The sequence below is a fragment of the Pseudonaja textilis genome, chromosome 4 (genome assembly GCF_049901715.1).
Source record: "Pseudonaja textilis isolate UNSWEBS1 chromosome 4, rPseTex1.2, whole genome shotgun sequence".
Classification (NCBI taxonomy): Eukaryota; Metazoa; Chordata; class Lepidosauria; order Squamata; family Elapidae; genus Pseudonaja; species Pseudonaja textilis.
In genome coordinates, this window is record NC_141993.1 from 50,235,341 (window position 1) to 50,354,161 (window position 118,821).

General features: G+C 40.5%; 2 protein-coding genes across 8 annotated transcripts; one reads left to right on the plus strand and one right to left on the minus strand.

Moving 5' to 3' along the window:
• Positions 1-48,800: 48,800 nt before the first annotated feature.
• Positions 48,801-87,828, plus strand: R3HCC1L (R3H domain and coiled-coil containing 1 like). 6 transcript variants are annotated; one of them, XM_087932929.1, is made up of 8 exons: positions 48,858-48,906; positions 69,496-69,640; positions 73,781-75,579; positions 82,539-82,714; positions 83,103-83,173; positions 83,337-83,432; positions 84,320-84,460; positions 87,294-87,828. In XM_087932929.1, the coding sequence occupies exons 2-8, from the start codon at positions 69,613-69,615 to the stop codon at positions 87,347-87,349; spliced, it is 2,367 nt and encodes a 788-aa protein (XP_087789055.1). In that variant the 5' UTR covers positions 48,858-48,906; positions 69,496-69,612; the 3' UTR covers positions 87,350-87,828. The 6 variants fall into 6 exon arrangements, with proteins under 6 accessions (XP_026557014.2, XP_087789055.1, XP_026557015.2 ...); XM_026701229.2 differs by lacking the exon at positions 69,496-69,640 and having other exon boundaries at positions 48,801-48,906; XM_026701230.2 differs by lacking the exon at positions 69,496-69,640 and having other exon boundaries at positions 48,876-49,137.
• Positions 87,829-96,960: 9,132 nt separating this feature from the next.
• Positions 96,961-108,490, minus strand: LOXL4 (lysyl oxidase like 4). Of its 2 annotated transcripts, none has more exons than XM_087932928.1 (15): positions 108,274-108,490; positions 107,114-107,416; positions 105,955-106,121; positions 105,510-105,715; positions 104,405-104,443; positions 103,644-103,860; positions 103,034-103,217; positions 102,505-102,659; positions 101,928-102,095; positions 101,536-101,698; positions 100,740-100,983; positions 100,084-100,199; positions 99,812-99,948; positions 99,485-99,596; positions 96,961-99,365 (listed from the first exon to the last, which is right to left on the minus strand). In XM_087932928.1, the coding sequence occupies exons 1-15, from the start codon at positions 108,467-108,469 to the stop codon at positions 99,295-99,297; spliced, it is 2,478 nt and encodes an 825-aa protein (XP_087789054.1). In that variant the 5' UTR covers positions 108,470-108,490; the 3' UTR covers positions 96,961-99,294. The 2 variants fall into 2 exon arrangements, with proteins under 2 accessions (XP_087789054.1, XP_026556881.2); XM_026701096.2 differs by having other exon boundaries at positions 103,034-103,220; positions 108,274-108,489.
• Positions 108,491-118,821: the final 10,331 nt, after the last annotated feature.

Here is a 118,821-nt window from a genome sequence, read left to right on the forward strand (position 1 = left end):
GCCTCTTCAGAATTATGTGTCCAACCAGTACCATGTGAAGCCTCTTTTGAAGACCAGTGGACTTCACAGAAGAAACAAATCAACTAAGCAAATAGCCGTGGTATAAAAACACGAGAACAGAACAGATCCCTGATCCTTAGAAGGCTATTTTGCTACCTAACTCATTAATTTTCTTGACCAAATATGGAGTTTAATGGGGGGGGGGGTAAGGATAACACCCCACATCTGTAACATCAATAGCATAGCAAAATTAATTACTGCTTTTTTCAGTCACATAAACCATCAGACACTCTATTATGATGCCTCATGTGTTATCATTTCCCACATCACATGATACCTTTTAGAAAGAAGGCATCTTTATGTACAGCATAAGAATTCTTTTTCTTTTCTTTTCTTTTTACATTAGAAATATATGGATCAGATGTGTAATATGTCAGTGGCTGCATACATGCGATGGAAATAGTAACAGATCATTCACTTCTGAAGCAATCATATTGGAAGCTTTGAGTGAAATATAACTAGTATCTCTTTTGTAATACAGTTCCATTTGCAAGTAATTCAGTCAGCTGCCAATGCTAATTTACCCAAATTTGCTTCTCTGTTTACAAGTATGCGATGTAACTTTACAATCATAAGCACCAGATAATAATATGCCCTTTCAAAGATATCCCTGCAGTTTTAACCATATGCAGAGTCACTGATCTTTCCCCACTTCTAATCTAGCCATCAGACATTTCACTCTTACATATTATGAAAAAGAACATGTGATTACCAAGGGGCTAGCTCATTAATCTGCTGTAGCAAAAACAATAGTATTGTAGTGTTAGCTTTATTTAATTGATTACAGTCCACTTCATCAGATGCACGACTCAAGAGAAATAAAACGATATGTCATGCTGTTACATGCAGAGACATAATAACTAAGAGTAGATTTCTGATAACATGTATCTAACGAAGTAGACATTATGAGAAACCTTATGTTGTAGTATGTTGGAAATATTAGAAGGTTTCTTGTTATCAATATGCATGAAATCTGTGAATTTTGTTGATAGTTAAGGGCTGGAAGTCTGGAATGTTTACTCCTTCAAAGTTACAGCAAGATTTTAATGATCTCGTTGGATTAGAAATAACCATTAATACAACGGTTGGTGGAAACTAAACCCAGAAAACTACAGTATATAAGCTCAGCTATGGTTGATATTTAATAGGTGGCCAAATGGAAACATTTGCTTCTCATGTTTTCTGTGCTTATAAGCTGAATTGCAAACATAATGGACTTTTAGCAGAGCTAATAGAGAATGGAATTTTTATGTCAAACAGCTGATTTTAGGGGACAAATTTATAAACTCCTCCCTCTCAGCTAACTAGAATACAAACACAGTGATGATTCTTGAGAAATTTTGGACTGTTTTATACAAGGTAGAATTTCTTCCAAAGAAGTAGAGGAGTTTGAGATAAATAAGGTAATAATCAGACATGTGATACATGTACATGTGCAAACACATGCTCATGTAAAGGAACAGACCATGTTTACACTGGCCAAATGTGCTGAACTGCACAATGCATGTTCACCATTTCCTATCTATGGCAATAATTATTTCCAAGTAGAAAAATGCATGTGTTAAAAGTTGTGGTTCATATAGCACCTTATTTGCTTTGAAAACAGAAAAGGTGATTTGTTTAAAGTCTTGAAAGAATACCCTTATGTCACACAGATGGCACTATATACAACTTATAAGAATAATTGAACTCATCTGTGTTTGATCATTTTGCATAGAGATATGGTTAGCTCTGAGAATGCAACAAAATTAAGTGATGGGTAAGACTTGACTATATGAGTTCAGAGCATCATTTCCACCACCGCCCAATTCTCCATATGTAAATGCAACTAGGAAGTCAGCTTGGTGTAGTAGTTAAGGCAACAGGCTAAAAAACAGCGGAGTATGAGTTCTAATCCCACATTAAGCACAGAGCCAGTTGGGTGACCTTGAGTTAAGTTAGTCTTTTTCTCTCAGCTCTAGGAAGGAGGCCATGGCAAACCACTTGTGAAAAACCTTGCCCAGAAAATTGCATGGATTTACTCAGGCAGCTTCCAAAAATCAGACATGATTGAATGGAATAAAAAAGAACAAGAAAACTAGCATATCAGGAATAAATGTTGCGGCCTAGTTTTTTTTTTATTCAGAAAGTTAAGGATAACACACCCGTTCAAAGGCAACTCCATGATTTTGTTAATCAATGTCAGCTGTGTTCAAGAGCTGAGCTGAATTATTTATCTCTCAGTTATGGTGTATTTGAAACTATCATCACCACCTCTGCCACCATTATCACATCATCTATATATCTTGATAGCCCATTTCCCTGACTCAGGACACCTCCCAGATCAGCTCTTTCAACAGTAAAATGGCTTAGAGCCTTTTCAAGCCTTCTCATAAGGAGTCGTGGTGACATACTGATTAGAATGCAGTACTTCAGTCTGCTTTTGCTGGCTGCCGGTTGCTGGCAGTTCGATTCTCATTGACTCATGGTTGACTCAGCCTTCCATCCTTCCGAGGTTGGTAAAATGAGGATCCAGATTGTTGGAAGCAATATGCTGACTCTGTAAACTGCTTACAGAGGGCTATAAAGCACTGTGGAGTGGTATATACGTCTAAGTGTTATTGTTATAAGATAGCTATTTGGTTGCGGAGAGGTGTATACAACTAGATAAATGTTTGAAAAATGAAGAAAGGGGATTATTGGGAAAATATAGAAATGATTATTTTCTTTTTCCTTTATATGGAGTTGGATAGGGGAAGCATTTGTGATACTATCAAACTGATGGCAAGAGAAGATAGAATGTTTTGAGGTTGGCAACAGGTTTTAAGGTACTCATAGAAAATCTTCTGAGAATGGAGGAATAGAAGCAGTTGGGGTACAGAAGAGTCCTCCAGATGGTGATTTTTATCAACCTCGTATTCATATTCTTCTATTTTCATCCCCACTTCATTCAACTCTATTGAAGTAGAGGTATTTCTTATATGTTGCAATTGGCTGTTGTTACTTTTTAATCAAAGGATGTGGTCAGTGGATTCAGTAGTGGCCAAAATTGTGGAAACCTTTTGGGAAAAGTGTATTTTTGAGGTTTGATGGCTAACAACTTCACTTTTTTGGGGGAAGTAGTACCATAAAATTCAATAACTGAATCCCACTCTCTAAACACTCGTGCTAATTGGCTACAATCAAATGGAGGAAAGCTAACCTGATATCAACCTAAGCAAGTTGTGTTTCCTTTTTCTGGTTATTTGGCTATAACTTTTCATAGAATACAGATAATTTCACAAACTTTGTTGCATTACATTCTTGATTAAATTATCTTTCCATTGATATATACTTTTATGCTACTACTCCAAAAAAAGTGGTGTTATTAGCTATCAAACCTCAAAAATTCACTTTTCCCAAAAGGTTTCCACAATTTTGGCCACTACTGTATCATGTAAGCAACTTATCTTTTGGGAACACTTAAGGAGAGTGAGGAAGGGCTTGAATATAATGGAATGGGGCAGAAAGAAAAATGTGACACAAGCACAAATTCTTCAGGAATCTGAAAGTGCACAAGCTTCTGTGGAGTGAATAACTCTTCTCACAGTTTATTCAAATCACAGAACAAATAAATCAAAGGAACTCCCAAACAATGGTGTCTTTTCTTTCATCAACTTTGGCTAGTAGACATGGAGTTAGGCAAATCCCTCAACTTCAGGTCATTATTCCAACAAGAGTAAATATTTAAATCTTCAAAACATGCCCCAAATCTGGGGGAACATTTTAGCCCTGTTTTACAGTGTAATACACATAGTTTCTTCTGCTAGTTTCTTCTATCAACTGTTTTAAAAGCCACTTTTTATTTATCAGCAGTGAGATCTATGATCTTGAAAAAAGGAGTTTATGTTATTTTGCCGCCTACAGATGAAAAACAAAACTGCAACTTAGGTGGGAGCATACTTTTTAAAGCACTTCCAAAATAAGTAAAATAAGTAAAAACTAAAGTTAAATTAGAAATGGCTCTTTGCATTGCTGGAGTTCAGCCCTTAACATGCCACATAAAGTCCAGTATAGCCCCTAATCCAGCAGACTTACTCTGATTTCCTGTCCTTGTTCCCCATGACTCTTTAAAATGTAGTTGGACAGTGATACCATGTGTCTTCTCAATCTTTTTTTCTACTGATTGTCTACTCTATCTGAAGTTCTGGATTGCCTGAAAGTTCTTTCAGCCTGCCCTCATGGGGCATGTTATCAGAACCCTGTATCATCTTAATTGTCTTCCTTGGAACTTCTTTTTAATTATCAATATCCTTCTGGAATTGTAGTATCCAGAGTCATAAACAGCTTCTCTTTCTTTGATACAAATCCTCTTCTAATTCAACCCAGAACTATATTGGCCCTTCTAGCAGCTGTCTCACACTTCCAACTCATGCTTAGTCTGTTGTCCTTAATCACACCCAAATCCTTCTCAGAATAATGCTTCCAAGCCATGAATCTTATATGTGTGAGCTATATTTTGCCCTCCCTAAATGTAATAGCTTAGATGTCTCCCTGTTGAAGGACATCTTATTCTTCTTATCTCAGTCTTCCAGCTTGCCAAATGAGATTGCCATCTAGATCTGTCATCCTGGATATTGGCCAGATTTCCCAATTGTGTGTCATCCATAAATTTGATAAGCAGCCCATGAATTTTGTTATCTGAGTTGTCAATAAAAACAATAAATAATACTGGACCTAACCTTGCAGGTTCACACTGGATAGTGCTGTCCAACCTGATGTAATCCATTTGAGTGTGGTTAGTCAACCAACTGTAGAGTCATCCCAATTGAACAACTTGTAAATGAGAATGTCATGTGGAATCCTGACAGAGGTTTCGCTGAAATTGAGGAAGATCACATGCAAAACATTTCTCTACTTCACTAAAGTAGCTACCTTTTTAAAGAAGGAGAAGGATGACAGATCCATGCTTACTCTTGGGAATCAAAACATTGTCTTCAAGTTGTCTTCAATTCAGGTATAATCTAACATTCCTAATCTTCTTGCAAATGGGTCAAAGAATGTTTCCAATGCTACAAGCATCCCTATACAGAAATTAGCAAACTGTTCTCGTGCAGGTATTTATTTTAAAGCTACTTGCACCAAAAAGATCTTACTTCATAGAAATGGTTCCTGGCTCTCAGCTAGGGCCCAATGACTTATTCTTTCAAAAACACATTTTTACTGAATTAGGAGCATTGCTGAGCAAAGGATACAGGGTTTGGGATCTGGTGAAGAATGCCCTGAAAAACCTCTTGCTTGGGTTCTAAATTCACAAAGGTAGAAGAATAAACAGTGCTAATGATATTGGCAGTTTATACTAAATTGGGAGGTGTCAGAACAGCAGAGAGTACAGCAAGAAGAGAGAGAGGTGACAATAGAAAGTGTAGCAAATGTCAGAGGGCAGCGAATGGAAACACGTGACTTTTGTGAAGGCATTGAGACAATGGAGGTGCGGGCCAGGGAGCTGGGAACAATGAACAGGATATTAGAGTTGAGCTGGCAGGCAGATATGAAAGGCCTGGTAGAGCCTGCTGGAAAGGGGGTTTGAGTGGTGGGGAGGGGGGGGGTTGTGTTTTGTGTCTTGCTGTCAGTCCAAATATGGCAAGTGCATTGAAAGGCTGCATATACCAACACTGACAAATTGTAAAAACTGTAGAGATGTTAGGAGCTTTGTATGATTTAATTGTGACTCAGAGATAAAAACACTGTGGAATGGCAGCTGGGACTTGCAGTTTCCTCTTAAACACATTCTCACTTCATCACATTATGGCAGCGAGAAAGATTCTTCGAAGAATAAATATTAAGTTTGCGATAGTTTGTCAATGTAAGTTGCTCCGCTATTTTCTTTCTGTAAGTGCAAATTAGTGCAATGAATATTCCAAGCTTGTGATACTTTAGGCATTATTTTGTTCAAAACAGGATTATTTGTCCCAAAATTTAAATGACTTTACCTTACCAACTTATCTTATGATTTTAAAATAAACTGACCTAATAATAATTTCTTTGCTGGTATTTTTTTATTTTTTTTTAAAAAAATCACTTGTTCTAAATGTTACATTTCATATTCTGAATAAACTGAAGGTTTGGGTACTGGAGAGTGACCCAAGTCAGGAGAAATCTCAGCTTGAACAGAAAGGGACCTCTTTCCTTTTTGGATTAGCTTGTTATTTTATCTCTTTGCCCCAAGATTCAAAAGACATATTAGAAATCCAAGCTGCAGGCTACTCCAAATGTGCTGAACCAACTCCCATCAGTCCCTGCCAATTGGCCATGTAGTCCAAAACATCTGGAGGGTGCTACATTACCTGCCTCCCCCTTTATATTTTAAAACAAGATGATATACTTCTGCATTGCATTGACTATAGTCCAGATGTTCTTCATAGTGAGAGATTCATAAGAGGCATCGGACAAAATAGAACTCAGTTTCTCATCTGCTATTTCCCCCATAATGAACATTAATATTAAAGTGCATAACGTGTTTTCTCCTCTCTACCCAGAATGGCTTATTTTTAATGTTTTTCAGTTACTGTATTGTACAGATTTTCTTGAACAAGAAAAGCAACTCAGAAAGACATATAACTCATGGAGGGAGGTTATGCATATAGTTTGCATTAATACCAGTAACATTCATGATTAAGTGGAGAAAGGAACTTTACTGAAGTTTCCCAAAATTGCTATCAAAGATACTTTCCTTCCAGAGAATCCAGAACGTTGCTGTGTGTATAGGAGGCTGGGTACTTTACCAGTGCTCTTCAATTTCTCCTGCTTTTGCCCTGTTGACATGGCATACTTTGACCAGGTTTTATGCAACCAACTCCATCACAATACAGGATTTTTTCCCCAATCAGCTGAAAGGATATCATCCAGAATAGATAGTTCTGCAGCACAATGAGAAATCCTGTTCACTAAATGTATCTCTTTTTAGCAACTTTTATAGGCTTGCTCTCTCCACTAATGCTACCTCAGCTTGCTTCTCTTCCATCTTAATCTTCTTCTTTCCCCGCCATGCTGCCCATTCCTCATGACTTGTCTCCCCACTGTTCCTTTGGTGGGCTGTGCCCCGGGGAGCTATTTGAAATCTTCCTGTCGCCACTCACCAGGACATTGCTCAAAATGTGAATTATTCATTCTCACTAAAAGCCCTTTTTGCTGTCTTGCTTTTCTTGAATATTTGCTATTGCTGTGTAACCGGAGCTACCGTCATACAGTCCCTTTTTCTGTGGTCACCTCCCCACCAGATAACAGTTATGAGGAGGGGGCTGGGAGGATCTGGCCCGGCACCAAGGTGTGCATTTGGCTAGTTAGCTTCATGGTGATTGTTGACTTCCCAGGAATTTCATAGACAGTAGCAAGAAACTCTTATTTCTCAGGAAGGGATGGGTCATTAAATGGAGTGCCTTTTCTATGGTGGGTGCCATCATGAGGATTTTTCCTCAAAAGTTCCAAAGTATTTATTTTTGTTGATCTAATGAGGGATAGAACTACTATACAACTGCCAACGTGGCTTTGTCAAAAACAGATCATGCCAGACAAACATGATTGCACTCTTTCACAAAGTGACTAAATTAGTGGACCAGTGAAATGCTGTGGACATCTGTATACTTAATAAGGCATCTGACAAAATAGACCAGGGTGTATTTCCTGGCAAGATAGAAAAAAATGGGATAGACTGCATCACCAATAGATGGGTTCATAACTAGCTAATCAACTGTACTTAGTAGAATTACATTTACATAAAGGGAAGCCTGCAGTGGGGTGTCCCAAGGTTCTGTCTTAGGCCCAGTACTCTTCAACATCTTCATAAACAATTTAGATGCGGGGTAGAAAAGGGAAGTCATCAAATATGCAGATGACATCAAGCTGGGGAGAATAGTCAAAATTTTAAAAGTTAGGCTCAAGATCCAGAAGGTTCTTCCTATCCAAAAAAATTCAATTTAGTGGTGAAAAAATAAGGCTTTACACTTAGACAACAAAAAAACAAATAGAATAGGTCAGTGATGGCTAACCTTTTTGTCGTTGCGTGCTGAAAGTGATAATGCAATGCGTGTGTGACCCCCCCCTGCGTTCCCCCCCCCCCCGCATTCCCCAATCCCTATGCAATTCTGGGAGTTGAAGTCTACAAGTCTTAAAGTTGTCAACTTTGGAAACCTCTGGTATAGACAGTTAACCAACAGAAGGAAAAGCTGCTGCTTGGTAGCAACAAGGAGGAAAGATGGCATGAAATAGCCCTGCTCTTCCTCTATCCTGCAGCACGTTGGAGTGGGTATTGCTAAATGCCAGTTATAATAACTGAAAAAAGGTGGTCGTTGATGACATTAGTAACATTGCTGAAGAAGCAGCAAGATAGGACAAGTTAGGAAGAACCGAGGAACACTGTGCAGCTGCTCTTTAAATATGTTATGATCTATATAGCATTTCCAAAGTAGGGAGAACCAAGTGTTGTGCAGATTCTATCCATAAGTACATGGAAATGGTCTTAAGAACCACATATGTTAAAGCCCAAGCCTTAAATTTTTAAGAAGTGTCCAAATAAATACGGGGACCTAATTCGGTTTCTCATTCCGTTGCCATTCCTGCAGCTAGAAAGTTAGTATATGCAGGAGGAGAGGAACTAAATGCCACATTCGCTGAGACAATGGGCCCAGGCTTTTGTTTCTCATATCTTTTGATAGAGTTTGGGAGAGGGTCTTTGTTTTATAAACCATATTAAAAACATTTTAACAAGTTTTCTTTTGTTTCCTTCCTCGAACTATCAGAAACCATGCCCTGAGTTTCAGTAATTATGCCCAGAGAGGCGCACAAAAGAGGTTTGGAGTCCATTTGGGGCCATAGATCGTCCCATCTGTGATACATACAGTGATAGAAACTGATAAAAAATGAAGTATTTTTATATGAAGTTGTTGCCTGAGAAGTGCCATTTGTCTGTTTGCTGTGTGTTGTTTGGTGATTAGCATTTTGTAGCATTTCTTCAATGTTTCCTTCAGCCTGATCTCTGCTGCAGTGTTAACATGTAGTTATGTGGACTGAATGCATGATAAATGAATGTACAGGTAATGAGGAATGAGAATCACCTGGCATGTATAAGCAGCAAGCAAATAGATGTGGGTTATGTACACATTAATGTAACAACTAAATACATACTGATTCCTTTTATGTCATATTCAGGTCAATAAATATTGTAGTTAGATAAATATTCTTTTTTTTGCCCTCATTCCACCCTGATTTTTTGTATTCTGGGAATAGGAGTGTATTTTCTCCTTAAGAATTCCCCCCCAATATACTGTTTATATGGATTTTGAACATGTTGCTCTTTTTAATCTGTATTTATATATCCACTGACCTCTCTGTACTACCAGATGTTCTGTGCCAAAAATATAAAAGAGATTCCTATGCCAAAAATATAAAAGAGCTCTACTATATTAAATGGTTCTTAAAGCAATTAAAAATGGGATTCTCCAAAAGGGCAATGAAAATAAACAGATGAAGATTGCCCTTTCATCAAGAATCTTTTTATTAGGAAATTATGAGTGTGTGTGTGTGTGTGTGGTGAGTTGGTGCCAGAGGTAGCAAATTCATTCCAGGACACTAGGAATAAGGGGCAGATAGTGGCAAGCTGTAACTTCAGAATCAGCATTTTATCAACATTCATAATCCCATCAAGCTTCAGAGAATTTGAAGCCCACTGCAGGACATTTTTGCGAAAATACATGTTATGTGTGCTGTCATGCTGAATCATAGCTATCGCTTCTCATGTTTGACATTTCATTCAGTAAATGAGATCCAATAAAGTATCTTAGTACTCTATGGCTAAAGGAATGTGATCTTGGGAGTAAGAAGAGCCTCTGTGTTTGTCATATTTATCAAGGTATTATAGACTTTTGCAGATTTAAGTTTGGTGTCTTGAAATCTGCTTTTCACTATAACTTCTAGGAAGAAGCTATAAAAAAGCAAGCTAAAGTTGTCTTTTCAACTGCTTCTGAGGTCCACATCTAACAGTAATAATTTATTTATCCATGGAAAAGCCAGAATAGCTTGTGGCATGAAACAGAAATCCAGGACTTGAATTGCATGTGCTTACAAAAATCTTTGGAAAATGACATAGCTAGAAGACACATGAGTTACCACCATGAAAGGAAGACAGAGAAGACCTACTCACTCCTTTATTGATCCTCATGAAAGATGGATTAGTAGATGACAGATCATGGTTGATTAATCATTTCCAATTATTGTCTACCAATAATTTTTGGGTTTCAAATGGATGCCACCTGACATAACCGTCCCTCCCAGTCAGGGCCGGTGCACACTGATAAGGAGCATCTTTTTACCACTATCTGGACTGAAATGAGTGCAGCCAAATACTAGACATAATGTATTGTAACAATCTAACCCATCTCCTCCCAAAAGTGGAGTCCAAAGATGTGGGCTACATCAATAATGTCTGGTCTCAGAAATGGTTGCCAGTCAAATCGCACTTGTTAACCCTTTCTGCAGCAAGGTCACAAGCACAATCTGAATTTGTGTAACTGCATCATTTTTTTTCCAGGTAGAGACGACATTTCCTAAAGCCCAGTAAATGAAAGCCCATAAGTTCTGCGTTTCTCATGCTAGTGGTCTGTGTAGTCCTTGCTATAGAGCTGCTTTGTCACTTGTGTATTTGTGTATTTTAAGATCCTATTGTTATTTCTCCAGCCCAGCCACATATGAAAACAGCTCTGTGACTTGAAACCTGAATTCAGAGAGGCTAAATACATCCTTTTGTGTCATTCTACCCAGCTGCTGCTCTCAACTCCTCATGTGCTAGGAGCTTGGGAGTTAACCCTTTCTGCAGCAAGGTCACAAACACAATTTGAATTTGCTTGACAGCATCACGTCTGTATCCACCAAGATGCTCTAGGGATGTACTGGCCGTGATGTTACTTGGAGACAGTGATAATTAGCCTTGCTCATAGAATCTGCTCAAGCTCCACCAGTTGGTACCTACCCCAGGAGTCCAAAAAGGGAAACTCTTTGCTAAAGAAGAAATACGAACTAAGTGTCATGGTTTGTAGTAACAGAAGGATGAATGGCTCTTTACAGTCATGGTGAATAACAGCAACAACTATATCTGAAAGCATTCTATGACATTTTTTTAAAAAAGTATTTTATAAGGAATATAAAGTGATAGTGCTGTTTAAAGGTATGACCGCTCCCATATACCCAGAAACATACAAGGCCTTCTTATTAAACAAAACGAAGTGACCATTAAGCGCTAAAGAACAATCATGACAGGCTGTTTCTATGATGTTTTCTTTGTTGAACAACACAGTCATATATGCCATGCATCTTGCTCTGAGCCCTCTAAACCAGCCCACTGTTTCAAGCACAATTGTGAATTTCACTCCTTTGCTGGTACCAGACTCACCAATATCTTCATGTGAGATGGGAAATAGGCACCATTTTTGTCACCAACATCACCATGACTAGGGCAATTCCTAGCAACTGGAAGTTCAGCTTTTCATTCTAGATCTATTATCAATTTACTTAGGGAAATTACTCTTCCGCTTTTGCTTTTATCTTTGGAAGTTAGATTGGAACCGTCCTTAGACAAGGATCTGTCTTTCTTTATATTGCTTTATCAAGAGCCATGATCAGAACATCAATGGAACAATGAACAATAATTGGAAGCCTTTGTGTTACAACAGATCTTGGCAGATTAATCCCTGTAGACCTTCTTGCTCATAATTGGTTGTTCTTTTATTTTATCCTTGTTGAAAGTGGTCTAAATTTGTCAGCTCCAGATGAAATGTGTTGTTGTTTTTTTAAATTAACAATTGCTTAAACAAAATACAAGAGTGCAATCATGTTACAGAATCAAGGGGTGGAATTCAGCTGCCTAATCTGAGGTACTTTGAAATAAGAAAATTCAGATTTATTTCAAGAGATGTAAAAGGTAAATTTTACACAGCTTGTCCTAGGCATGTTTGTATACTACTTCTAAAAAATAACTTAAACAAGTCTCTCCCTCCCTCCCTCCCCTGCTCTCTCTCCTTCTTTTACTTTCCAAACTCTGGATCAAGGTATCCCATTGTTTTATTAAATCCTAGCATTTGGTTTTCTCCTTACAATGTAAAAGGGATCATGGATAAAAAGCATGGTGTATATATGAACTAGGGATTATAATTTTGTAGAAAACAATCAAAAAGAAATAGGAACTCCAAAGATTTCCCAGACATTGTATTATATTTTAAAGTCCTCTTGATGTAACCACAGGGACTAAAACTTTCTTTAATAATATTAGATAACCACGCCTCTTTAGGCCATCCTTTCAAAGACATTTCCTTACCTAAAAGTGAATGACTACTGGCAGTCAAAAGCAGTGGAAGCAAGAGCAATTTCTGACTTCCTGCCAGGTTCTCCATTGAGCTTCCTTGTGGGAAACTGGCAGGGAGCATTGGAAATATCCCTTTCCTTTCCTTTCCCTTCTCAGCAGGCAGATAAGTGGCTGCTGCTGAGTGGGAGAGCGAATGAGGGATGTTTTTATTATTTATTTATTTTTGTTAATTGCTACAAGATAATAGGTATAAGTAAAAACATAGTTATGAATACATGGATACATATAAGAAAAATAAAAAATAAAAATAAAAGAAACAATAGGACAGGGATGGTAGGCACGTTGGTGCGCTTATGCACGCCCCCTACAGACCTCTTAGGAAAGGGGTGAGGTCAATAGGAGACAGTCTAAGGTTAAAGTTTTATGGGGTTTGGGGAAGAAACCACAGAGTCAGGTAGAGTATTCCAGACATTGACCACTCTGTTGCTGAAGTCGTATTTCCTGCAATCAAGTTTGGTGCGGTTAACCTTGAGTTTGTATCTATTGTGTGCTCTTGTGTTGTTATGCTTGAAGCTGAAGTATTCATTGACAGGTAGGACATTGCAATGTATGATTTTATATATTATACTTAGATCAGACCGAAGGCGGCATAGTTCTAGGTTTTCTAGGTCTAGAATTTCAAGTCTGGTGGCATAAGGTATTCTGCAACGAGTAGAGGAGAACTCTTATTGTGAAATATTTCTGGACTTTCTCAACTGTGTTAATATCAGATACGTAATGTGGGTTCCAGACTGATGAGCTGTATTCGAGTATTGGTCTAGCAAATGTTTTGTACGCTCTAGTTGTTAGTTAATATTACCAGAGAAAAAGCTACGTAAGATTAGGTTAACAGCTCTTAACGCCTTTTTGGCTATGTAGTTACAGTGGGCTCTAGCACTTAGGTCATTAGAGATGAGTACTCCAAGATCCTTGACAGAGTTTGGATCATCAACAAGGTCTTGACTATTCAGCCTGTATTTTATTTTCTGATTTCTTTTGCCTATATGTAGGACAGAGCATTTGTTTGTTGAGATTTGAAGTTGCCATTTGTTTGACCATTCTGATACATAGTCAAGGTCTTTTTGAAGGGTAGCAGTATTGTCTGTGGTGTTGAATAGCTTTACATCATCAGTGAACAGAACGTAGTTGCTCTTGATATGATCACAGAGGTCATTTATGTAGAGTATGAAAAGAGTTGGTCCTAGAACACTGCCTTGGGGGACACCACTGTTGTCAGGTACAAAATTTGATAGGACACTCCCATTTTTGATCATTTGTTGTCTGTTTGAGAGAAATGCTTCTATCCAGTTATGTAGGTGTCCAGAGATACTGTAAGATTTTAGTTTTAGGAGTAGTTTGTCATGTACCACTGAATCAAAGGCTTTACAGAAGTCTATGTAGATTGTGTCTATTGCTTTGCCCTGATCGAGTTGTGTAGTCCATATGTTTTTGCAGTGTAAGAGTTGCAAATTACGTGATAGTTTTTTCCTGAAACCAAATTGTTTATTAGAGAGTAGACTGTTTCTAAGTGGAGGATGATGGATTGGTTAATAATTGATTCTATGACTTTACAGGTGATGCAACATAAAGAGATTGGTCTGTAATTTTCAACTAGGCTGGGGTCTCCCTTTTTGAAGATGAGGATGACTGTGGCTTGTGACCATAGTTTTGGCAAGGAGCTGGTCCTGAAAGATTTTTCAAAGATTATGCTTAGAGGTTCGGCTATGGCAGTGGATAGCTTTTTTAAGAAGTAGGCACATATTCCGTCCGGTCCAATAGATAGAGATGGTTTTAGATTGTGTAGTGCTTTTTCAACATTGTCTTCTGTAAAATTGATATGTATTAGATCATTGTAATTGTCTGTGGTTCAACTAGGAAATACTGGGCATGATCCATTGCTGCTTACAAATACTGAGCCAGTGTTAAAGAGGTTGGGTTTAATAGTGTCGTTGTTGCAGTCTTTACCATTAGGTTCTTTCAGGGTGGAATGGACCTTGAGTCTTTTAGTTTGTTGTTTACAAAACTGTAGAAAGCATGAGTGGGATTGGTGCATAGAAGGTTTTCTTCTTGTTTAATGTGATAATTGGTGCATTTAGTTTTTATCTGGTGGCATAAATTTTTGTATCGGCTTTTGAAGTTGGCAACGTGACCAGATTTGTTTTCCATCAAAGTGATTTCTTTTTGGATTGAAGCTTCCTTATTGTTATGGGTAATTTGTTTTTTCTGGCTTTGGGAGTTATTAATGGTACATATAATTTGATGACTCTTTTGACTTCAAATAAAAATATGTTGCAATGGTCTTCTACAGTATTGCATTCAGTGAATAGAACTTGCCAATCAAGGGATGAGAGATTGTTGTTTATAAGATCTTAGCTGCCTTTTTTGAAGTTATAATTGGGGATTCCGTCATTGTGATGATTTTTGTGTGGATGTATGTTGAGACAAAAGTCAATCATGTTGTAGTCACTGTTGGAAAAGGGTTCCTTAATTTGTATTCCGTAAATTGAATTCAAACTATTGCAGTAGATGAGATCGAGGCAGTTGTTAAGTCTAGTGTTGTTGATTACAAGTTGTTCTAGTCCCAGATTTGTTACTGCATTGTAGAAGGTTGCATGTGTGGGTTCAGTTGTACATTTGTTAAGGGTCCAGTTAATATGAGGTAGATTGAAGTCACCAAGAAAGATAAAAGTGTGTGGGTAGGATGCTGCCCGTGTTAGTGTATTGTAGTGTTTTCATGTTCAATGTCATAATCAGGGGCTGTGTAACATAGTAAGAACCAAAATGTGATATTTAAGGACAGTTCACAGAAAATGGTCTCAGGAATAGCAAGCTCCTGGGTAACTTTGATGGTTTTTGGATGTAGGGACTTTTTATAGAAGATAGCAACACCATCTCCTCTACAGATTTCACGATCTGATCGGTAAACATGATAGTCTCTTACCGTGGTAATGGAGTCAGGGAGAGATGCATTGAGCCATGTTTCACAGACAAATATAATGTCGAATTTAGCTGTATTTAGTAAAAGGAGAAATTCAGATATTTTATTTACAAGGCTTCTTGCATTGAGTAGCTTGCATTTAAGGCCAATTGTGGTTGGAATAGAGGTAGTTGGGGCGTGTGTGCCTAGTTTTGAGTGATGTTGGATTGGATGGGGTGGGGTTGGATGCGGAGTTGTGGGTTGTGTGACTTTCTTTTGATGCAATCAGCTCTATAGTCAATGTATAGGTCCTTTTCTCCATTGTCTAGACCAGTGGTTCCCAAAGTGGATGGTACTGCCCCCTGGGGGGGTGGCAGGATGCCTTGGGGGGCGCTAAGAGGCAAGGGGGCTGGCAGGGGGGGCGTTAAGAGGTGGCAGGGGGTGTTTGAGGAGCCAGCCCTGCAGGTTCACTCATTGACTGTAGCACCGCTCCAGAGCCGGCGCCTCCAATGCGGAAGCAGTGGCACATTACGTGCCGCCACGGCCACGTTCAATGCGCTACCCCCCTGCCGCCTCTTAGCGCCCCTCTGCTGGCCCCCTTGGGGACACTAAGAGGTGGCAGGGGGGCATTCAAGGCGCTGGCCCTGCAGGTTCACCCATTGACTGTAGTAATGCTCCAGAACTGGTGCCTCGAATGTGGCAGCATGTTGGGAAAAACTGCTGCTACTGCTTTCCCAAAGTGCTGACGCTGTCGCATTCTGTCTGTCTGTCCATCTGTCCATCCATCCATCCATCCAAAAGGTCTGTCTGCTTGCCTGCCTGTCTTCCTGCCTACCTACCTGCCTGCTTGTCTCTCTCTCTCTCTTTCTCTCTATCTATCCATCCATCCATCCATCCATGTTCGAAACGCATATCGGGAAAGTAGAGCAAAGCCAGTCTGAGAGGGAGGGAGGGAAGGAGGGAGGGAGGGAAGGAAAGAGGGAGGGAGGGAGAGAGAGAGAGAGACCTGATGCATCAGATTGAATGAGGCCTAGTTTAGACTGAGGCCCTTTTCCACATTGAAACCTCTTTGGCTTCTATTAAAGGTTTTGTGGACGAAACATGGTCAAGACTATCAGGAAGCTCTCACATTTTGTTGAGGCTTTCAACAGGATCCATTGGACGAGATCTCCACCCTAAAAATTACTTTTCCCCAATGTATTACAGTGCCAATTCTGAAGAATTGGAATTTTGAAAATGGAGATCACATGATCACAGCAGCAGTGTAGCTGCACAGCAGCAACCAGTAGCACTAAAGGACTTCCCCAAATGTTATATTCCAGGAATCCTGGGTCTTGGATTTTGGACACATTCTGTAAGTTAGACTATTTGAAATTCCTTGGTTCAAATTGTTGCTCTATGATGCACCGTTTTGCCCAGTTAAAGATCACGACAACAAAAGTTTTAGTATATATAGATCAGGGGTCCCCAAATTTGGCAACTTTAAGACTTGTGGACTTCAACTCCCAGAATTCTCCAGCCAGAGAATTCTGGGAGTTGAAGTCCACAAGTCTTAAAGTTGCCAAATTTGGGGACCCCTGATATAGATAAACAAATGCTATGATTTTTGAAATCCAAAAACCGTCAGTTCTGTAGCTCCTTAATGATATTAGATTTACTGGGTCAGGGTCTGCACTCACTTCATCAGGTACAGTACCGCAGATGATGGACAGTGCTGCATTCTGACTAAAATCTTTAAAGTTGCACTTTTCTGTGATGCTGCTTCTGAGGACCAAGGGAACTCGACAGGAGGCTGATGAGCAGAAAGGCTTCGAGCAATCAGACCAGTGGAAGGATAAACATGTCCTGAGTCTAAACATGGAAATTATGAGGTGTTTCCTATTTTAAGGAATGGCCTTAATTTCGCCAGATATAGGTAGTCCTCAACATAAGACCACAACTGAGCCCAAAATTTCTGTTGGCAGATGAGCTAGTGGTTAAGTGAGTTTTGCCCCATTTTACAACTTTTCTTGCCATAGTTGTTAAGTGAATCACTGCAGTTGTTAAGTTAGTAATATGGTTGTTAAGTAAATCTGGCTTCCCCATTGACTTTGTTTGTCAGAAGGCAGAAAAGGTGGTCACATGACATTGGGACATTGGAACTATGATAAATATGAGCCAGTTGCCAAGCAACCAAATTACGATCTGTGACCATAGGGATGGCTGCAACGGCCTTAAGATGTGAAAGCAGTCATAAGTCACTTTTTTCAGTGCTATTGTAACTTTGCACAGTCACTAACCAAATGGTTGTAAGTTGAAGACTACCTATAGCTCCTTCAAAAAAAAAATACTTTTCATGCCATACAAAATTATTGTTACATTATATTTAAACAGTTATTTTTTTTAAATTTTAGAGCACTTTCTCCTCATTGAAACTGCCCTGTTCAATGCTGTAGATGTTTTCAACTTAGAGCAGTTTTGATTTGGCTACCTGGTTGCTCGTTTTCCAAAAAAATCAAATGCTCCTGTTGCATAGTGGGACAATGGTTGACGGCCCTAAAAGGCCTTCTCAAACAGCATAGCAAGACTGATAGCTCCTTCCTCATGAGTGCTCATCCTTTCAGTCACCAGGTCCCTGAGGCCTTTCTAACTGCAGTTACAGATCAGCAGATAATGAGAGAGATAACAGCCAGCAGACCCAAAAACGTCATCAAAACTGAATCAAGAGGACACTAGAGAAGAATGCACAAGCTCTATAAGAGACACTTAAAAAAAGCTGGCATGCGGTGCCTGAGGTGGAACATTTCTACCACCACAGACAGGACCTAAGAAATTAGGTACTGTGGCCAATGAATGTGGATAATTATGAATAGAATAGAATAGATATTGTAATTGGCCAAGTGTAATTAAACACACAAGAAATTTGTCTCCAGTGCATAAGCAATAGAATAGAATAGAATAGAATAGAATAGAATAGAATAGAATAGAATTGAATTGAATTGAATTGAATTGAATTGAATTTGTAATTGGCCAAGTGTAATTGGACACACAAGAAATTTGTCTCCAGTGCATAAGCAATAGAATAGAATAGATTAGATTAGAATAGAAATAAATAGAATAGAATAGAATAGAATAGAATAGAATAGAATAGAATTTGTAATTGGCCAAGTGTAATTGGACACACAAGGAATTTATCTCCAGTGCATAAGCAATAGAATAGATTAGAATAGAATAGAAATAAATAAAATAGAATAGAATAGAATTTGTAATTGGCCAAGTGTAATTGGACACACAAGGAATTTATCTCCAGTGCATAAGCAATAGAATAGATTAGAATAGAATAGAAATAAATAAAATAGAATAGAATAGAATTTGTAATTGGCCAAGTGTAATTGGACACACAAGGAATTTATCTCCAGTGCATAAGCAATAGAATAGAATAGAATAGAATAGAATAGAATAGAATAGAATAGAATAGAATAGAATAGAATAGAATAGAATTTGTAATTGGCCAAGTGTAATTGGACACACAAGGAATTTATCTCCAGTGCATAAGCAATAGAATAGATTAGAATAGAATAGAAATAAATAAAATAGAATAGAATAGAATTTGTAATTGGCCAAGTGTAATTGGACACACAAGGAATTTATCTTCAGTGCATAAGCTCTAGATTTCCGGGGGCAGAAAACTAGATTTCCAGGGGCAGAAGCCAAGGGGTCTCCTAAACTATTATTTTAGATATGCCTTGTAGCATACTTTTCCAGTCTGATGCTTTCCAGATGTTCTTGTCTGCATTCCAGCTGGGAATTCTGGGAGAAGCAGCTATTTTATAGAAATACATTTGAAATAATTGAATCTGAAGAAACATATTAGGATCAGTTTTTGCCTAAAAAAAGAAAACCCTCTTCTCTGAAACATCATGACAGTTCAGCGATAGGGAAGCTATATTAGACTGAGTTCTCAGTTCTGTGCAACTCCTAAAAGGGTAGGTGTCTTCTTAGTGGATGGATTTGGCAACTCTGCTGATAGAATGGGGAATATCATTCCCCCTTCCTCATTCAAGGCCTCACTTGCCGCAGGAGATTCTGTTGCTGGGCTGAAATAGCTACATAAATCCAAGCAGAATTCTCTCCAGGATCCATGAGGATAGAAAAAGAGTTGAAATTGGCATCAACCCTCCCTTCTGCAGTGTCTTCCGCTTAATAGGGCTTTCCTATCAAGTACCCAAAGTGGTCAGATTTACGGCATCATCTTTTGCCCAAGCGGTCATTTTATTTAAAAACTTCTCATGCTTCAGGCTCCTCATCCTCCTTTGTGCCTGGATGCCAATGAATTTTTAAGTTTTCTGGATATTCTTTAGAAGCAAAAGGTTTCCAGTGTGTGTGCATGGATCATGGAAAGAGGACAATGGCCTGTGTAGATTGAAGAAGGATTGAATAGCAGTATAATTGCCCCCCTTGCTAGCTGTTTAGCACTCAGGATGCTACAGTGGTATTCAGAAATGTGAGGGAGGAGAAGGGAGAATCTGCATTAGAAATTTTGTAGTAAACAGTTATTCTACTACTGCTGCTATGGAAACAGCAGCTAAAATCAGAATAATGTCCATAGTTGGACTGACAGGAGACCCCACAGTGTAGGCTGAATTGCCCGGGTCTGTTGAGGGCTTTGAGAACTCTGGTAAATATTAATTCAAGCTTTTCTCCGACCCACCAGGTTGTCTTGCATAGCAATAGGGAGATGCTAAGAATAAACCCTAATATTCCCTACTTTCAACTTACCAAGTTCATTCCCTATAATATTGGTGTTAGAGCAGGGGTTAATGGTGGCCTACAGCTGAAAAATGTTTTTTCCCCTTGTACTTTTGTAGACACTCCCAATGGCAATTGCTAAAAATCAAGAACATGGTTTCCTGCCATTTTGTTTCTGTAAGTACATGAAAAAATGTAAAGCAAATCCTAAAAGAAGACTTAAAGGAGGCAGTTTGGTCTATTGATTAAGGCAGCAGATTAGAAAGTGGGAGACATGGATTCAAGTCCCGCCTTAGTCATGAAAGCCAGCTGGGTGACTTTGGGTCAATCACTCTCTGTCAATCCAATGAAGAAAAAAACTTCAATCATTGCCTACTCACGTCTACTTTTGTTGCATTACTGCCCTGATCGGGTATTTGTTTTCAAAAATGTTAATGTGTGGCTCTATCAATCCCAAAAAGTTTCACTCTTTTCCCAGCAGTCTTCCACAATGTTCCTGATGTAAGAACTACAGTAACATTTCTGACCAGAAGTGATTATAGAAGAGGAAGTCAGGCAATCTTGATAAGTAGTACGATTGAAAGAGTGGTGTTTCCTTTACAGGACCAAATTAAAGAATCCACCAGAAGCTGCTACTGAAATATAATTTCTGTTCACATGTGAGGCAATGTTGATGTTAGAAGAAAGCCTCTTTGGCCTCACCCGTTGGATATGTTCTTTGATGTTTCTACCTTCAAACATGGCGAGTCAGATTTAAATGTGATGGGAAGGCATCTTTGAAGGGCATATTTATACAGCAGCCTATTAAACTAATGATCCATTTAAGATCAGCCCTTTCACTTCTCTGATAAACTGACAGATTTAACAGATAATCAGAGTTGGAAGGGACCTTATAGGTCATCTAGTCCAATCCCCCACCCAAGCAGGAGACCCTACACCATTTCTGACAAATGGCAGTCCAACCTCTTCTTGAAGGTATCAAGTTGCTCCCACAACTTCCGAGGGCAAGCTGTTCCATTGGTTGATTGTACTCACTGTCAGAAAGTTTCTCCTTATTTCCAGAGGTTAAATCTCTCCTTGTTCAGTTTCCATCCATTATTCTTTGTCTGGCCTATAGGAGCTTTAGAAAATAGATTGACCCCTTCCTCTCTGTGGCAGCCCCTCAAATATTGGAAGACTGCTATCATGTCTCCCCTGGTCCTTCTCTTTACTAGACTAGCCATGCCCAGTTCCTGTAACCGTTCTTCATATGCCTTAGTCTCCAGTCCCCTAATCATCCTGGTTGCTCTTCTCTGCACTTTTTCTAGAGTCTCAACACCTTTTTTATAATGTGATGACCAAAACTGGATGCAGTACTATAGGTGTGGTCTTACTAAGGCTTTATAGAGTGGTATTAGTACCTCAGTTGATCTCGATTGTATCCCTCTGTTAATGCAACTTAGGATCGCATTAGCTTTTTTGGCTGCTGCTGCACACTGCTGGCTCATATTTAGCTGGTTGTCCACTAAGACTCCAAGATCTCTCTCACAGTTACTGCTATTGAGCCTGGTTTCACTCAGTCTATATGTGCACTTTTGGTTTTTCTTGCCTAAGTGTAGGACTTTATTTTTCTCTCCACTGAATTTCAATTTGTTAGATACAGCTCAGTGTTCTAGTCTGTCAAGATCCATCTTGAGCCTATCTTCTTGGGTGTTAGGTATTCCTGCCAGCTTAGTATTATCTGCAAATTTGGTAAGTTCCCCTTCTATTCCCTCATCTAAGTTGTTAATGAAGATATCGAAGAGTACTGGGCCTAAGATAGAACCTTGTGGGACCCAACTGTTTACTTCTCTCCATGTAGACTTAGACCCATTAAGGACTACTCATTGAGGACAGTTTGTCAGCCAGTTGTGAGTCATCTACTGGTGGTGCTATCTATTCCACCTTTTTCTAGCTTACTAAGATGTAGGTTGTGGTCTACTTTGTAGAATGCCTTGCTGAAATATAAATATATTATGTCCATAGTATTTTGCTGGTCTACTAATTAAGTCACTATGTTGAAGAATGAAATAAGATAGATTTGGCATGATTTGTTCTTAACAAACCCATGCTGACTGCTAGTTATTACTTTACTTGTTTCTAGATGTTGGCAGATCTGTTTTTTTATTATCTTTTCCAGTATCTTCCCGGGTATTGATGTTAGGCTGATTGGTCTATAGTTTCCTGGGTCTGTTTTTTTCCCTTTTTTGAAGATGGGAACCACATCATCTCTTTTCCAGTCCTCTGGTAGTTCCCCTTGTGCTCCAGGATTTTTAAAAGATATGGTGCAGTGGTTCTGAGATGACCTCTGCCAGTTCCTTTAAAACTCTGGGGTGTAATCCACCAGGCCTCGGTGATTTGTGTTCATCAAGATCAGAAAGGTGTTCTCTTACTATTTTTTTTGCTTATTTTAACTTTTATTTCTGGTCTGTCTTTTACAGTTACGTTTTTGCATTTGTTTTGCAACCTGCATACACACTATCCAAACTATGAATCCCCAACATGCTAATGTTGCATGAAGAGGTGATACAACCTTATTTAAACAAATATTGTTTGAATGCTGTCCCACTAAGATAAGATTTCTTCTATCTCTGACATCTATTATGAGGTCTCACAGAGAAAAGGAACTGCAACTTCATCTTTTTAATGGCAGGAAGGGTTTATTCCTGGCATAATGGCCAGAGGTTAGAGGCCATGCATGAAACAAAGGACAATTCCTGGCAGAAGGAGCATGGAAACACAAATGTGTCTAAACTTCATGCATCTTGCACAAGACCAGGCTTCTAGACACTCCCTTAACCTCCATAAATCATTTTCTAATTTATAACATGAATAATTGATTTCGCCGTAGCAGCCTCAGCGATAAATCTCCATGCACACATGCATACGAAAATAATAACCCCTCTTGGAGTGACTGGGGCTCCCTCTATTGATTACCTGTGCAGAGGGGCTCTTACCCATGACTCTTGTTCCAGCTCATCTTGCAGGACTGCTGGCAGAGATGTATGGGGAAGACAGAGGAGACAGGTCTTGCAGCTCTCTAGGCGTGTGTTGCTTAAGGTCACAAAATTCTCCAGGAAGACAAAAAAAGTGGATGTCCAACGGAACTGTCGCAAGAAAAGATCTTGCACTTCTGGTTTTCCTGACACTTCCTTTTGGTAAATACTTGTCATGAGAGATGCCTTTGCCCTAAATTTATATTGGGGTAGGAACCTTCCACGGGGAGCTGTGCATTAGTTGTGGGCCCATAAAGAAGAGTAGCCGAGGCCATGATCGAAGTAAGTATGACTACCATTTTCCTTTCTATCCTTTGCTGGACGTCTAAAATTCTTGCAGAAAGCTTTTCACTTTAAACTGTTTTGCCGATTATTATTTTTTAGCTTGAATTTGAGGCTTGTGAAATGAGTGCTATCAGGGCCTCCTTCTGTTCGGAAATAAGCACCTACTTTGCCCTACAATTCCACGTGTTTGAGGGCTGTGTGGCTTCTTATTCCTGATGGAAAGATAATTCTGCCCATAACCCATAGCATCATTGGTTATTATTGTACTTCAGATCCTCATGTGATGTGACCTGGTAATAAGAATGGACAATGGGACAAAACCCTGCACAAACTCACCTCACATATTTTAAACATTCCCTGCCCCTATGCTCCTTTAATAGTAATTGAGAATTGGTTGTTCCATAAAAAGTGCTGGCTAATAGGGTAGTGCATAGCACAGGAATTTCCAGTCCCCTGTCCTATTCCAGAGTCTTTGCTAACTTTAAAGCATCAGCACCTTTAAATCAACAGGGCAACCACATGCTTACAGTTTCTGCAAAGATATGGTCTAAAGTTGGTTCCTCAGCAGAATTTATCCTTTGTGCACACACATGCATGAGCACAAGACAAGCACAAAGCAAGATACAAGAGATACATGCTTCAAGAAGCTTGGATTAAGATCCTTGAGAAAGTGAGAATCGTTTGAAAAATGCACACCAAGTGGCATATTCTATTGATCTCATTATAGTGTACTTCCACACAAAGTGTGCTTAGAAGATGGCAGCCATGGACAGTTACTTCATTGACTGTTTCTGGGTTTGTTTGTTTTTACACATTTTCCTACTTTCTTTGCAGTATCCAACAGTAGCGGGTTCAACAGGCAATTATGTACTAACCATAATATTATAACTTTCATCTCCTCATGAACAGGAGATGATCCATTCTGTGATCCGATGGATTCACAAATAAATATTCTCTATGGAGCTGCAATGTCCCAACATATTCTGGAAGTGCCCCAATACGTGTTCTGGTGGACTTGGAAGATACAATCCACATTACGTATGTGATTACTCTTAGGAAGTGGGTGCAGTGCTGGTGTAAGTGTGTAGTACTGTAACTCTGCTTTTAACTGTTCTCCCAGCCCCCATTTTTTTTTTTTTGCTGTTTGTTCCACCTTAGCCTGTCTTAATTGATCCATTCACATTGACTAACGTTTGGATTTAGAGATGTTGCTCTTTTATTTCTTGGGTTAATTGGATAAAAGTGTCAGGCATATATACGACCACTATGTTTCCTTAGTTGTTCCAGGCTATCTCATCCCGTCCCCACCCCCCACCCCCCACTTCTGATGTCGTATTGAAGCAAAAGTTGTTGCAGATAGAAAAACATAAAAATACACACAAATGGAGTAGTTATATAACTTTTAAGGCAGATGAGTACCCTTATCGCATTTAATTTGGTCCTCTGCAGGGTCATGCAAAAGGACAAGTGGGAAGGGAGAGAATTAAAGAAGGGAATGGGTGGGCAGGTATGCGTGCAGCTCTACCTGGGCCTTTTCCCTTAAATTGCTTTTTCTCTCCTGAAGCTAGTTATTTTTAGTCATTAATGGCTAAAATAATTTCAAAAGGAGATTGAAAAGAAAGAGAGATGTGATTATGAGGGTGGAGAGGTTACATGCATACACACCTGCTCATGTTGTGCTTTGAAGCCTCCTCTTCCTGCTTTGCGAAAATTCAACAGCATCTGCTGCCACTTTTTTTCTCGTTGTGGCCCCAGCGCTCGATCCATTTGTCCCAGCATCCCGGTTTGTGTGCCTGTGAGTGCAGCCATGCATAGATTCTTTCATTACTGAGCAGAGGACTCTTCCCCAGGTCCAGAACCCTAGAAAGGTGCAACAATGTCACTTCGGCCCTGCCGGAAACTAATAAAGCAGGAGAGTAACCGAGTGGATCTCTATGCCTGTAATATGCAACGTTAAAAGGTAATGAGAAAATCAATCCCAGCAACAGCAGTAAGTGCAACAAAGACCCACGTAGTGTTGGTTGGGGCCTGCCAAGGGAGCCAGAAGGGCCCATGTGCTGTGTGTTTCATGCTGTGCCAAGTTTTGTATGCCATGACTAGCTGGATGTTCATGTAGTACCACCCCTTCAAAAGTGTGAACAATGAGGCACACAGCAAAAAAACATGTACCCATTTATAATTATTTTAGATACAACTTTTTTTTCCTGTTTAGCATCACCTGTTCAATGGTGGATGCCATCCTAAATTATACACAGGACTGTATATTTGAGGGGGTAGCACTAACAGGTGTTTCTGCCTTTTTTGAGGTTAAAGCTCCAATTGCAGGGTAGATAGTAATTCTGCAATCCTGGCTAAAGAAGGGACCCCACCTCCTACTTTATAAACTTAGCCTGGTTTTGGAGCATAGAAGGTACCTATCTGACTGGCGCTGTTTGGGAGCTTTGGTTAAGGGTGTTTATTGTTTAACAACTAGCAGACTGAAAGTGGCTCATTAATTTTTGCCAATTTCTTCCTAGAGAACCAGAAACTCCAAATCAGATATTCAGCAGTTCAGTTTCAGACTCATTCAAATTAGTTCAGAATTTAACCACAATGGAAGCCAGGATAAAAAATGAGTTTGAAATTAACATGGGTGACTGGAATATTTTCTTTCCCTTCGTCAGTTCTCCTCTCCCATTTATAGGAATGCATCCATGTATCCTTGTGTCCAGACAAGCATTTGAAAATGCAAAGTTACTAAGAGTAGGAAGTATATTCACATTCTAGGAGTGAAGAGCAGGAATTGTTACTCCCTGGCCTAGAAGAACAGGCACTTATCATCTGCATCAGTAAAACTTCCCTGCTTAGTAAATTAAACCCAGTGGAGAGCAACGCACCAACTAGTATCATCTGTGCTGGCTCCTGCCAAAATACAAGGCACAGCACCTGGTACCTACTGCTGTGTGCCCAATGTGAAGCTTTTTTCTCCTATTGTGCATATTTTGTATATCCTCCAATAATATAAAGGAGTATTAGATTGGCAATTCAAAAGAAATAATTGAATCTATCATAATGATACCGTCTTTGTTGTCTCAGCCAGATGCCTACTTAAGACTTGTATGTCTCACTAAAGTGAAATTCTCATAACTTGGAGGCATTCTGCCTATCCCTATCAAAAAAATAGGGCAAGTGAATATCTCCAGCTTTGATAAATTGATTACGTGCCATTAAGACATTTTTAATCCTTAACGTCCATATAGATAGACTTTCTTCGTAATGGTCTATCCCTAATATGGTCTTTAAGGTTTTCCTAACAGTTAAGTACCTAACACCTTGGTAACTGGGTCCACCCATTCTTGCTGCTGGTCATTTTCTTCTCTTTCCTTTCACCGGTCCCAGCATTAGAGCCTTCCCCAGAGAGCTAAGTATTTGTATAATGTTTGTAAAGTAAGATCATTTGAGTCTGGTCATTTGTGCCTCAAGTGAGAACTCAGAGTTGACTTGTTTGATGATTCATTTGTTAGTTTTCTTGACTGTCCAACTGTATTCTCAGGAGTCTTCTCCAAAACCAAAATTCAAAATGTCAGTATTGTTCCTATCCTACTTCTTTATTCATTTCTATAGAGTGTCTCAGGGAACACCATGATTTGCACTATTCTGACCTTTGTAAGTATAGACATATCACAACAATTGAATATCTTTTCCAAGGCCTTCATGACTGCTTTACCAAGTGCTAATCCGTGGTGTATTTCTTGGCTGTTTGTTCTTTTATTATTGTGGTTGCAGGGGTGGGATTCAGCTGGTTTGGTCAAACCGGATGTTAAATTTACATCTGGTTCTCTGAACTGGTAGTTGAACCAACCAGCTAGCCCCACCCCTCCTAGGAGTCTCCACGCAGCCTGTTTTGAATGCATTTTGCTTCTTAATTTTTATTACTAAAGCTTGCAAATCCTTTGAATTTTTGGCTATCAAGGCAGTATCATCAACACAGCACAGATTATTGATGTTTCTTCCCCCAATTTTCTTCTCATCTTCTCCAGTCCAGCTTTCTTTAATATATATTCATTATAGAGATTGAATAAATGATGGCAAGTACGTAGCCTTATCACACCTCTTTGCCAATCTGGAGCCAGTCTGTTTCACCATGTTTTCCCTGAATTTTAATTTCTTGACTTATATATACATTTTTCGTGAGAACACTGAGATGTTCTGGGAGTCCCATTTTTCTGGGATTCAACAGCTTGAAGTCACCAGCCCAATCAAGGGCCTTTCTATGATTAATGGAACCCATAGTGATTTCATTTTGGCATTCTTTGGCTTTCTAAATTATCCCAATGCATCAGCAATAAAGTGTTCCTTGGCCTTTTCTAAAGCCAACTTGAACATCTGGCATCTCTATTCCCATTTCCTCCTCTAATCTACGTTGAATGATCCTAAGCACTATTTTACTAGAATATGAAATTAAAAATATTATATAATAGGCTGCACCACCTCCAGTTTTACTTTAATTCATATCCAGAATAAATAATTGGTAATATTCCTGATAGAAAAGTGAGGTGAAGTACAGTTATAGAAAAGTATTGAACAGTGTTAGATACATGTGGCATGCTCAGGACTGTGATAATTACTCTTTCATTACCTGAGAGACAGATTAATTAACTTTACTGCCTCCAGGAAGATTAATATGCACACATCTTCTTATCAATAGATCCTTAGATTTCAGAGATCCGGTTCATTTTTTTACATTGTTGTGTAACTGGACTGAACAGTTTTGGGACCTGACATTAAAATACTAAAGGGCTTGTAATAACAAAGATGTGGAGTTGTACTTGTTTATCATCTCTGATGAGGAAGGGGAACAGGGAGAAACATTTTACAATTTAATGATTTTTGACCTTAGCTACTGTCTTGCAACTGCCTCTGGTCGATGAATCAACAACATGATACAAGATTATTCTTGTAACACAGGAATAGGTTCAGTAATTAAGCATAGGTGGAGCCGATTCATGCTGGTTTCAAGGAGCATTAGGACTTTGTGGTGTCCTGGGCACTACAGACTGCCAGACATAACCATATAGCAACAGCCCTAGGTTTTGCTTAGGACAAGACAATTTCCTTTTCTCCACCATGCCACCATCCTTTTCTTATTAGTTTCGACGTGGTCTTGTTGGCACCATTTCACTGAGTCTAAATACTGTTCTATAGTTGTGATTAATTTACAGTTAAAATTAATAAAATCGCAACTGTATAACACCAAACAAAAAGTTAATAGAATAAGAGCCAAACAATTAGTAAAATGAATAAAATTTAAAAATGAATAAATTAATGATTTCCAGTATAAAACCCAGAACCTTCTTATGGCTAGTACAATCACACGCACCTTCACAATCCTCCTGCATGCTTCTGAAGATGGTTTCACTAACAAGAAGAAAGATTTGCTTTTTCTGACCAACTAAATGATTGATTAGCACAGAGCTCATTAATTCAGAGTACTAGGCTTGATACAGAGGACAACATATATGGTATCAATTGCCTTAATGCAAAGGAGAAAAAAATGCAAACTTGAGATAAAATGTTATATAACTCCCTCCCTAAACCATTTGTTTATTTTATTTTTTCAGGAGTAGGCATGAACACAGTCCTCCATTATAAATTATGTAGTCAAGTTTTTCCACATTTGGGGAAATTACATGGGTCAGCACACCCACATTGTAATGAATGAGTCTCAAGTGGAGGGAAAAAAGCTCCTTCGTGTTCATGGTATCTCCCTTGTCAGCTAAGTATCTCTCCAACTATTTATGTAATCAGTGTAAACAAGCATGTGATAGATCTACCTCATAGGTTGCCATTACAATTGCAAGAACTTTCCTCCTCTTTCGCTGTAAATCTAGGCCAAGAACTTGCTTTTGTCTCTAAACAAGCTCCCTCATACTTTAGCATCATCAAGGGTTAAGCTAGGCTATATACTATAGTCAAGCTTTGCTTCTAAGAAGAAACACATTTATCAGATAGGACTAGCTGGGCTAAAGATCCCTCTATAAAGGTTAGCTTTACTCCATACTTTAACTGGCAAGATCTTTTATAAGTGTCCACAGAGGAAAAGCCAAATTGGAAGTGCAAAAGAGTACTTAACACATATGGGGAGATACATAACATAGTTCTTGTGGATTGAATTACCTCTAAGGTTCTCATGTCATTATCATTAGAAAAGCAGGACTACACTACACAAGCATAAGGCTCACTAAATCACTGTAACAGCTTACATCCGAACATTTTGATTTCAGAATGATACCCACTACAGCTAACAAACTGAGTCATGGCATTCCAGATCTTGGTGCTTGAACTATTGTGTACCTACACAGTTTTGGTTTCTCCAAAGTTGAGGATGTTTAGATGAAGGTATCTAGATATTTGACGCATCTTTGACTTGTTCTGTTACAGATGCTATTATGTGCACTTGTAAAAGCAGTTAGCTTGCCTCTTAGTGAATAAAATGTCTTCTGAAAGTGGGTGGACAATTTTTCTTCATTACAAATTGTTGTCAAGGCTGCAAGCTCTGGCTGAGACTCTTGTGTGTCAAGGATAAGATGCCTGCATCATCAGCATAGAGAGGAATAATTAGTGGTTTATTTGTTAACTTCTGATGAAATTTATCATTTATTTATTTAACAAATTCATATAGCTGCCCAACTCCCACATAGGTGACTCCAGGCGGCTTACAACATTGACTGACTCTAGCGTGCCCTGACTGATTCTGGACAGCTTACAGTCTTCCAAAATGTTAATAAGGTTACAATTAAAATTAGCAATATAAGCAAAACAACCTAACAACAGAATAAATAACAACTTGCATGCCAAGTAACAAGAAAGGCTGCCTTCCTGGAGCCCCAGAAGGTCTTCTAAAACAGACCTTAATGTCTTTGTGAGAACCAATAGGGTAGAGAAATGAAGTTCCACAGAAAGGAGTCAGAGATCGAGAAACTTGGTTTTAGGCAGAACTTGAAGAATAGAATTGATGGAAAATTGAAAAAACACCCTTAATAACTCCTTTTCCAATCAGTATTGCCAAATCCACCAAAGGTGGTGCTTCTATCTGCATGTAAACTACTTTACGGTATGTAATATTACAATTAATCAAAGGCACTCTATAGTTCTTTCTGCCAATTTCAACCACAGGTTCTTTGTAGATATTGAACTAAAGACTGCCTTCAAATTAATGAAAGTGGCACACACTGGGGTTGGCTAGCATGTGCTGCTGAATACTGAGAATCTATCTGAAACCTTTTCCACAAAGCTCTTCTTGTAAAGGTATATGAGATCTTATAGAGCCAGGTTAAAAGCTCCTAGCTCAAATACACCTTGGCAGGGAAAACAAAGCTCAGCTATGCAGTAGAGCATACAAAACGTTTGCTAGACCCATACTCGAATACAGCTCATCAGTCTGGAACCCACATTACGTATCTGATATTAGCACAGTTGAGAAAGTCCAGAAATATTTCACAAGAAGTGTTCTCCATTCCTCTACTCGTTGTAGAATACCTTATGCCACCAGACTCGAAATTCTAGACCTAGAAAACCTTGAATTACACCGCCTTCGGTCTAATCTAAGTATGGTATATAAAATCATACACTGCAATGTCCTACCTGCAAATGAATACTTCAGTTTCAATCGTAACAACACAAGAGCACACAACAGATACAAACTCAAGGTTAACCGCACCAAACTTGATTGCAGGAAATACGACTTCAGCAGCAGAGTGGTCAATGTCTGGAATACTCTACCTGACTCTGTGGTTTCTTCCCCAAACCCCAAAATCTTCAACATTAGACTGTCTACTATTGACCTCACCCCTTTCCTAAGAGGTCTGTAGGGGGCATGTATAAGTGCACCAACGTGCCTACCGCCCCTGTTTTATTGTTTCTTTTATTTTTCTTACATGTACCTGTTTAATGAATTCATAACTATGTTTTTACTTATACCTATTATCTTGTAAGCGATTGACAAATCAAATAAATAAATTAAATAAAGTTATGTAACTACCCCTCTACAGACACTTGTTAGAGGAAACTGAAACTTAGTTCAGTTATAGAACGTTTAGAAGACCAAACTGTGCTAATAAAAGTGGAAAAGATCTTGGAAAGGGAGAAGAAGAAAGTAACTTCCTGGAAGTAAACTATGTTCATGATATACGACCTCTGTGTTCTTTCAAAGCTGCATTGTCATAGTTATACCCTAATAGCCTCAAATGATATGTGTTACCCAATTAAATTCCAGATTGCTGTATTGCTCAACATCACATGTATATTCTAATTTACATAAGTTTGTAAAGAAGGACTATTGCTGCGCTTCTCTTTAAGCCTGTATTTGCCTCTAGGGCTGTCAATAAAGTTATTTGTGTTGCATAGTAATGTGTCTTGGTCTCCAGTTCAGACGGAGATCATGACAATTAGATATTTTATTGTAAAGGAAAGCTGAACTCAATCCCTCTTTATTGGCTTTCAATCCTTCTGACTGAAATATCAACATATTTGGGGTAGGAAAAAAAATGAAAGAGAAAAAGAAACAGAAGCAGGAGGAGGAGAAAGGGTGGGTAGAATGGTAGCATCTGCCACTCATTGTGTTGCCTTAATAGTCTCCATTGCTCTACATCATACATATCCTCACTGTTCCTAAAATTATTATGTTTTTATTAATTGCTGTAGCTGAGAGGTGGGCTACCTATGAATCCTCAGGGATCTGCAACCTTGGCAACTTTAAGCCTGGAGGATTTCAATTCCCAGAATTCCCCAGACAGCTGGCTGGGGAATTCTGGGAGTTGAAGTCCCCCAGGCTTAAAGTTGCCAAGGTTGCAGACCCCTGCTCTAAAATTCCAATTATTGGTCCTAAACACTGAGGTTATTGGGAATCATAGATCAACAATAGTTGGAGGGTACAGGTTTCCCAGCCCTTTCAATCTGAGCTGCAAGGGTTTTATTGTTTTTTGTTTTGGAGAGCCAAGTTTTTCTTTCCCTACATAATTTGTATTCCAAATCTACAACTCACCCTCAAATGATGTACCACTTGTTTCCAATTATGGTAATTTAAAATTAGTTTACTGATGATAGAAAATGTAATTGGATAGGATAGGGGAAAACCAACATTAAGTTGCAATGTAGAATGAAATAAAAATCCAGAATGGGACAAGTATGCAAATCTTCTGGTCTGCTGATGGAGAAAACAGTGAAAGCTGGGATTTCTCATGCTGTAGATGCCTACTTGACTGCACTTCTGTTCCCTCACTGGAAAGCATACAGGGCTTTTAACCAGGCTTTTGTTTTCAAATGAAATATCACCCCTGGATTTGTAAATGTACAGACTTCAAGTTTTTTAGCTTCAGGTGAGTCTCATTGCTCCCTTGACTAGCACAAATAAAGTCACTACTGACCTTCTTCTAGCATCCATTAGTCTGACTCCAGACTCTGTGAGACACAAACAAAGGTTGACCCAAGACATGGCTGCCAGAGGAAAGGCAAGATGATACTCTGTCCCATTCCATTCCATTTCCTGAAGGCACTGGCAGCACAATCAGAGTTCAACTCTAACAAAAGAAATGGATCATTCCCCACATCTGACAACGACAGCAGGCTATTTTAGGGGATGAAGGCTAGACCATGGGGCATATACTACTTGGTGATCCAAGAGATGAAAATAGCCTAAGACCACAGAGAAGCCACAGAAGAATCATCTCGGTGGATTTTATTGTTGTCCTCCAATATCTGCTGCCTGAAGCAATAGTTTCACTTTGTCTAATGGAATAAATGGATGAATACAGCACAAACAAAAAATTTCCCTTTTTCTTTTTAGAAGCAAGCCTGTTAACATCTTTGCTGATTAACACAATTTATTAAAAGGCATATGCTTTTGTGATGCTCATTATGATAAAGGGAACTGCAAATTATAAAAATCTGTTGCTATTGCATGATGCCTCAGGAGACTGGCAATAGGACAATTAATATCTATTCGGAAACTTTTAGAAGTGGTTGTGATGGAGGAAGGTCAGGGTATGAAAAAGCTTAGGTTTCCAAAGACATCCCAATGTATGTTGGCTTCTTTCTAGAGGCACCTGAGTCTCTGGAAAAGGAAATATCCCATCAGGGCATCAACTAAGGCAGGCATTAGGCCAGGTTGTTGCCTGCCAGAAAGTTAATGAATTATGATATAATGACAGTTTTATTGCCTTCTTTTTGTGATTTTTTGATGAACATGCCAGAGAGTCAATCTCTTCAGAAACAACCAGCCTGACAATGATTCAAGAATAGAGCCTAAGACCGGACTGGCCCCTGACAATAAGGCAGAAATGGGAAGTGACAATACAAAACACAGTCAAATAGATCGGGTTCAGTCTAATGGCAAACCAATATTGCCCATACGTCGATTTATGCTCACCAACATTCTAACACAGAGATTTTTGTTTAGCTTTTCACCTTAACCATTAAGTGGATATGCCAATTAGTTTCAAATTTAGGATTTCATACTTGTTACCATTTTTAGCCACAAATTATAGAGATTCTTATACCATGATGAGAACCAGGATTGTTATTATGTATACATGTGAACAAGAACAATTCAAGACTGGTGCTTGTTATGCTGTTAAATCTTTTCACAGACAAAAAAGGGGTATTGCTCTTAAACTGAACTCAATTCCTAGCAACCTCATGGACACAAGACAGTTTTCTTGCAAACAAAACAGAAATGGATTTCCATTTCCTTCATTTGGATTTTTTTTTTAAATTCCCCTGCAGCCCTGGAATTATGTTGGCCTTTCTTCTTCAACTGCTACCAAGCAAGCCCCAACTTCTAAGCCCAAGCAAGATCAACCAGTTGCTGTCACTTCTTTTGCAGTAAGTGCAACATAATTTCTGCTTTATACTAGGCTGAATTAATCAAATTCCTTGATTTGTTGTCATTCCATTGGTATACAGTAAAATTGGCTGCATGTTCTTAATGACATTGATTCTTATTTCCACCACTATTTGCACATCTTAAAATTTCTTTGTCAGTTTTCCCATATTTATTCCATATCGTACCCTGGTGCACAATGTCAGCAATTTGCTCTGGAGCTGTTATACAACATTTAATTATTATTTGCATTTTCTAGTAAAACAAGGCTACCTTGGTCTTTGATAGATTAATGTTCAGATTCATCCTTCTGCTTACAAGAGACATGGTGGCGCAGTGCTGTATTGCTGACGGCCAGGGGTTCAATCCTCACCGGCTCAAGGTTGACTTAGCCTTCCATCTTTCCAACATTGGTAAAATGTGGACCCAGATTGTTGGCAGCAATAGGCTGACTCTGTAAACTGCTTAGAGAGGGCTGTAAAATACTGTGAAGTTGTATATAAGTATAAGTGTTATTCCTATTGCTATCATACATTTGTTACAAATCATTCAGGTTCTCAGATAATAATACATTTCTTGCTCATCCCTAGTATGGGGAGACAGGTGACAGCACCATAGCTTAGTTGTTCCTCGCCTAGCACTCTGCTGGATAGCCACCTCCGATATGGTTCCAGGGCTCTGTTGGAATTACCCTCCCAGTTTAGGAATCATAGTCCCGAGTGCTCCTACTTCCTGATCTTGCTGTCACCGGGCACTGCTTTATCTATCATGACCACGGTTTTCTGCTCCTTGTCTACTACCGTGATATATTGCTAATTTGCCAATACCTGCCAATCCTTCTGGATCTGGAACTCCCACAGGATCACAGCCCTCTTATTCTCCACAGACCTTTAGGGAATCTCCTGTCGGGACTGGGATGGTCTAGTTAGCCCATATCCTGAGCAGATGTTCCTCTACACAATGCCAGCTACTTGGTTGTTCCATTTGATGTATATGCTATTCCTGCTTGCATCTTACATCCTACCACTATGTGTTGGACTGCCTCTGAGGTCCCTCTGCATCTTGGATCCTGGCTACTGTGGTAAGTCTTTGCTTTTATGAATCTGTTGCTTAGTGCCTGTTCTTGTGCTGCTGTGATCAGTGCCTCATGCTATTTTTTATTCCCGTCCTTTCTAGGCACTGCTGGATTTCCCAATATCTGCAATCTCAGTTATCTGCAGGGTTTTGTCTTGCCGTGGCACTTCTTCTACTTCAGGGTTGTCAAAGTTGGTTTCATTGAGGGCTGTATCAAGGTTGTGTTTGACCTCGGGGGCCCTGGGGGGCAGGGGAAGATGGTGTAGCCAGCATGATGTCACTTGTGTTGGGGTTGCCTGTGGTGACCCAAGCACTCTGCCAGTTTAAACGGGCTCCTGGGCTCTGTTTTTGGCTGCAATGGCCTCCTGCACCCTCTGCCAGCAAAAACAGAGCTCAGGGGTACTTGGTTTTCACCGGCCAAGGGCTGCAGGAGGCCATTGCGGATGAAAACAAAGCCTGGAATGGCTACACATGGTCCTCCCAAGCTCCATTTTTGCTGGTAGAGGCACCTTGAGCCAATCCTTTGGTGTTTCCAGGGTGGCCCTGTGGGCCAGATTTAGGCACTCCATGGGCCGGATTTGGCTCACGGGCCTTGAGTTTGACACCCCTGTTCTACTTGATCCTCTTCCCGTGTCTTCTGCTGCCTCAGGCATTCTCCAGAAGCTCATCTTGCCATACTACTAATGTATTCTTGGATGGTCTGGCTTTCATCCAAGACAATGGTGGTTGACACTCACCAAACCCTACCTGCCCATTTTCTGGCTGATGTGCAGTTTCTGGATGTTGGACTAGGGGCAGAAACCTTTATACACAGCAAAGAGATCTCAGGTTTTCACATTGGCAGCTTTCCTGTCCTATTTTGGCAAGCTTACTGTACTGGCAGAATATCTGGTGATTGGCAGGGAATACATGTTATTGCCATGGATTTTTCCCATTGCGCTGGCCCTTCAGGACATATATTATCCTTTGATGATACGTGGATGTTTCTGTCTTCCTTGCATACACATCTGTGTCTGTGGAATACCAAGGTACTTGTAGCTGGTCTGTATGTCTGCCAAATGGCACACTGGGAGTACCACCCCTTCAGTCACAACTGCTTTCCTTCTCTTCACTACCATCTGGCCACGTTTCTCTAGTTCTCACTTTAGATCTATGTCAGATAGATCAGTGAGTCAATGTCTTGTTCACTCTTAGCATATAACTCAATATTATCTTAGCATATAACTCAATATTATCCCTATAGAGGAGGTAATTAATGATAGTTCCACTTTTGAACTTGCATCCATACCCAGTCTTTATGATTATCTGGCTGGGTGGGTTCAAGGCTATACAGAATAGCAGTGGGGTCAGACATTCACCTTGATACACTTGATGGCCCCTCATGTGAGCTGTGTTGAGTTGACTTCCGATGTTGGCTTCCACAGTCCCACTGAGCTATTGAGGAAGTGCCAAGTTTTCACACACCCATATGTATGGCATTGAGTAGTAGGCTTTCCTGTAGTCATTGCAGGCTGTGCTCAGATTGGTCAGTCTAGACCAGGGGTCTCCAACCTTGGCAACTTTATGACTTGTGGACTTCAATTCCCAGAATTCCTCAGCCAGCTTTGCTGGCTGAGGAATTCTGGGAATTGAAGTCCACAAGTCATAAAGTTGCCAAGGTTGGAGACCCCTGGTCTAGACTCTAGAGCTTGAATCTTAGGCAACTGCTTTATCTACAAGCAGCTAGTGTTTTGAACCTCTGGTGTTGTTCCCAATGCCATTTGGAGCTGTGCTCATGTACTGGCCTGTGTAGTCCTATAACTTGGCCACTATGATGCCTGATAGGACTTACCATGTTGAGGGGAGGCAGGTTATTGGGCAGTTGATGGGTGATGCTGTTCTCTTGTGAGGGGGAGCCTTTAATAATCAGCTTTATCCTTCCTTATATTAACTAGTCTGGGTGGAAACCTGCTGTTAGTGCGGGTTCATCTGTGCTGCTAGGTATTTGTGCAGTGCTATTAGTTTTTTTATTCAGTAGATGTGAATGATGTCCAGGCCAGGTGCTGTCTGGAGTTTTATATTCCTTATCTGCTCTTGGATGTTTGCTACTGTGAAGGTGTCCGGTTCCTGTTCTGGGAGATTGTTATGGTCTCCTCTCAGGATCTGCAGCCACTTTGCATTGGTGTTATGTGTCATCTGTTTCTCCTATATGATTTTTCAGTACTCTTCAGTGCTTGCTGTTGGTGGCTCTGCTGTTACTGTGTTGTTGCACTGCAACTTGGGAGTACACCTTTGGAGAGCAGGGCATTTATCTTTTTGGCCTCTGCTTCTCTAGTGTATCTCCTTAGCTCATAGCAGTGCTGTCTTTGTTTAGCAGGCTAAGGTTTCATGTGGAGTCAAGTCCTTGTATTTTTTTCAGTAGCCGAGTCTTATCCTTAATCTTCACACCCTTCTATAATTCCACAAGTTGACTAACTTCTCTCCAAGTTGCCTTCATCTTAGTCTCTAAACTCATTTTCCGAGGAGGGGTGTGTATTGCTACTGATTGTATAGCCAAGCATCTCCAGAATAACAGTATTATATACCAGTTCATTGGTTTGAGTTATGGTGGTAGTAGAAATTGTCATGAGGCCCCCACTGACATCAACTAGCACACTGTCTGATGATACTTCTCCACTGAATCTTGGTAACCTGTCTCGAGAGTTGGCTTTAGCTAGTTTATCCATGAATTTATGCCCCATGTCAGATCTGTGTTCTATAATGGAGAGGATGGTAGTATAGTCCAGCTTCAGGGGCTGGCTGAACATCTAGTTATCCTTCTGGATATTCTTGAATATGGGATGTAATGTGTAGTTAGAAATAGAATAGAAATAGAATAACAGAGTTGGAAGGGACTTTGGGGATCTTCTAATCCAACCCCCTGCCTAGGCAGGAAACCCTACACTGCTTCAGAAAAATGGTTATCCAACATCTTTTAAAAAACTTCCAGCATTCACAACTTCCGGAGGCAAGTTGTTCCACTGATTATTTGTTCTAATAGTTAGTTGATAGTTAATCTATCTCAAGTTGTGAGAGCAGCTTCCTCTTCACTACCACATTAGGTAACTAGCTGTTTCTCACTTAATGTGGATGCAGGTCTTCTGTCCATTCATAGTTCCTTCATACATTTCATATATCTCTGCTTGTTCGGTCTGCTGTTGTGGTAGCATTCCATAAATTCCAGGTTCTCTTGTCTATGTGTGATCTACTCAAGTACAGCCCATCATCAGATTATCCTAGTTCCCCAACATCTAATACAGACCTTGTTAATTCAGGTGATGTTCAAGTCAATATCACTCTCCTAATTGTGTCACTCTTGTATTTGAGATTGGCAGGTAAAGCATTAGGTCAACTTTGTTCAAGGACCTCTACTGATAAGGTAGGCCAGCTAGAATTTGAGCCCATCCCCTTGTCAAAAGCAGCACACTAACCACTATGTTATCCAGCCACATACAGTATTTGTGTTAATGTGTGTGTGTGTGTGTTCATCTCTCCACTCAACACATTTCTAATGTCATCTCAATATTTCTTGTTCATTTATCCATAAATACATTTAACAAACAGGAAAGCTCCATATTAACCATTTGCTATGTATGCTACTCATTTTTCTGTATAATTTACTTCCATTCTATAGCATTCTTATCAAATTCTGCAACCAACCTTTAACTCTATATTCATGAAAAATATTCCATAATTCAACCCTATTCAGTTAAGTGTACATTTTCTTCACAGCAATGGATATACAGTGGAATGTCTTTCTTATATTCAAAAGTTTCTTAATGAGCAGCAGAAGAGCAAAAAACTAGTCTATACGCCTGCTTGCGATTTAGCTACAATGAACTTCCCAAACTTTGCTCAATAATGCGGCCCATACCATTCTCAGGCATATTTAAACCAATTCCTGCCTTCCACCATATTGGTGAAATTACTTTCAGGTAAAGCCATGTGAGATAATAAATATGTGCTGAAATCTTCCTTGCCATGCTGCTACTATTTTAAAACCAGATCTGAAACTGATCTTAGCAATCTTATATATGGCTCACAATCAGTAATCATTTGCTAACCACCATGTAAATAATAGTTGATAATTGTTTTCCATATTTAAATTATTTGGCTCTTTACGCATTTCTATTGCCATTCTAATAATTATGCAGATTTGTTACAATGTGCCAAGATGCTGACGTTCACAAAATCTATTTTGGATTTGGCTCTTGTTCATTAAGTCAAATGTCCTTTCATGTTCTTTAACTCTTTAAGTCTCATTTGTCCAATGTAAGTGTTTCTACGCTGACCAATTTATTTTATATACTCTCTTAGTTCTTAGATGACAATTTATCCTTATTAGAGATAACTGTTGTTATGTCTTGCCCATCAACCCAAATCCTATTGCTATACTCTTGTATAATATTTCTAATCAAGTTAAACACATCCGAGATGTGTGAGTAGTCTGCATGCTGTTCATACTTCTTTTTTGGCTGTTCTGATATTTTCTTGCTGTAATAATGTTTTAAAGTGTATTCATTATTTATAAGGGCATTATACAGGTGTTGAATTTCTTTTGGTTTGATGGCTACATCACTTATTCTCAAATGCAAGTCATAATATATAGAGCCAACTATAATGAAAACGTTCAGAATAACAATAGCACTAGCACTTATACACAGCTCCATAGTCCTTTTCAGCACCCTATGAATGGTTTACAAGATCAGCATATTGCCCCAACAATCCAGGTCCTCATTTTACCAATCTCAGAAGAATGGAAGGCTGTGTCTACCATGAGCTGCTCAGGATCAAACTCCCAACTTTGAGCAGACTTAGCCTGTGATACTGTATTCTAACCACTGAGCCACCAGGACTCTTACTTCTAAAGCATGACATAATCACCATCCTCCCCAAAGTATTCCTACAACCCACTGCAAAAACTGAGGAACAAGCAGGTGATATTAAGAACCATTCACATATTTCCAATAAATGAACAGTACTGTAAGCTCCTCTATCTTCACCTCCCAAGTCAACATGAATCCTAAGATTCATAAATCTACCTTTTGCATTGTGCCCGTTGTCAGAAACATCAAATCACTCATCTATAGATATTACTGTATATTGAGAATCATATTTAATATTTACTTGGAAAATAGCACTGCCTGTTAAAAAAAAACACCTAAACAACCACAGAACACTTCAGTGATGTCTTTATAAAACTGAGAATGAGAGTCTTGGTGTGGTTTACATCCTTATTTATTAGCAGATTTAGTATCCCTGATCCGCCAGATATATACTGTTCTGACCAAAGCTTCCCGAGACCGTAATTAAGCATACGCTTAGTTAAAACAACTCTTGTTTTATTTCAACGCTGGGAATTATTTTCATTCCCAGTCGGTAATGAGTCCCAAACAGTCCCTGTGAGATAAGCACCACCTTTCTTTCCGTTGAATTGCTGCCAACCACTAGAATGCCAAATGAAATATAAAAAAACCAACCAAAGTACAAAGTCCACACAGAGCTTCAAGGATTAATCCAAACAGAATGAACAACTTTGCTTCCTACAAAGATTTCGTCACCTTTGCCTGTCCTTTATACCTTATGGGAAGAGCAATCACCTCCAAGCCTTACCCCCGAGTCGCCCCTTTTGTCTCAGCTGCTCTTGCCTTCTAGCAGCTCTGCACACATGCACACTGGGAACAGGCTCCCCTTGTTCCTCGGCCTCGCTACTTCCAGACTCTGGAAGCTCTGGAATCAGCAACCCACTCCCAGATAGTCCTGGCCCCATCTCTGCATTGGACACAGGACCTTCATCCAAATCCTCTCCAGACTCCCTGACTGATCCCTGTTCTTCCCCACTGTCCGATTCCACTGTCCATCTGCACAGGCTGCCGGCAAACCACAACCAGGGTTGGGATTCTACAGGTTCGCGCCTATTTGCTAGAATCAGTTGTTAACATTCTGAGCAGTTTGGAGAACCCGTTGTTAGAATAAATTACTGGCCTAATCCTGTAAGGAAGGCAGGAAGGAAACATTCTGGTGTTGCTTACAGAAACTGCCTCTCCGTTAACCCTTATTACGTTCTTGACAGGACTAGACTTCCTGTCTCAGGAACGTCTCTGGAGTTTTTTTCCCCTCCTTTGCTGGTACTTTGTTGTGTGGAGTGACCATTCAAAGTTACAATGGCACTGAAAAAAGTGACTTATGACCACTTTTCACACTTATGACCGTTGCAGCATCCCCACAGTCATGAGATGCCAGGTGAGGAGATGTGTGCCTCAATGTGAGTGATGTTGAGTTGGCCACACTCAGCCAGTCACATGACCACCAAGCCATGCCCACCAACTAAGCCACGCTCACAGAACTGGTTGTTAAAAATTTTGAATCCTACCCCTGACCACAACATATACATAATAAAGATATCACATACTGGTAAAATAACACATTTCCCATGGATGTGAAAACTGTTATGAACAAAAATCTAGAACAGTTGTGGGAATGCTCTTTTCACACCAGACTACCAATGCCTTTATAGATGATTTTGAACAGTTGGTTTTGGAATGTACCATAGATTGCCATATTATTGGCTTACTGTGATACATTGATTATACTTTCATCGTCTGTCAACATGAGAAAAGGGAGCTAATGAAATTTCCAGACCACATAAAGGAACAAACCAAGTTCATAAAATTCATATAGAATTTGAAAATAATGGGATTTTATTGTGGGATTTTCTAATGAAGAAGATAAAGATGGCTATCAAATGTACAGAAAGGTGATACATACAGACAATTATTTCAATGCTTCAACACGACATAACCCTCTATAAAATGACCTCTTGATTTCATAGACAGCTATTCCCTTCCCTTCCCTTTTTTTCATTTGCTATTCCAAGTCATAATTTTTCAATCATGCTTGTCACTAGATGAGCCCATAGAACTTGGCTACTACCACCAATCATGGCTTTTTAAAATTGAAATGTTAACATAACTCTTTTTATTAAGTTACGTAAAAAGTAAATAAAATTGCAGCTTTGTCATGCCTAGACCATAATACCCAATCAGATATGGAACATTTTGGCTAATATTGCAGAAATGCAGCTAAGGTCCAGTTTTATGCTAAGTAATTTCACTTTATTCTGTTCAAGCTATCATCTTTAATCTAAACACAATGTTATATTGTACTGTGTACCTCTCATCAACTGGGAGGATCATGCAGTATACTGAGACACTCAGGAATGACACGGTATTTGGATATTGCAGAAATGTAACAGTTATCTCTGTGTGAATATAAAATACATGCCATCTTATAGCAATGAAGGAAAAAGCTCATGTAGACTATCCTAAATTCTGCAGGAAAAGATTTTGCTACTTGTGTTCCCAAATTAAGTGTTCACCAATTAATTGTCTATGAACATTTGATCAGATATAATTACATAATTTTTAGAATAGCCAATCGTCTATACATATACTGGGTAAGCAAATTACAGTATGAGACTAACAGTCTTAACATTCTTTATAATTCCCAGAATTTCTGGGCAAATTATATGGCAACTTTCTACTGATTTAATGACAAAAGTCTTCTACCCAGAATCCTAACTACAATAAGACTCTGACAGCAAATTTTCACTGGATGTTATTTCTCTATCTGTCCTCCCCATTAGTTCTAGCTTTACTCAAAATATGTGCATTTTCAATTCGGTCAGTGTCTTGTTATCAGCACCAGCCTTCTAGCATTGGCATTTCTCAAGAGATCCTGCTGGTTGGTATTTCTGACATTGCGATGTGGTACTGCCATTCTTCAGTACCACATGAATACTCTCATCACAATCAGATAAGCAGCATCAAACAGACACATTCAGACAGAAAAGAAATCCAGACAGAGCTCCTCTTCTGAACATGAATACCTAGGGATTTAATAACCCAGCTGGGTCAATCTTTTATATCCTAGTTTCCATCATGCATGCACTATCATGAAACTATCTAGACTGATTGCCTGTAAAAGACAGAACCGCCGGTCTTTGACATATAAAGTCAAACTACTCAATTCCAGCATCCAAATTAAAGTATTTCTGCCATATGGTTGCCTTGATTACAAAAGAACACTTTTTTGAAGGAGAAGCAGCATTTCTTTGTCTAAATAGTTTCACTGCTAAATTGCTCTTATTATTAGGAAGTTATTTTTCCTTATTATTCCATCTTTCCTTTAACTTCTCCATTATTCCATATCCTGAATTCTGGAATAATGTGGAACAGATTTCCATCTTCTATATTCTATCCATCCAGTTATTCAAAGATTGCTATTATACTACACCAATATAATGATGCTATCCCTCTCCATTTCTATTCTTGCATATCATGTGGCTTCCACCATATCCACATATTACCTTATACCTTGACATTTCTTGAGGATCTAATCAACTCATTCCAATGATGATTTTTTTGATCTTTCACTTTTTCTTAACCCATTTCCTTTTTTCCTGTATTTCTCTTGAGATTCATTTGTTATTCCATCTCCTTACATGACCAAATTACCTCAAAATAAATTTGGCTGGTTAGTTATCTTTGTATTTAGTCCACATAGATTCAACACCCATTTCTGATTCTATATTTTCTTGTTTTATCAGACACACTTCTTCATCACTCAATTCCCAGTGTACCCATCTCACATTTTATTTCTTCTGATATACAAACTGTCATCTTCATATAATAAGTGGGAAGAAGCACACTCTAATACCAGTCATTTTTCTTTTAACAACATATTTCCTTGCAACACTCTGTAGTGTATCTGTCTGTGTAATTCTCTCTCTTTCTATCCCCCCCTCATATCTATCTATCTATCTTTCTATCTATCTATCATCTATCTATCAATTATCAGCATTTTCACGTTTTAATTCTTAGTAAGCATTCTACTAAATTAATCTACTTATTGGGATTTTTTTGCCATCCATATAAAACTTGCAATTGCATTTTTCAGATCCATACTCTTTGTTATATTATACAATCTATTCAACTTTTGCACAAATAATTTAGGTTATACAGCATCATTTTAATGGCATAATCTATATACAAAAATATGTATATGTTCATGTCCCCAACAATATACCTCTAACATTACACAAACTTTCCTTATATGTTTATCCCTAAATACATCAAAGAACCAAAGGGAAATAACCTTGCCTTACCATTTGCTCAGTGTTCAACTATTCACTAAGCATTCCAGGTAATCTAATGCATGCTTTACTTCCATGTTATATTAACTTTATCATGTTCAGCAACCAACTTTAAGCTGCCTATTTTATGCAAATGTTCAACAATTCAAGTTCATCAACAAATCTACAACAAATGATGCTTTTCATTCAGATATCTCACACAAATATCCAAAAGAGAAGCGATAATAAGAAATATCATATCCAAAAAAGGAGTTTTAGTGGGATATCTTTCCAACCAATTTCCAGCTCTTCACTATTGAAAGATATCCACTGAAGAATATTCTTGATCAGAAAATTTTTCCAAGAATTGTTAATACACAATTGTGTACATAAAATTATTCAAGTGAGAAATACATTCTTAATCCTAGATTTTTAAAAATGATATAAAATGTAGTTTTTAAAAGCCATTAAAATGCAGTGAATGAGAAACCATACATAAATATAACGATAATTATTATCCTGCTTGCCAACAAAATGTAAAGGCTTGCAGAAAGTTTGAAGTCTAGCCTAACCTATCAAGATAATTTGAATTTTATTTCTACTTTACAGGGTAGTAGCCATCTTGCCCAATTAGGGTCAAGCACTAATATGATAAGCAATCCATCTACTGTACAACTTCAATAGCAAGTCATTAAAAATGGTGAAGAGTGCGAGATGCAGGACTGAACCATGTTTGAACATTCATTGATTAATATCTGAGTGTAATTTTTCAGCTAGATATACGTCATGTAGAATCACAGAATCAAAATGGTTTACTTTGGTCACTGAGTCCAACTCAGTTTAGTGAGAGTGTATGAATACGAGGGTCCTTTTTGTATAAATTTTTAAAAAATCAGAAGATGGCTGCCTAATTTGTGCTTCAGTACTTCTAGTCAAGAAAAGCTCATACCTTCTGCAGAAAATTTCTTCCACTGTTACTTGCTCTGTAGTGTGAAGTTTTTCTAACACTTTAAAATGATTTGATTGCTTATTGTACCCTATGACTATTATTATTAACTGCTGTACCTTATGATTCTTGACTCTTGACAAATGTATTTTTTCTTTTATGTACACTGAGAGCATATGCATCAAGACAAATTCCTTGTGTGTCCACTCACACTTAGCCAATAAAGAATTCTATTCTATTCTAAATGTTATTTAGAATTTTATTTTATTTTTTAGAAAGGAAGAAACAAAACTAAAAGGACTAAAAACTTATATTGTGAGTGTAAGGTGGAATATAAAAATTATCAATATCATTAAAAATAATTTCAGATGCTTGTTGAACAAGAGGATTCACAGGTATGTCGCTAAATCATCAAGTTGAGCCATATGTGAATTCATCAATCTCAGTGTAAAGTGGATTAACCAAATGTCCTTCAGTAATTTGAGCCATCTCAAAAGATATACCACACAAAAGCATATCCATTTCATTCATTTGAAAGTATTGAGGCAAACAATAAAATTATATTGAGGGATTATTAGCATAGATTGTTTCAACAAAACATAGCTGTTATTCCATTTTAAATTATAGCAAAGATCTAGCAGTTCATCTATATTCCATGACCCAAATCATCTAGTAATCTTTGGGAAGAATAGAGGTGAAGCTTGGAGAATAAAGGAGAATATTTGTAGCTCAGAGTTGAAATGAGGGGTCCTTGAACTTGCCTGTTTTCTTGCAGGTGTTTCATTACCCAAAATAGATAACATAATCAGTGCTAGTAAGAAATGAGGTTTGTTCTCAATGCATATTCTTCTGTAGTGGCTTGGTCTATCAGTGTTGGTGAGGGTGGTCTTAGAGGTTTTTTTGGTCGGTCTGCTTTCTGTTGCCTTTGGCAGTTCCTTGGTTGGGGTACTTTTTATTTGATTATTGGTTTGATGTTAATCTTGGAGTTAATGTGTGCTCATCTGGGTGCTGATTGCTGGTGGGGGGTGCTTTGTTCCCTTTGTGGCTTGTTGATTATCATTTTTGCATACTGTATGGATATTACTTGTGTGTTTATTGATAGCTAATTTGTCATGGTGCCAGGTTTCCAAAAATTCCCTAGCATTTTGGGACTTGGTTTGGTTTATGATAGTCACAGATTCCCAGCTGAAACTATGGTTGACTCTGTACATATATCGTGAAATTAGAGTTTTTATCCTGTCTTCCGACTTCTAATTGGTGGATGCATTCTGCCAGTTTTCCGCCAGTTTATCCTATAGTGGCTATGTATGCTGATTCCATGTGGTTGCAGTAGTCTGTTGGTAGTGTCTGAACTATTCTTGATGTATTGCAGTGTTATTCTTTTTAGAGCTTGTGTTGATTGTGCTGTATTGGGTTGAGTACTCACTACTCAGGCACTTTTGATAAAATTGTGTGGATATCCGTTTTGTTGGAAGTTGTTGTATAGATGCCCTGTTTGCTTTTTCTTGCTGTTCAGGGTTGCTGCAATGAATTTATACACAAGTGTTTCTAATTTGTGGTCTCTGCTGATCAGGATGTCCAAGAAGGGGGCGAGTTGTTTTCTTCTTCTTTGATAAACTGGATTCCTTCAGAGATGCTGTTGATGGTTTTGTAGGTGTTCTCTAATTGGTCCTTTTTATTATGGTGAAGGTGTTGTTCACATATCTGACCTGTATTTGGGATTACATTTGTGGAAGTGCTATGGCTTCTAAATGTTGCATAATGACCTCAGCTATAAGTCAGTGGTGGGATTCATTTTTTTTTTACTATTGGTTCTGTGGGTGTGGCTTGGTGGGGTGTGGCTTGGTGGGTGTGGCAGGGGGGAATACTGTAAAATCTCCATTCCCACCCCACTCCAGGGAAAGGATACTGTAAAATTCCCATTCTCTTCCCACTCTACTAACCTGCTTTCCAGCTCCGTTCTCCTGTACAGGGCAACAAAAGAAGACCCAGCTGATCAGTTGGAACTCAGGAGGCAGAGAATAGGTGGGGGTTGGGACAGGCAGAGGTGGTATTTGCCAGTTCTCCGAACTACTCAAAATTTCCGCTACCAGTTCTCCAGAACTGGTCAGAACCTGCTGAATACCACCTCTGCTATAAGTTATCTTGAAGTAAGATGGGTGGCCTATAACTTTTATAAATAAGTAAGTCCTAAAAGTAGGGACCTCATAGGTGTCCCTTTGTCTCTAAATTGTCTGTCAAATTAGAACTATGTGGTTAGGCAGAGGATGTTTCAATCTTCATGTATTTATTTGGTTAAGTCAGGTGTGCTGTGGAACAATGTTGTCATAGACTCTGGGCTAATTATGGATCCAGAGAAAGGACTAGGACATCAAATGAGACTATGGTTTTGTCCCCATCTTAATCATGTCTCTGATTGTTTGAAGGCACTGTAGTGGAAAGTGGGTGGAATGTTTGCTTTCTCTTGTGAGGTGCCCAAGCTTTTTTGTTAATTCTTTTGTGATATTGTAGGCAGGGGTCCTTGGTAATGATACAATTGGATGAAGAGGTATGTATTGGACTTGTGTGTTTTGGGACATCTATAGGAGTGTGCAGGATGGGTCCAGTGCTTCTCATTCATTGGTAATTTGGCCTCTCTTGGTTAGGTCACTGAAGCTTGGATAGATCAACATTCTCCCACTGCCTTCCCAAAGAATCGTGCTCTAGGTCTTACTGGTCCTGAAGATAATGCGAGTTTCTTACAGAAAGAAAATACAGGGGAATAAGAAGGGGGTAGGAGCAATTGATAACTTTCAACTGATAATTTTTAATAAATTTGTTGAGTTCCTCAGCTTGTGATTCTGAATTCTACCCTTTGGTTTGGGTTCAACTATTAGGAGAAAGATAAAAATGCACAGAACATGTAATGCTCATTTCAGAATGAGAGGCAAAGAATTTTTCCTATGTATTTTCCATGCATTTTTTATTTCACACGGATCATACAATGAATGGGGAGATAAGGTGAGCTACTTCGGAATGTGATGATGGCATCCATGCTATCAAATTTTCTCAAAATTAAAATATGTCTACTGATTTTGGAATGTGGCACTTTATCATCGCTAAGTAAGAAATGGGTCTTTTCCTTTCAATTCAGTAAGTGAAAATTCAGTTCGCGCATGCGCAGAGAACTTCTATTCCTACCACTAAGTACATAACGGTGTAAAATTCAGGAGAAAACAGCCCGTAAACTTAAAGCATGGCGCGATTCTTCAACAAGGTTAGATAGATTATGTCCCATATTCACCGGATGAACGTAACGGACTATGCAAATCCAAAAGAAAAATTTCTTATGTAGCTTATGACTTTTCTTAGGTCAACTACGTAGATCGGAAAAGGATATTTGAAGGAACGCTAAATGAAGAGGGTGACTCACGATACTACATTTCCCAGCGGCCCTTGCGGAGAGAACGAATTAAACAGGATAGGGTCGGACGGAAGTAGTGAAGGCGGAAGCAGCTGCGGTGGAGTGGTCCTGTTTGTAGTCGGTAACTGTTTCTTTTCTCCCCTTCTCGTGTTGGGCTTTGCAGATGTCTCTCTTCCTTTGCTTTCCATCCTCGATCCCTCATTTTCTGGGTGTTGTACGGGGTCCCTAATGCCGTTCTCTTCCTTTTCGCTTGTTCCCAAAACCACAGAGTGATAGTTGGGGGTCCCCACCAATTCTGATCGCTCTTGGGCTGGCGATACTGCCGCTGCGGTAGTTCGCATTCAAGCAACAGGTGGGCAGCAATTGATCTTTGAAAAGGAAGACGCTATATAATTTTCTAATACAGAAAATTAAAGTTCATTATCAGATGACACTGAATAATCATATCATAAATCTGCTTCAGCTTTCTCGAAGTCCGCACGACCCTGCTCTGTAATTCAGTCTAAAGTACATTCATGGTGCGGATATGTTGTATTTGGGAAAACATGCATCCTACTCTGCAGTAAAGGTGCAATTAAATTTTTTGGGGGGCGGGGTACTCTTAACATTGTGTTGTTGAGAGGGTATTCCATTTTCCGTGACTTTGAGAACATTCATCCTTTCCCTGTAGGATGCATTTTTCTGGTGCTAATGCTGTTTTACAGGGTAGTCTTAAATATTTTTGTTATATATTTTTATGACGTGAAGCTTCAAGAAGGATAATATAGGATTAAGGATTCCTGGTAGAACCACATTATGCATAAAATTTACAGTGTTTTGATTCATTTTTTAAATCAGTCAACAAATTAATACCTCTGTTCCCTCTTTCAGTAAAACTGAAATTTTAATTAAATGTAAGTTAACTGAAAAAGTATTATGGTTTGAACTTGTGAGGAAGTCTGCTTTCCAAATGTTGCATGTCAGCCTGCATGAAGCAGTAAAAAAAGTATATTTAAAAGAAAATGTTGAAAGACAAAGGGCTCTTAAATATATCTTCTTTAGTGTTTCAATTTTTAAGGGATGAATCCTGATATTCTGATGTCATTTCAAGGCTATTATCTTCAAGGCCCAAATTAACTCTTCACTGTTACAATTATAATTATTGTTTTTATTATTTAATACCACTTGTAAGGGTTTCTCTCCAGGAAACTTTCAGAGTACTGATGCACAATATTAGTATACTATACTACATAACCAGTGCTTTTGGTTGCCAAAAAAAGGCTTGCAAATACTCAAGAACTATACAAGAACTAGAGAGAAACGGGGTAATTTTTCTTATGGTTCAAGGATAAAGCTTCAACTTTTAAAATTTGATGAAGTTTTAACTTTCCATGGTTTGAAGGCTTGGTGACATACTTTAATGTATATATAAAAATAAAGATATACAGTTCAAACTCAAGTAAAACGCTAATAATATGAGAAGCCTACTATGCTTAAAACTTCAATTCTTTTCATTGATTACAGGTATTCAGGTGCTATTGAGTTTTAAATTAATAAGTTCAAAAGCTGTGAAAGAACATGTAATGTTAAAATGCTGATTTAAGAAAATTATATTACATTTTTTCTTAATATAGATCAAATAAGTAATAGTGTACATTTTATTAAAAATGGGTTTGTTTTGCAATGTTGGCAATAGAAAATAGTATTATAGAACCTAACTCTACTCAGTGCTGATATTCAAGGTAAAAACTTTCAGGCAGATGGTTATCCACCCTCTGTATGAATACATTCAGTGACAGGAAACCTTTCACCTCGCCAGATAACTGATTCCCACATCAAACTGCATTTACTTTGAGGATGTATTTTCTAACATTGTCAAAAACTTCCTTCTTAATGCATTATTAAGGATCCTGCAACTTAAATGCATTATTCTGGGTCCTGCACCTTAAATTCAATATAATACCCTTCCAGGTATTTCGAAAGTGCTGCAATATTTCCGTAAGTTTTTCCAAGAACTAAATGTATCCCACTCATTTCATACCTTTTATATAAGATAATTTCTGTCATCAACCATCTTCACTGACATTCTGTGAACTTAATCCAGTTTTTATGATTTTCTCTGTGTCAAAGATCACTGTTCAGAACTAGACACAGTACTTCATGGTAGGATCTAACAAGTTAAAGCACTGTTACTTTCAATAACTTGGATAATATATTATTCATAATACAGCCTAAAATTGCATTTAACATTTTGTACTCTTATCACACTGTTTACTTATATGTTCTTTGCAATCAGTTACTATTTCATTTTCCCCCACAAATATGACATTAACTTCCCCATATAATTTTTAAATTTCTAAATAAAAACTTTGCTTATCTCTTAAATTTTATTCAGTTGATTTCAGCTAATTTCTCCAACCTATTAAGCTCAATTTCATTTTATTTCTGCATTCTGGGGAATTAGCAATCTCAGCCATTTCTTAAATTCAATAAATATTCCTTGTATCTTCATGTCATTAATAAAAATATTAAAGAGTATAAAGCCCAGGATTGATAAGTATGACGTTCCATTTGATACCTCTCTTCATTTTGATGAACACCCTATTGAGTACCATTTTTGAAACAGCTACATTCCCATTTAAGTGTAATGCTATCCTGCTCACACTTAAGTACTTTGTTAATCAGTATTTATCAAATGCACTTCAGATGTCAAGATACATTATGTCCACAGAAATATATCCCACAATTTGTTAAGGAACTTACCCACTCAAAAATGAGATAAAATTAGTCTGGAAAGCTCTGTAATGTCGCATTGATCTGTAAGAACTTTGGAAGCAATCTCTTTATAATCTGTTTTAGAATATCCTTAGTATCAATGTCAGAGTAGCTGGTCTGTAGTTTGCTGGATTTTGTGAATTCTTGCTGCTTCAAAAAAGCCTCAGTTTGCTTTTGAAAGGTATCCTCACCTAATTGGTTGGATGACCCATGGCAGACGTCAACAATATTGCTTTTATTTCTTTCACTAGTTATTTTAACTTAGATGCTCTCTGCAGCACTGTTAAGTTGATTTTTTTAGATTTCTGAGTAGGCGTTGATATTTTTAACAGATAGTGGAACTCCTCCCCTTTCTATAGTTTCTGTTCCTTTTGAATAAATTGATTTCTTTACTGCTCTTTTTCAGTTGGAAGTCACCCCACCAGGTCTCCATTAAAATTAGTAAAGCATATTTTCTGTATCAAGAGTTCATACTCATCTTGCTTATATATTATATTTTGAGTATTAGTGTATAGTCAATGAAGGTCATGAACTTTATGAACCAGTGATCTTGCTGACTTTTATTTGAATGGTTTAAGAGGCTCCATTGCAGCAGCATTCCTACTTTTATAGTGCATTTTTCCAATTTACTTCTGCCCGCCATAGGATTCAGTTAAAACCCTTCTAATCATGCTTCCCATGTTTTGGTCAAACACTCTTTGGAAATATAAAATTTGTCTTGTGACAGTGGTCCATCACCTAGATTACTGAGACTATCATCCTGGAAACCAAATATCTCTCATTGATCCAATTTATGTAGTCAGTTATTGAATTACAGTATCTTTTTTTCTCTTTTTAACCTTTTTTCTATGAACTAGAAAAATAGATGAGAATACCACTTCCTCTCCCAGTACCTTGAGTTTTCTTCCAAAATTTTCAAAGCCATTCTCTGCAGTATTATTTGTTCCCACGTGTATTATCAGGAAAAAAATATTTTTGGACCTGGTAGATCTTGGAAGTTCCTGATTCTCACTCACGGCAATTGATGAGTCCAGTTGACATACATATGTTTCAGGTACTTATTGTGCTTAAGTCTTCTGTTTGGCTTTTTACAGGATACAGTTGAATCCACTCTGCCTTCCACCATCCTGTCTTCCATTCTTCAGTGTTTCTTTCAGCTGTGAGAGTTTGAAAATGGTTACTGAGTTCCAGCAAATAGTATATCTTTTACATCTCTTGCTATTGCTTTGATCCATTGAGGTTACTTCTGTTTGTATGTATCTTCATGGTGATTTGTTTCCACTGTTAATTCCTTTTGTAGCCTTTGAATTGATAAATCCTTAATTTGCTGGTCCTATTCTTTGCATTTCCTTCAAGAACTGCAACCAGCTTGCATTTATTGTTAGTATTAAATATTATCCCCTCTTATTCTATTTTCTTTTACATAAATAGCACATATTCTTAACATAACCTCTATACTCTGTTAACAGGTAAAATTATCCCTTTCTCGCATCTAGCAGTCCACTGGTTTGATACTATTGAAATAATGTCCCCGGTGAAAAGGCATTTTGTAATTGTGATGAAAGGATCAAAAGTGTCTGGTCATTCTTTAGTTGTGTTGTTTAACGGATTGATACTAAAGAAACTTGGGTAATTTGCAATAATGCATAGATAGGTGCAGATTGGGCCCAAATTTTAAAGGCCTTATAAGCATAAAACTGTCTGGAACAGTATTTGTACCTGGTAAACATATAATATTACCTAATTCAGTTTTACTTGAATCTTCTAAACAGTTTTCAGGAATAAACCATGCATTATATCAGGGGTTACCAACCTTTTGAGTCTCAAGGACCACTACATTCATAATTTTAAATCCAGCGGACTACTAATATGATCTACTTAATGACCAGCTGGGTGGGCATGACTAGGTAGTCATGTGACTGGGTGGGTGTGGCCAACTCAATGTCACTCACATTGAGGGACACCTCTCCAGCGTCTACTCACCCTTCCGCTCCCAGTCATTCCTCACCTACCTGCCCGGGCTCCTTAGGGCCCCAACAGGAAGCAGTTGTTAGAGCAGCCAACATGAGAAAGAGTTTTCAGAACAGTTGGCTCAGTTCAAATTGGATCTGACCAAGAAGAAGGCTCAGCAGAAGCACCTCACCGAGGACTACGAGCATAGGCTTTCCAATCACAGGGAAGACCTGCAGGAATGCAAGGCCAGGTACCGGCACCTAGAGGCTCAGTGGGCTGAGATGGTCAGCCAGTTCCAGGCCATAATGCAGTCCCACTGGAACGAGGCCCTCCAATTCTTTGCCACCAGTGGCACTTCCCTCCAGTCTTCACCAAAGCCCCGCACCAGGAGGCTGAAGTAGACCCCAAGTTGGAATTTCTGCCCCCCTCCGACCCGCACGAAAAGACCTCGAAGGGGGAGACTCTCTGAAACAACACAAATGTTCATTGCACGTATATAGCCCAGGGGCTGTAGTTTGAGGACCCATGATTTAGTGCAATACAAAAATGCAAATATTTTTTCTGCGGACTACCAAAATGTTCTCACGGACCACCAGTGGTCCACGGACCACTAGTTGGTGACCACTGCATTATATGAGCCAAACTCAGTTTTCTTTACTTTTAGCCAAGTGATATTTGATTGTATTTGTTGAAACCATCACTTTTCCATTCTATTTAAGTACACATATACAACTTTGGATTCACTGGATAAATAGATTTTCTATAAGAAAGATTAATAAGATTCTCGCTTCACATTTTACTGGCCTTTGCTTTGTGTGCCATTTCCACAGCCTTGTGTTTCATTTTGTGTGGAATGTGAAAAGAGAAATATCTATGATCAGTTCTTGTAATATATTAGATGTAATGAACTAGTGTTGAAAATCCTTGTGCTATTTTACAGATTATTCTTTTCACATGATCTAATGAGAAAAAGGTTGAGACAACCTAGTAATTTGAAAGTTTCTTTTTCTTTCTTTCTTCATAACATTTATAAAACAGTTCTAAATGTGAACTGTTGTTCCATTACAGGGAGGAAAACTGCCTCATTGGTTGCAAGCCATATCTCTGTGACTGTTAGAGGAAAGGGATACAGAATATTTAGTATAAGATTACATAATTAATTAATCTATTTATAAATTGCATTTTAGGATTTAATCCTTCAAAAGTGGTACGTACCAAATGAATAAAATAGTGCTATATTCAGAAGCAATTGTATTAAGAAATTACTTTGGCATATATAGCCACCCTAAGAAAGGGAACAATAAAAAAGGAAGCACTGAATGTCCTCTTAGTCCTCCTGTTAAAAGTCCTTAACAGAAAGGGATTGCGCAATGGGCACTGGCAGTGAAGTTGTCCTGGCTCTGCTTGTGAAAGAAGTGATTATTGATTACAGGCAAAAATATACAGGTGAAGTCTCTGCTTAAGAATATCTTGAAGCCAGATTGATAGTTCTGAATACCAGCAAACTAGACGCTGTAATGTGCCAAATTGATAGTTCTTAATACCAGCAAACTAGATGGCGTAACGTGCCAAATTGATAGCTCTTAATACCAGCAAACTAGACGCTTTAACATGCCTTTTAATAATTGGTGCAAATGGTTTGTTACCGAAAAGAGAGAGGGTCACATGGTCGTTGTTAATCCCTGCCCTAGTTTAGGATACTGATTTGTCTGGGACAGTATCAAACTATTATCACAGGTTAATTAAAAATAATTTATATTTTCATCCTTGACCACCATGTGGTGTGGCCTAGAGCAGAGGTCTCCAACCTCGGCAACTTTAAGACTTGTGGACTTCAATTCCCAGAACTCTGGGAGTTGAAGTCCACAAGTCTAAATGTTGCCAAGGTTGGAGACCCCTAGCCTAGAGCAATTAAAACAAAATGCACTTGGTAAAGATGACCATTTAAAAAAAAACAACTAAGCAAAACCTATCTAATAGAACATTATTTGTAGGACAAAATAAATTGTGACTGTTTGGCAGGATGCAGAGGGCTTTCTTTGAATTCCGGTAATGCTTTATTGCTGCCCTCAGAATCCGGGAGCTGATGCTGCATTTGTGGGGAGGATCACTAGTGCCTCCCATCCAGTAAGTCCTTTACTTGTGCATATTGGTCTGGAAAAATTTATGTGAGCAGCAGTTGTAGTCTTTTGGGTACGATGGATGGACGAACCACAGTAACTGCTGGGACTTTATTGAATTGCAAAGAGATTCTATTTATCAGAATCCATGCAGGGGGGAAGTTATACGGTGTCCCTGGCTAGTACTGTGCAGTATCTCCTTCCTCTCTTGGCAAACTTGCAGTCCCAGGCACTTGACGCCTCAGTAAACATATATCTATTTCCAGCCTCCCTGCAGTGTTTTTCACTATCTCCTGCCAAAAAATGCCATAACTGCTATTCTTTATCATGGTTGTTTCTGTTTCCTTGCCTATGCGCATATTGCTGCTAGTGACCAATACTGTGGTTGTTCACTTTGGACAACATTTGTCCTAGGATATAGAAGGGTAGAAGATTTGAGATAGGATTAGGAGCAAAATGATAGCTATACTTGAAAATCGTTCTGTTCCTTTTGCACCAACAGCATATTTATTTTATTATTTTATTAAATTTGCTATCCATCTTGCTAATATGATCCAGTTGACCCATCAACCAAGTAGTAACCATTTTTGAAGCTATTCTAGCTGTTGCAGAGGAAAATGGAGAACAATATTTTCTAGTTGTTAAGTTTTCCTCTCTGAAGAAGGGAAAAATAATCTGCAAAATCCAGACTGGTGACAGTACCACAGCAGGCACCACTTGGAAAGGAGGCTTGTCTAGTTCTGCCCCTTTCCTCCATTTTTCTATCCTGCATGGAATTATGGAGGGAAGATTTGAAATGTGAAAAGTACACAGAGCCAGTTTTCCTAGAGAAGGCTTTTTTGTGGCACCGCTTTGTCATCACATTGGCAACAAGGTTACCTAAGGGACAGTTGGTTTGGGATTAAAATGGCTCCTGTCCTTGCCACTTGACTGGGCTGTGTAATCATAGGTCACATCATAGGAATACACCTGCATTGGTCATGCAAATAGAGCCATTCTGTCTTTAGTAGAGGAAATCACATGATTAGAGAATGATGAGAGTTGGAAGTTTTTGGAGAATGTGCAGTGGCAGAAGTGTTAAGAAATTGGTATTTTCAGTTTTCTGCTACAGTCATGTAAAGAGAATTATTTGAATGCCAGTAATTGAGAAAAGTTTAAAGAGGATGTGCTACCAGGATTTGACATATTGAAAGTAAAGAGTACTTTGTTTTCATTTTATGGATATATATATTATTTTTATGAGTGTTAATACTGAGGGGAGGACGGCTATGCAGTCCTTCTACCTCTTATTCTAAAGCCTGCTCTTTTCCCCACAAGCTCTTCTGCCGATTGTATTGTTTGCTGAGTTTGAGGCCAAATGTGGTGCAATTTAGGCTTGTGGTTTTGAGAAATCTATAGAGACCTGTTTACAAGGAGGTTTCTTCTTGGGGCACTCAAGGAAGCACCTTGATTGAACATAGAATAACAGAGGGGCACCCCCTCAAGCACCGCCTGCTTGAGCAGAAGGGCCTCTTCTATTTCAGATAAATGGTTGTCTGGTCTCTTTTTGAAAGCCTCCAGTGATGGAGCGCCCACAACTTCTGAAGGCAAGTTGTTCCATTGGTTGGATGTTCTCACTGGTAGGAAATTTTTCCTTTGTTTTTTTACTGGATTGTGAAATTCCACTTTGGATTGAATTGAAGGTGTTGGAAGAAATGTCCATCTGGGTCCAGTTCCAAGTGGGAAGAAAGACACTGGAAACATGGAGACTGTGTGGAAAGATGGTTTCATGGTTTAACAGGACCATATTGAGGTCCTGGGCAAAAAGAGCACCTGGGTGAGAGGGAGATCAATATATACCCTCTGTTGGGCTTTGAATTTGCTTCCTGTTCCTGTGGCAAGAAATGTATCCTGATTGGTTGTCAAACTCCCATGGGGCTATGTAGGGGTAATTTTTGTAGGTTTTCTTGAGTCCCAAGCTTGGTTGAATCTTGCTGGGTGATGTAATGAAGGGGCTTTGGGCAATTCCTATTATGGCTTAATGGCTTGGAGCTGAGTGAGAGCTAATCCCATCACCTGGACCTGAAGGTCTTTTGTGTTGTAGATAAGATGGTTCAGTCTTTCTGGGGCTATTAACAAAGGTGGGGGCTGCTTTCCAAGAGCATATTTCTCCTTTTCTCCTCCAGGGAAGTATAATATTCTGCCTTTTTAATATTTCCTAGAATATTTCATTTTTCTAGGAGAGGAGTGGGTGCTAACTTTCTACAAAGGAATGGTGATCAAAGAGTTTATTATTTTAGGAGAGACCATGCTGCTGGTTTTTGTTTCTACTTATTTTACTCCAATGTCATGTCATTCTTTCTCAGCTCCAACCAGGCTGCTTTGGGCAACTGATCTTCCTGATCATGGGTGCATCCAATCTGCCATTCACCCTTCCTTTGGGGCGTGGTATTTCTGTAGACTGAAATAGTAGCAGCTCTTTCATCATTGTCAGCTCATCTCTACTTTGCTCTCATCCTTTCCAGGTTTCTGTCCCTGTTCGGTGTCTACATTTCCTGTCTCCAGAAGCTGTATCTTGCTTGCCTAAATTGTGTTTTATTTCTAACTTCACTCAGTTTCTTTGAATTGTTTTCTTGTTCTCTCAGTTCTTCGTGCAAATTTATAAGATTTATAAGACATTACAAAATTGACTCCTTTGCCTCAGCGGAGGCGTCCTTTGGAAGACGAGTCCTGCAGGGTGTGCATGTAGAGGTGGGGACCTCCGACCAATCCAGATCCCACCTGTAGGACAGCCATCAGCCAGCTTTGGTATGTCCCATCCTGGATTCTCGCTTCGTCTCAGTGGAGAAGGGGCATTGGTCCTACCTGAACGCTTCTCGGGGAGCCGAAGGGAGAATCCAGTCCCACCCTGTATTCTGTCAGGTCAGAATGGGGAGGAAATGTCCTTTTTTTTGCAGTATCAACTGAACTGTCTGTTTGAGGACGAGGAGCAGCTGAATTCGCTTCAACGTGGTTCAGAACTGGGGACTGTTACCGGGGGTGTGTCCTCAGTTTTTCAAATCGGTCTGCAGAGCTAGGAGACTAGAGACTACCCATCCTGGATTCTCCCTTCGGCTCCCGGAGAAGAAGCATTCAGGTAGGACCAACGCCCCTTTAGGCAGGAAATCCTACTCCACTTCTGACAAATGGTTATCCAATCTCTTCTTAAAAACTTCCAGTGTTGGAGCATTTACAACTTCTCGAGGGAAGTTGCTGCACCGATTAATTGTTCTAACTGTCAGTAAATTTCCCCTTAGTTCTAGGTTGCTTTTCTCCTTGATTAGTTTCCATCCATTGCTTCTTGTCATTTTCTTTATAGCAATCCTACATTTGGCAGGAGAAACTTTCCAACTTGCGTAGCTACAAATGCTGAAAACCAGACCATATTTGTGGACAAGCTGCCGCAAAAGCAACCAGATCTACCCTTTGCTAAGTCTTCCTGACCAATGTCTTTTAAACATTCATTAATTATTCAAAATCAATATATTAATTAGTTAAATTTGCCTAGTTTATTCTGGAATGCTTATGGTTGTAAGTGGCTAGTTTTAGTAGCATGTATATTCTCAAGGCCATTCTTCTCATCTTTTTTTCCCTGGTTTTCAAGACAAATTTAAATAATCTTATTCCTATTGGACTCCTTGTTAATTTCATCTCTTTTGTTATTTATTGACGTGCTTTGTAGCAGGGCTTCTGCCCTTGATATATCTATACAATCCTGCCTAATTCCCTTAGTCCTTTGGTCAGACATTAATTCACTTTTTTTCTTTGTAGCCTTGTCTTTTTTCATGCAAGTTTAAAATGAGTATCATTGACTCCAAGCTTCCTCCTAGTATTGAACTGGTGTTCGTAGCTGTGCTTATTCCAAAGAAACTGAAATGGGGGAAAATATGAACTGTTTCATCTGTGTGTTCACATTTTTTTAAAGTGTTATCTTTGCATGTTTGGAATTTCCTTGTGAAGTGTGGTTGATTCCTCACTCTCTGTATTCCGTAAGAGACAAAAATGCTGTGTGAAAGAATTTTTTATTTTCAAAAGGAGACTGTAGAATTAGTATCCTGTAGTTATTGAACTGGAGAAGAGGTAATTGGTCAAATAGATATGAATTTCTATGGTTCTAAAAGATGAAGGAGGATTAGGGCAAGGGTGGGATATGGATCTGTTGCTATCCAGCTGGCTGGATTCAGAGCTGTTTACTGGCTTATGACAAGTGTTACAAGCATGCCTAAGGTGCAATTTCTTCTTTTGGATTTATAAAAGAGATGTGTTAAAGTTTTGAAAGAGCTTCTGAGAAGAGACAGAAAATGAAAAGAAATCAAATTCTGGGGTATTGCTTCAAGAGATTAAAGATCAAGATTGTTATAAGAAAAGGAAAGGAATATAAAGTCGGTTTATTAGATCAAGATTAAAATATATATGTTGTTGTTTCTGGTAACTCTTATTGGATTTCCATTGACCAGGACTGGATGATGAGGCTGTAAAGATTTGTTTATAGACAAGAAGAGATATGGGAAGAAGAGAATTTTTATGGCAATATCAGAGAAAGTGATAAGTTACTAAAATTGTTTATACTTGTCATGATGAAGAAGAAAGCCATTTCTTTTTATATCTCTTTTCTATTTTCTTAGCCCCAGGAGTTTTGTCCATGCATGTAACTACCGAAGTCCTGCTACAATGGCATATAATTGGCCTTCTTTTTACATCTCAAGGTTAAAACCATATCCCTGCCTCCTAAACTGGAACATATTTTAGCATTTGGGATGATTTAGGAGTGAAAATATACCCTTTCCCCCTCTTAACAACTCACAGATCCCATCTCAAATAATTGAACATGGTGCTGCCCACTCCTAAAACATCTAGGCATACAATATACATATACATGTATGTATGCATGCATGTATGTATATGTATATGTATATATATGCAGTCCCAGTCATATTGTACCAGTTTAGTGTCTTGGGGGGAAGTGCAGATGGATCTCTGGATCTCTGTTGGCAAAATCTTCCACTGATGCTCTGCAGAGAGGGAGAGGCACTGTGTTCATGTGCCTGGAGACTAAATGAGAAAACCATTCCAAAGGGGTTTCTAATTCAAGTTGTTTGGAGTCTCCTTGCACCTCTCTCTTGTTACTAATACTGTTATTTTATAAGAAGTTCCAGTTCTACAGTAGGCCATAAAGAGTGACATTGCGTATGTATGAGTGCTAAATGACACATGGTGCTGTCATGCAAGGCCACTTTGCTGCTCCCTAAGCACCAATTGAGAGCTGTTCCCTTTGTGCAAAATGAGTGGAGGCAGGTGGAAGGAGAGATGGCTTTTGGTCACTGCCAACCCCAGGGAGGGTGGAAGCTGAATCCCTAGGGCCAGGAATAAAGTTGGCATATGCCCCACCTACACAGAACCGCAGGGCAAAGATTTCTAGAGCTTTTGTCAAGCCAAACGGGTTGTTATTTCTCCTCCTAAGATCAAGACTCTAAGGTAAATATGCTATTGATGGAGTTATGGATTGAGTGGAATCGGAAACCTCAAAAGCTAAAAATACAGCTTGCTGCCAGGAAGCAATGCCAGCTGCTAGAAGCTCATGGGTGCCACTACAGCCTTTACTACTAGCAGTCGTGTTTATGCAGTTACTAGAGAAGGGTGCTCTTAGGGCACAAACTCTTCAAGCTCATTGCTAATAACTAACTAACATAACTAATTGCTGACGCTTTTCCCTGTGAACATAGTTCATTTGACATGGCTGTCAAGACTAGGGCTCCAATAGGAATATATTCTAAAGTTGTCTATACGAAGAGACCAATTGCAGTTATAGTAAAAAAAAAAAAAGGCGAGTTACATTGTGATGGATTGTTTCTTTTAGCACAATTTGGGGATATTTTCCCCTCCCACCTTTTACTATCATGCCACTATAGTTCTGGGTCTTGTTTCTCAGTAGGCTATTGCACTTTTTTTTCTTGAATCAGGCAGAGCAATATCTGGATCTGAGCACTGATTGCAATCTTCTCTTTGGCCCTTTGTGACTAACTGAGGGGTATCAGATTTTATTTGATTAAGGTCCTTTCCCATCCTTATGTAGATACATCTACGGCAAAGCTTTAAGATGGAGATGAGAATGTAGAATATCTAAGTTGTGCTTTTCTTTGTAGATTGAGCAACAAGTGGAAGAGTTGTTACTAACTCTGGGTTTGCTAGGCAAGACTAAATTGGAGCAGAGTTTCTTACAGTTCTTTGTCTTGTGCAAACCTAGTTTTATCTTAACATATTATTGAACTTGATATCACATTAAGCCATAACATGGTTTAATTTGGGAGATGGCATAGCATACATAGTATGTAAATACAGCTGTCAGATGAGCCAGGTTTAAAGTTTATCATCTTGTACAAACCCAGCTTCTCAATTTGTATAAATTGCTAGAAAAGTGGTACTGTAATAAAATAAATCAATGAAATAAAGATACAAAGGGTGAGGGGAGCAGACATATTTTTTGTTGGTGGTAGGGAGAGAAGGATCTTTCATACAAGGAATGAGAAGAAGAAAGAATAATGAAGGGACAGAGAATACTTGTGGAAAATTAATATGGAGCACTAGAACTTTATTTCAGGTGTAGAAAAAGTGGAGGAAATGGTATGAGAGAGATGGAAAATGAGGCTATGAGGGGAAACTGCAAAAAGAGCTACATGCTTTGAAACATAAAAAGAAGAAGAAAAGTTAACAGATATTTACAAAATATAAACATGCCGTGAAATAAGAAAGCCTGCTGCCCAATGCAGAGAGGAAGAAGGACCAATAGATAGTGGACACAAAACTTAGCTAAACTTGAAATCAAACCTTTGTGTGGCATTTTGACATTATTAAGTCATTGCAAGTGTTCCTCAGAATAAGCTAAATATCAGGTCCTTACTCTAGAAGCTGTTAGCTACTGATTTCTGGTCCCAGACTTTTGTTTTGGCTTGACATCCTGCCTAGTTTTGAAGTTAGATGATTCCTTTTTATGTTGTTTTTCAGTTTGCTTGTCTTGTGGTATAGATTAAGGGACACACTACAGAAGTTAAGAGAACAAGTTAGAAGTTGTATTGTTCAGCATAGTGTGAAAAGGAGACACGCCAAGGGACACTGATTCAATCCTCTAAGCATGAAATGGATTGGTGCCGAGGCGTGGCTGGGGGCAGGTATCTGATGGAGTGTGTAATAGACTGCGGATACAAGGGAGATACAAAATCTTGAGAAATAAAATGTGTGAGCTGTACTTCCTCCTGTTCTCTTTGTTTTGCATCTTGTTCTGAAAAAAAAAAAAATCCAAAATCTCTGCAGAGGTTGATGCAGTAGTTAGAGTCTAGTTAGACTTAAAATATCACAGAATAAAGCTTTTGAAGGATATCAGAAGTGGATCAGACTAAAGGCACATCTTGTCTTGTCTGTAGTTTGCAGTTCCAAGACAATCTCAGAGACACATTAGTTTTCCACTATTTATAACATACAGAAACTGACCAGCACCTTCTAAATTGCCTTTTTCAATATTTTTGACTCAGTATTCTTGATCTGACACTTAGATATGTTAAATGATCTCTAGCCATCATAGCCATTGGTTCAACTATGGGAATTATGAGAACTTTAGTCCTCTTGAAGTTATATGGGAAAGGCTGCTCTAGTCTTTCAAAGCTGCATCTTTCAACTAATGCTGCATTTTGTAACAGTGAATTCTAAGAATAAAATGATATAAATAACTTCAGTATGTTCTGAGTCTGTAGCTAATTAATTTAATTATAATCACATAAGTATATTCTTTCCTCATCTCTGTAACTTTCAAACTCTTTAATTGAGCATTTGAGCATTAATTGCTCCTTGCTTGAGCATTTTGTTTCAAAATTAAAAGTCTCATCAGTGGGTTGTTTTTGTTTTTGTTTTTTCCCTTGTTCTGCTCCTGTTCACTCCTGCAATACCATCTATGAACTGGGTTGCCTTTGAAACCTTCTATAAGAGATACTGCATGTTTTATACTTCGATTCATATTGTTTAAATACTGTATAGTCTTAAGAGTAAACCTATAAACTAAAATGTCAATATTGTGTTATTCATGGGAACTTGTCTCAAAACATGATTGAATTAGATATCCGCACACCGATAGGTGATGTTCACACATATGTGATGCTCATACCTTACATGGAACACCAGCACGCTAGCCACAACTGCATTTGCTGTAGAAAGTATGGATCTTTTAATGGTGGCAAGGAGAATCAGAGGTTGTTGAAACGGCTGCAAATTCTGACAGCAAGAGAGGTTTAATAGAAAGTGTGACTGGCTGTGGCTTTTCAGACCGTGGCACAGTGCAAGTTGTGCTGCTTCATGATGACAAATTGTGGAAAGATTGTCTCAGCACAGATGAAGGATGGCTGAATAGCTGTCAGGGGAGGGTGGTGGAGTGGACACACAAATTGTTCCCAGGAAGACTTATAATTTTGAAATCCAGTCTTGCTCAGCACAGGACTTGTTGCTTCAAGAGTCTAGAAACTTCTTTTCCTTAAGGCTATATATTTTCCGGGCTCACCTTTTCCAAGCCAGTGCCCTGCATTCAGGTTGGAATTGATTATGATTGATTATGTACTATCAAGTCAGTGTGAAGACGCTTAACGACATGTACAGATTTTCTCCATGACAATCTGTCCCTAACCTGGTCTTTCAGATCTTCCAGCACTGCACCCACTGCTGTATAACTCCACCTTGTTGCTGGTCATCTTGTTCTCTTTCCTTCCAGCTTTTCCAGCCTTAGGCTGTTCCAGGGAGTTAAGTCTTCACATAATGTGTACAAAGCAAGTTGGAATAGAGCTTCCATAACCTTCTGTAAAGATTGGTCATGTTATCTGGGAACTTTGGAGACTCTAGTTCTGCACAAATGGGAGTCTATTCTAAATGATTATCTCATTTGGCTTCTTGGCCTCTTCATGCGCAGTGAATTAAACCAACAACATCTGGTATAGAGGGCTTCATAAACATGCCACACACAACATCAGATGATGCAATAATTTTAAGAGTGACAGATTGGCAGTGAAACCAGTACATCTGAAAGTTTTTACATTTTCATTTTTAAAAAAATCATACCATTTTGGCGATGCTCCTGGGGTCTCAAAAAATTCTAGTTCATCTCTGCCTTCCAGAAGGTCCTGAAAACTTAGGTTTTTTCCATCGACCTTGGGGATCCGATCATGTGGCTTCGAGATGGTTGTATGATGATGAATGATTGTTATAGTCCTGCATTCTTGGGGTGGGAGTGTGTGTGTAAAAATATGAATACGCACACACACACATACACTGCTCAAAAAAATAAAGGGAACACTAAACAACACAATGTAACTCCAAATCAATCACATTTCTGTAAAATCAAACTCCACTTAGGTAGCAACACTGATTGACAATCAATTTCACATGCTGTTGTGCAAATGGAATAGACAACAGGTGGAAAGCATAGGCAGTTAGCAAGACATCCCCAATAAAGGAGTGGTTCTGTAGGTGGTGACCACAGACCACTTCTCAGTTCCTATGCTTTCTGGCTGATGGTTTAGTCACTTTTGAATGCTGGCAGTGCTGACATTCTAGTGGTAGCATGGGACGGAGTCTACAACCCACACAAATGTGGGTTAGCTCATCCAGGATGGCACATCAATGCGAGCTGTGGCAAGAAGGTTTGCTGTGTCTGTCAGCGTAGTGTCCAGATCATGGAGGCGCTACCAGGAGACAGGCCAGTACCTCAGGAGACGTGGAGGAGGCCGTAGGAGGGCAACAACCCAGCATCAGGACCGCTACCTCCGCCTTTGTGCAAGGAGGGACAGGAAGAGCCCTGCCAGAGCCCTGCAGAATGACCTTCAGGGAACCACAAATGTGCATGTGGCTGCTCAAATGGTCAGAAACAGACTCCATGAGGGTGGTATGAGGGCCCAACGTCCACAGGTGGGAGTTGTGCTGACAGCCCAACACCGTGCAGGACGTTTGGCATTTGCCAGAGAACACCAAGATTGGCAAATTCACCACTGGTGCTCCGTGCTCTTCACAGATGAAAGCAGGTTCACACTGAGCATATGTGACAGACGTGACAGGGTCTGGAGTCGCTGTGGAGAACGTTCTGCTGCCTGCAACATCCTCCAGCATGACTGGTTTGGCAGTGGGTCAGTAATGGTGTGGGTTGGCATTTCTTTAGGGGGCCACACAGCCCTCCATGTGCTCTCCAGAGGTAGCCTGACTGCCATTAGGTACCGAGATGAGATCCTCAGACCCCTTGTGAGACCATATGCTGGTGCGGTTGGCCCTGGGTTCCTCCTAATGCACAACAATGCCAGACCTCATGTGGCTGGAGTGTATCAGCAGTTCCTGTAAGACGAAGGCATTGATGCTATGGACTGGCACGCCCGTTCCCCAGATCTGAATCCAATTGAGCACATCTGGGACATCATGTCTCACTCCATCCACCAACGCCACATTGCACCACAGACTGTCCAGGAGTTGGGGGATGCTTTAGTCCACGTGTGGGAGGAGATCTCTCAGGAGACCATCCGCCACCTCATCAGGAGCATGCCCAGGCGTTGTAGGGAGGTCATACAGGCACATAGAGGCCACACACACTACTGAGCCTCATTTTGACTTGTTTTAAGGACATTACATCAAAGTTGGATCAGCCTGTAGTGTTTTTTTCCACTTTAATTTTGAGTGTAACTCCAAATCCAGACCTCCATGGGTTGCTAAATTTGATTTCCATTGATAATTTTTGTGTGATTTTGTTGTCAGCACATTCAACTATGTAATGAACAAAGTATTTATTAAGAATATTTCATTCATTCAGATCTAGGATGTCTTATTTTTGTGTTCCCTTTATTTTTTGAGCATTGTATATATATATTCATATTTTTTGTTTTAAATGTTAATATGTTTGTATGCCACCTAGAGTAATATTTTGTGACATTGGTGGCTATTTAAAATTTAATAAATAAATGAATGTTTGGTTTTGGTCAGTTCAGGCTGCCAGTGGGTTAACTCCAATTTAGGCAAGAGAACTGTCCCTAAGTTAATTAAAACCCTGACACAGAACCAGAGATTTAGAATATGTATTATGTTTATCTTCACTTGAGGGTTTTTTTTCCAGGGTCCCTGGTGTTCATTTTTGAGCATTCAGATTCATTTTAGTTCGTTTGCGCTCTCTCTCTCTCTCTCTCTCTCTCTCTCTCTCTCTCTCTCTCTCTCTCTCTCTCTCCCTCCCTCCCTCCCTCCCTCTCCCTCCCTTCCTCCCTCTCTCTCTCTCTCTCTGCTAAAAAGCACTGAACAGAATCTGAGAACCTCTTTGTTTCAGCAACTGTGGTTGAAAGGAAGCACTGAAATCTGCAAAGGTCAGCAGCTTTACAATAATAAATATCCCTAAATTTATTGTTGTCATCATGCTTTTGGACTCTGATTGGCTTGAAATCAAGCTCAGTAAACTTCCAATTCTAAAAATTGCAATTATATTTTTAGAAGCCAAATTGCATAAAACCAGTTATACATCAAACTAAGTGCAGGGTGGCTGAGCAGTGAATGTGATGACATATTCTTGTGAGCAGATACAACGAACCAGACTAACTCGTTGTTTATTCTGCTTGTGTTCTGTTTCTTTTGACCATATCAGATATCCAAAGCTTGCATAACCAAACATCAAATGCCTTATTAGCTGTTTCATCCATGAACAAGTATAACTGGGTGAATAGGGTATGTTTAGAGGTTTATTATCATTTAAATATATAACTGCTATTAATTTCTAAGGACAAATGTACATTTTTAGGGATCAAGGCAACTTATGGGTGAATTTTTTACAGTTTTGTCTGGAAGGCAACCATAAATTCAGGAGGGCTAGCTCAGAATTGTAGTATCCAAAGTGTGCAATGATAGGCAACTTGGTTTTCTCAATGTGTTTTTATATTATACCACCCAGAATTCCTTACTATTAACCTGACTAGCTGTGTTTGAGCTGCATTATAGTCTGAAACAGCAGGAGGTTGCCTATTCCTATTCTGTCTAAAGAAAAAAACGTGGTTTCATTGGAACTGCAGAAGAGGCACAAATTATAGGTTTAAGAACAAGTTGTGTATTGGGAAGTGCTTTAAGGAAGCTTCTTGTAGAAAATGGAAGTTGTAGAATGTACAATCTTCTCTGGAGATGTATCAGAGAAGGCTAAATATATTCCATGCATAGTAAGCTTATCAAAGGATTGCTAATTGCAAGAGATTGATACCTGAAGTATTAGGTTATTCTGATTCTCTGACTACTCCTTATGGAAAATAGGATGAAGAAAATCTCAGTGGGCTTTAGGGTTATTGTATAACCCTGGAAAATATATGAAGGAAATACAGGGATCTAGAGCTGATAAAACTTTAGAGTGGAAGAATTAGAACTCTGGCTGTATCCATGACAAATGTTAAGACTTTCAGTTAATTAACAATGTGATATTTAGGAAGGCTCACATATGTATTCATTTTGCAGGCACATTGGCAAGGACATATTTTCAGCTTTCCCAACATCAGTCCAATTATCTTCACAGTCCTGCTAATTTTCTCGTAAATTGCTTATTGCAGTCTTCTCCAACCTTGCATCTCCCAGATGCATTGGACTATAACTCCTCCTTCCTTACCTGTCATAGCTGTGCTGACTATGAATGATGGAGGTGGTAACCTGACTTATCAAAGTGTAGGCTGCCAGGTTAGGGGACACTCTTTTGTGGAGTCATCAAAGATACACCAGGAGAGCCAATTTGTTCTTGTGGTACTTCTTGGAGTCCCTATTTAACTTGTGTATTTTTCTTATTGCTTCTCAGGAAACTGCTGTTTACCATAATGATGAGTTTACAACCTCTTTTTATTGTAACATTTGAGATATGTTGCTCTACTTTATACTTGTTACACATATGATATTTGAAAAGTAATTATGAGCCGAGCTTTTGTTTGCTGTCATTAGTGTTGTTGCCATGAGATACCTTCAGAGCACCCGGTTTACGGAACACAATTCCTCCTTCACAGTGGGTGTGACTATTCTGAAAGAAATAGATTATACTTTGAGCTGAAAAATGATTCCTTTGGACTGAAGCTGTCTTGATGATAATTTTTCTTCTCACCGAGTCAATAATGATGAAGGGGGATCATTCTGTTGGTTAAAGTAGCTTATTGGAGAATTTTTTAAAATCCAGTCATTCTATCTGTATCATGGTCTTGAAACAGACTGTGGACTGTTTATAACATTTGCCATACATACTATGGTTTGTTAAGAGTTTCAAATAAAACATTTTATTATAAGGATGCTTTTCTAGTTCAAAAGATTGGCTGGATTCTAGAGGAGAGCATGGGTAGAATTCTTTGCCCTATGTTTATGCTCTTTTCTAACCATGGCACTCTGACAAAAGGCTCCTCCCCAACAACACAGCCCAGCTTCATGTTTTTAACCACTTAGATATTTAATCATTTACCTGTCTGTGGTAGATTGCAGTGCAGTTTCAGCAGGCATAATGGTTGATCTAGTAGCCTTTCTTCTATTCCAATGGTATCAATTTCATTGAGGGCCGCATTAGCGTTGCGTTTTACCTTGGTGGGGTGCACCTTGATGGCAGTCTTGTGAGGCTCCCCAAGTGCTCTGCCAGCGAAACAGGCTCCCAATCTCCGTTTTCTGCTGGGATGGCCTCCTGCAACCCTCTGCCAGCGAAAACAGAGCTCAGGAGAGTCGTGTGGCAGAGGGTCGCAGGAAGCCGTCCCAGCCGAAAACAGCAATTGGGAGCCTGTTTTCATTGGCAGAGGCACCATGGGCCGGTCCTTCGCTGTTTCAAGGGTGGGACTTGAGTTTGACACTCCTGTTCTATTCCCTTTCAGGTCATCTGTGTACCTAAATGACACCGAATGGGTTTTCTTAATTCTTTTGCTGCGGACCTCTAGGTTATCCTGGGTGAATTGAGTGGTGATTTTATTGCAAATTAAGGATGGAGAGAAATGAAAAGAGAGGAGCTGGGTGGAAAAGGTAAAAATGGCCTCATGTATCGGATGAGCTTCGGAAATGAGAACCTTGGATGAATTTCTGGGGCTATTGATTGGTAAACAGTTTATACATCCTGACATTCATAATCTTGGTGTGCTGCTGAAAGTCCAGATTAATGGACCCAGTGGCTGTCCATCCGTCACTTCCCATTAATTGCTAGAGAGGTGTTTTTTTCCAGTGATTTACCTGACAGCGGGCCATGATAAATATCCCTAAACCAAATGGCCAGTAATTAATCATGTGGCCACACCCTTTTCCAACTCTTTCTTCGCCTTTACCAGAGAGGACAGTACCTGAAGCCATCTGTCTCTATATACGTGACCTGATACATATTTATAGGGGCCTGGGACCTGGCAGAGAGCAGCCTTGGCTGTTTGTGTCAAAGCTTATGAAAAATAAATATCCCCTGGCAGAAGGGGGCTGCAAGTACCTGGGCCCGTGGGGTAGTGGTTAGGTTTCAGGTTGAGGGGAATTGAATAAGAGGAAGCAAATATAACTGTTTCAGTCTTGGAAGGGAATATGGACTTACAATGAAGGGAGACTGTACCTTGCATTTTTTTTTTCTTGGCTCTGAATCATGAAAAAAATTTCAAACTTAAAAATGTAGCCGAGAGTGGTAAGCTAGCCTGTTGTAATCTGCTGCAAGTGTAAATTTGGCTATTTGTCCATGGTTAAACTAATCAAGGAGAAAACCAACCTAGAATTGAGAAATTTCCTAACCACTAGAACAATTAATCAGTGGAACGACTAATGGCTCCAGAGGTGGTGGGTGCTCCAACACTGGAAGTTTTTAAGAAGAGATTGGAATCTCTTGGATACTTGGGGAATCCTCAAAGCATTTATATTAAATTCCCTGCATGTCCAGAATTCTTTGTTCTCTTTCTTGGTTGAAAATGGGTTTGATCCAAGGCAGGAAATGCCAACTGGTATTCTTATAGATAGCTGGCAAATGAAGAAGATTCTGTATGGGTATACACTTTATGATGAGTGCATTTCTAACATTTGTGGATGGTTTTGAACCTCTTCAGATGCATGAGAAGGAATGGTAGATAGAACCTGGGGTTTTCTTCTTTTATTTCTTCTATCTTTTTTGCATTTCTTCTGTTTTACCTTCCATTTTCTGAATTAAATGTTCATTTTTTGTAACAATTCTTTGTTGAAAATTTTCTAGCTGGGAATTTATATTAAGGAACCTGAGGGTGGAGTCAAAAGAGGAATCAGCCTGGACTTGCTATGTAGCCACAAATGGACTAAGTCCAACCCCCCTTGGAAACCTCTTGAATTCCATTGACCCTTATCTACTGCCAAAATATTGCTAAACATTAGTTGAGTAGATTCTTGTGCATAGGCGTGAATAGTAATACATCAGTTTAATTGGAACTTCAGGTGTGGACCTGGTCTTTTGCATCTGACATCATGTCATTTTGCATTGGTATGGCTAGGATGAATTAAGGTAGGCTTAGACTATCCCCACCTGTTTACTCTGAACTTTGTCAACAAAATAAGTGCAAGGGTAATTCTATCTTAGTTAATATTGATATCCATTGATCTTTCCAAGAAGTTAATCAAGCAAGGTTTCATTTATTTTATTAGTTCTTCTCTATTCTCTAAAAGCTCCAACTCTTTCTTGGAGGACTGACTGGGTTGGATTAGGAAACTTCCCCATTTTGACTGGGTTATGGTGTTCATATAACCAAGCCCTATGCCAAATGGGGATTTATAGGCAATAATCCAACACCTTGAATTGTTTAAACTAGAATAAACTCAGCGTTTGGGAGATTAAAATGAATATTCTCCTGCCCTACTACTTTCTGAGCTGTAATATTCTCACAGTACACTTACCCCATTGTTGAACCAGAAAAGCACATTGTGTAAATACTGCCATCCTGTCATAAATCCTGTCTCGCTCAATAACTGTTGTTAGGCGATACAGATAAATGCATAAAACTGAGCTCTTTATATGCCTGTGGTATGTTCAATACAGTATCTTTGCTCTTGCCTTATTAATGTGCAAACCATCATTTAATACCATATATGCTATATATTTTTGGAACATGTGACATTTTATAGTCTGTCGATCTTTTGCTTAAGGGGCTTAGATCTGTCCCTTAGGAACCTGTCAGTTTAGAATATATATACTGTACTTCTTACATATCTAGGGGAATGCAATTGCAAAAGAGAAAAGGGCATGGCAAAACCCCCTCCATGGCATTTGGAGAGGAGGAGGAGGAGGAGAAAGAGGAAGAGGGGGATAGGGGAGGAGGGAGATAAGAGGAGGAGGTGATTCCTTTTTCCTTTATAAAGCTTAGTAGATTTAAGTAAGTATCCATTTCATCTCCATATAGAGACAGGAAGGATAGAATGTGTTAGAGACTAGAGCTCTTTTTAGACCCACAAAGCAACTGAACGCTTAGACTTAGTTCTTCAGATGAAACAGGCAAACGAGCCACGGAAAACTCCTTCTTCAACTCAAAGACTTATATCTCTTCAGTTCTTTATACAATATTATCCTGCTTGCATAGCTAGTTTCCTGTTTTCCCCAAAGAATGATGGATTCAATATTAAAAAAAAAAAACTTTGGTCAAGGAACCTTCATTGCTTCTTTTTCAGAAGTAGGAAAACAGGATGTTTAATCTGTACCTCGCCATTTTATGCTATATCCAGCCAGTATTGTCCACTGAAACGGAAGTGATTCTTTTGACCAGAAGAGCAGAACTCTTTTCTATCACTTTCTGCATGCAAAACATGTAGTCTTATCATTGAATTGTGGTCTGCTCCCTAGTCTCTCAGGCAAGGACATAAGCAAAAAGTATAATAAGGCAGGTTTTCTACTGTTCCTGAACTTTGTGGGTGCTCTATGTCATGCAGAAATTGGTAAATACTTCCCTAGTCTTCACTGAGACTAGAGAGAGTTCTGCTTCCTTTCATTAATTGCTCCAAAATTTATACAATTTTTATTCATTTATAAAAGCAATTTTCTTCAAATCTGCTAGTCTGGCCAGTCAGTTAATATACAACAACACATTTAAAATGTGATAGGGTAAATAGAAATTGGGTGTCTTACAGAAACATGATCAAAAATTATTAATTTTTTAATTAATAAAAGAGAGCCTTGACTGATTTTTATTCCAGAGATTTGCACATATTCTTTAAATGAAGAGAAAAGCAAATAGCTAGTTGTGCAGAGTGTAGGTTAATAAATCTGAGTATTTTTTAAAAGATTTTTTTTTTCTCCCACTCCAGAGCAGAGACACTGAATGATATTTGCAGCAGCTTGATCCTTGAGGCTAGAGACTAGAATTACAATATAGAATAAAACTGCATACCTATTTTACTTGCTACTTCACCTATCCTTAAACATACTTATTCTGTAACTGTCTTATTCTCAAAATCTTTTTGAACAAAAGTATTCACGTGGATTTTAAATACAACATGCAAACTTTTGGTTTTGGATAGAGTTTGAGGTATTGTAAGGATAGCTGAGCTTATGACAAACACCACTGTGATTTCCTACAGGATAGTGGCAAAGCTGATAAAAACCTTGAGAGGAGTTTGATTAGAGTATGAAGCAGCTGGGATTAGGGTACCAATATGCAGGAGACAGCAGGTTGAAGCTTACTTATAGTTTTTAAAAATAACAAACTATACTAGGTTCCATTGTATGAGCATGATTTATATCTTTCTCTTACTTTTTGTGCCTAGTGCAAAATTACTGTGGTTTATTTAGGCATGATTATCCTTCTTTCTTGAGAGCAATATCAGAAAATGTTTAGCAGTAGAGAAAGAAACCAAAAAGGAGATCTGATGGTCTCAAAATCCTATAAGAAATGGTCAAGTAGTTCATTGATCAAAATAGTAATAAAAATGCTGTAGTATTTAAGCAATAGAGCTTTCTGCAGAGGAATGTCAGTTACTGATGCTGTTTTGTGTACAATATCATACACAACCAGCTCTGCTTTATTCTCTGGGTTCTGCCTCCATGTTTTCCTTATTTCAGAACAATTGTTTTTAAGTACTACCACCTCAAATCTGGTCTGATGAATTCTATATTAATGAGTACGTTGTGCTGATTTTCATAACTGCTGCCGCACTGAACTGATTGTCTTTCTCTCTCTCTTACAGATATTGATAACACCATGCAGCCAGATACAGACAAAACCAGGGTACGAGTTAGGAAACCGGACATGGTTTTGTATGTCCCAAGAGCAAGACGTGAGATGGCAGTCTCAAAAAGTGGCCCTTCCATGGCCACCCAATGTGGGAGGGAGAGTCACAGCTCCACCACAGAGAAGGAGAGTGTTAAAGCATGCGAGGCAGGACAAAACGCTAAAACTAGGAAAGGGCGGCCTCAGAATGATCAGGGAAAGGCCAGGACTCCTCAGAAAGAGAGAAGAACTTTTCCCCAGGACTCAAGCCATAATGATGCATTCTGCCAAAGAAACCTAGGCAGAAAGGCGCAGGGAGAGAAGAGTCCAAAGTTCCACCAGGCGGCCACATCCCATCCCTTGTTCCCTTCCTCCAGCTTCCCAGACCCAACTCTCACTGGAGTGAGTGAAAGAGAGGCATATGAGTGCTGTACTGTACAATCTGCTGCCTCAGGGGAAAGAATGGCAGATTTCCAGCCAGAGATTAGTAATATCAACATCTCATGGAAAAATGAGCATGGATGCCCATCAGAAAGGCAGGACGCCGGCAGGACCAAGAGGACAGTAGTTGTCTCAGAAGAAGTAGGACCAGGTGAAGGTGGTATGCAGAATTACTTGGAACAGAAAATGCTAAGCGAAGATAGCAAGTTGCTTTGCAAGAACAACAGAACAAAACCTTTAAGTAAAGGTGGTTCAGAGTTGACTGGAATAAGTGAGAACAGTATATCTGGAAGTGCAAACAAGAGGATTCCAGATAACAGAGGGACATATAAGGGTAGTTCATCCATATGCACAGAGGAAGGAAATTCTGATTTGGCATGCATAAGTAACCGTAATTTGCTGGAGCACATTGATCAAAGCAGTCTGTTTCCTACGGAGATAACCAAGTATAATACATGCAAATGTATAGAGCAAAGCAACTCCAGTCAAACAGCATTGAGTGACAATAGCATCTTAGAATGTGCTGTGGTAGAACCAAAGGAATGTAATAGAGTTGAAGATACAAAGGAGAGGGTTCCTGCTTCACCGCAAGCAAGTGAGCATGGCGACAAGAATGAGAGTTGTATCTCCCATCGTTCAGTTAACTTTATCTCTGATCAGGCTGGAGTGACTGTGGACAGTAGTGGGAACGTTTTAATTCAGGCGGAGATACATTACCTCATGGAGAATGCAGAGCAGCTTCCGGATGCTTCAAACGTGTCTGTAGGTGTTAGTTGTTCAGACAGGACTCCTGAGAACATAGATGATCTGCCCAATTGCGTCTTTAAGGTAGCAGGTGATGAAAAGTTACAGGCAGGTGATAGTGAACATGATAAGGAGAAAAGCCTCTGTCATGAGACAGGCCGGTATCAATTTGATACATTTGAGGCGAAGGATGCACTGACAACAGCGGAAAGCATTTCGGACTTGGTTGACCAGAGCCCTGACAGCAGAAGTAATGTGGAGCCAATTTGTCCTTCCAAGGAGACTTCCAGCTGGTCTCTGAAGTCTGCCTCTGAGAATGTGGCCTGTGGTCCAGGAAGCATATTGGAGAGAACAGGGGCACCCTTGGGAGTGGAAAAGCCAGCTTTGGGGGAACTGGGTACAAGCTTGCAGTATCCCTCTGAAGACAAAGGAGAACAACCCACAAATTGTGTGCCATCTAGTTCGGAAGAGACCACTAACACCAGCACTGATCTTCTAAGTCACAGCGAGGCTGACAACATGGCCGATGAGAGCTGGGACGCCCTGTTTAATGATGATGGGGATTGCTTGGATCCACAGGTCCTGGAGCAGGTGAGTATTCTGGGTGGTGGTGTTTTTTTCCAGAGTTGAAGCAAAATGGTGAGAACTGCTTGCATGTCAGAGGCATGTGATATGGCCAGCTCGATTCTAGAATATGTTTATATCAAAGCTAGCTCAGTCTGGTCACTTCCGGCTTTTTCCTGGAAGATCAAACCATAATCATCACACATAGAATTCTCTGCTGAAAAATTCAAACCGCGATGCTGAGAGTAAACTGGAAAACTGTTCAAAAGACATATTTTGTTACATGGTTTTGTAATTTAGACTAGTATTGTTTCTAAATCTTTTCTTTATTTTTGCATTATCTGCATGTTATTGGGAGGTGAAGGAGAGTCAATGTCATTGGAAAATGGCATACAGGGGTAGGAAAATTGGGAAGGAAAAAACTGGAGTCCAATAATCCCTTTTCTGATAGACTTTATTAAAAGGCGTAGACTCATGCCTCGTAATAAAATATGTTAGTTGGAAAAGGTGACTCCTGATTGTTTGCTTCAATATACTAACGTGGCTCTCCTACTACCGTACCTACAAGAAGCAAAGGGAAATTCCAGAAATAATAAAAAGCTCCAACTCTATTGGTGAAAATACACCCCATTTCTTGAACATTTAGTAGAGGTTTGTATTATTTTTTTCCCCTATCCGCCACCCATGAGGTTTAGTGGTTCACTCAGAAAAACTCTTTATCAGGGATGTGCATTAAATAATATTTTGGGACTGCGTGCTTCCTGTTCTCTTTGACAAATTGCAGGGGGGAACATGCATGGTCCGTGGTAAGAACTGGAAGAAAATTCTGCCTCCTGCATGGCTAGCTTGTAGCACAAACGTTGGCGATGAAATCATAAAACAAAGAGAACGATTATTTATAAATCCCAACACCTGCAGTGGGCTAAAGCTCAGCAAGGCCAGGCCCTGGAATGCAATAAAGAAATACCCTCCCTTGACAGTATATAAAATGCATGTAATCAAGCAGGCGGAAGTGCTGTGCGCGGGGCCTGCGTTGCCATCGAAGCAGCTTCAGCATGATGAACACCAGGCATGGAAAGATGGACTGTGAAGCTTCATGAAAATGGCAGTTTTTTAATTGGCTTTGGCTTGTTAGCATATTGCCCTGTAAGAGTAGCACTGAGTGCGTGGCAATGAGAAGCACAGCCCAGGGAATGGGCTGCTTTGCCGTCCGTTTACAAGGAAATCTCCGTGTTGGCCTGGATGGCTGAGGACCCTTATTAAAGCTTAAATCAATATCGCGGCCTTGTACTTTCAGAGTGTCACAAAGGTACCTAAAGTAACAAAGTACCCTAATATTGCTGCAAACTACATACAGTCTGGGTTGATCTGAGTTGATTCCGCTTGCTATAACAGCTCCTGCAAACCACTGAAATTAACTAAGAAGGCTCATTACCAAGGCTTAGCTCATAAGCCATCCTAAATTGTCTATAATGGAACCTGCTAAAACTCTACGGGGCCTACTTTGACAGGAAATGGCTGTGGATTCACTACTGCTTATTCCACTTGTTTACAGTCGAGAAATTAAATCTCTCTTACTAAGCAGATAATCTACCAACCCAGATCACACATGTGGCATATATGGCCGAAAAGAGCTCCGTACCTTCCTGTGTTTTCAGCAGACATGAGAACACCCCAAGTGCAGTCTTTCTTTCCCAGACCAGGAAGAGAAACAGGAATGCAATTGCGGTGTACATATCAGTGGCACTGGATGTCTGTTTCACAATATAGGCAGGCCTCAGAAGCACCGGGCATCCTTCACCTGTGCCCAGCGAGTGCAAATGAATCCTTGTGCAAGGGAGCATCTTATCATTTAGGTTTTTTCTGCAGCTGTGATAACTTGCTTGGTGCGTTGGGCTGAAAATGAGCAGGGGAATTATTTGCATTCGTTCGTTCGTTCGTTCACTATAGCCACCCATCTCAATCAATGACTCTGGACAGTTTACAGTTCAAAAATTATATTGCATGCTAGTAGGCATCTGGAAAGGAAAACCCGTGTAGGTTATCCCGCCCAGGGTTGTGTCCTTTGCTTTCTATAAGGCTTGGTATTGTCAGGAAATGGGTGTCTACGCTTAACCAGGTACAGTATCTCTTGCTCCAGCCACAAAGCCAGGGATCACTTTGCATTACCATGAATTCCGCATTGTAGAATATTTGTGCTTGGTTGAACTAAGTCTGCACCAGCTTTTATAAGGGAAATTATATCAGTACACTTTGTGCATTAAATCTTAAAGTTAGGGATAGTTTCTTTTCTCCTACATCTTTCCTTTTGCTTGGTAGAAAGTGCATCTTCCCTAGCTGGGAAAGTGGAGGTAAAATATTTTTTAATTCTTTGATTCTTTAAAAAGCTGGGCGATACAGTCTGTCAATGAAGCAGGCTCTTGACCCTTTTTCAGTAGGAACCTCTTACAGCTCACAGACTTCTTCAATTCTAGTAATTGTACTATTGCACTCAAAAAAGAAAAAACCCAGCAGTTCCAAGTGCCACAGACACTTCAAGGAAAAGCAAACCAACACGGGAACATAATCTTTTAACCTTGAAGGCAGGATCCAAATGAAAACAAGTGATCTTCGTTAGGAGGGTCTCATAGCAGAATCTATGAAGTCACTGATTTAGGGCAGCTTCCCCACAAAACTCTGAATTGCAGCTTCCTGTGACCAGTCATCAAAAATGGCAGAAGGAGAAGTACAGCCCAAAACATCTGATTGTTGGAAGTTTGATTTGCAGCATATCCAGACCAAGATTTTTGTCAGATTACATATGGCAGTAAGCTCCCCTGGGCCTGAACAATTCTTTTGAGTGTCTCTACCACCATTGCTTGCTTACCAATAAGTTTACAAGTGTGTGCATGTGCGTGTGCAGTTTGGGATCCTCATGTTTTCTTTAATGAACATGGAGCTCTGTGTGTGATTGCATCAATAAGACACTTTCACAATCCATGTTATTAGATTTGATTTATCTCCCCCTCTGCTTGCCAGAAAGGACCTTTCATCAGGCTTATGAAATAACAGGGCTCCAGGATCATGAAACAGGTGGATTTACAAAGATCCTTTTAAGAGGGCCTCACGGAAGGGTGCAATGCCACAAATTTACCTTAACAAAGAAAAATGTTGTGTTAATAAAAAGAGTGCATATGGGACAATAGCCAGAAAAACGAGCTTGTGTAAGATTTCTGTTGAGACCAATTACCCATAGTATCACTTTAACGAGGTACAAGATTTTATGTGGATAAAACAGGACTTGAGATGCACACAGTGACAGATCTTGGGCTGTGTGTGAGCTGTATTCCTTGCTCATGTGGGAAAAATCAGTATTCAAGCATTCCAAAAAAATTTAGTGGGCAACCTAATTGAACAAAGGTTCACACTAGCAGGCACTACCTTGGTATTATATTCACTGTGAGATGTGCCCCTACTTTAAATGAGTTTGCATATGTTATTGTATGGGATCTCTTAAAATGCTATTCATTTAATTCTCAATGGAAATTTCTGTAAAGGGGTAAAAAGTAGAATTTGGCTTTTCTGCACCCGCTCTAGCCTTGTTAATGCAGAAGTGCATTTATCCATATCTTTCTGTTTGTGCTGAAGAAAGAATAAGGTGAGATAAAAAAGAGGATGGAAAAAAAAAACAATCATTCACAAACAACTCATATCTAAATAAAGCAGGATCTGTGCTATTATTTGCCCCAGTGAGTTTTCTAAGGTCAGTCTAACTCATTTTGTTATATAAGAGCCAGGATAGGGAGAGAGTTATACATGGGAAAAAGAGAAAAGCGAGGAAATTTTGGCATATTCCTGAGAAAATACTTCTAATGTGATTATAGGTTGTGTGTTATGTCTTGAGCGTTTACACATGAGGAAGATAGGAGCATCATGCTTACTCTTCATCTTTGTAAGTATTGAAGTGAAAGGAAGGAACACAAATATGTGTGTTTTTCTTTGGTGTGAGGGAGAAGGTATATGTTTAGGTGATATATGTGAAATTAGGATTTGTGCCCTGTACTTCCCAAACCTTAGCCTTTCCTATAGTATTGGATCCCAGTTCTTATCATTTCAAGCCAGCATGACTAGTGGCTGTATTGTAAGGGCTGAAAGTGGGGACAGCTCATGTATGATTTTAAAGGCTGCAGTGATATTATCTGTCTGGTGAAAGCAACAAGATTCAATCATTTGGGTAAATATTTTCATTTGCCAAGGAAAGTTAGTATTTTGCTTTGATATTACACCACTTGATTCTTAATCCTAAAGTTTTGAGTGGATTTTTAAAATTATTGTTCTGCAATCTAAATTTGAAGATTATCTAATCTAACCCTACCAGAAAATCATTTTTCTTTCAAGAAAGGTATATCAAGTGATACGAAAATCTTTAATTTCCCAATGGGAGTGAGGTTTCTGCAGCCTCTGCTACTTGGTTTTTTACCCTACTTTTCCTTCCTTCCTTCCTTCCTTCCTTCCTTCCTTCCTTCCTTCCTTCCTTCCTTCCTTCCTTCCTTCCTTCCTTCCTTCCTTCCTTCCTTCCTTCCTTCCCCCCTCTTCCCCTCAGTGCCTGGGCATCCAGAAACACAACCTTTCCCACCACAGGATGAGTACTCTTTGGAAAGGAAACTTTCAAACAAAAGTTGAGTTGATTTTATGCACAGTGAAGTTCACAGCTCCTTATGCAATTCATGATAGGAAGTTCCAACACTAATGGGCTCACACTCTCATTATGTATGAACCTTTTTAAACATACTTGTAACAATACAAAGCTATATACACACCGCATTACCTGATGCACATATGCATGAGCAGCTGTCTGTCTGGCTCATATTTCACAATTAAAATAGCAATTTATACACGTGGGAAGTTTTAAGAAACCAGGTCTTCTTTTTCCAGTGGTCCCTAAAGGCAAACTCTAATCTTTGCATTTTGTGAACTGTCCTGTTTTGACTTGTCATCCTCCTTGCACCCAGTGGTTTGTGAAGGGCAGGGGTGCTCATGCAGTATGCATTCCACAATCTCAGATAATCTTCTATGCCACTTGATATTATGAGCACTCCGCTCCATCAAGCATGTCTGAGGCCCGATCCTGCTGGGCTGTAGTGTTGTTCATTTGAACTCTGGGTGCTCAGGTTCATGCCTTAGTTTTATTAAACCCAGCAAGATGCATCCTTGTGTTCCTATTGCGACAGTTCCCACCTCTTCCTCTCTGGATTGCCATCTTTTTCTTATTTGCTTCTACTGCAAATCCACTTTCCAGGAAGAATTATCTGAATTATTGTCTTTTATTGACTTGAGAGGTGAATTTATAGAGCCTCCCTGTGGAACTGTGGCTTGTCCTGGTATGGATGCTTGAAGAAAAAACAACAACAGAAATCTGCCTGAGTTATAGTCTTCCTTGCCAACAGGGTATGTGCTGATGTATGCCATTAAAAACCCAGGACAAGAGTTCTGCCAACAGATCAGCAGCAGCAATAGTAATCTGCACCTATCTGTCAATCACAATACAGCCAGAATGACTTGGCATCCTTATTGGAAGAGACATGTCTTTGGAACAAAATGGAATAGCCAGAACAAAGCAATTTGGTGCAAGGATTAATGTCCATTCTGTTACTGTGAGGCAGGTTTGGTGGCAATATCAAAGATTTCCTAAGAAGAACCCTGCCAATTCAAGTATGTTTGTAGAACCTGTGGTCCCTTCCCTGCTGAAGTAAAAGTAAGGCTTCAATGACCTGTCTGATTTAGGGTTGAAAACCATGTCAGACCTGTGGTTTCTTTGTGAAATATAATCATTCTATGAGTTTATGTACAAAACATTGTTTTGCATTGCGTTTAAGTCCTGAGAAGATCACCAGGCAAAAATCAGCTATAATCAAAACTAGAGTGCATATAAAAAAGTAAAACAAAGCCAATCAAATACAGCAGCAGGCAAGATTTTAAAACCACTAAAGACAACTTAGCTCTCTTTTTGAAAAAGAGTCTGCATTAGGCGTAGGCTCCGTAGCCAGGTGTTGCCACTGATAAAACCTTGTAATGCATCTCTACCATTTGCCCTCTCTTGGCAGCAGAATAACTGGACTTGACAAATAAGTGCAAGGATAACAAAGTGTTCTGGTCTCAAATCATTTTAGACTTTGAAGATAATAATCAGCTATTTGTATTAGACTGAAACAGTCAGAAGTCCATGGAGTTTAAACAAGAATAGGGCAATATTTTCAGAAAAGAAGGTCCAAGAATTTTGGGGGGGAAATAGGTATTCCAGTTGCAAAATAGACATCTCGTGTTACATTTAATTACTACTGGCTGTAATTGCCATTAACTATTATGCATTAATGTGTTAATTTATTTGGACACCACTATTTAAAGATGTTTACTAGGACACATTCCAAGGAATACATGGACTTCTCTTTGTGCCACAGTCTTGCACTTAGCATTTTATCTCCCATCTATTCTCGCCATATCCAGTCACCATGCTGCTTGCAATAGTTGCTTTACTAACTGCGTTTTGCAACTATCTCAGGTATCGGTTTGGATGTAAGTAATGCCTTCCTACCGGATGGATTCTTACTGAAGCAGATGTTCATTCCAGCTTCCTCCTCTGGAAACAGTGAGGGAGAAATCCGCCTAGATCTGAGGAAAGAGCAGGCAAGCAGCAGGAGACACCCAATCAATAACCCCCAATCTCCCATGGACGATCAATCCTTTTCCAGAGCTGAGTCTATGGCCCCATCAATCAGCTAGTCCCAAGCTGACATAGAGGTTTCCGATGAGACAAGACCGAGGCTGTGGTTTCAGGATTGGGATGTGAAATTAGACAATGGAGTAGATCCCTGAAATGACATCTGGAATCTACTTGTGGCCAATGCTGCTTTCCCCCCAAAAAAAAGAGGATCGAAACAAAAGACAGTTTTGCTGTGTATCCTGCGCTGCTTCTTCGTGCTTATAATTAGTCTCTGCCCTCCCTCCAGCTGTCTACCTGCACTCTCCGTGGCACAAGGCTACAGGAGCCGCATTTTGATTATTACAACTATTCTCCAGCCGATCAGGACATGAGTGACTCTGAGCTGCCACATGTCATTGAAATCTATGACTTCCCACCAGAATTCCGCACTGAGGATCTGCTGTGTGTCTTCTGCCATTACCAGTAAGCAGTTTGGTTCTGTTTCTCACTTGTGTTTTCTACTGTGGTCTGTCCTCCGAGCTGAAGTGGCTGGGATGTAACTTGTTTAAGAGTCGCTGTCTGGCTGCTTGCTTCTTTTATTGCAGCCATCCCTGCCTCAGGGCCATTATCATCAGCTTTTTCTAATGATGCTCAGGATTGGTATGTTATTGCCACCCGTCAGGGAAATATTGTGTCCTTCCCATCCTCTAAGGGTTGTTCCTGTCCTGCAGTGAGAAATTCAAGTGAACACACATCCATTTCCTAACCCTATATTTTCTTTGAAGCTGCACGTAATTTGATAAGATTTTGTTGTTTTTTTGGATCACTGCCAATTTTCCAGCTTTCTTTTGTTTTGTTTTTCTTTCATCAGGAAAAAAGGTTTTGACATTAAATGGATAGATGACACACATGCTCTGGGTATCTTCTCCAGTCCCATCACAGGTATGTCCTGCTTCTGAGAACCAGACCTGCTGGTGTGTCCTTGAATGGAAGGTGCTGGATGACAGCATTGGTTGAGTGGGGGGCGGGGGGGGAGGGGACGGGACTCAGGGCTCCTGTCCACTCGCTCTCATTTCTCATCTGACGTTGCCTTTCTTCGCCATAGCACGGGATGCTCTCAATACCAAACATCTGATGGTGAAAACCCGTCCCCTGTCACAAGCTACACAAGCTGCACGGACCAAAGCCAGAGCTTATGCGGGTAAGTCCTGAAAGATTCAAAGAATCTCCCTGGTTAACCTTTTTTCTAGCTGCTGAGTCATACCTATAATATATATTGTCTTCCTATAGGTATTAACTGAGGCCATCTGATTTTATACCAGGCTTCAACTGTCCTATCCATCTTTGCTCTGCACATGTCATAGATTGATTAGTTCTGGTTCTCACTGCTGATAAAAATGCCTCCTGATGAAGAAAACTGTTCCACTGGAAATATCCATCATTCCCTCTTAAACTTAGCCCTTAGAATCCTGTGCACGCTTCTCCAGTGAAAGAGCTACGCTACCATCGGTTGGTGGTGTGTCCTCTTAGCATTGAACAGTGCTTTTTGCAACATTAACAAGGATCAATCCTATGAAATGCTGGGACATCCCCTCTTGAGTTGCTGTTGGCTGAGCTAATTCCCAAGACACTCTTCAGGCAAATATGATGTGTTGCTGCTTGTTTTTTTTTTTTTAAACAAAAATAGTTTTCCAGTCCTGTGTTGTCCAACATTTGTGAGACTGAAAAGTGAGTGGCACAATGTTAACGCTGCCGTGTCCCCAGATCTGCTTTCAACACAGTATTATGGAGGAAGAATTAATGTTTCTGGAGAAATAGCAACCGGCTAAGACTTGTATATTTGGCCAGTGGTTTCTTAAGTTCATTGCAACATGTCCTCTTTACTATTCTCTCTCCCCCCACGTTTCATGGGAAGGTCTATTAAAGTTGCTACCAATCTTTCACTCTGTCGTGTTATATTTAAGTAGAAAGGAATGCCTATTTTCTGGGGAAGAGAGCCCTCTGTTAATATTTAAATATGCTCCTCTTCCGATCCTATCAATGGAAACAATAACTCCAGATATTGAGACATCTGCTTTTCCCTCTTAGAATTCCTGCAACCTGCCAAAGAGCGTCCTGAGACCTCAGCTGCTCTGGCCAGGAGACTGGTGACAGGCGCCCTTGGTGTGAGAAGCAAGCAGAGCAAGGCCGAACGCGAAGCTGAACGTAAGCAGTTACAAGCAGCTCGAGGTAAGCTTGAAGGAGCAGAGACACTGCGGTCTTGGAGTGTGTTTGTGGAAGAAGTTGGGAAAGATAGGAATGTCTATTCTACTTCTAGGAGTACCAAATGTCTAAGATGGAAAAGATGCAGGCTGCAGTATCACAGATAGCAATGAGAGAAATTACATCACTTCTCTGTGTCTTGGTTTCAAGCTACACTGCTCTCATTTACTATCCACATTCAGAAAGTCTGTCTGGTCCAAGTGTCTGCTGTAGTACAGAATGGTAAGTGAGCCAAACCGTTCTTGTTACCACCCTGCCAGATCGACCTGAGTGCCCTAGGGAACTTCTGAGTGGCCAGTGATTTGCCTGTCTCGGGTTCAGCAGACGAATTTATTATGGCCTCCTGAAATATGTAGGGATATACAAGAAAGAATTGGCTGCACTTCAGTCCCCTTTCTTTAACATTACTAAGGTACAGCACCTCACACTCTGCTTATCCCCCAACTAGAGAGCAGTGATAAAACTATTGGCCTGGCTGGGGAATAGAGAGTTTTCCATCCTATCTGGTAAACTATAATAAATTCAACCAAGTATTTGCAGATTCCTACTTGCCCTTGTCTGGTAGAAGTAGAATGAAGACAGAGAACCAGTCAGTTACTGTAGAACATCTTGTGGATATTTGGAAATGAACTCCCCTGTCTTGCAGTAGTGTAATCTCTTGAGTAAAGGGTTAGTTCATTCTTCAGTTGATGCCCGTGTCTATGGTACTGCCAGTCTTCTATTTATGACGGGTGTCTGGACGCGTGTGGTCTTCAAAGGATTTACCTAGCTTATCTCCAAGTCCTCACCTTCCTGGATGGCCCAAAATTGAAATTGAACCCACGTGTTCGACAATGCAACTTTTTGCCCCTAAGGAGGTAAAGGACAAATCATGTTGAATGAGTAGAAAATATAGCATAATAAATCTATTAGTTATAAAAGCTATCAGGAGTGTATTTCCTCTTGTGAAACAATAAATCTTTTGAACAACCTCTGTTCCATCTTATAATCATGGGCTAAAAAATCACGTAAACAGAAATTAAACCTGTACGCTGTTTTCAATTTAACCAGAGTTTCTGAGTTTTTGGAAGAAATATATTATTTATTTTATTTATCTGTTAGATTTCTGCCCAGCTTTTCCATAGTAGCTCAAAGTAGCTTTCATGGATAAATATTTTCCTTTTTTTAAAAAAAGAAATCCTGTGAGATAGATAGGGCTGAGAATTAAATTTGATTGAGTGACCTGCATCCAGATCTTTGCAGTCCTAGACGGAACCGTTGAGAAGGTGTTTTTTTTTTTGCCACAGCTGGTGGATATGGAAAGCAGAATCTTGTCCGGATGGACAAAAAATGATTAAAAAATGAGAATGAAAAAATTAAATATAGAAGTTATGGACTCCCTCTTGGAAAAGAAAGGGTAGAAGTTAGTTTTACTGGCACCGTATCTTTTATGGAAGTGCTACATTTCAAGCTCACATTATCATTCAGGCAGCATTGAAAATCAGATGAGAAATGCAGGTCATTAACAGTGCAAATATTTTGTCTGTGTTATTTTTCTTTAACAACACACCTTGCACTTTGGGAAAATGCTGACAACTTTTTGTGAGTTCAAATGATGAATCTTCAGGTGGTTCCATGTTCCGCCGTTGCCTCTTCTCTCTAATAATTCTGGTAAACTTAACTCCTCCGTCTTTTCCTTTCCCTACAGTCCCTCCCCCCACCCCCCAATTTTTCTGTGGCATCTTCTTAAGCAGCTATTTTGTAGAGTATCTGTTGACCTTCTTCAATTGTTCTTTTGAAACTGGAGTACAAGTATTGATTATTTGAGTTTTTTAGACATTCTTATTGTAATTAACTGTTAAAGATTGCTTTTCTCTACTGGTTTGGCTTTTTGAATAGGATACGCATCCAACAATCACTGTCATCTTTCCAGCAATAATATCGGGAATCAGATGTACTATGAGCTCCGTGCAAAAGACATTTTAGGGAAGGGAAAGCATCAACATTAAATATGTGATGTCCAGGTTTATATAGCCTTCATCGTGGTTACCAAGGAGCGCCTCTTTGAATCCGTGCAAGAACTAGGAATTCTTATTTTCCTATCCTTTTTCTTTAAGGGCATTGGAAGAGAACAAGGATTCCTCTTCCCCCCCCCCCCCCCCCCAGCAGCGAGAGCAGTTTATAGCTCTAATTAAGTGCCTTGAGGGAAGAAAGCTGTGCTATATCCAGGCCCTCTAGGAAAAAGATATATGGGGAATGCAATTGTGTCGGGTCTTCAGTGTTCAGCTAAGGACACTAGGTGGCGCTCCAGTTCTGTTTACTGCACTGAACAATAGTACCACTCCAGAATAAGAGAATCCTGTGCCAGGCTGAGCTTCAAAAAAGAGAGTAAGACATGCATAAGAATAGCTAATTTATTTTAATTGTAGCTACCAACTCAGTAATTTGCTACTCTGCTTTGCTGAGTAGGCTTTCAAGTAGATTACAAGCAAATTCTCTAGGCTGATCTCAGGTGAAATTCAGCTCCATAATATGTCGCATGGATCTGTAGGAAGAGATAGGAGCGCTGTGCAGGGTAATTGAGTGAAGACTTCCAATGTGCAATGATGTGAGCATGTCCACTGTTTGCTGGGGTGGGGGGGCTCTTGATCTTTGCACCAACTAGGCAGAGACAACAGCCTTCTATGTCACGAGGGATATCCAGAGAGAATGCATGCGCACCAAGGCTGCACATAAGGGTCACCAAAGCCCTGGAAGTTGTTGCTCTGATCAGCTCCATTACACGTGACCGTTACTCCCCTAATCACATTTTCTCTTGCAGAGCGGAAGCTTTTGGAAGCCAAGCAAAAGGAAGATGCCTGGGAAGGTCGTGAGTGAGTCGGCAGCCAGTGCAAGAAGAGGGAAGTTGATCAGGTCTGATTGAAAACCTCATGGAGTGGAACTGACAAATGGCAGCTCGTGCTTACAGCATTGAGGACTCTACCATCCCCTTTGGGAGAAGCAATAAGATACGGGGAGTTGGGAGTGCATTGGAGTCGTCAGACATGTCAGGGTGAGTCGTGTGAACCCAAGCTACTGGATTGGCTGGAAGGCTGTGAAAGAGTGGGGCTGGAGTCTGGCAGGAAGAGCTGCTGTACTGTTAGGAGTCCTGCCAGGGCTGTTCTGAATGCCATCGCCAAATGCACTCATCCCATTTGTTTCAAGCAGCCTGGATGCGGGGCCTCTCTGTGCTCTGGGTCACCGAGTCATGCTGTGCTCAGTGGGATGGGACTGAACTGTGATAGCTTTTAGATCAGGCCCACTAGGATGGCCAGGTGCCCAATGCTGAGCTTGCTATTAAAGTTGATTTGATTTTATATGGTGTCGTGTGATGCAGGCAGCTTTACTGCCTCCGAGTAACTCGATGAATCTTCAGCGCTGGAAAGTAAGCAGAGGAATGACAGCAACTCAGTGAGTTGTTGCTGTGGTTGGACTGGACTCAGACTTCCCTCTTCCAGACCCATAAGATGCCAAGAAGAAAGGGGCTTATCTCTTACAAACCCATTCCTGATGGGACCCTCGTAAACTCACCTGAAGAGCTGAGGAGAAAGCAACTCTTCCCCTACAGGGAAATCAGGCTCCAGCTGGGAGATCCTGCGACCCAAACAGATTCTGGACCTCCGAGAGGAACCGTTGCCAAGCGGCTCTGTGCACTTGTGGGATTTCTGTCCTTGGGGCAGGAATATGTTGGCAGCAGTCCTTGCAGCGTGTCACTTCCACCCTGTAAAAACAGGCACAAGCAAAACGCCAGCCAGCTCTGGCCTGTTGTATTTCACTTTACAGGCATTCCCTCCACCCCTGCCGCCTCCCACTCCCCAGGAATGTTTCTCCAAGACCAGCAAACAAGGCCCTTTCTGTTCTGAACAGCTGCATTACCACCACCCAAAAAGCGGGCAGATTGGCTGCTTCCTGTAAATGTACATCAACAACACACCTTTGCCAGGCTGGGCCGGAGATTCCTGTGGTCAGACACTCCCAGCTGTGCTTGGGGTCAAGCCCTGTAAGATTGGACCAAGAATGTTGGTTGGCTCTGCTTAGCTGGTGCAGAGATCAAGATCAGACATATTAGTCTGACCTTGCTACCGCGCAGCAGTCGACACAATTGCTGCTCAAACTATGGATCAACACAATCTGTCTCAGTCCAAGTTGTGGGTCAAGACAGCACATCAGAGGTCATGTTGGAGGTGGCGATTTGGGAGAGAGAGCGAGAGAGCGGGGAGAGCAGAATTCACTAGGAGTGTGTGCCTGGGATGCCACATTGACCTAGTCAGATGGGAGACTGGAGATACTCTCTGTGGGACATTCCGCTTGAGACTGTTCGGGGTCAAATCGCACACAGGCCAAGGCAGCTCTCAGAGCTGGAATGTTCTGGCAAGCTGCCTGTTGCTGGCCAGCCAGACTTACAGCCATCTCTGTACCTGGAACAGCAACCGATTGTGTCTCCATTTGAGCAGGGTGGAGTGCTTGCCTGTGATGTGGGCAGTATTCTGGAATAGGAGCGGATGGGTAATGACTGCTTTTCCTGGCAATTCCACTAGTCTAACTCCCTGCTCTGCCAAGCAGGTGATACCTGAACCAAGCCCTGTCTGTTTGATCCAAATAAATACCCTCAAATCTGATACACCAGACTGGCTAAATTGGGTTTCATTTCCATTTATAGTTTCTGGCAGTTTGCAGAGCCTCCCTTTCAGGATGCCATCAGCATTTGCATCAAGAGTAGACTAGCCGTCCAAGTAATTTCATATTTACTTAGGAATAATTGCATTGAAGCTTATTGAAGACTGTATTTAATTCTTTTGTAAATGTGGCTTTAAGGCAAACATGCGGATCATTCTTTAAATTGGCATACCCCAGGTCCGATGCTTAGCTGGTCCGATACCTTATTCCAGACAGGATTTGTCTCTTCGATCCGTTGTTGGCTTCTTTTCCTGTACTCTTGTCATTTCTGTTAGGATTACACTGTTGCAAAACATGCCATGGAATTTGAGAAGTATCTCCAGAAAGAGATTTAAGATTTGTCTCCTCAATGTTGCTTTAAAACCTAAACACCAAAAGTGTGCAGTGTTCAGATCTGAATTATGCAAAGAGGCTTCAGATCTAACACACACACACACACACACAATATCAGCAGTTCCTTAAAGGAGAAAGACCCTTTCCTGGTCTTCCATAATAATATCTATGCTCAAGAAAGAACATGAGTAAATTGAGCTCAGAAGGCGTTAAAGGCATCTGTAAGCGCTCACGTCCTCTTGAATGATCCCCTTGTATCGGGGCTTATCAGATTCCCTGCCTCATCTGCCTTTCAATTTTTTTTTCTAGTTCCTCTTAGTTTTAGAAGAAGACAGAGAAAACATTCAGAACATGCTTGGATCCTTTTATAAACTCATTAAAATAGTTCTCCTTTGGGACATTCGACCAGAAAGCGAGACTTTAAATGAAGATCACAACACACTCCACACTCAATTGCCTCCTGGTGGGGAGGTTTTTCCAGATTTCTTTTTCTTCTGTAGCCCCTGGATTGATCTGGGTCTTTCTTGAACTCAGTTTTTCTTGGCTTGCTTTATTTCCAGCACCACATTTGCCCTTGGTCTGTTCGGTTTTCAGAATTACTTTGCTGAGGAAACGCAGTAGAATCCTGGGTCCCTCCATATAATTTATTTCCGATATTTCCATTGGATTGGAAATTTTTAAAAAAAGAAAATGGATCTGGTTCTTGCCTTTTTTTGTTCTCTATTAGTGATAAAATCTTGTGTTCCAGAAACGTTTTCCAGCCACAAAAATTGAACAGTACATTCAAACACATGTCAGTGACCATTATACTGACCAATGGTAGATAAATTAGGTTCTTCCCATTTTTATTAATCGGCATCTCTGTTACATAAATATTGTACAGATATACACCATTATGTAGAAGTCCTTCAAAGATATCACTTATTAGAGCAACGGTCTGTATGCGCACAGCAACAATTCAAACTTTGGTGGGTGGGGGTGGGATTGGGGAATTGGCAGGCTAAAAAGAAACAGGAGACGTTGAGCTCACTAAAGTACCAGCCTCCAGCATCATCTTTATTTACAATAATTCCTCTGGGCCTCATAGGCATTATTGGAAAACACAAGTGGTAGGTTACTGCAGCCCAGTGTTTTGTTAAAAGGCTGCCTATCTGGCCAGAGAAAAGGCTAGCTAAAAGCTACTTATTTATTTTGCAATATTTGTAAATCACTCTAATCTCCAACACTCTGGCAACTGTAGGACTATCATGGGAGCTGGAGGAGTTAACAATCAGCAATTTTATAGAGTTGCCTTCTGGTAATGGGCTGTTTGTGCTTGCTGTAACAGCCACTTGGGAAAAAGTCAAGTCCACCCACTCTTCTCCCCCTCACAGCAACCTGTGGTGCGAATGCCTGTGATGCACTCACAAAACTCAAGCCTGGCTCTGATTCAAAGAGGTTGGAGATCTCTGATATCAATTATGGGCTGGTCAGTTGGATGTTCTTGGAAGCACTAGAGGGACTTGCTGGGTTGTGACTCTCCATCTCTCCTGATGGTTTAATACGACCTCCCTCAAGGGCCTTCTTCTAACTACATTCTCGTTCTCACAAATTTGATTCTTGCGGGTTGCTGGATCCTTTGCAAGATTCAATGGCACAAACCTAAAACTGTGACAGCAGCTGATTTATTCTTTCTGGGCATTGATCATTGGTAACTGTTTAGATTTCACATTCTGAATATTCCCTCACTGCAGCCCTCCTGAAGTGGAGAGAGAGGAGGAGGAGTAGAAATGTGTTAACGCAAGAATCAGCAATTTGGTTCAAAGCAAGAATATTTTTTAAAATGGCAGAATGTTCCTAGGTGTTTTCATATCTGCAGAACTGCAGTAATCTAAGGAATACCTGGCCATTGTCGATTGCAGAATACAGTTATTGAATGTGTTTACTGCACATTTCAAGATAAAAACTTGGAAAATCTGATCTGGCCAATTCTGGCTTGGGCATCATGCCCATTCGCCTCTGCAGTGATCCTATTGTGACTCATGTACTTCTTTACCAGCAAATAATGTTTTAGCTAAATGCAGCCCTGTTGGGATTTTGAAAACATTTAATACTCAAAAGTAGTATTGAAGCAGTATCATAAATGGCTATGAAATAAGTATCCTCTGGAGTGATATGCTTAATTCTTTCTTCATTTCTTAAAGCCTCAGTTTAATTCAGTTTAGTTGGAATGAGAGTTTGGCTCTTTGCCCTCTATTAAGGAATCGTTGTAATCCGTTCCAGTGTATTTCAGTTCCCCCTGTTTGTTGCGTGATAAATTTTCATTTCTTGTTCAACTGTTTTTATATAATCCTCACTTGTCTTTTTGTGGATGCATTTCTTTTGGGAAAACATATGCACTTTCCAACTATTTAAAATGTAGTGCTTTCTTTCTCAGAAAAATTGAGTATTCTTCCCTGTCCAAATATACATATAGTGTTGTAGGAATTGCTTTTTGAGGCATGAAAGCTGGATGGAAGTTGCCTCATCATCATAAGAACAGTCTAAGTCAGTGTTTCTCAACCTTGGCAACTTGAAGATGTGTGGACTTCAACTTCCAGAATTCTGGGAGTTGAAATCCTCATATTTTCTATCTGGCAAGGTTAAAAACACTGGTCTAAGTGTTCTTTGCAGAAGCACCAGGCACATAGGAATTTCTAGAAGAGACTTTTCTGTCCGATCAGCCTGCCACACACTCCAAATTTTATGAGTCAATAACATCTTGTCTTCCACTACTTGTGACTTTTCCCCCCTGAAAAATATATATAAAGATGGAGTAACTGTATGATATCTCTTGATTGGTAAGTTGGGAAGTGTCTGGAACCAGCATAGATGTGACATAGTGTAACGTTAATGACACCAAAAGCCTCACAAACCTGTACTTTTGAAACAAGAATTTTGAACACTTCAATAAGGGTCAGAGCATCATCAAACACTTTTGGAGGAGCCATTAGGACAGCCATTTTGAGTCTGAGATAGGGTGTTTCAGCCTCAAATAATTCATACTAGAAATCTTACATATTGAGGTCATCTCAGAACCACTGCACCATATCTTTCAAAAATCCTGGGGCACCGGGGAACTACCAGAGGAATGGAAAAGAGCTGATGTGGTTCCCATCTTCAGAAAAGGAAAAAAAAACAGACCCAGGAAACTATAGACCGATCAGCCTAACATCAATACCCAGAAAGATACTGGAAAGATGATAAAAAAAGAGATCTGCCAACATCTAGAAACTAGCAGTCGGCATGGGTTTGTTAAGAACAGATCATGCCAAACCAATTTTATTTCATTTTTCAACATAGTGACTAAATTAGTAGACCAGCAAAATACTGTGGACATAATATATTTATATTTCAGCAAGGCATTCGACAAAGTAGACCACAACCTACTTCTTAGTAAGCTAGAAAAAAGTGGAATAGATAGCACCACCAGTAGATAGACTCGCAACTGACTGGCAAACCGCACTCAACAAGTAGTCCTTAGTGGGTCTAAGTCTACATGGAGGGAAATAAGCAGTGGGGTGCCACAAGGTTCTGTCTTAGTCCCAGTACTCTTAAATACCTTCATTAACGACTTAGATGAGGGAATAGAAGGAGAACTTACCAAATTTGCAGATGATACAATCAAGATCAAGTGAGGTACTAATACCACACTATAAAGCCTTATTAAGACCACACCTAGAGTATTTCATCCAGTTTTGGTTATCACATTATAAAAAAGATGTTGAGACTCTAGAAAAAGTACAGAGAAGAGCAACCAGGATGATTAGGGGACTGGAGGCTAAAACATACAACGAACGGTTGCAGGAACTGGGCTTGGCTAGTCTAGTGAAGAGAAGGACCAGGGGAAGACATGATAGCGGTCTTCCAGTATTTGTGGGGCTGCCACAGAGAGGAAGGGGTCAATCTATTTTCTAAAGCTCCTATAGGCCAGACAAGGAATAATGGATGGAAACTGAACAAGGAGAGATTTAACCTGGAAATAAGGAGAAACTTTCTGACAGAACAATCAACCAACGGAACAGAAGTTTCCCTCGGAAGTTGTGGGAGCGCCATCACTTGAGACTTTCAAGAAGAGATTGGACTGCTATTTGTCAGAAATGGTGTAGGGTCTCCCACTTGGGTGGGGGGTTGGACTAGATGACCCATAAGGTCCCTTCCAGCTCTGATTATCTGTTATCTAATGCCTTAAAATGGAGAATTAAATGGATAAGGTAAATTTGAGTCTGTATGTAACTAAGAAGAAGGTGTGCAAGAACTTTGGAAGTGAAGGAGAAATGACTGAAGAAGCAGAGAGATAATTTTTGAGATGATGGTGCATATGAAAATCAGTGGTGGGATTGAAACTTTTTTTAATACCGGTTCTGTGGGCATGGCTTGGTGGGTGTGGCAAGGGAAGGATACTGTAAAATCTCCAGTCAGAGATGGTATTTGCCGGTTCTCTGAACTACTCAAAATTTCCACTACCGGCTCTCTAGAACTGGTCAGAACCTGCTGAATACCACCTCTGATGAAGATGTAGGGAAGGAGCATATTGAGCAAGTGAAGATTTGGGGTGCTAGTCTTTTTTTTACACATCAACATGAAAATGGCATTAAATTAATAGATGAGGATTTTATGTCATAGAATGAATACGAACTCTATGTTCTTCCATGTCCTTTCTGTTCCATGTAAGCCTCAAATATGGTCGCCGCCTTGCCTCTACACTCCATTAAACCATGAAGGTTCTCTTCAGCTTCCACTCTGTTAAATCTATCCTGCAGATTGCAATCAATTTCTCTTTTGCTTTTCCTGTTCCCCATGTTTCAGTTATTTCTGCTTCCCTTATGCCTGTCTGGTCCATCTAGCAGAGATATTTAATCTTCAGAGCGAAGATCACATAAATTACTTGATACAAATGATGACAAGGAGGAGAAAAATCAAAGGAGATGAGGAGTCTAAGAAAATAGAATCAGTCTCATATTGCAGAGTTAGCATAGCTCTGAGCTGGAAGATGGAGGTCTATAGTTGTACATACAAGATATTTCATGAAAAATGACTCTCCCCATGAATTGCGAGCTGGTGAGAAAATTTGCTGAAGAAGTTTACTAAGAATGTAATCACTGTTGGTCGCACAAATAAATATTGAACATATTATACTCACAGCTAAAATAATGTGTACAAAAGGGTTCAAATTGCTTTCCAGAAACTCCTGGAGTTTCTCCATGAGAAAACCAGGAAAGATATCCATGTTTTCCAGGAAGAGAGCTTAGGTCTCATTTTTTACTATCTTCTTCAGAGTTAAGAGAATTCTTGCCTATACTCTAAAGAATAAAAGACCAAAACGTTTTTTTCAGTGTGATGGCAACTTCTATAGCTTCCAAAGACAACAGAATATGCACACTTCTGTTCGATGCATCTTACCACTGCTTCCTGAAATGGATTTCTCCCTCTATCCAACAGAAGACTGGTCTTCATGCTCCTTGATGCTGAACATTTTGGTGCATAGGATACGTGCCTTTAAATTCTTTGCAGCATAAAGGACCTTCATTTCAGATTCTTATCAAAAAAAGGTCTGGTTACTGAAATTTTAAAGCCAATCCAATGTTAGATTTTTTTTTATTTGGGAATGGAAGGGCCATAGCACAGCATTAAGAGGTTTTGTTTGCAAAAGATTTTATCATCAGTTTGGTTTTCTCCCAAGATAGACTGGGAGATGCTTATGCTCACTATCTTGGAGAAATGTTGCCAGTCCTTACAGACAGTGGCAGACATCATATTCATCCAAGACTTTTGGAATATTAGTTAACCACGAGGATTATGAGATTTACTTTCTACAAATACAATACTGGAATAGAATCAGATCCCCTATCTATCTATTCAGATAATTCTGAGCTTGATAACCAATTACAGGTAGTCCTTAATTTACAAATCAGTCATTTAGTAATCATCAAAGTTATAAGAGAAACCCCATAATCCACTTGCAACTTGGATTTGAAGTTATGATGTCTGATCACACAGTAACCTACTTGTGGGATCAGTTATGGTAATAAATCAAGGACGACCTGTATCCAGCCTGGGACAAAGCAATTTCTTCACCCTGTTCAGCCCATCTTCCCGCTCTAAGGGTTTTTTGAAGTTCAAGTTGAGCAGTCTGTTATTGTCAATCTAAAGAGTATCAAAATTGTCTATATCAGCTGAGAGAGAGAAAAGGAGGCAGTTTTTTTCAAATTTCACTTGTCTCTTCTGTTCATGAAATGGAATTTCCCATCCAGAATGTGAACCATTTTGGACAGAGCACTTCAAAAATTTTCATTCTATTTTGGACTTCCAGTGAGAACATGGCTAAACTTCCCTGGAATGGGAATGGCATTGTGGCAGAGATTGGTGGCCAGAGGGTGAATCTCTCTGGAGAAAAGAGAGATTATGAGACCACCTACATGTATTCTGGATAGCTGTTCCTTGCAAATGAGCTGCAGGTTTTTGCAGTTGGGAGTTGAGGGATGCAAAATAATCTTGCAGTCATGATGTAACCTATATGGACATAAAGCTTGATTAAGATTAATTTCATATTTTTTTGAGATTACCTTTTCACTGTTTATGAAGAACTGAAGAAGCTTCTTGGATGAGAAGTGAAATGTCTTCAAGGAAAAACAAAGTTCAATTGCCTTTTTAAAACAGTTCCTACATGTTTATTGTTTTTCAAATATTAAGAGACTTTGGAACAGCAAAAATTATGGCATTCACTGGGTGAGTTTCCTTCAGCCTTTTATGAAAGACATTTAAGAACAATATTAAGAATTTAGAAAAATTCTTTTTGGGGGGAATAAATGGCAAAAGGTTGATTACAGTATTGTTTTTGGAATGTTGTAATGTAAATGGACTGAATGTCTACGAAATTGAAATAAGATTTTGGAATTAATTATGAGAAGCTTTCCTATGGGAAATGGCTGGAGTTTTGAATTCTGAAAAAAGTGTTAGGATGAACCTGAGGGAACTAAAAATTACAATTAAAGGAGATGTCCACTTAAACTTGGCTTACTAACACAGAATGGACCAAAACACTTTAACATTGGACACATTGAAGGATATTTGTGAACAAAAGAACATCTATCTAGATGTCTAGATAAACTGTGTAAAATGATTTTATGGAAGAGGAACAGATTCTACCAGATAAGACTGGTATTGATGTCAAAATGGATTTTAAAATGGCAGACTACAATAATGATCTGGAAAAAAATGACATTTTTGGTTACAAATGAAACCAGCTGATGTCTTAATAATGAGAAATAACAAACGGAAGAGGGTTTTGTATGACTTTCCTATATTAGATTTACAAAAGAGACTCTTGAAGTTTTGAAGGATTTTATGAGATCAGACAAAGGAAAATAAGTTCTGGGACATATTTGAAGATATTAAAGAACAAGATTGTGAAACATAAGGAGAATAAATATAAAGTTGGTTTATTTGGTCAAGGTTAAAAAACATTTCTATTTTTTACATCTTTATTTTTTTAATTTGTATTAGCTTTTATTTTTTGAATACATTTAATAAAATTATTGTAATTTTTTTCACTCCATTTTCACATCCAAATTGAAGCCAACCTTAAACTTTTTTCACTACTGTTGGTCTTGAACCCCCAAAATCCCCATGAACCAATCATTTCTCTCTCTGGTTGAGAGTTCAGATAATGATAATCAGCATCCCAACTGCCTGAATGGTCCCAGGTCCCGGAGAAATAAAAACCTCCTGACCCTTCCGACTTCACCAAAAATAGATTACCACTAGCCCAGTAACATTTCTAAAGAAATTGTTCCAGAGGAGGAGCCACACTGTTGTGAAGACTCTCTTTCAGTCAAAATACACTTTTGCTAATTGTGAATTTGGAAGAGTTGTATATCAGCATTTTTGGGACTGGGTGCTTTTCCCAATGAGCGGAACCTCTGATGGGGCATTAGAGGAAAACGGGATTGGCCTGTGCTAAGCTGTTCCCATCTCACACTATACCCCACATCCTTCTTCCACTTTTGAAGGAGAGAATGCTTCTCTTGAATAAATTCCTTGAATTTATTATGAAATAAGCTGGGCTCCGTCACCAAGACAGCCAGGCAGATTAGCATATTTCTGGCTGCTTGTTAATCCATTATAGAATTACCAATGAAGGTGAGCACTCCAGCTGAGCTCAGTTGTAAGAGAAAAGTAAGCTTGCTTTGGGAAGGGGGAGATTACAGTTATAGTACAGCTCCACCATGGTGCTGGAGATCAATGGGGCCGTTGAGTCTTGGCTTTCCTGAGGGCAGGCATAAATCACTCTCATCCATTCCTCTTCCTTCCTTGACATGAGCCTGAGAGGTGTCCCTCCCCCTTCCACAGTGCCTGATATATTGCAAGCTCCTGCCTATATCTAGGCTTTCTTTGTTCCCTGGATGAAGACTGCGGTGGGGCTGCTGAGGGAGGCAGATGCCACTTTGCTGTGATCAACTCTTTCCGCCTGACTTCTCCTTCATAGGCACGTTGGCTTGCCTCACTCCTACCGGGAGATCTGTGGATATTCCCTTTGGGTGTGAGGCATTGCTACCTCCACCCCTCTCTACCTGCTAGCACTATCCCCTGCTATCCTGATCCAGTCTAATGCTGCTGCTTCTGAAGCAATGCTTCCCTGCTCCACACAGGCTGTAAGACAAGCAGACTGGCTGTGAGCTGTTTCCATGCTTTCTCAGCTGGACTTTCTCGTTTGAATTCGCATTAAAAAAAAGTGGATGTCACAAGAAACTCTGCCTGTGACTTCTCTCATTCAACCATGAATATTATTATGTGGTTCAAAAAGCCTTTTATTGGCAGGGTCAAAACTCTATAAGATGCAGTACAAAATTGCACCTTTTGTTTCTCTTGGGAGAGGCTTGTGATTCTTCCCTGAGTAAGTGATCCCCAAATAGTATTTTACGTTCCTTATTAGCCATCACAGTTCATTGCACATTACTAACTCCATAGCTAGTAATACTGTTCCACTTCCTTAATCTCTTAATACTTAAACTAATAGCCTGGCCCAACTAGCGCCTTCTGACAGGAGGGCTCTGGGTGCCTTTTCTGCATCCTTGGATCTGACTTGAATTCTTGGTTCTGGAGGTATTTTGCATCCATGGCAGGACGGAGCTCTTCTGCATCAGAGGTAAGGGGTGTATGGACACTTGGGGCTACTGGCATGTTGCATGCTGTATGCCTTTGTGGCAAAGGGGAGATATAGGGCTGAAAAGAATGATATGTCTTGAGGTGGCTGGGAATGCCTTGAGATGAACCAGCTCCTGAGATAAAAGCTTGTCAGCTGAGATTGCTGGTTGAGGTAGTTTTTCTGGGCTTGCTACTCACACACCCCTTCTGCCAGCAAGGCAAGAGCATGGTCTTCTTTGCCTCTGTACTATTCTCTTAGCTGGGCATGAGAAAGACTGTAGTGTCCCCCATCAAGTCATTTCAGTCCCACATTTGACCATAGTTGCCAAGCTGAATAAATAGAGAAAGCAGACCAGGCAAGCTGGACTGTGTAATGGAAGGCAAAGAAGTGATAGTCCCAGTATGGCCATAAAGTCTGTAGGTGGTGCCGCTGTGTGTGAAAATCCTAGCTGGGAGGGAAGAGGGTCTTGAAAGAATCTGATTGCAGAGTCTATTTCTTGTGCTAGCCAGCAGCTGCTTGGATTCTACCATAGCTCCTGTTGGGTAGCTTTGAGCCATGAGAAGATCCAGGTCCTTTGGGAATTCCAGCTGCTTCTGGAATATTTGCCTTAGACAAAGTTGCTGCTCAGTCTCCGTTGTGCTTCCTCATCCCACTCTATCCTGGCACCATACTCATCACCTGCGAACAAGACAGAAGAAGAAAAGAGAGCTATTAGCCCAGCTGGCAATGCCAAAGGGCAAGAGATATACACAGGCTATGATACCCAGTTTATCTTCCGACCATAGTTGTGTTTATACCTGTATGGCATCCATGCAACCAGATACGGTGTCCCTCATACTGGCACTGACAGCGAAGGGCATTGTTGGAAAAGTCAGACTCTGCTACCTCCTGCTTAGGATTCACTATAACCTGGCAAAAAAGGAGGGGGCGCAGGGGGGGGGAGGAGAATGACTTGTAATTCAGGTTGCTTGCTCTCTTCTCATCATCTTCTCTGTGCCCCTTTCCAGTTTTAGTTAAAAAAAAAAATCCACGACAAAGCAACTGACAACAACGGCCAAATTTATGCCTAGGAAGTTGCTAATACCTCTGTGCTCAGACCAAGTCAGATTTCTTCCCAGACTTACCTGGAATATGTAACTCCCAGGGGGCACATCAGTGATATCTATCCACTGGCAGTCAATATCATGTCTATATGTGTCCCAGCAGCCTACACTGACACCCTGCTCTCCAAAATTAGCACAGCCAAAACGCCGCTGCATTCCTATATGGAAGAGAATAGGCTAAGTGGGAGAGAGTAGGCCTTGCCTCACTCAGAATAGACTTCTGGTGTACATCTGCAGCATTTGGTTCTAGCTTTGTTACTGTTCCCTTTTGAGCCTCATCAATTTTCTCTTACCTTCTGGGCAGTTGGTGTCCTCCAGGCAGAAACTGGCCTTGTGTCCCTCAGCCACTTTGGATCCATTGAGTGTCAGTAAGTCATAGTGTGTGAAAACCTCAATGCTGTGGAAATGTCTGTGGGATGATGAAAATGTAGAATCAGAAGGCTACTATAGGTCAGGATAAAACTACGGCTTGGAAGAAACAGGCTTGTCTAGACAATAGCCAAACACTCCTTCCTGCTACTTGTGGCAACAAAGAGCAAAGATCTGCTGAGCCATGAAACAAAGCAATGTAGACGAATTAAGTGGGGCTTTTGGCTCAGTTGCTATTATAGCTCTTCATCCATGCTCAACCATAATAACAGCTTGAGCATAAGCATTGCTATTTTCCCAGATGCAACAAACTGAGCTCCCACCATAAAAGAGCTGGCTAGGGTGGATATCTTTCAGTGGGACACGTGAGCTTTAACTTACAGGGAGATGAAAAGGCTAGGTTTAGAAAAAGAAAAGTCTGGACGTGTTATTTAAAAAAAAACGAATAAGCAAAAATAACAACAGGAATTAACAACAGCTTTCACTTTCAAATTGCACACATGCATCAGATAGCAATAGCACTTTCATATGACAAAGAAGCACATATTACTGGCCATGGTGTGTAAGAACTGCCCACTACCTGTGGCATTCGTGCCATATCCATGCATGACGGCCAATTCTGGGAAGGAAGTCAGCCCGGCCCAGGTTGTGAATCTGAGAGGAGAAGCGCAGCAGGCGTCGATATCCCTCTGGCCAGTTCATACGGTCAGCAGAGGCAGAAAGGCAGCCTTCCTCATGGGCGCAATACAGCATGTTCAATGGGCGGTCCTCAAGGTAAGCTGTCTCCTCTACCAGCTGGGCACTCATTACTAGATCTGGAGCATCTAAAAAGACAAGTGGAGCATGAAGTCTTAAATCCATACAGTGTGAGTTCTAGGCCATTAATGTTAGGCAGTTGATATCCCAGTCCAACTACACCACAGTCTCCAGATTTGTCCATCATATTATATCCCAAAGGTACTTTTTCAAGAGGCAACTGGGTTTTATAGTTTTTCTTTGAAGATGTTTCACTTCTCATCCAAGATGCTTCCTCAGCTCTGAAGAAGAAGCTTCTTGGATGAGAAGCAAAACATCTTCAAAGAAAAACCAGAAAGTCTAGTTGCCTCTTGAAAAAGCACCTTTGGGAGAACCATGGCCTGGATGACTGCGAATCTCCATAGACACCATGCTCTCTATTTTGCACTCTCTCAACATTCCCTTCTTCAGCCTCAATATAACAAAAAAAAAAAATATGTCTTTGCCCGAGGCAAAAAGGTGGCTCTTGCTAATAGCTATGATGCCTAAGATAGGTGCTCGTCTACTGTACTGTATGCGATCCCACTGTCTTAGCTTTAAACACCCTCAGGCCAGGTCAGACCATTCCTATTTCTACTTACTCTGGGTGCAGGTGACTCCTGCAACAAAACGGCCTCCTCCATTTGGACAGTGCACGGGTCCATGGTGCTGACACTCTAGGATAGATAGTTCTGTGCCTTTACAGCGCACGCCACTCAACACCACCTCAGAAGCATCTGTATTGCCCTGCCAGTACCATGTTTCCTGGAAAAGGAACAAAGGAGTAGGAACCAAGTAAATACAGGCTCTGATTCTGAAATCCTTGTATTGGGGTACATAAGCTTTTGACTTCCTTTAAGCCCTTGCCTAATCATGATTAACCTGAATTCTTGAAACATCAGTTATCATATTTGTAATGGAGTAAGCAAGCCAGAATTGTGCTGGTGCACTCAGTACTTAACATTATCAGTCAATAATGCAGGCAATCACTTACCTGGAGAGCATGGCTTGCAAAGCCCATCCCCATCTGTCGACAAACAACCATGGCCTCGTTGAGTCCCCAGTGTACCCCACACACAGCACCCCAGTGGAAGGCACTTCCTCTGGGCATCCGTACTTCTACAACACCTTCCTGTGAAGTGCGCCCACCAGCCAGACGGATCTGCATGGATGAAAACTGGCTTAACAGGACAGAAGAATTGCGATGTAATGAGATGCATGATACAAGTAAATCCAAAGCTACGTTGGCATCATTAGAGTTTTTGAGAATTTGGATACAAGGTTCCTTAGAAATGCTTAATGGATTGTGTGAAGGCCATTTGTTCAAGTGGCAGTGGCTTCTTCTTTTTTTTTTGCAGCCTGCCAAGTTGTGCTATCCTATGTTTTTTTTTTTCCCAAGTAAGACATGGCCCCAGCAACTCTTTATCCATCCCAAGCACAGTTTATTCTTTCTTAGGTCAGGTACACTTTCTCTTCTGAGGTGTTTAGCAAAAGCAGCCAATCTCCTTATATTATTCATTTCTCTCCCAGTTTTGGTTTTGATTTGTTTTAGCCAAAGAACTGGACCTTACTTGACGGTGGACATCTGTTTGGGGCACATTGCAGCGAACAGCAACATCATTGTCATGGCGGCATCCTGTCTGAGCTGCTCTTTGGGACCTGCAGTCCAGCAGTGATCGTTCATGTCCCTTGCACCGCACTCTTGTTAAATGGATAGGACCCAGGCCTGTAACATGAATTATTCTTGATAGGGATGGAGTCTCGTCACATTGCATGTCTCACACACACTATACTCCAAATTCTTCCCCACATGCACAGTTATCAGTTTGATTCTCTCTCACTAGGGATACATGGACCTTCCGAGCCCCCATTCTTTTACTTTGGTCCCACGATTCAGTCCTCCCAAATCCATCCTTTTCTTCCTATTCCTGAAATTTATCTCTGGTATTCTGGATTTTGCTTGAGAAACTCCATGAAATGTTTCTTAGGAGTAACTTATCCAGAGTCTTCCTTCTCCTTCCATATTTGTCAAGGATGCAAGTTTCCTACTTTGAGCCTTACGACACCCACTTTCTGATTTCCCCCATCCCTTCCACTCACCTTGACCCAACTGTGCTCCTGAAAGAGCTTCTCGTGCAGTGCCGTAACCTAACTGTCGACACACCACACTGGCAGCAGGTAGATTCCAGCCTTCATCACACACAGTGCCCCAATGGTTACCTATTAGCACTTCCACACGCCCTTCACCTATGTGTGCACCTGCACGGAGACGCACCTGGGGTTCCTGCTGGAATGGAGACAGAGATTAGGGGCTAACAAACAGAAGGGTGAGCTAGTGGTATTTATGAAAGATGGACTTTTGCTTTCTGTCAACAGCAAAGAGTGAAACCGGTGGGCTTCCATCTAAGGTTTTTAATTTGTAGTTCTCCTCTTTCATTCTTAACATTTTATGAAAGTTCTAAGGCCACACAGATGTCTTCCTGTAACTCTTTGGTCTTTCCACTGCTATTCTAGGATGGAACAACTATATAGGATCTATTCAGTGAAGCACTATGAACCCTTTGTCTGGAATCATCCTGATAGAGAATTAGGCTGGTCCTTGCCCTACTCGTTTTGCTATGGTCAGTGCTTTTCACTGAATATTTTGAGCTTACTGTCAAGATATATGAACCTCTATTAATATTCTTTGGAAAATGGGTCTTCTTTTTACCTGCTTAGGCTTGCTATGGCTGGTCAGCTTGGCTTTCTTGGGCTGGAATTCAGGACCTGCTATACAGTTGACCAAGGCATGCATACCATGTGGGCAGGCACTTTGATTCTGAGCTTTTGGAAGCACGTGTAGTTTGCATTCACCCAAGTGAACCTCAGTGCCCAGGCATTTAATCTGATGGATCCAGAAGGTGTTCTTCTTGCTCAGGCTTTTTAAGCTGAAAAACAAGTGAAGTAATTATTGCCTTTTGTCAGATATAATCTCTCTGGCCATCCTCCAGAAGACCTTTTCCATGGCTGAATTGAAGTGCTATCCACCCATCCTTGGGTTTGCAGAAAACTGTACTAGCGTGAAATTTGCTGTCCTCACTTGCTATCCTGTTTCTATGCCTTTGTTTCAAGTCACTGGAGTCACCTGACTTTGCTCCAAGGTGACAAGCCTAGCAGAATTTATTAGCTTGAGTCGGTCCTTCAATGGTGTCAGTATAGGGGGAATATAGTGCTTTAACACTGGCACATGACTTCAACCTGTCTCATTCATGATTGGTAAAGAAAGGATGGCAACATTATTGGAACACAGCAGAAAAGGGCTGGATAAATACCATCATTAGGCACAAATGGGAAAAGGCTTTGAAATTTGGTGAATTAACTGCTTAAAGGCATAGGTAGTTATCATGCAAATAAACTGTAGAGACCCCAGAATCTCCTTTTCCCAAATATTGAATACTGCAAGGCAATAAAAAAAATGAATCAACTTCTTACCTGGACCTTGGATCCTTTAGTTTCTGATTCCAGAGTTTCCTGAAAGGTTAGATGATCTAATATAAATGCACTTTGGCAGCAGCATTAAAAATTCCATTGCAGAAACAGTAGATACATAATTCACATCCTTCACTGTGTGTTGACAATTTTTTGCTGACAATTTTTAGATTGTTTTTTTTTAAGAACTCATTCTGAACTCTCATTTCCATGAATTACCAAGCACATCAAAGTCCTTTGTATGGTCCTTTGTATTCTCATTTGTTCTTTTAGGAAAGGTGACAACACTATCCATGACAACTAAATTACATAAAGCCCCTGCCACTCCTGAATCAGTATCTGCACAGATGTTCCCATAAATAAACTGCAAGAGCTATGACTGTCATCATAGGGGAAAAAAGAGAGTACTTGAAGATGCCAGAGACCAGAGCTTTAAGTACATCTTTAAGTACATCTTTACCTATGTGGTCAAGGGGAAAAAAAAGTGTCCACGGATTATGTTGGCATTCAGAGAATGTGTTCATCTTCCTCAGCCTGAGCACTCTGCCACTGCCCCATCAATCCTGGCTGTGTTTGTGATCTAACTCTTTGGGAGGACAGCACACCAAGTTAGGATGGTCTAGACGTTGGCCCTGGGGTGATAGTCCCACAGAACGGATGCGTAAGCTAGAGCCAGAAAGTGCAGGTCCTGCTCAATCCCCAAAAAGCTCAGCCTTCACTATATAATTTCCTTGCTGCGGTTTGGCTGGACCCCATGGTGAAAGGGCCTTGGCATCCACAACTACTTATTGCAGGACTGTATTTAGCAAGAGAACAGTGGGTGGAGTGCAGAAGATGGACAGAAGGAAACAAGCACATGGAACGACCATGTGGGGAGAAAAAGAACCCACGAAATCACAGGAATTGGACTGGCCTCTCGTGAGAAAGAGAAGGAAATTTTAGACAAGACAAACAGAAACATCCCTGTTTTCTTTACTGAAGAATCACCTGATGCTTATGCTGAGCCTTAAGTTGCCATTAAAAAGGTGGGCCCTCCAGTTTATGTTTATCTCTTTCTTCATCACAAATATAACATTGCACACGTAGCCCTTGTACTTTTCACTCGTACCTGTAGAATCCTGTGGCCACCTGTCCGTCATAGGGGAATCCTAGCATCCCACACAGTACACGAGTATTGTTCCGAGTCCAGCCAGCATTGCACACCTGCCGCCAGCGCCCCTGGAGCTTTACTTCTACCGCACCTTCTGTGACCGGGGAGCTTAATTTGGCCCGGGCCAGTATCGGCTTGATCCGTACCTCTTCTACCTTTGAACCCTACCCAAGGGAAAGGATGGATATTAGCCTCCGTTTGGGGATTGCTGTTAATGAAAAGTAAAATGAAATCATCAAATGCACATGCTCAGTAACTGCAGAGGGACAAAACCGGCTGATCTTCATTTCACCGTAAGATTACATTTCGACGGCCATTGATCTCAGCGGGGCTTCCAAGTGTGCGCGCACAGATAATTTGCTCCAAATTATCATTATAGAAAGGAAACAACTCTAGTCCTCACCTGCAGCTGGATATGTGAAGCAGCAGAATTGAGTCGGTGGGACCCTGTGCACACCACGCCGCTATCTTCATTGTGGTTGCAATCAGTCACCCCCCAACCATTGGAGTCACATTCAGCCAGGGAGCTTTCAGTACCTGAGCAGCGCATATTGTCCAGCCAGATGGGACCTATAGATACATAAGGTCAGAAGTAGAAGCCCCCGTCACTCTTTTCGGTGTTTGCTTTTCCCCAGCCTGATCTCACTGCCTTTCCTAGGAAAATCCAGGCTATTTCCTGTTTATACTTTGCCAGTCTTTCAATTCAAACGTCACTTGTAAGTTCCATGGATCATTTTGAGAAATCAAGTAAAGATTGTTACATCAGAACAAATAATTTTATTTCTGTATCACCAAAAAGAACCTCTTGTGAAGTAGATATTTGGTGAGGCACAGGAGAAGTGCAGGAAAATGGGAAACATCTGGATAGAGATCAGACTAGAGTAGCCTTCCCCAACTAAATACCCTCCGGGTGAAATACAATCCCCGTCATTCCCCATCAGAACATCCAATAACCTTTGCATTCCAGTGCATCTGAAGAGCATCCATTGAGGAAGGCTTGGTTGGTGGACACCCCCCCCCCCCGCAACAAATGTGGAAAATCTGCTTTCAAGAATTCTCATCCTAAATACAAATAATTGCATTTATTTTATTAATGTAAATTGTTTTACATTAATTTAAGATGAGCACACGATGGCCAGTGTGTTACTTTTTATTAGACTTTATCCCTATCTTCTTTTGGCACTTTCAGGCTTTCCCCTGAATCTGAAGTGAGCATAGCCACAGTATTGTAAGACCCCACTTTTTATACAGAGCTGTTTTGCTATCTCTTGCTGAAAGAGAAGAATTATTGTGAAATGTGGGGGGGTGTAATCTCCCCCATCTTTCAATTAGTGGTGGTTTTGAGCCAAGGAAAAGTAAAAAATTGCTGATTCACATGATCTCAGGAACATACATATCCCACTTACTTGAAAGCTTGAATAATCTGAATACCTTTATATTAAATACCATCTTTATTAGTGAGTTTTCAGCTCTTGCACTGAAAATGGGTATCATGACTCAGGTCTGCAAGCATTAAAAAGTACTTGAGACCAACAACATTCTCCATTCCTGCCCATCCTTACCATCTCCTGAGCCGTATTTGGCACTGTGAGCCCAGTTTATGGCCTGGTCGTAGCCCAGCTCTCTGCAGGCCACATTTGCCACATGGATGTTGAAGTCATCATCACACACTGTGCCCCACTGTCCTTTGTACAGCACCTCCAGCCGCCCTTCACCTGCTTGGCTCCTAGGTCCCACCAAGCGCAGCTTAATTTTGGGATGCTTTGCCCAGCTAGGCGCTTGAAGACATAGGAGGAGGAAGAGGAGGAAGGGAAGAGGATACACCTGCAGAGGGAGCATCTCTGGTCCAGCGCTGGCGGAGACTCCTGGGAGGCAAGCAAATTTGATAAAGGAACAAGGGAAAGGAAAGGGTCAGTGGCATTTCTTAGCAGAGGATTCCTCTTTTGTTTTTTAAATGGACAAGACAATTTATAGCAACAATATAAAAACAACCAGGAGGAAATGTTTTTTTAAACAAAACCAAGAGTAGCAAACAATAACGCACTGTAAATTATTCATTAAGCACTTAGCAATGTGGATTCATTTTAAGACAGGAGGAGAATGACAAAGGGGGAAGCAGGCATAGGGGTTCCTGCCAAAGGCAGAGCACAGCAGCCCAACCACCCACAAGAGCAGGATGGGGCCGTGCCATCTCCTCCAATGTCCTGCCACATCAGTAGAGTGAAATGATTGGTTGCTTTTCTGTATGTGTGGCCAGGGTTTAGAGAGGCTGCAAGGGATGTCCAATTCCTGTCTGAACACAGGACGCCTTTCCATGCAAAGCCCAGCTTATGAAGAGGGGACAGCCATGCAGGCACAAGCCCATCACCATCACCCTGGGCCCACTGATCTCAATCTAAGCTACTTCACTGAGGGGTTTGATTTAGCCATTCCAGCTGCTTTGGACTGCACCAAAGGACAAATTGGGCTCCTTCCCCTATGTTCAGGTCCAGAGGAGCTTCAGGGGCACCTAACCAGGGCAAGTCAGAGGTACTGAGTATTTTATCAGTATTTAGCATTTAGTAGCCCCTTTTCCTGGTTTTTTTGAACCCTTGGGAGAGATTCAGTGCTTCCAAGTTAAAGCGATTGTGTGAAAGCAGACCTCCCCGCAATTCCACTTCCCTGCATCCCCAGACAGCAGCGTCCAGAGTCGGTCTTGTAGGCTCATCAGCCAGTTACTCACGTGCAGCCGATGAACGTGGGGAAGAGGTGCTCACCGCAGCCCGATAGCTTGTTATCGGCAGCTGGATCTCAGGGGGAGGGGGAGGCTGGTCGCCCGCTATAAAAACCTCTGGCTGGCAAGAGACCCTGGCGAAGAAAGCGGCCAGCGCGAGTTTTGCCCGCAGCCCGTCCCGTCCCACCCTTTTTATCCGCGGCATCCGCCCTTCGGCTCTGGCTTCTGCACGAATCTGGGCAGGGCGGGCGGGCGCCTCACAGTACCCGAAAGGACGCCTCCCCCAGAGGGGTGAAAAAGGTGCCCCTGGCCCCTCTGCTTTTGGGTATTCCCGGGCAGGCTCCCCCCCCCCATCACGCCCCAAAGGAGCCGCAGAACCTCAACAATAAAGCGATCTTATATCTCTTTACCGGGGGAGAGGATTCAGGAGGCTTCACCTGTTGGGTTTCTGCAGTACTTTAAAACGTTAGCAGCAGGAAGGGCAAAGGGGGCATTTTCCAAGAGGAAAGGGTAGAAGCAACGCTGGGTAGGAGGGAAGGTTCACATTTCAAGGATGGAAGATTTGCAGGATGCTGGTACCCCGATGGGTGGCCCTCAAATCGGGGACCTCATGAACTAACCAAGCCATCAGAAATACAGAATGGATTGTGAAAGACTATTTATTGCAAGGTTAGAAGATGAAGACGAGACGGCTCTACCAGATCTGAACTGCTGAAATCTACATAACAACCAGAGGACAGGAAGCACTACCGTAATGGTTTCTCTTTGCTGCCACCTAGTGGACATTTGGATCCTGACATCTTTGATTTGGTGGACCGTGTGACGTGCTTCCCAAAATGACCTTCCTGCACCCAAAGAATGTCCAGCGCTTTGCATTATGGTCTGAAACAGCTCCAAGTCCATCTTCAACTGCAACCCAACAACTGAAGATGAAAATTGTTTTAAAAAAACTGTGGGGTGTCTTGTTCCTCTTTGGTCTTCTCTATTGATATAGTCCTTACTTTGTAGTAATAACCTGTAGTTGCTCATCCCCACCAACACAACCTGCTTTTCTAAATGTTGTGCAAATTCAGCCTGTTTGTTACATTATTGCTCACTGGATAAATTCAGTGCCATCGAATTTATGTCGACTATACTTATTCAGTACAACTATACTTATTCTCCTTAACAAAGAAAGAAAGAGTTCTTCAGTCATCTGTCCTTGATTTTTCTTTTCAAATTATATCTTGCCCCACAACTGCGGAAGTCTCACAACTAACACACAAGAGATGTATTTGAATGGATTTGTTTTTGGTTGATCCTGAACATCATATGTGTGCACTCTGTAGCATAACAATGATAGTTGTACTTCTGGGGAAATTGGCCACTAGACAGCTAGGAGCCACTATATAAAGAATCTGAGAACACTGTTACTCTGTTTAGTTCTTGCTAGTAACTTTCTTCCTTATAACTGCTGTTCAATATGAACAACTCATCTTCAACAATAAAAATTAATCACAATCTGTACTACAATCAATCTGGAAAAGAATTATTATTCTGCTGAAAGGAGTGGCTATCATTTGAACCATGGTTTGCACTTTTCAACCAAAACCAGCAAAGGTAATCCATATCCATGGCATCTGTTCTGTGTTTGTTCAGGATGAATCTTGTTTCTTTTTAAATGCATTGAGAAACATTTAAGAAAGGAAAATGTAGACAGTTCTGTTATCTCCAATCCAACCAGAGCTTGTCTTGCCTTAAATAGAACCTGTTTAGGATAAGAAGAGGCCACCATGCTATCCTTCAAATATTTTAGCCTCCATGTTCATTCAGCTTTATCCAGAAAGGTCAGTTCAAGGAATTATATAAGTTATAGTCCAAAACATCTGGAGGCTACTAGATTGCTTATGATTCCTTTAGTGCATCTACTGCTGGTACCATCATTTCCAATGGCACCAACAGAAAAGATCTCTGAAATAGATGTCCAAGCAAAACAAGCAAGCCAACAATTTGTTGGCAGGCTTACTGAGATAAAAGTCATCAGCAACCATCAGGATATTTTGGTTGTGTTTGGGTTAGTATCATGGGCAATAATTGGATATTTCCATGATGTTACTGAGATGTCACAAATGCATCCTAGCGTTAAGCAGAGCTTTTTAATGCTTTGCTAACATAAACTGATTTGCCTATGATGACTGGAATTCTCCTTAATTGGTATATTAAAAAATATCTATCCCACCCACAGCAAATATGTCTCTGGAAAATATGGTTAATTTCCTCCAATCTTCACTTTCTTGGGGATGGTAGTATTATTGCGTGCAACAAATATTTTTAAAGTGCTAAGAATATGTGTGGTTCAGTGGCAACATGTAAACTTTGGGTGCAGAATATTCCAGGTTGGGTTTCCATAATAATTTTGTAGGCATATTCAAATCTCTTCTCAGATTCTCAGAGAGCTATTCTCAGTTAATGTTAACCCTGGGTAAATGTGTCCTATAAACATGGATACATTCAAGTTCTTTTTGCATGGAGGGATTTTCTAGTTATCCTGCTGAGTGAAGCCCTAAATCTCTGGTCTGACATTTTGCTTTCATGGCATTGCTGCCTATTCTCTCACGGTTTCTCTCTTTTTAGGATGAGGCAAACGATCCGGCTGTGGCCATTATGCAGCCCTCAACCTGCTACCTGCCAGATGAGTCAGTCTTGCTCCACACATTCCTTGACCTTGATTTCGTCCCACAGCTCCCTGTAATCCCCATTCGACCTTTGCTGTGATTTGTTGGACTGCTGACTCCTCCAAGTAGCAACACATTCGCAACACCTCTTGGACACCTGCTACTGGCTCACATTCTGTGGCCTCATCCTGGCAGTAGCTGCTCCCTCCCCAATGCCCAGGGGAGCAACGAGCAGTAAACAGGAAGCTTGTTGCCTTGGCTGTAGTCCGCATCCCAGGCAAAAATGTGCTAGTGGCAATTGCCTGTTTGCTTAAAGAGTAGGTTGCTGACATGAAGAGCCGGACAGAGGGAGGGAAGCCTCAAAATAGCCCTGAGCTCATCATTCTGGCAAGGCCTTTTCTCTCTCTTTTCTGGGAAAGACCCATCTGGGACGAATAATTTTTAACTAGTCCCAAACTGTGCCTTCCAATTTGAAGTCCCATAAGTTCCTGGAGTTAGCCCCACCCATCTACAGGGCCCAGCTGAGAGAAGATGCCTCACAGGATGAGCGCGGAGAACTCCTTCACTTCTTCCCTGGTGAAGTCCCAGGGGCTCCTCTTGTCCAGCCAGACCCTGCCTGGCCACACAGAGCTTTTTCTCTGCTTCCCTCCCCAGCACATGGCTTATGAATAAATGATGTCAGGGGACTTAGCAACTGCCAAAGTACCAGGTTTTTCCAAATGTACTGCTATGACCCAGAGCAGGCAAATTATGAGCGATAGGGCAGACTTAATCATGAGAAGAGCTGTTACCTTCCCAAGAACCCTGGAAGGTCAACTTGTTTTCAGGCTACAATGTCAACTCTGGAGAGATTTGCCCGGGCAAACCAGCGCATGGAGATCTGTAAATATTATGGTTCCCTGTCCTGACCGAACTGAGCCAGCACATTTCTTATAATCAAAGGCCCAACCTCTAGGTGTGATTTGAGGCATGGAAAAAATAGAGTAGATGAATCAAGTTCAAAATGACACTTTAATGTACTGTAACTGCTTTCACTTCATCACTTATTTATCCAAATAAAATGTGTTTAACACAACCTTATCCAAATTGGCATCTTTCAAATGGGGCTGTAGTCCTCAGAATTCCTGTGCTGAGTTAGCACAATTAAGTTAGTAACTTAGTTATAGTTAAATTTAGAAAAAAATCAAGGAATGCAAACAGTATCCATTGAGTTCAAGGAATTCAATGCTCAATTCTCTCTCTGTCCCCCAAAAATTCAGAGACAAGTTAGACTATAAGTGAAACTAACTGGTCCAATATTACCTTGAGAGCTTTGACAATAATTGTGGATTTGATCCCAAGTCTTTCATGTCTTGGCCATATTTTTCCTGATCTTATGTCCAAAAAGTTAGACTTTTTGAATAAACAAGGGGAAAGATATAAATAAAATGTTTATTTGGGAATATAAAAAACCCTAAAATTATACATACTTTAGTTTACTTGTGCATATAATTAATTTCAGAGATAGGAAAAATGCTGAAATAAGATTATATTCGATGTTATAAGAAGGCAGGTTTGTATAACATTTTTTTTCTCCTCTTAGAAAGAGGAATTTTGCCCAGTGCCGAGTTAAATTGCTTTCCATCCATCCTTGAATCTCTAGCATAAATCCAGCATAAAATTATATCCCACTGCTGATCCCCATCCTGGCTCTAATGTGTCTATTCCAAATAATGTTGTCCTGATTATGTATATGCAATGCAGGCTAGGCAATAGTGATGGCTGAATCCTCCAGCTTTGCCGTCCTCCTTTCCAATATGCCATCAACACAGGAAAAACATCTGCCACCCGGGGCCCTACAGCAGAAATTGGCTGGGTCCAGCACCAGGATTTTGCCAGGATCTCCAGACGGCATCATCTGCTGCTCCCTCCTAAGCTCCATTGTATCATAACAAAATTAGAAAAACAAACCAAGTATCACAAATGGAGTCAAGTTGTTGGCAGTGGTTGTAAGGGAATTATCACATTTGAAATTTATCTCTCCCTTCTCTCCATTTTTTACATCGTAACCATTCCTTTGTGTTCTGGAAGGGAATGCAGAAGGGGAAAAGAGGGAGGGCAGCAAATCACACTTCCTATTTCAGTCTGTTACACCATTTCATGCTATATTATTTGGGTAGCAGCAGCATATCAAGTAGGCTTCATGTTTTGTGTCCAGGGAGTGGTTGGCATAAGACTCTGATCATGAGCTGGCAGAAAAGGGATGCACTTGCATCAATCTGGATAACAAGCTCTTTATCACTTGTTCTACTATTCACCTTACTTTGCTTCCATGTCACAACTGGAGCATTGTAAAAAAACACATCTTGAGGAGGATGGACTGAAGCCTGCCTCACTGGTGGATTGGGGAACAAGATGAAAGCAATGTGGTAGGGATGCGTGAGAATGATTGTTATCAAGGAATGACTATCAAGTACAAGTAGGGACCGAAATAATTTCTTGGTTCAGGTGTATGCAGCAGCAGCCAAAAAAGCTAATGCAATCCTAAATTGCATTAACAGAGGGATACAATCAAGATCAAGGGAAGTACCACTCTATAAAGCCTTAGTAAGACCACACCTAGAGTACTGCATCCAGTTTTGGTCATCACATTATAAAAAAGATGTTGAGACTCTAGAAAAAGTACAGAGAAGAGCAACCAGGATGATTAGGGGACTGGAGGCTAAAACATATGAAGAACGGTTACAGGAACTGGGCTTGGCTAGTCTAGTGAAGAGAAGGACCAGGGGAGACATGATAGCGGTCTTCCAGTATTTGAGGGGCTGCCACAGAGAGGAAGGGGTCAATCTATTTTCTAAAGCTCCTATAGGCCAGACAAGGAATAATGGATGGAAACTGAACAAGGAGAGATTTAACCTGGAAATAAGGAGAAACTTTCTGACAGAACAATCAACCAACGGAACAGAAGTTTCCCTCGGAAGTTGTGGGAGCGCCATCACTTGAGACCTTCAAGAAGAGGTTGGACTGCCATTTGTCAGAAATGGTGAAGGGTCTCCTGCTTGGGCGGAGGGTTGGACTAGATGACCTACAAGGCCCTTTCCAACTCTGGTTATGTTTCTGTTATCTGTATTCACTGAACTTAAAAGGACATCCTTTTCTGGAAAAGTGGAAGGTCTTTTTCATGTCTTGCTGAAGAGATCCATGCATATCTTATAGCATCTTGTTCTCAAACTATACATATTTGGTTGGGGGAGGAAGGCGATTAGAAATAAGAATTATAGTGCAGCAGCAGGAAACTCTTAATTTGGTCAAGAGGAACATCAAAGCATTATGAAGAAAAAAATCTTGCTTCCTCTCCACACCCCAAACCAAGCCAGGTTTGGTTCTCATTCATCCCATTCATCAAGAGCAGACATGCCTGGGCCAACAATGCCCATACAAAGGAAATATCTCGGGGCCTAAGTAACCTATGGAGTTCTGCCACCCCACTGACTTGGTCCACTTAATTTTTCAGGCAGGGTATAAACGAGCCTCCTCCCTCCCCACATCGCTCTTTGCCAAATGTTCTGCAGAAGGGCGGCCTGGCTGCGGCATCTGTCCCCTCATCGGTCGCCAGGAGTTGATTCGGCTGCGCTCCCCAGCTAGGCCCTCCAAACAAGCTGGGAAGACCCATTGGGAGGGTCAAGGGATTTCCTCCCGCTTCATGAGATTTTTTTCACTGGCTCAATTACGCCACGCATGGCGACCCCTCTCAGGCTTTTAAGGGGAGAAAGGTCTGCTCCTGGACGGTCCCCCGCTCGGAAACGTCGACACAGAGATTAAAGCTGGGCTTCGTTCTTCCAGGCAGGCGGGAGACGCCGAGGGGCGAGGCCGCTCTTCCTTTCCTCCAGGCCAGCACCGCTTTTCAGCCTCTCTCCGTTCTTCTGCGCGGTCCCGGAATGCGGGGGCGGGAGGCTGCCCTGAAGCGATCGCCTGGACCCAGGGCCATTCGCCCGGCCGACGTGGCAATGCGGAGAGGAGCGGGCGCTCCTCCGCCTTCCGAGCGCCAGGCCCAGGGCGAGCACGTGTCGGCCCCTCGGGCTCGGGATGCATCCTGTGGTTAAGCCTGGGGCGCTAAAAACAGCTCAGGCGGGAGCTATTCTCAGCCCGTCAATATTTATATAGCTGTCTCAGGTGCAGCACCTCGCTCCAGGGAAGCTTTTATTTAAGGGCTGGTGGGAGTTCCAGCGGCGGGGGCGATGGGGCGAAGCATCACACGGCGGAAGTGGCTTCCAGGCCGAGCCAAGGTGTGGGAGCCCTTTGTTTACGCCGCCGCCGCCGCCGCTGCAGCGAGGAAAACTGAGGGGGCGATGGTGGGCCTCTTGCGCAGGTGGGGTGGGGCGCCCGTCCTTCCAGTCGACGAAGGCGAAATTGGCAGAGGCTGAGAGGCGCGATGGGGCCGAAAGAGCCCCGGGACCAGAAGCCAAGAAGGCCTCATCATATCCTACGCTGCCTCTCACTCTGCTCTCCAAAGCTGCAGTATTTCCCAAATGGGGTAACTTTAAGATGTCTGGACTTCAACTCCCAGAATTCCCTAACCACCAGTTTGAGAAAGGATATTTTAAAGTGTGCTGCCTGTGACAATGTGTCCCCCCTTGAGCACAATATATATTAGCAGCCAATACCAGATCTAATTGCAGTGAGTCCCAGAGTTTTATTGTGCTGTATAAAGGAAGACGTTGATTTATTGGTTATGGACTTCCCGAATGATCCTGCTTGAACATTTAAAAAAACCTACAATCCCTTTTCCTTAATTATACATTAATTCCTGCATATGTTCCTCTAATCTGCTGATTCTAAAACCCCTTAGGGCTGTAAAGCACTGTGAAGCGGTATATAAGTCAAGTGGTATTGCTAACTGCCTTTTCTTTTGCATCCTTTCTGGCAGCAGGTTGGGCTTCTGTTTGGCAGTGTGAGAGGTAGCTCGGAAAGTGTTCTCTTCCATTAGAAACCACACACTATCTCAGAGTAATATTGAAATTTTCAAGCATTTTTCATTGGCGTAAAGGCTGAAGTTTCACCCTGCTTTTTGTCATAGATTGTAGCTCCAGTTCCTCCCTTCAGACTAATTTTCTTCCTAACAGAAGCTGGGGGTATAAGAAAACTTCTAACCTTTTGAGCCCCTGCTTCTTACTTCTCAACCGGAAAAGCTGCATAAGAGTCCATCTGTATTCATATCCATCTATCCATGAAGCATTTCTGGATAATGTTAAAAGTTTATGTGCTAACCCCGTGACTCTCCTCTGCCACCATCACTGCAATCAGAGGAGGTCAAACACGAGAAACCCTTCAACCTGAAACAGAATGCCAGGACAATCTCTTGAGATTGGAAGAAACCTGGCAGATAACAATACGGATATTCTCTGCTGCGTGTAGTAACCGAACTGCTGCTGATTTTAATTTTTATTCATTGCCCCTGGTGAAAGAGACTGCCCTCCCCCCACCCCAAATGGGACGTGCAAATAAGACTTGAGAAATACACAAAGGGATGAAAAATCAGGAAAAGCCTGCTGTTTTCAACCTGCTGAGTGACATGATCAAGGAATTCTGGCTGCAGTCATGAAACTCACTTAGATTGGTGAATTCATTTTATAACTTGGCGCATTATATAAACTACCCAAAGTGGCTGGATTTACATAGCACGTAAAGCCACAAGGAAGCCCAACCAAGGTTAAAATTTGCCATCTTTTACATGATGTGCAAATGCAGTTATTTAAAGCTTTAACTGACCTCGTTAAGCATGTTGTACAAACAGAGCAGCAAGTTCCATCACCCAGTCTGATTTGGAAGGGAAGGCACGGCACAGGGAAATAATTGCTGCTGTCAGCTACCATCTTAAGAGCTTCTTCAGAAAACAGCATGGCCTTTTTGTTTCTAAAGGGAGGCAAACCTCCTGCAGTGTGTGCTTTGCATTGCTGTGGCTGCCTTTTTCAGCCTTTCCAGCAGTCAGCTAAGAAAGACTGCTTTCCAGAAGTCAGCAAATGCAGTTTAACATATGCAACAAACCATGTCATCAAAATAGCAACACTGATACAAGTATGACATATATTTGCCTCAGGATGCTCAATGCAAATAGAAAGTTCCATGTTTATGTGATTACAGCATCTCTCCCTCTCCTGGAATGGCAGGTAGGGCAAAATGAAATACCTTAATAAAGTACTGAGGTCTGTCTCCATGTCTTGATGAAACTGACTTGCACAAGCCTGTTCTAGTCCTCTCTTATGCCAGTGCTATTTATGGCACTGAGCAGCAAGAGAGATCATAGCTCAAAAATAAAGTTGGTGTGGAAGTTCTGGATTCAGCTCTTGATATCTCGAAGATAAAGGGATCAAGTCAGAGATCATGAAAAAGATGTTCTCTGCCAGAAACCCTGGAGAGTAACTTCCAGAAGTGGAGGATGACACTTAAATCTGGTGTATATTTCTTTAGTATATTAAGATTTTCATCTTCATAGGTTGACACTGAAGGCAAAAGGAAAATATATTTAGACAATGAATTCAAACATTGCTGTGCTTTATAAATCATGACTCAGGGTTTATCATACTCTGCACTAACTAGTTATGTAATTACTAAGCCATCGGTCAACTCATGGCTTAGTCTATGTAAACATGTATTTTCTGGGAAATATACTGAAAGCGATTTTGCTTTTCCTTGGGACATCAGCACCAACTATTATTATCCATTATAAATGTTTCCATTATTAGCATTTTCTGTTTATGGAAAAGAGGTGATGGCAGATGAGATGGCCCATGTTTTAGCTTCAGGCTAGGCCAAATCTCATATGTCCATCATTATTGGACACTGTGTTGCAAGTAGATGCAATGGATCCAGCACTGCCAGATACTGTCCGAAGTACCAAAACAGCCGTGCAAAAAGTGAATGTGACACCAACAAATGAAAAACACAGCTGCCTTAGTAAGGCTATACAACTGCATTAGAATAGAGCTACTCTGCCCTTGCTCATTTAAAACCCCCTAAATTTAAGCAACAATGCTTCCCTCTAGTGGCCATCTTTGGTCTAGCCAAGAAAGGAGTTGCATAGACTGTGTGGTCTGTTGGGTTATGATGAAATACAGTAATTTGTGAAGCAGTGATGAGCTCTCAGGCTGAATGACCTTAGAAGCTGTGCCATATGAGTTGTGTGAATCCATCCACTTTTAGTTTATTCAATTAACTCTGGTTAAACTAAGCAGAAAACCGAAGCCCAGCTTTTAATTCTTTCCACTGTGCTGTTTGTTCTGGGTTCAATTCAGTTCTGAAAAGTTCATCTGCTAGCAGTGGTCGTCAACCAGCGCCCAGGGACCACTGGTGGTCCACAAGAAAATTTTGGTGGTCCGCAGAGAAGTGTTACTCCCAAAGCACCCCGCAAAGCAATTAATCCAGGCTGTGCGGGAACGCAAGGCTTGCATCGCTTGCATTGTGAATGCGAGATAGCGAGTGGAGGGAGGAAAGGGCGGGGGGGGGGGACTTGCCCCACTTGCCCCATGCACCCCACCTGGCCACTGGGCTGCTTCTTTCCACTTTTCTTCTGCTTTTGGCCACATGCAAGGAAAGCAGCAGAAGTCTTTCTTTCTCTCCCTCAAACTCCGCCAGAAACGAGTCTTTGGGACCCTGCAAGGCATCCTGCTCCAAGAGGCTGCACCAACGCAACCAGTTTCACAGACTCATTTCTGGTAGAGTTTGGGAAGAGAAAGAAAGACTTCTGCTTTCCTTGCATGAAGCCAAGTCTCTCTCTCTCTCTGCCCCCCCAAGAAGCTGGAGACGATATCCTGCAATTCCAAATAATGGATAGGAAAATGGGGTGGGGAATTTTCCTGCAGATTTTTGGGGTTTTCCCAGTGTCTCTGGTCTGCGGGATTTAAGTTTGGTGGTCCCTGAGGTCCAA

Excerpts from the sequence above, each read along its gene's own strand:
- LOXL4 (XM_026701096.2), bottom strand. The coding sequence starts at position 108,469 with ATGCCGCGGATAAAAAGGGTGGGACGGGACGGGCTGCGGGCAAAACTC. Across the intron at positions 107,417-108,273 it reads CCCACGTTCATCGGCTGCAC|GAGTCTCCGCCAGCGCTGGA; the intron begins GTGAGTAACTGG and ends CTTGCCTCCCAG. Across the intron at positions 99,366-99,484 it reads GTTGCATGGATGCCATACAG|GTGATGAGTATGGTGCCAGG; the intron begins GTATAAACACAA and ends TCTTGTTCGCAG.
- R3HCC1L (XM_087932929.1), top strand. The coding sequence starts at position 69,613 with ATGAAAAGAGAGGAGCTGGGTGGAAAAG. Across the intron at positions 69,641-73,780 it reads AGAGGAGCTGGGTGGAAAAG|ATATTGATAACACCATGCAG; the intron begins GTAAAAATGGCC and ends TCTCTCTTACAG. Across the intron at positions 83,433-84,319 it reads CAAAGCCAGAGCTTATGCGG|AATTCCTGCAACCTGCCAAA; the intron begins GTAAGTCCTGAA and ends TTTCCCTCTTAG.